Source organism: Orcinus orca, chromosome 17 (assembly GCF_937001465.1).
Source record: "Orcinus orca chromosome 17, mOrcOrc1.1, whole genome shotgun sequence".
Lineage (NCBI taxonomy): Eukaryota > Metazoa > Chordata > Mammalia > Artiodactyla > Delphinidae > Orcinus > Orcinus orca.
In genome coordinates, this window is record NC_064575.1 from 39,447,366 (window position 1) to 39,580,629 (window position 133,264).

Sequence of the window (133,264 nt, forward strand, 5' to 3'; positions counted from 1 at the left end):
AAGTGTACTTGCTTTCACATAAAGCATATAAGCGACTAAGAACTCATGGAAACAGCTGCCTGCCTCCGTTTCTGCACGGCTACTAGGGTCTTAACCTGGAGGCAAGTCTTCACGTTGAGATTCCCTTTAGCTCTAGAGCTTGTCAGGCGGACCACAACCGCGGCCACGGAAGCACCTGGTTTAGACAGAACAGACTCATAATTTTCTCCGTAGCATTCTTACAGGGTTGACAGACCTGTCAAGAGCAGGGAATGTCAGGTAGCTTCAAGGCAGCATAAATACACCTTCAAAATGGGAAAGGAAGGCTAGTTCCAGCAGGCCCCCGTTTCCATGGGCACACTCAGGATACACCCCTGTGGTTTCTACCAAGTCTAAAGACACACAGGTTACCCTGTGTTTCCTCCCCTGAATCAACTTCTCGAAGTAGGGTGTTCTGCATCAAGCGAACTGCCTCAACCAAGGAACGCCGCAGCTGCTCCTCTGGGCCTGTGGCTATCCAAAAGCCTGCAGTGTCACAGGAAGAGCAGGACTTACTTAAATGGCAGTAAGAACGCACGCACACTATCTCTGGGAGGCACGGTGACTTCAGGCAGGAGCTCCTAGATGGAATGCGAAGCCGAGGGTTACCCTGAGTTCAGCTCAGACCAGGGCAATGCGTCAGACTTCGACGCCATGAGGGACGTGCCACAACGGTGTTCGTGAACGTGTGCGAGTGCTGAGGAAATTAAGCTGCTCCCAAATGGAGTGCAGTGCGTTTCCCTACGCTCGGCATACACAGAGGGACTATAAAGGGCTACGGGCCTGGATGTTGCTTAGCAGACTCAGGTGGGCCTGGGGGTACTCAGTGTTCCTGCCGGGAGCAGGGTGCCCACGCTAGCCTCCTAGGTGTCCAGGAAACAGTGCTGCCGTGGAAGTTACCAAGAGCAGAGGCCACCGCCTCACGGAAACTGCTGCACGTCTCCGCTTCTGCACGGCAGGTCAGGGCCTTACTTCCAGGCATCTGTTCATGCTGGGTGTGCCGTTAGCGACACCGCATGGTGAGATGCTGACTTTCTCCTCAGGCAGAGTGACTTCGGGTACGGGGTCCTCGAAGTATTCAAAGCACACTGTTTTCTCATGGCAGCTCACACAAGGGCCATGACAAAGTCGGACTCACCAGAAATGTTGTCTTGAGTCTGTTCCAGGACTCTGGATATGTAGCTCTCCTCAAGGAACGTACAGTGTGTTGCCCATCTCTCGACCGGCACAGAGGGCCTCCGAGGCATCAGCCAACGGGTCTCGAAGTGGCTCAGCCGGCCCACGGGGGTCTGGAGGTACTCAGTGAACTTGGAGGGAAAGTGATGCATACCCGAGAGGCCTAGGAGTCCTCAAAAGCGTACTTGCTTTCACATCAAGCATATAAGCGACTAAGAACTCACGGAAACAGCTGCCCGATTCCCTTTCTGCATGGTTACTAGGGGCCTAACCTGCAGGCAAGTTTTCACGTTGAGATTCCCTTTAGCTCTAGAGCTTGTCAGGCGGACCACAACCGCGGCCAGGGAAGCACCTGGTTTAGACAGAACAGACTCATAATTTTCCCCGTAGCATTCTTACAGGGTTGACAGACCTGTCAAGAGCAGGGAATGTCAGGTAGCTTCAAGGCAGCATGAAAGAAAGCATCCTTCAAATGGGAAAGCAAGGCTAGTTCCAGCAGGCCCCCGTTTCCATGGGCACACTCAGCATACACCCCTGTGGTTTCTACCAAGTCTAAAGACACACAGGTTACCCTGTGTTTCCTCCCCTGAATCAACTTCTCGAAGTAGGGTGTTCTGCATCAAGCGAACTGCCTCAACCAAGGAATGCCGCAGCTGCTCCTCTGGGCCTGTGGCTATTCCAAAGCCTGCAGTGTCACAGGAAGAGCAGGACTTACTTAAATGGCAGTAAGAACGCATGCCGACTATCTCTGGGAGGCACGGTGACTTCAGGCAGGAGCTCCTAGATGGAATGCGAAGCCGAGGGTTACTCTGAGTTCAGCTCAGACCAGGGCAATGCGTCAGTCTTCGACGCCATGAGGGACGTGCCACAACGGTGTTCGTGAACGTGTCCGAGTGCTGAGGAAATTAAGCTGCTCCCAAAGAGAGTGCAGTGCGTTACCCTACGCTCGGCATACACAGAGGGGCTCTAAAGGGCTACGGGCCCGGATGTTGCTTAGCAGACCCAGGTGGGCCTGGGGGTACTCAGGGTTCCTGCCGGGAGCAGGGTGCCCTCGCTAGCCTCCTAGGTGTCCAGAAAACTGTGCTGCCGTGGTAGTTACCCAGAGCAGAGGCCACCGCCTCATGGAAACTGCTGCATGCCTCCGCTTCTGCACGGCAGGTCAGGGCCTTACTTCCAGGCATCTGTTCATGCTGGGTGTGCCGTTAGCGACACCGCATGGTGAGATGTTGACTTTCTCCTCAGGCAGAGTCACTTCGGGTACGAGGTCCTCGAAGTATTCAAAGCACACTGTTTTCTCACGGAAGCTCATACAAGGGCCATGACAAAGTCGGACTCACCAGAAATGTTGTCCTGAGGCTGTTCGAGGACTCTGGAAATGTAGCTCTCCTCAAGGAACGTACAGGGTGTTGCCCAGCCCTCGCACGCACAGAGGGCCTCCGAGGGATCAACCAACGTGTCTCGAAGTGGCTCAGCCGGCCCACGGATGTCTGGTGGTACTCAGTGAACTTGGAGGGAAAGTGATGCATACCCGAGAGGCCTAGGAGTCCTCCAAAGTGTACTTGCTTTCACATAAAGCATATAAGTGACTAAGAACTCATGGAAACAGCTGCCTGCCTCCCTTTCTGCACGGCTACTAGGGTCCTAACCTGGAGGCAAGTTTTCACGTTGAGATTCGCTTTAGCTCTAGAGCTTGTCAGGCGGACCACAACTGCAGCCACGGAAGCATCTGGTTCAGACAGAACAGACATACTTTTCCATGAAGCATTCTTACAAGGTTGACATGCCTGTCAAGAGCAGGGAATGTCAGGTAGCTTCAAGGCAGCATGAAAGAAAGCATCCTTCAAATGGGAAAGCAAGGCTAGTTCCAGCAGGCCCCCGTTTCCATGGGCACACTCAGCATACACCCCTGTGGTTTCTACCAAGTCTAAAGACAACAGGTTACCCTGTGTTTCCCCCCTGAATCAACTTCTCGAAGTAGGGTGTTCTGCATCAAGCGAACTGCCTCAACCAAGGAACGCCGCAGCTGCTCCTCTGGGCCTGTGGCCATCCAAAAGCCTGCAGTGTCACAGGAAGAGCAGGACTTACTTAAATGGCAGTAAGAACGCACGCACACTATCTCTGGGAGGCACGGTGACTTCAGGCAGGAGCTCCTAGATGGAATGCGAAGCCGAGGGTTACCCTGAGTTCAGCTCAGACCAGGGCAATGCGTCAGACTTCGACGCCATGAGGGACGTGCCACAACGGTGTTCGTGAACGTGTGCGAGTGCTGAGGAAATTAAGCTGCTCCCAAATGGAGTGCAGTGCGTTTCCCTACGCTCGGCATACACAGAGGGGCTATAAAGGGCTACGGGCCTGGATGTTGCTTAGCAGACTCAGGTGGGCCTGGGGGTACTCAGTGTTCCTGCCGGGAGCAGGGTGCCCACGCTAGCCTCCTAGGTGTCCAGGAAACAGTGCTGCCGTGGAAGTTACCAAGAGCAGAGGCCACCGCCTCACGGAAACTGCTGCACGTCTCCGCTTCTGCACGGCAGGTCAGGGCCTTACTTCCAGGCATCTGTTCATGCTGGGTGTGCCGTTAGCGACACCGCATGGTGAGATGCTGACTTTCTCCTCAGGCAGAGTGACTTCGGGTACGGGGTCCTCGAAGTATTCAAAGCACACTGTTTTCTCATGGCAGCTCACACAAGGGCCATGACAAAGTCGGACTCACCAGAAATGTTGTCTTGAGTCTGTTCCAGGACTCTGGATATGTAGCTCTCCTCAAGGAACGTACAGTGTGTTGCCCATCTCTCGACCGGCACAGAGGGCCTCCGAGGCATCAGCCAACGGGTCTCGAAGTGGCTCAGCCGGCCCACGGGGGTCTGGAGGTACTCAGTGAACTTGGAGGGAAAGTGATGCATACCCGAGAGGCCTAGGAGTCCTCAAAAGTGTACTTGCTTTCACATCAAGCATATAAGCGACTAAGAACTCACGGAAACAGCTGCCCGATTCCCTTTCTGCATGGTTACTAGGGGCCTAACCTGCAGGCAAGTTTTCACGTTGAGATTCCCTTTAGCTCTAGAGCTTGTCAGGCGGACCACAACCGCGGCCAGGGAAGCACCTGGTTTAGACAGAACAGACTCATAATTTTCCCCGTAGCATTCTTACAGGGTTGACAGACCTGTCAAGAGCAGGGAATGTCAGGTAGCTTCAAGGCAGCATGAAAGAAAGCATCCTTCAAATGGGAAAGCAAGGCTAGTTCCAGCAGGCCCCCGTTTCCATGGGCACACTCAGCATACACCCCTGTGGTTTCTAACAAGTCTAAAGACACACAGGTTAACCTGTGTTTCTTCCCCTGAATCAACTTCTCGAAGTAGGGTGTTCTGCATCAAGCGAACTGCCTCAACCAAGGAACGCCGCAGCTGCTCCTCTGGGCTTGTGGCTATTCCTAAGCCGGCAGTGTCACAGGAAGAGCAGGACTGTCTTAAATGGCAGTAAGAACGCATGCCGACTATCTCTGGGAGGCACGGTGACTTCAGGCAGGAGCTCCTAGATGGAATGCGAAGCCGAGGGTTACTCTGAGTTCAGCTCAGACCAGGGCAATGCGTCAGTCTTCGACGCCATGAGGGACGTGCCACAACGGTGTTCGTGAACGTGTGTGAGTGCTGAGGAAATTAAGCTGCTCCCAAAGAGAGTGCAGTGCGTTTCCCTACGCTCGGCATACACAGAGGGGCTCTAAAGGGCTACGGGCCCGGATGTTGCTTAGCAGACCCAGGTGGGCTGGGGGTACTGTGTTCCTGCCGGGAGCAGGGTGCCCACGCTAGCCTCCTAGGTGTCCAGAAAACTGTGCTGCCGTGGAAGTTACCCAGAGCAGAGGCCACCGCCTCACGAAAACTGCTGCAGGCCTCCGCTTCTGCACGGCAGGTCAGGGCCTTACTTCCAGGCATCTGTTCATGCTGGGTGTGCCGTTAGCGATATCGCACGGTAAGATGCTGACTTTTTCCTCGAGCAGAGGGACTTCGGGTACGAGGTCCTCGAAGTATTCAAAGCACACTGTTTTCTCATGGCAGCTCACACAAGGGCCATGACAAAGTCGGACTCACCAGAAATGTTGTCCTGAGTCTGTTCCAGGACTCTGGATATGTAGCTCTCCTCAAGGAATGTACAGTGTGTTGCCCATCTCTCGACCGGCACAGAGGGCCTCCGAGGCATCAGCCAACGTGTCTCGAAGTGGCTCAGCCGGCCCACGGGCGTCTGGAGGTACTCAGTGAACTTGGAGGGAAAGTGATGCATACCCGAATGGCCTAGGAGTCCTCCAAAGTGTACTTGCTTTCACATCAAGCATATAAGCGACTAAGAACTCATGGAAACAACTGCCCGCTTCCCTTCTGCACGGCTACTGGGGGCCTAACCTGGAGGCAAGTTTTCACGTTGAGATTCCCTTTACCTCTAGAGCCTGTCAGGCGGACCACAACTGCAGCCACGGAAGCATCTGGTTCAGACAGAATAGACTCATACTTTTCCGTGAAGCATTCTTACAGGGTTGACAGGCCTGTCAAGAGCAGGGAATGTCAGGTAGCTTCAAGGCAGCATGAAAGCATCCTTCAAAGGTGAAAGAAAGGCTAGTTCTAGCAGGCCCCCGTTTCCATGGGCACACTCAGCATACACCCCTATGGTTTCTACCAAGTCTAAAGGCACACAGGTTACCCTGTGTTTCCTCCCCTGAATCAACTTCTCAAAGTAGGGTGTTCTGCATCAAGCGAACTGCCTCAAGCAAGGAAGGCCGCAGCTGCTCCTCTGGGCCTGTGGCTATTCCAAAGCCTGCAGTGTCACAGGAAGAGCAGGACTTACTTAAATGGCAGTAAGAACGCACGCACACTATCTCTGGGAGGAACGGTGATTTCAGGCAGGAGCTCCTAGATGGAATGCGAAGCCGAGAGTTACTCTGAGTTCAGCTCAGACTCGGGCAATGCGTCAGACTTCGACGCCATGACGGACGTGCCACAATGGTGTTCGTGAACGTGTGCGAGTGCTGAGGAAATTAAGCTGCTCCCAAATGGAGTGCAGTGCGTTTCCCTACGCTCGGCATACACAGAGGGGCTCTAAAGGGCTACGGGCCCGGATGTTGCTTAGCAGACTCAGGTGGGCCTGGGGGTACTCAGAGTTCCTGCCGGGAACAAGGTGCCCACGCTAGCCTCCTAGGTGTCCAGGAAACAGTGCTGCCGTGGAAGTTACACAGAGCAGCGGCCACCGCCTCACGGAAACTGCTGCACGCCTCCGCTTCTGCACGGCAAATCAGGGCCTTACTTCCAGGCATCTGTTCATGCTGGGTGTGCCGTTAGCGACACCGCATGGTGAGATGCTGACTTTCTCCTCAGGCAGAGTGACTTCGGGTACGAGGTCCTCGAAGTATTCAAAGCACACTCTTTTCTCATGGCAGCTCACACAGGGCCATGACAAAGTCGGACTCACCGGAAATGTTGTCCTGAGGCTGTTCTAGGACTCTGGACATGTAGCTCTCCTCAAGGAACGTACAGTGTGTTGCCCATCACTCGGCCGGCACAGAGGGACTCCGAGGGATCAAGCAACGGGTCTCGAAGTGGCTCAGCCGGCCCACGGGGGTCTGGAGGTACTCAGTGAACTTGGAGGGAAAGTGATGCATACCCGAGAGGCCTAGGAGTCCTCAAAAGTGTACTTGCTTTCACATCAAGCATATAAGCGACTAAGAACTCACGGAAACAGCTGCCCGCTTCCCTTTCTGCACGGCTACAAGGGGCCTAAACTGGAGTTAAGTTTTCACGTTGAGATTCCCTTTAGCTCTAGAGCTTGTCAGGCGGACCACAACCGCGGCCAGGGAAGCAGCTGGTTTAGACAGAACAGACTCATAATTTTCCCCGTAGCATTCTTACAGGGTTGACAGACCTGTCAAGAGCAGGGAATGTCAGGTAGCTTCAAGGCAGCATGAAAGAAAGCATCCTTCAAATGGGAAAGCAAGGCTAGTTCCAGCAGGCCCCCGTTTCCATGGGCACACTCAGCATACACCCCTGTGGTTTCTACCAAGTCTAAAGACACACAGGTTACCCTGTGTTTCCTCCCCTGAATCAACTTCTCAAAGTAGGGTGTTCTGCATCAAGCGAACTGCCTCAACCAAGGAAGGCCGCAGCTGCTCCTCTGGGCCTGTGGCTATTCCAAAGCCTGCAGTGTCACAGGAAGAGCTGGACTGTCTTAAATGGCAGGAAGGACGCACGCCGACTATCTCTGGGAGGCACGGTGACTTCAGGCAGGAGCTCCTAGATGGAATGCGAAGTCGAGGGTTACTCTGAGTTCAGCTCAGACCAGGGCAATGCGTCAGACTTCAACACCATGAGGGACGTGCCACAACGGTGTTCGTGAACGTGTGCGAGTGCTGAGGAAATTAAGCTGCTCCCAAAGAGAGTGCAGTGCGTTACCCTACGCTCGGCATACACAGAGGGTCTCTAAAGGGCTACGGGCCCGGATGTTGCTTAGCAGACCCAGGTGGGCCTGGGGGTACTCAGGGTTCCTGCCGGGAGCAGGGTGCCCTCGCTAGCCTCCTAGGTGTCCAGAAAACTGTGCTGCCGTGGAAGTTACCCAGAGCAGAGGCCACCGCCTCATGGAAACTGCTGCACGCCTCCGCTTCTGCACGGCAAATCAGGGCCTTACTTTCAGGCATCTGTTCACGCTGGGTGTGCCGATAGCGACACCGCACGGTAAGATGCTGACTTTCTCCTCGAGCAGAGGGACTTCGGGTACGAGGTCCTCGAAGTATTCAAAGCACACTGTTTCTCATGGAAGCTCACACAAGGGAGATGACAAAGTCGGACTCACCGGAAATGTTGTCTTGAGGCTGTTCGAGGACTCTGGAAATGTAGCTCTCCTCAAGGAACGTACAGTGTGCTGCCCATCACTCGGCACGCACAGAGGGCCTCCGAGGGTTCAACCAATGGGTCTCGAAGTGTCTCAGCCGGCCCACGGGGTCTGGAGGTACTCAGTGAACTTGCAGGGAAAGTGATGCATACCCGAGAGTCCTAGGAGTCCTCCAAAATGTACTTCCGTTCAAATCAAGCACATAAGCGACTAAGAACTCATGGAAACAGCTGCCCACTTCCCTTTCTGCACGGCTACTAGGGGCCTAACCTGGAGCCAAGTTTTCACGTTGAGATTCCCTTTAGCTCTAGAGCTTGTCAGGCAGACCACAACCGCGGCCACGGAAGCACCTGGTAAGAAAAAGAATTTCATTCTTTTACATGTACCTGTCCAGTTTTCCCAGCAGCACATATTGAAGAGGCTGTCTTATCTCCATTGTATATTCTCACCTCCTTTATCAAAAATAAGTTGACCATATGTATGTGCGTTTATCTCTGGGCTTTCTATGCTGTTCCATTGATCTATATTTCTGTTTTTGTGCCAGTACCACACTCTCTTGATTATGGTAGCTTTGTAGTATGATCTGAAGTCCGGGAGCCTGATTCCTCCATCTTCATTTTTCTTTATCAAGATTGCTTTGGCTCTTCGGGGTCTTTTGTGTTTCTGTACATACTGTGAATTTTTTTGTTCTAGTTCAGTGGAAAATGCCATTGACAGTTTCATAGGGATTGCATTGAATTGTATATTGCTTTGGGCAGTATCGTCATTTTCACAATGTTCATTCTTCCACTCCAAGAACGTGGTATATCTCTCCATCACTCAGCTTTAATTTCTTTCACCAGTGTCTTATAGTTTTCTGCATACAGGTCTTTTGTCTCCTTAGGTAAGTTTATTCCTAGGTATTTTATTCTTTTTGTTGCAATGGTAAATGGGAGTGTTTCCTTAATTTCTCTTTCAGATTTTTCATCATTAGAGGCTAGGAATGCAAGAGATTTCTGTGCATTAAGTTTGTAACCTGCTAATTTACCAAATTCATTGATTAGCTCTAGTAGTTTTCTGGTAGCATCTTTAGGATTCTCTATGTATAATATCATGTCATCTGCAAACAGTGCAAGCTTTACTTCTTCTTTTCCTATTTGGATTCCTTTCATTTATTTTTCCTCTCTGATTGCTGTGGCTAAAACTTCCAAAAGTATGTTGAATAATAGTGGTAATAGTGGACAATCTTGTCTTGTGTCTGATCTTAGTGGAAATGGTTTCACTTTTTCACCATTGAGAATGATGTTGGCTGTGGGTTTGTCATATGTGGCCTTTATTATGTTCAGGTAAGGTCCCTCTATGCCTACTTTCTGGAGGGTTTTTATCATAAATAGGTTTTGAATTTTTTCAAAAGTTTTTTTTGCATCTATTAAGATGATCATATGGCTTTTCTCCTTCAATTTGTTAACGTGGTTTATCACTGGTTGATTTGTATATATTGAAGAATCCTTGCATTCCTGGGATAAACCCTACTTGATCATAGTGTATGATCCTTTTGATGGGCTGTTGGATTCTGTTTGCTAATATTTTGTTATGTTTTTTGCATCTATGTTCATCAGTGATATTGGCCTTTAGTTTTCTTTGTGACATCTTTATCTGGTTTTCATATCAGTGTGATGGTGACATTCTAGAATGGGTTTGGGAGTGTTCCTCCCTCTGCTATATTTTGGAAGAGTTTGAGAAGGATAGGTGTTAGCTCTTCTCTAAATGTTTGATAGTATTTGCCTAGGAAGCCATCTGGCCCTGGGCTTTTGTTTGTTGGAAGATTTTTAATCACAGTCTCCAATTCAGTGCTTGTGATTGGTCTGTTTATATTTCCTATTTCTTTGTGGTTCAGTCTCGGAAGGTGGTGCTTTTCCAAGAATTTCGAAGTCCATTTCTTCCAGGTTGTCTAATTTATTGTCATATAGTTGCTTGTAGCAATCTCTCATGATCCTTTGTATTTCTGCAGTGTCAGTTGTTACTTCTTCATTTTCATTTCTAATTCTATTGATTTGAGTCTTCTTTTTTTTCTTGTTGAGTCTGGCTAATGGTTTATCAATTTTGTTTATCTTCTCAAAGAAGCAACTTTTAGTTTTATTGATCTTTGCTACTGTTTCCTTCATTTCTTTAACATTTATTTCTGATCTGATCTTTATGATTTCTTTCTTCCTGCTAACTTTGGGACTTTTTTGTTCCTCTTTCTCTAATTGCTTTAGGTGTAAGGTTAGGTTGTTTATTTGAGATGTTTCTTGTTCTTTGAGATAGCACTGTATTGCTATAAACTTCCCTCTTAAAACTGCTCTTGCGGCATCCCATAGGTTTTGGGTCTTCATGTTTTCATTGTCATTTGTTTCTAGGTATTTTTTTATTTCCTGTTTGGTTTCTTCAGTGATCTCTTGGTTATTAAGTAGTGTATTGTTTAGCCTCCATGTTTTTGCATTTTTTACAAATTTTTTCCTGAAATTGATATCTAGTCTCATAGTGTTGTGGTCGGAAAAGATACTTGATACGATTTCAATTTTCTTAAATTTATCAAGGCTTGATTTGTGACCCAAGATATGATCTGTCCTGGAGAATGTTCCATGAGGCTTGAGAAAAATATGTATTCTGTTGTTTTTGGATGGAATGTCCTATAAATATCAATTAAGTCCATCTTGTTTAATGTATCATTTAAAGCTTGTGTTTCCTTACTTATTTTCATTTTGGAATATCTGTCCATTGGTGAAAGTGGGGTGTTAAATTCCCCTACTCTGATTGTGTTACTGTTGATTTCCCCTTTTATGACTGTTAGTGTTTGCCTTATGTATTGAGGTGCTCCTATGTTGGGTGCAAAAATATTTACAGTTGTTATATTTTCTTTTTGGATTGATCCCTTGATCATTATGTAATGTCCTTCTTTATCTCTTGTAATTGTCTTTATTTTAAAGTCTATTTTGTCTGATACAAGAATTGCTACTCCTGCTTTCTTTTGATTTCCATTTGCATGGAATATCTTTTTCCATGCCCTCACTTTCAGTCTTTATGTGTCCCTAGGCCTGAAGTGGGTCTCTTGTAGACAGCATATATATGGGTCTTGTTTTTGTATCCATTCAGCCAGTCCATGTCTTTTGGTTGGAGCATTTAATCTATTTACATTTAAGGTAATTATAGATATGTATATTCGTATTCCCATTTTCTAAATTGTTTTGGGTTTGTCATTGTAGGTCTTTCCTTCTCTTGTGTTTCCTACATAGAGAAGTTCCTTTAGCATTCATTGCAAAGCTGGTTTTGTGGTGCTGTGTTCTCTTAGCTTTTACTTGTCTGTAAAGATTTTAGTTTCTCCATTGAATCTGAATGAGATCCGTGCTGGGTAGACTAAACTTGGTTGTAGTTTTTTCCATTTCATCACTTTAAGTATGTCCTGCCACTCCATTCTGGCTTGTAGAGTTTCTGCTGAAAGATCAGCTGTTAACCTTATGGGGATTCCCTTGTATGTTATTTGTTGTTTTTCCCTTGATGCTTTTTTTTTTTTAACATCTTTATTGGGGTATAATTGCTTTACAATGGTGTGTTACTTTCTGCTTTATAAAAAAGTGAATCAGTTATACATATACATATGTTCCCATATCTCTTCCCTCTTGCATCTCCCTCCCTCCCACCCTCCCTATCACACCCCTCCAGGCAGTCACAAAGCACCGAGCCGATATCCCTGTGCCATGCGGCTGCTTCCCACTAGCTATCTACCTTACGTTTGTTAGTGTGTATATGCCCATGACTCTCTTTCGCCCTGTCACAGCTCACCCTTCCCCTCCCCATATCCTCAAGTTCGTTCTCCAGTAGGTCTGTGTCTTTATTCCTGTCTTACCCCTGGGTTCTTCATGACATTTTTTTTTCTTCTTAAATTCCATATATATATGTGTTAGCATACAGTATTTGTCTTTCTCTTTCTGACTTACTTCACTCTGTATGACAGACTCTAGGTCTATCCACCTCATTACAAATAGCTCAATTTCGTTTCTTTTTATGGCTGAGTAATATTCCATTGTATATATGTGCCACATCTTCTTTATCCATTCATCCAATGATGGGCACTTAGGTTGTTTCCATCTCTGGGCTATTGTAAATAGAGCTGCAATGAACATTTTGGTACATGACTCTTTTTGAATTTTGGTTTTCTCAGGGTATATGCCCAGTAGTGGGATTGCTGAGTCATATGGTAGTTCTATTTGTAGTTTTTTAAGGAACCTCCATACTGTTCTCCATAGTGGCTGAACCAATTCACATTCCCACCAGCAGTGCAAGAGTGTTCCCTTTTCTCCACACCCTCTCCAGCATTTATTGTTTCTAGATTTTTTTCATGATGGCCATTCTGACTGGTGTGAGATGATATCTCATTGCAGTTTTGATTTGCATTTCTCTAATGATTAATGATGTTGAGCATTCTTTCATGTGTTTATTGGCAGTTTTCCCTTGATGCTTTTAATATTTTCTCTTTGCATTTAATTTTTGATAGTTTGAATCATGTGTGTCTTGTATTTCTCCTTGGATTTATCTTGTATGGGACTCTCTGCACTTCCTGGACTTGACTAACTATTTCCTTTCCCATATTAGGGAAATTTTCAGCTATAATCTCTTCAAATATTTTCTCAGTCCCTTTCTTTTTCTCTACTTCTTCTGGAACCCCTATAATTCGAATGTTGGTGCCTTTAATGTTGTCCCAGAGGTCTCTGAGACTGTCCTCAGTTCTTTTCATTCTTTTTTCTTTATTCTTCTCTGCGGTTGTTATTTCCACTATTTTATCTCCCAGGTCACTTATCCATTCTTCTGCCTCATTTATTTCACTATTGATTCCTTCTAGAGCATTTTTAATTTCATTTATTGTGTTGTTCATCATTGTTTGTTCTTCTTTAGTTCTTCTAGGTCCTTGTTGAACATTTTTTGAATTTTCTCCATTGTATTTCCAAGATTTTGGATCATCTTTACTATCATTACTCTGAATTCTTTTTCAAGTAGACTGCCTATTTCCTCTTCATTTGTTTGGTCTGATGGGTTTTTACCTTGCTCCTTCATCTGCTGTGTGTTTCTCTGTCTTCTCAGTTTGCTTAACTTATTGTGTTCGGGGTCTCTTTTTTGCAGGCTGCAGGTTTGGAGTTCCCATGGGTTTTGGTGTCTGCCCCCAGTGACCAAGGTTGGTTTAGTGAGTTTTGTAGGCTTCCTGGTGGAGGGGACTGGTGCCTGTGTTCTGTTGGATGAGGCTGGATCTTGTCTTTCTGGTGGGTAGGTCTGTGCCTGGTGGTGTGTTTTGGGGTGTCTGTAACATTATTATAATTTTAGGCTGCCTTTCTCTAATGGGTGGGGTTGTGTTCCTCTATTGCTAGTTGTTTGCATAGGGTGTCCAGCACTGTAGCTTGCTGGTCGTTGAGTGGAGCTGGGTCATAGCATTGAGATGGAGATCTCTGGGAAAGCTTTCGCCATTTGTTATTATGTGGAGCTGGGAGGTCTCTGGTGGCCCAATGTCCTGAAATTGGCTCCCCTACCTCAGAGGCACAGGCCTGACACGCTGCCAGAGCATGATGACCCTGTCAGCCACACAGCTCAGAAGGGAGAAAAAAGGAAGAAGGAAAGAAAGAAAGAAAAATAGAAAAACAAGAAAGAAAGAGAGAAAGATAAAATAAAAAATAAAATAAAATAAAATAATTAAAAAGTAATAAGAAAAAGAATGAAAGAAGAGAGCAACCAAACCAGCAATGATAACAAGTGCTAAAAATTAAATTAAAAGAAAAAAAACAAGAAATGGTCAGACAGAACCCTAGGACAAATCATAAAAGCAAAGCTATACAGACAAAATCACAGAAAGAAGCATACACATACAAACTCACAGACAAAACACACAAAGCAGCATACACATATACACTCAGAAAAACAGATACAGAAATACACACACACACATACAGACACACACACACACACACACACACACACACATATATATATAATAAAGGCAGAGAGCAGCCTAATCAATAATCAAATCTACATACTATAATAAATTTTAAATACTAAACTAAGATGAACATAATACCAGAAACAAATTAGATGCAGAAAATAAACCCCAATTCTACAGTGGCTCTCCAAGTCCACCTCCTCAATTTGGAATTGTTTGTTTATTCATGTATTCCACAGATGCAGGGTACATCAAGTTGATTGTGGAGATTTAATCCACTGCTCCTGAGGCTGCTGGGAGAGATTTCCCTTTCTCTTCTTTGTTCACACAGCTCCTTGTGTTCAGCTTTGGATTTGGCCCCGCCTCTGTGTGTAGGTCGCCTGAGGGCGTCTTTCGGGAAGTCTGAGGTCTTATGCCAGCATTCAGTAGGTGTTCTGTAGGAGCTGTTCCACATGTAGATGTATTTCTGATGTATTTGTAGGGAGGAAGGTGATCTCCACGTCTTACTCCTCCACCATCTTGGAAGTCCTCTTCTATCTTATTTTTTTGTCTAGTTGAATGGTTGCAAGTAAAAAAAGTATTAATTTCTGACAAAAGGGTTATTTATATAAATCTGTCTTTTTTTCTAATTGACTCTTTATGTAAAACATGGAGTCATTACTATTATGCATTTATTAGTACCTACAACTTTTTATTATGAAGTTATTCACTTAATTTTATCTAATAAATTGTGCTTTGTATTTTTACATTTTAGACAACATTTTTGTCACTCATTCCTAATTTTGTAGTTGTTCCTTTTATCTTTCTCAAGAAAAATTCCTGAATTTCTCTCAAACAAAAGATGTATACTAGTCAGTGTTCTCCAGAGAAACAGGACCAATATATGTCACTTCTCTCTATATTAATCTAAAGGTGGAAGACGGAAAAAAACCTTTACAGACACACCCATAAATAGTATTTAATTAGCTATGTGTGCATCCCTTGGCCCAGACAAGTTGACACAAAATTAACCATCATAGACGTACTGTGAGCATATATGTGCATTGAAATCCAAAATGGAAATCCTTTACAGCAGAGGTTCACAGGGGTTTTCTGTAAAACTACAAAAAAAAAAAAACCCCAAAACAAACCACTTTTTTTTCTGTTCAGTATTTAAGGTTTTGCAGAAAGAATTCAAAATTGAAGATGATATTTATGTATTTATGTAAGAGAGAAAATAAATTTCCTCAAAATTTAATAAAAGTTGAATAAAATTGTGTAATACAAGTTTACTAATGAGAAGAGTTCTTTTCTGAGGGGATAGCATTCCTTGAATTTGGACTCAGAGTTAACGATCCCTATCATCAAAATCATTTGCAAACTGCAAAATTTAATGATGATCTTTTATAAGATTTTACACCTTTCATCTTCGAATATATGTGTCCTGTCACACATCATGCCTAAAAACACTAAGTTTTAACTGCACCTCATCAATTTGCAGTGCACCAAGCATCAGTGCAAAGCGATGCAATCAACACACACACACACAAACACACACAAAGTCTCTGAGGCAAATATTCAACCAATGTAGCATAGAAACAACCATAGACAATCCATAAACAAATGGGTATGCCTATGTTCTAATAACTTCATTTATGGACACTGAAATTGGAATTTTATATATTTTAATTCATGACTAAATATTATTATTTTGATTTTTAAATTATTAAAACTGCAAAAAAATTACTTATTTGTGAGTAGTACAAAAAAAGGGGGATGGCTGTATGTGGCCAGTGGGCTGTAGGTTACTGACCCCTGCTTTAGAAATAGAGGAATTTCTAATGAATGCCTAATTTTTAAAATCTCTTGTGGGTCATTTGCTATTTTTCTCATATCTCTGCTTCTCTCTGATTTTCATTTCCTGATTCTGTCTACTTATCCAACTCCTCATCCCCTCCTCAAAATATCTTTTCCCTTTCCCTCCACTTCCTTCTTAATTTCCTGATTTCCTGTCCTTCATGTTACCTATGCAGTGTACGTTTCATTATGACCTTGCCCCTACTCTTCTTCATAGAACCTTTTTAGCTTTATTGCCCCATTAACTCATTTTTTTCTAGGTCAATATACCAAGAGAGAGAATTTGATTGATCTCATTCATGATTTCATCATACCCATGTCATTCATAAGCCACACATTTGCCTGAGAACTGATTGCCCTTGGATCTAGAATACATCCTCAATTCAACCAGACATGCGGAAATGGTGATGGGGGTCCTGCACCCCTAAATATGTCCATTTCTTGAACATGGACATGTGCTGGACATGTCTGCTTAGAAGGAACCTCATAGTGAGACACACATTTTGAAGCTTGATTTGTCCTAAGAGCCTTTTTGTTTCTTTATACTTGCATGTTAAATCTGAGTATGTACTTTCATTTTAAATGATCTACATCACTTTGATTTTAAGTGGGATTTTTCAAATATTTGATGGCTTAATTCAATCTTAGTATCTTTGTCTTTTAATGGATTTTCTGACTTGAGTCTTAGGTCTATTATTTACTCTTGCAGACGAATTTTATAATCATTTTGTTAACTCTCATGAAATTTCATACTGTGATTTTAATTGTAATTGTTTTTAATGTTTTTAGAGTAATTTAGAGAGAAGTGAAATTTCTTACGAAATTTTATCTTCTCATCCGGAAACATAATAGAATTTTTTATTAAAGGCTTTTAAAATACATTTCACCAAAACTTTGTATTTTTTTATATTGGGTACGATTCTGTGGTTTATTTTGATTGTTATTTCTATTTTAAACATGAGGTTTTAACTATAATTTTCAAAATTATTTACAAATTATATATATGAATTGCCATATACATATATGTATGGATTTATATTTTTTCTAGTCATAATAGTCTAAGACCTCCAGAGTAACATGTAATAATAGTAATGTAACATGCCTCTTATATTTTTTTCACTTTAATAGGAATGCTTTTTATGTTCATTCATTTTTTTTATTATTATTCAACAAAAACTTTTGATGTTTGCTATATACTAGAAAATGTCCAAGATTCTTGGGATATATCAGTGAACAATACAGACAAACAGCTTTGAGCTTTTTTTTTTTTTTTTTTTTTGCTGTACGCGGGCCTCTCACTGTTGTGGCCTCTCCCGTTGCAGAGCACAGGCTCTGGACGTGCAGGCTCAGCGGCCATGGCTCACGGGCCCAGCCGCTCCATGGCACGTGGGATCCTCTCGGACAGGAGCACGAACCCACGTCTCCCGCATCAGCAGGTGGACTCTCAACCACTGTGCCACCAGGGAAGCCCTAGCTTTGAGCTTTTGATACTACACTCTAGTGAGGGAGACAGTCAACAACAAGCATAATAAATAGGTAAGCAGTATAGTATCTTAGACATTGATAAATACTGCTGAAGAGAATTAAAAGTAGGGCAAGGTCTAGGGGTTTGAGAAAGAGGAAATGAGTAGAGGGGCTACAGTTTTAAATAGTGGTCACAGTAGATCTGGTGGAGAAGGAGAGATTTTAGTAGAGGCATAAAGTACAATTTCTAACATATTTTCTATAGTCATTGGTCTATTCTGGTTTCTCAATTTGACCTAATTTGATTTCAGCATTTATGTGTGTCTGAAATTTTTTTCATATAATATTATCTTTCAAATTTATTCACAGCAGATTATAATTAGTAGCCGCATGGTTTCTCAGTCTCTTTCAAATCGCAAAACTAATAGCCTTTATAAAAACCTGGTTTACATAGAATGTATCTTTGGTCCCTTTAAAGCACTGGATTTAGTTTTCTTATATTGTTTCTTATATATATCATTCTCAATTATAAATATTTTATATTTGGTTAATTGTTATCTTTATTATTAATTACTTTAAACAATTTTCATGCCTGTCATTTTTTTCCAGCTACTTGAATGGTTTACGTAGTTTACTTTTTCTAAAATATTTATTTAAATATAGAGTAGAAGCTCTTAATAATCAATATGAGAACAAAACTAATATGATAGCATTGGATTTTACCCTTTAGAATAAAATATATATCCATGAGTCCATACTGATATAAATTATCAAATAAGAAATTCACACATATTTTCCAAGAAGTATCATTTGGCCACATCTCTCAGGTTTACATATAAAAATATCTCTTATTGTTCTTTAGTTTTGTTTTTCTTTTTTTTTGAAACTGAAACTCTGAAAATATTGCTAGATTTATTTGGCTAAAATGTTTTTCTGTAGCTATTTTCATTTTAGTTTAACTGAAAGTTTGTCTTCTTAGAGTTCTCTTCCCTTATAACCAGGCTTTATTTTCAGGCTCTATAAGTCTTTGGGAAAAGTCCAGATCTTTTCTGACCACTTTATGCAAGGCATATTACCGAATTCATAATCATTTTTTTATGGTCCCAATCCCCTGCTGCAACCAGTGACATAAGTTTAAACTGATATTTCTCTCACATCACTGAAGAACAGAATTGGCTCTAAATGTTGACATATCCTGTATAAGAAAAAAAGAAGTAAGCAAGTAGAATCCCAGAAGGAAGAAATAATTAAAACCCATAGACCTACATAGTAAGTTACTTCAGTCACAACAACAATTTACTGTGTTTCTTTCCGTTTTTTTGTTCACATGTTCGCGTGTGAACAGAGTAGAAGGCCACCCATTTCTGCTGCACCACATTTACTCACAGCTTAACTGAAGACAAGGTTAATTCTGTAGCAAGGTGGTGATATCACCATTAACAGAAGGTACAAAAATTCTTTAAACACTATAACAAAAATATCAATAAATACTAGTGTCTGAGGCATGTAGGACTGAACAGATTTGTCAAAAAAACAGAAAAAAATGATAAATAATTTTTCTCAATTTTTACAGACTATTTTCATCAACAACTATGAGGCCAAAGTGGCCAGAAAATTCACTAAAATAAACTGAAAATTAACTGGGAATCAAATGTGTTGTTAGAATACGTGTAAACAATAGAAAGATTAGTTAAATAACTCTGTGAGACATTTTGTAAACGTGTGAGACAGTTTGTAAATTTAGTCTTAATATTCACAGGGGTCTTCAATAAACATTTTTTGTTGTTATTAAATTAGGGCAAATAACCAAGTCATCAAGAAAGTAGAGAAGGCATTATACTAAGTGAAATAAATCAGAGAAAGACAAACAGTGTATGGCCTCAATTAAATGGAATCTGAAAAGAAAAAACTCATAAAAAGGCATCAAATCAGTGGTTGCCACATGTGGGAGCTGGGGTGTAGGGGAAATAGTTGAAGGTGGTCAAAGGGCACAAACTTTTAATTATAAAATAAAAAGTCTTAGGGATGTAATGCACAGCATAATGATTAAAGTTAACAATACTGTTTTGTATATTTGAAAATTGCTAAGAGAGTAAATCTTAAAAGTTCTCTTCACAAAAAAAATGTTGCAACTATGTGAGGTGACAGATGTTAACTAAATTTATTGTGGTAATCATTTCACATTATATGCATGTATCAAATCATTATGTTGTACTCTTTAAACTTATACGATGTTATAGTCAACCACAACTCAGTAAAATTGGGGAGGGAGGGAGTAAAGAAAATACAGAAGCTATCACACTATACCCCCCCAAGAATCAGTGATACAATTAAAAAAGGATTGAGACATTCATTCCCTCTATTCTCTTTTTGGATGGCTTTTTTTTCCTTTAAATTATATGCAGGAAATGTAAGAAAACATAAGATATCCACTTAACAGAGTTGTATATGAAACAGAAAAAAGATGATCCTTCTCCCATGAATGCATGTTAAATGTGCTTGAGACAAATGCAGATTTTTAGGTCCAAAAATTATCTTATGATCAATTTTCCTTAAGAAATAGTGATATCTAATTTGTCAGAGTTTTACATTGTTAGGGATAGTAATGATTCTGCATTTGTACAAGCTGGGGGTTAATCCATGCATTTTAATTGTTAGGACAAATAAAAATTTGTATTTATTACACTCATTTCAGAAAACAAATTAACAGTTGAAACAAAATGAAATATTTTAAGCAAAGGATTTACTTACATCAACTAGAGAAACGCAATTATATTTAAACAATAATAGAATTAATGTGAAAATAGTGCTAAAGAAGTATCTTTGCAACTAATCTAGGTAGGTTTGAGTACTGTAATCACTGCAACTGTGTGTCCTTGTGTCTTTGGAGCCCTTCTAGAATGTAGACTTCCACCAGTGCGGGCTTGGCTTCATTCTGACTGGCCCACACGCTTGAGATCTTTCTGTATACACAGGATAGATTCAAAAGAAGTTGTACCAAGAGGAAAACACACTGTGGAAAACCTCTACTTGCAATTGTTAATGTACTAAAGTGACAGAAGTACAAAGGAGAAACAGTTCATAGATTGACACGTAATTCGGTAGGAATGGAGAACATGATGTGAAAAGAAGTAAGCATCTAATATATGCAAATGGAGCCCTTGAAATGTTTCAAGGAGAATGTAGAATACAATGGCACATTTTGAGATGAAAAACAATCTCCGCGTATACCTCCCTCTTTTCAACCCCACTTCTTTGCTCTCTGCTTCATGATCCTCTGTCGGATGCCTTCTCTGCACCATCAGGTCTCTTTCAGGGGTTCATCCGCATTCCTATGATTCTCCCAGGAGCACCCTGAGATCCCAGAGCTGGCAGGTGGCAGGGGACTGAAGCCAGAACTGTTCCACATGCAGCTAGCTGGAAAAGGGGTTAGCATTCATCTCCTGTGTTAAGGGAAACAGAAGGCCAACAGCTAAATACGGTCTGGGTTTGCCTAAGCCTGTGATCACCTGTGGCAAGGAAACAGTCTGAAAAGGCAAAAAACAGTGAGGTTCATCACTACTTGGCCTAACAATGTACATATTCATAATAAAATCAATTTAAAATTCAATGCTCCTTGATAAAGTTTCACGCATACTAAAATTTAACCAGTGCTGGATAGCACTTTACAGTTTTACAAACACATTCACTTATTTTATGGGTCATCATTATTAACCTACTTAAAGATGTAAGTGAAGTTCAGCCCCAGGCAGTAAACCACAATGTACTTGAGAAGCAGTCATTCAGCTTCCTTGTCACCTCACTTCTCGTGTGATTTGTTACCTGCTTACCATGTAATGGTCCTCTGCCACATGCAAGGAATTCAGGGACAGATAAAACACAGCCCTTTTTCCTTGAAGAGTTTACAGTGCCCCAGGGAAAAGAAGAGACGTTGACAGTACTTTAGAATACTGTGTAATATGAAGCTGGCCCAGACAGAGGGGAAGGAAGCTCAGGCACTATCAGAGGACAGATGTTACTCATAGCAGAGTGCATGTGTCTCCAGGGGCAAGGCTTCAATGAAGAAGTGTTACTTGACCTGAATCTTAAAAGGCGATTAAAAATTAATAGGTGTGGGCTTCCCTGGTGGTGCAGTGTTTGAGAGTCCGCCTGCCGATGCAGGGGACACGGGTTCGTGCGCCGGTCTGGGAAGATCCCACATGCCACGGAGTGGCTAGGCCTGTGATCCATGGCCGCTGAGCCTGTGCGTCCGGAGCCTGTGCTCCGCAACGGGAGAAACCACAACAGTGAGAGGCCCACGTACCGCAAAAAAAAAAAAAAAAAAAAAGAATTAATAGGTGAATGAGAAGGATTGACAGGACAGGGAGATGATGAACCTATAAACATATGCACTGGTGTGTGCTGTAAGACACCCAATTCCTGGTCACAAGAGCACAATAGCAATTGTAGGTTTGGGATGAAGTTGGAAGGAAGGAACAGGTAAGATCAAAGAGGGTCCTATCACAGCTAGCAAGGATTTCAGGTTCGAATCAATATGAACAGACTACTTCTCATTTTAGAAAGACACCTTATATTTTATTTATTTATTTTTTTAGTACTCAGTACTTAATTTTTTTATTTTTCAAAATTTTTATTGAAGCTGATTTGCCATGTTGTGTTAGTTCCAGGTATACAGTAAAGTGATTCAGTGATAAATATTTATACATATATTCTTTTCCATTATAGGTTATTACAAGATATTGAGGATGGTTCCCTGTGCTATACAGTAGGTCCTTGTTGTTTATATATTTTATATACAGTAATGTGTATCTGTTAATCCCAAACTCCTAATTTATTCCAACTCTCTCATTTTCCTTTGGTAACCATAAATTGGTTTTATGTCTGTGAGTCTATTCCTGTTTTGTAAATGAGTTCATTTGTAGCATCTTTTTAGATTCCACATATAAGCTATATCATATAATATTTCTCTTTGTCTGACTTGCTTCACTTAGTATGATAATATCTAGGTCCATCTGTGTTGCTGCAAATGACATTATTTCACTCTGTTTTTACGGCTGAGTAATATTCCACTGTATATATGTACCACATCTCCTTATAATTTAAAAGAAGGATGGCTTTTAGTGAGATAAGACTCCTCATAGTCTTACAATGAAAGTTAGCATTAAAAGGACTACAGGGGTTAAAAGAAGACATATCCTTTGGTCCCAAGCAATTTACATTTGATTTAAAAAGCAATTTATGTATTTGTACATGCAAGCACACAATCTAGAACAAGAGCAAAAGTAGTATTAAATCTATTAAGTGCTATTAAACTTGTCTGAAATCATTAAAGAAAGCTTCAGAGAGGAGTTCAGCTATAAATATTGCTAGGATTGTCACTGAAGAGACGAGAGAAAGAATATTTCAGAGGGCAGTATAGACTATAAAAAGCATAGAGTGGAAAATAGAAATTAGATACTTGTAACAAAAGCCCAGGACCAGATGGCTTCACAGGAGAATTCTATCAAACATTTAGAGAAGAGCTAACACCTATCCTTCTCAAACTCTTCCAAAATAGAGCAGAGGGCGGACCATTCCCAAACTCATTCTATGAGTCCACCATCACCCTGATACCAAAATCAGACAAAGATATCACAAAAAAAGAAAACTACAGGCCAATATCACTGATGAATATAGGTGCAAAACTCATCAACAAAATACTAGCAATCAGAATCCAACAGCACATTAAAAGGATCATACAACATGATCAAGTAGGGTTTATCCCAGGAATGCAAGGATTCTTCAATATATGCAAATCAATCAATGTGATAAACCATATTAACAAATTGAAGGAGAAAAACCATATGTTCATCTGGATAGATGCAGAAAAAGCTTTTGACAAAATTCAACACCGATTTATGATAAAAACCCTCCAGGAATCCAAATCGGAAAAGAAGAAGTAAAGCTGTCACTGTTTGCAGAGGACATGATACTATACATAGAGAATTCTAAAGATGCTACCAGAAAACTACTAGAGCTAATCAATGAATTTGGTAAAGTTGCAGGATACAAAATTAATGCACAGAAATCTCTGGCATTCCTATACACTAATGATGAAACATCTGAAAGTGAAATCAAGAAAACACTCCCATTGACCATTGCAACAAAAAGAATAAAATATCTAGGAATAATCCTACCTAAGGAGACAAAAGACCTGTATGCAGAAAATTATAAGACACTGATGAAAGAAATTAAAGACGATACAAATAGATGGAGAGATATACCATGTTCTTGGATTGGAAGAATCAACATTGTGAAAATGACTCTACTATCTAAAGCAATCTACAGATTCAATGCAATCCCTATCAAACTACCACTGGCATTTTTCACAGAACTAGAACTAAAAATTTCACAATTTGTATGGAAACACAAAAGACCCCAAATACCCAAAGCAATCTTGAGAACAAAAAACGGAGCTGGAGGAATCAGGCTCCCTGACTTCAGACTATACTACAAAGCTACAGTAATCAAGACAGTATGGTACTGGCACAAAAACAGAAAGATAGATCAATGGAACAGGATAGAAAACCCAGAAACAAACCCATTTCCATAGGGTCACCTTATCTTTGATAAAGGAGGCAGGAATGTACAGTGGAGAAAGGACAGCCTCTTCAATAAGTGGTGCCGGGAAAACTGGACAGGTACATGTCAAAGTATGAGACTAGATCACTCCCTAACACCATGCACAAAAATAAGCTCAAAATGGATTAAAGACCTAAATGTAAGGCCAGAAACTATCAAACTCTTGAGGAAAACATAGGAAGAACACTCTATGACATAAATCACAGCAAGATCCTTTTTGACCTACCTCCTAGAGAAATGGAAATAAAAACAAAAATAAACAAATGGGACCTAATGAAACTTCAAAGCTTTTGCACAGCAAAGGAAACCATAAACAAGACCAAAAGACAACCGTCAGAATGGGAGAAAATATTTGCAAATGAAGCAACTGACAAAGAATTAACCTCCAAAATTTACAAGCAGCTCATGCAGCTCAATAACAAAAAAACAAAACAACCCAATCCGAAAATGGTCAGAAGACCTAAATAGACATTTCTCCAAAGAAGATATACAGAGTGCCAACAAAAACATGAAAGAATGCTCAACATCATTAATCATTAGAGAAATGCAAATCAAAACTACAATGAGATATCATCTCACACCAGTCAGAATGGCCATCATCAAAAAATCTGCAAACAATAAATGCTGGAGAGGGTGTGGAGAAAAGGGAACACTCTTGCACTGCTGGTGGGAATGTGAATTGGTTCAGCCACTATGGAGAACAGTATGGAGGTTCCTTAAAAAACTACAAATAAAACTACCATATGACCCAGCAATCCCACTACTGGGCATATACCCTGAGAAAACCATAATTCAGAAAGAGTCATGTACCAAAATGTTCATTGCAGCTCTATTTACAGTAGCCAGGAGATGGAAACAACCTAAGTGTCCATCATAGGATGAATGGATAAAGAAGATGTGGCACATATATACAATGGAATATTAGCCATAAAAAGAAATGAAATTGAGTTATTTGTAGTGAGGTGGATGGACCTAGAGTCTGTCATGGAGAGTGTCATAGAGAGAGTGAAGTCAGAAAGACAAAGACAAATACCGTATACTAACACATATATATGGAATCTAAGAAAAAAAAATGTCATGAGGAACCTAAGGGTAAGACGGGAATAAAGTCACAGACCTACTAGAGAATGGACTTGAGGATATGGGGAGGGGGAAGGGTAAGCTGTGACAAAGTGAGAGAGTGGCATGGATATATATACACTACCAAATGTAAAATAGATAGCTAGTGGGAAGCAGCCGCATAGCACATGTAGATCAGCTTGGTGCTTTGGGAGCACCTGGATGGGTGGGATAGGGAGGGTGGGAGGGAGGGAAATGCAAGAGGGAGGAGATATGGGCACATATGTATATGTATAACTGATTCACTTTGTCATAAAGCAGAAACTAACACACCATTGTAAAGCAATTATACTCCAATAAAGATGTAAAAAATAAAAAACAAAAAAACCCTCCAGGAAGTAGGCATAGAGGGAAATTACCTCAACATAATAAAGACCATGTATGACAAACCCATATGCAACATCGTTCTCAACGGTGAAAAATTGAAACCATTTCCATTAAGATCAGACACAAGACAAAATTGCCCACTCTCACCACTATTATTCAACGTAGTTTTGGAATTTTAGCCACAGCAATCAGAGAAGAAAAAGAAATCAAAGGAAACCAAATCAGAAAAGAAGAAGTAAAACTGTCACTGTTTGCAGATGACATGATACTATACAAAGAGATTCCTAAGGATGCTACCAAAAAACTACTAGAGCTAATCAATGAATTTGGTAAATTAGCAGGATACAAAATTAACACACAGAAATCTCTTGCATTCCTATACCCTAATGATGAAAAATCTGAAAGAGAAATTAAGGAAACACTCCCATTTACCATTGCAACAAAAAGAGTAAAATACCTAGGAATAAACCTACCTAGGGATACAAAAGACCTGTATGCAGAAAACTAGAAGACACTGCTGAAAGAAATTAAAGATGATACATGCAGATGGAGAGATATACTATGTTCTTGGATTGGAAGAATCAACATTGTGAAAATGACTCTACTACCTCAAGCAATCTACAGATTCAATGAAATCCCCATCAAACTACCAATGGCATTTTTCACAGAATTAGAACAAAAAAATTCACAATTTGTATAGAAACACAAAAGACCCCGAATAGCCAAAGCAATTTTTCAGAAAGGAAAACAAAGCTGGAGGAATCAGGCTGGCTGACTTCAGACTATGCTACAAAGCTAGAGTAATCAAGACAGTATGGTACTGGCACAAAAACGGAAATATAGATCAATGGAACAGCATAGAAAGCTCAGACATAAACCCACGTACATATGGTCACCTTATCTTTGATAAAGGAGGTGAGAATATACAATGGAGAAGAGATAGCCTCTTCAATAAGTGGTGCTGGGAAAACTGGACAGCTACATGTAAAAGAATGAAATTAGAACAATACCTAATGCCATACAACATAATAAACTCAAAATGGATTAAAGACTTAATAACTGTAAGGCCAGATACTATACAACTCTTATAGGAAAACATAGGCAGAACACTCTATGACATAAATCACAGCAAGATCCTTTTTGACCCACCTCCTAGAGAAATGGAAATAAAAACAAAAATAAACAAATGGGACCTAATGAAACTTTAAAGCTTAGGCACAGCAAAGGAAACCATAAACAAGACGAAAAGCCAATGCTCAGGATGGGAGAAAATATTTGAAAATGAAGCAACCGACAAAGGATTAATCTCCAAAATTTACAAGCAGCTCATGCAGCTCAGTATCAAAAAAACAAACAACCCAATCAAAAAATGGGCAGAAGACCTAAAGAGACACTTATCCAAAGAAGATATACAGATTGTCAACAAATAAATGAAAGGATACTCAACATCACTAATCATTAGAGAAATGCAAATCAAAACTACAATGAGGTATCATCTCACACCAGTCAGAATGGCCATCATGAAAAAATCTAGAAACAATAAATGCTGGAGAGGGTGTGGAGAAAAGGAAACCCTCTTGCACTGCTGGTGGGAGTGTAAATTGATACAGCCACTATGGAGAACAGTATGGAGGGTCCTTCAAAAAACTAAAAATAGTACTACCATATGACCCAGCAATCCCACTACTGGGCATATACCCTGAGAAAACCATAATTCAAAAAGAGTCATGTACCACAATGTTCATTGCAGCTCTATTTACAGTAGCCAGGACATGGAAGCAAACTAAGTGTCCATTGACAGATGAATGGATAAAGAAGATGTGGCACATGTATACAATGGAATATTACTGGGCCATAAAAAGAAATGAAATTGAGTTATTTGTAGTGAGGTAGATGGACCTAGAGTCTGTCATACAGAGTGAAGCAAGTCAGAAGGAGAATAACAAATAGCGTATGCTAACACATATATATGGAATCTAAAAAAAAAAAATGGTTTTGACGAACTTAGGGGCAGGACAGGAATAAAGTCGCAGATGTAGAGAATGGACTTGAGGACACGGGGAGGGGGAAGAGTAAGCTGGGATGAAGTGAGAGAGTGGCATGGACATATATACACTACCAAATGTAAAATAGATAACTAGTGGGAAACAGCCACATAGCACAGGGAGATAGTTCAGTTCGGTGCTTTTTGTCTACCTACAGGGTGGGATAGGGAGTGTGGGAGGGAGATGCAAGAGGGAGGAGATATGCGGATATATGTATATGTATAGCTGCTTCACTTTGTTGTAAAGCAGAAATTAACACACCATTGTAAAACAATTGTACTCCAATAAAGATGTTTAAAAAAATACATTGTTGTGCTTGCAACCATGAGAAAATCATTGCAGCTGGAAAGATAAGCGACAGATAGGTGCAAACCCTGCTTGGTTGTCATAATAGGACCCCAAATTTCTCACCAACAGGAACTGCAATGTTAGCCTGTCTGTGAGAAAGACATGTATTTCTTCAATATTTCATGAAAATATTATCGATATTTTTAGGCATGATCATTACAGTCAAAATTAAATTCAAAAAAAAGAGAGAAAGATAAGGATAAAGATTAAAAAAATTACGAACGCTTTTTATTTTAGAGTGGACGTGACGTACAAAGCAGGTACTATAGCAGTTAACTGATACTTATAACTCTAAGACCATTCAGGATATATGAGGAATGATGGGAAATAGGCATAGGCAAATGTTTGGCAAAGATGTTTCTTCAAATTCTCTGCCTCCAAACTGATGATTCCTCCCCTGTGAAGACATTGTTTACATGCAAAGCCAGAGGTCATAACAAAGGTCAACCGTGTGCCGTGCAGTTATTCAGATTTTATATTCTTTCTCGCTCAGTAGCAATACCACTGGCTGGATATAGGGATAGAAATGTGCCTGAGGTTTTGATTGACAGGTTTGGAGCTTGGTTTCCCTTGAGGAATTCTCTTCCTATAAGTCTTTGTTTTCCTGGCATTTTACACATTATACCATAATGCTCATCAGAAAATTCATATCAGATCTAACTACTGGCACTTGACTGTAAAGTTTTATATTTAAAAGATGCTGTTTGGCTGTTTACAATATACAAATGCCAGTTTATTTCTCTGGGAAGGGTCACAGAGAAAAAAACAGCAATTTTCTTTCACTGACATCAGGGGAAACTGCTTCCTGCTAGATCAATGCATAAAAATTCAGTTTTAATGACTTTGTAGTACCTTAGCCTTGACATCTGTATATTTAGAAATGAGTGTGCAAAACCTTCAGCATTTTATAAATGAAAAGAAAAAAGTGATTTAATTATGAGTAGTGTATACAATATTATGATTATTATTGCTAGAGATAATAACACCAAGAGATGGTCCAAAGACAAATGAATACATATTTTTCCAATTTTTATGTTAATAAGGTAATTTAAGTAAATTCAAACCTGGTATTCTCTGCAGAGCAGTACATTATTCTCTATACACACAAATAATTATGAAAGGATTAGTCAGTTGTAGGAATTTACTACGTATAGTATTCTGCCTTGATTTATCATTCAATGAAGTATTAAAAGGCAGCTTATGGAGAAAGGAATATTTCAAATTATGGACTTATAAATACTCTGCAAACCATTGCTTTTGATGAACTGATTTCCTGATCAGAGCAATCTTGTATAAATTTTGATCATTTTATATTTTTTCCATCTGTATTTCTTTCAAGTTCAAGTCTGGATAGCTTGAGTTTGTTGCTTGTCCCCCATTAAATTGCCTGAACTCTATCTCAAAGCCCGAACCATGCTTATGTTACATAACACCCAAGGGGAAATGTGTTTCCTGTGGGGACTCAGTTAAAAAGATGCCTTTTCCACATAAAGATCTTTAATATTTCTGAAATCACATTTTCCCTGAATGTGAAAATCTGCTTTCCATTACACTCTAATGGTAAAAGTTTTTGCATGGGCATCTGTGGTCCAAAGGTTGCCTCAGCAGGGTCACATACAGTCTCTCAAAGTAAACCTGAGGAGCCGCTCACGAGGCCGGCCCACCAAGCCACCCTCCGCAGAGGCAGTAGCAAGCTGGGCTGATCAACCACCGGCACAGATCAAACCACCAGCATAGGAGTTCTCACTGCGCTGCAGCACTTCTTAGCAAATGGTTTGTAAGTAAGTCCACATTCCCAAAGACAACACATTGAAAAATGTATATGTTTAGGAGTGAAAGGTGAAGAAAAGAAAGCCAGTACATGAGGTACCTAGAGCTGTCAAATGCATAGAGCAGAAGGAAGGAGAGTGGTTTGCAGAGGTTGGAATCAGGAGGGAAGAAGGGAGAAATATTGTTGACCGGGTACAAGACGGGACGCTGAAAAGAAATCTGGAGATGGATAGTGGTGACATGCACAACCATGTGCAAACTTTATGTTATATACATCTCGCCACAATTTTTTTTAAAGACTTGTTAAAAACAACAAAAAAGAAGAAAGCAAATAAGAGATAGTCATAATGATTGCACTCGATCAACTGCTTAATTTGTATCTTACCCAAATCTAAAATGTTATTCTTTTGTTTTTCATAATTGTCCAAGTTGGTTCCCCTTCTGAGGTGAGAAAAATAGTGAATTTGCTAATGATTTCTCTCATAGGCATCTATATCTTCTGCATTTTTGAGAACATTTTACAAGTCCCTAAGTTGCTCGCACAACCCTCAGACACTGTGATGCTTCAGGCCCTAGAGAAGGATGTTAAGTGTCTACCATGTTTGCGGTCTCAAGGTACCATTCCTTATAAAAGCTCAGGAAATAGCTAGGTGGCTTGCAGAACTAACCACCATGACGGTTCTCTCTGGTTGAGGGGTTGGCACTTTAATTTCCTATGGTGACAGTTTCCTTTGCTGAGAGCTGCAAGGTGTCAGGACCTATGGTTTCTAAAACCTGGAGGACTGGGCTATGGCATATGCAGTGGAAATGCTGCTCCACAATCCAGATAAGTAGACCCACTTCTTCCTGAGTGACGTTAGCTGTCTACACCACAAATGGAGCCATTGAAAAAGTTAGATATTATCTGAACTCATTAATATTGTGCTATGAAGTTTGTTACTAGGCAATTATGATTAAAACAGACAAATCTTCAGTCTCTTGAAAACTATGCTTAATGACACTTGCAAGTAGAAATTTGTTTCTTCTATTTATGGACAAATATTAAAACCAGACCTTCTGATTTTCAAAGAAAATCAGCCATAATGCAATCACACATATGTAAATATTAAACATATACATAAACCAGAAAGACAATTCATGTTTGATTGTGGCAGGAATGGATTATGATTCTTTTGTAATCTTTCCTTGGAAAAAATGATTATCCAAAGAATAAATTCACAAGTTCTAATTTTAGTTCCTCTTCATCATCAAGAGAAAAGGTGATTAACTATTTAGCATTCAGAGCTCCCTATGGCGTAGTTATCATGCCCATTACTAAATGAGGAAAAATCACTCAGAAGGATTAAATAAAATTGCCTAAGCACAGCTAGACAGGAGCACAAACAGGATTCACGCTTGTGTCCGACTTAAAACATATTCTCTTTTACTTCCTTATGTTTCCTCTCAATCAATAATTATTAAGATTGTATTATATGAAGGATACTGTAAAGGGCCTTCATAGGCTAGAAACAAACATAAGCTCCTGTCTTTCTGTGGATTAACTGATAGAGCAAATGTACTGATATAGTGATGCAGTCTTTATATATGTAGAAGAGGCCTGATCATTAAGACTAGAATGTTCCAGGGAAGTCTTCAAGTGAAACTAGGAAAGGAGCAGGTGAATAACTCCTGACTGGAGAGAGCATGTTCATAGCTGAGCAGGTCAGAGAGCTGCTGCCTTGCATCCTTCAGAATCATCACAGACACAAGAAACACAATCTTACATGGAGTGGATAATAAGTAGATAGTTATTGAATTAATGGACAAGAGGACTAATTAATAAAGTCATTTGGCTGGAGTAAAAGCTTTATGTAGAAAAATAAAAGCAAAGATAAAATTAGGAGGATAAAGAAAGGGAGCATGTAGAATGGTTTCACGGCAAGAATATGGGCTTTGAACTCTATCCTCTAGAAAATGGGAGAGGTCACATAAATGGGATGATAAAAGACAGAGTGGATATGTTGTCTAGGAAGAATTGGAAGGGGAGAGATTGGTGAGAAATAGACAATAGCCCAGGTGTGAGATAATGAGAACCTGGGCTGGGGGGATGGGCAGTGGGGAATGGACAGGATTATCTTTACTTGTGAATAATGGAAACCTATTTCAAGAATAAGTATGGCAAATATATTCCAACAAAATGGATAAATCACTGTTAACAAATTTCTCTTACAATTGAAGATAAAAAAAAAATACTGGTGTGAATAAATTTATTTAAATTTTAAGATGTATATTTTAAAGCAGTTTCATTATTTGACTGATATTTACCATTCAAATAATTAGTTGTCCATATCATTTTGCCTATACAATAACTCATACCCAATCTGCTGACAAAAGCTTATGGAGTCTACACTGAAAAACTGCATCAGCCTTTTCAATTAATTTAATAAGGCACTTGCTCTTCACATTTTAAAGAAAAAAATATAACAAAACCCTAGCCCAAGAAAATAATCTTTTGCTTGGGCATTTGTAAAATAAAAATTAAAAAAAAATAATGAACATCTTTTGGCTTTCTCTAACTCTTTTTTACTTTGAAAGAGAACAATAAGAAAAGTCCAGAATTGTAAGTTCATCCATTATTTGGACTGAATATAATTTCATCCTTAAGTGAGTATTGTTATTAATCCTGGCCTCCTACTATAATCAAAATAAAGCATATTGGTTACCTGCTAGGAGTCAAGTCTGACGCCACAGTACAAGTGCACTGGATTGTTCTTTGGGGCACCCAGGGTAAACTAACACCCAAAAGTCATCCCAAGTTGCCCTTCAAAATCACTTGCAGCTATTCGTTATTTAATCCCCACAGCAATGCTTTGGGACAAAGGTCAGGATCTCTTTGTAGGCAACCAGGTGGCTGAGGCAAGTGACACAAATGTCAGAGTTTTAGGGCTTCATCCAGCAGCTCAATTTTCATCTCTCTGTTTATTAGACCAAAGTAATAAGGCTTAACCCAACTATGTATTCAAAATGCATCATCTTAAAAGATAGATGTCTTGACTGCAATAAATTTTTTTAAAACCAAAAAATAAATAAAGTGATGTTTCATACAGCTGGGGAGTTTGAGTTTATAGAAAAGTATTTGTTAACACAATAGCGATCTTAGCATTAAGAGCTTATATTTCTTAAAAGCTCTTCAGAGCTTAGAATACTCACCAATACACTGGGACGGATCGCGTATAAACGAGCCTACTTCCTACTTTGTTCATCTTTTGTTTTAAATGTTAATCCACAAAAGAAGCAGAGTGAAGTGTTTTCTATGAGAAAAGTATAAAAGCTGAGTTTATGAATATAAAAAATAAAGACTAGTATAACAACCAGCCCTGAAATAATGGGAAATGGACTGCTGTCAAAAGAACAAGAAAAAAATTAGGAGAAAAGACTGGATTTTTCTACTTTTGATGTCAAAAGGAAAGGGCTGCTTATTTTCATCTGTTTACCCCTGGACTCACCTCTCCCCAGATACGTCGATTCTGAGTTTGAATATTAAATGTCTATCAATGTAGTAGAAATAATGAGATCTATTTGTCTATCTATTTATCTGTCTGTACATATACATTTATATTCAAAACATACTATCATTTGATACAATCATTTTTTGAAATGTCAGTGTTTCATTTTATATAAAAAGAGATACAAAAAATTAAGTGAGTAAATTAAAGAAGGGTCAGAAATAATGTGACACAATAATAGTGACACAAAGGACCCCTGGGAGCCATAAAGAACCTTTATCTGTTTCTAAGAAGCCTGCGGCTTGGTTATTTAAGATAAATACTTGTCTCTGCTCTCTTGATCTGCACGTTCACAAAGCAATAGACTGGGAAGCAACACGCCAACTATCAAGTTCTTTCTTTGCTGCTTAGTAACAGTATACCTTTTGCACAGCCATTGAAATTTTCTGTACCTCAGTTTAGTCATAGGGAAAATCATGCTATAAACTTTCATTTGTCTTCTATCTTTAAGAGTAAGGGAGAATAAACTAAAATTAAAGAGATTTTTCTTTTCTTAAGTTGAATTCAGGAATTTTTCTCATAGCTAATAAATATATTTTCAAGCACAAAGGCCAAACTCCAATGGCAAACACATTATCTAACCTTGTATGCATTGTCAGATATTTCCAAGGAGAAATGCAAGCATGTGTGTCTACTGTGTGTGTGTGTGTGTGAGCGTGCATCTGTGGTATTTGTCCACACCGACATATACCTGTGAATACAAACTAATATTACAGCATATTGAATACTACAGGAGTAAAAAAATCTATACCTCTCATATAAATATTAAGTGTCTTAATTCTATGGGATATTCTATTGGGCTTATAAAATGTATAAGATGTAAATCACAGAATTTCTCGAAATGCAATAGTTCTAATTTGAAAGTGGTTAAAGTCAAAACTTTACAAATGGGCCTGGTCTTACTCTACAACAAATGGATTACGCAAAGACATTTAAGCTCATAGCCTAAGGGTATAATCATCCTATTGAGAATAATATCTTTTTAAAGTTAACTGTCCATGACTTGATCTATTTAGCATTGGGAGGAGAGATAAATTAGGAGTTTGGGATTAATATATACACACTACTATATGTAAAATAGATTACCAAAAAGGATCTACTGTATAACACAGGAAACTCTACTCAATATTTTGTAATAACCTATAAGGGAAAAGAATCTAAAATATATATAGATAGATAGATATAGATATAGATATAGATATATGTATAACTGAATCACTTTGCTGTACACCTGAAACTAACACAACATTGTAAATCAAATGTACTTCAATAAGAAAAAAAGATATAGAGGTGTCTGTCCCATCACATATTGTGAGTTTTACAGCGTTACAGAATCCTGGGTGGTGCCAGGGCCTAGCGGGCAGAGTCACAATAATTTCCGAATTACTTAGATTTGAAAGTCCAGAAATTCTATTAAGTCAAATTCTATTAAGTCATTGAAACTAAGCCTGCTTGCCTTAGTTTCAATGCCAACTCTGACACTTTCTGACCAAGTGCCTTGGACAAGTTATTTAATATTTCTGTACCTTGGAAGTCCTTGGTCACTATTGAAAAGGAGATGACAGTAGTCTTTACCTCATAAAGTTTGAATCTTCTATGTGTTCAGGAAAAAAAATCACTAGCACAGAGGAAGCGTGTGAAGAATGTCTGATGTCTGTTTTTCCACTGAGTGTCCTTCAACAGCCTCTGGACAGTCCTGAGAACAAATAGCTAAAGCTCTTCTCTTTGATGTTGTGTTGTATGGACACTACTTTCTACCTCTTTAGTCTGTAGTTTTCTGTGACAAGCTGAGACTTGATAAGATTTCCAGGGCTTTATTTTTCTCCACTTGTGATGAGGGAATTAACTCATTTGATAAAAGTTTACTGAATAAATACTATGTGCCTGAAACTATGGTAGGTACTGTGGATGTATGAATGCTGTATCAGGTGAAGTTACATGCTACAAAGAAAAACTGCAAAAGTTAGGGAGTGTCAGTTTTCCAATGAGTTAACATTTGAGAAGAGACCTACAGGAAGAGAGTGAATAATCCATGGGCGTATTTGAGCCCTGAGTGTTTGAAGGAAAAATAACAGTAAGTGCAAATACCCTGTAGCAAAGTCATGCTTGGTGTGTAGGGCATTGCAGAAGCCAGTATGTCTAGAGCAAAATGAGGAAAGAAGAATGATTGTGAAGCTCCAAGACATGGGATCATGCAGGCTTTTGTAAGAAATGTGGCTTTTACTCTCAGCGCATTGAGAGCATTGAAGAACTGGAGTAGAGAAATATCATCAAACATGGTTTACAAAAAGTGTCTTTGATGTGTTGCAAATAGATTGAAAGAGGGCAAGAGCCAATGCAATTAGAAGGCTGTTGCAATAATCCAGGCAAGAAATGATAATATCTTGGATGAGGATAGCAATGATTAAGATGGTAAAAGAATTTGTATTCTGAGTATACAGTCCTTAGGGACAGAAACAAGGGTGTTTGTTCATAGACAGGATATGGGTTTGAGAGAAACAAGGAGGTTATGGACAACTGCAGTGTTTTTGGTATGAGTATAAGGGAGGATGGAGTTGACTTTAATGAGCTGGCAAAATTGTGGGATGGGTGGGGTTTGGGGAATCAGAGAGAATCAGAAATCTCACTGTGAATTTGTTTAAATGTGAGATGACTATTAGATACTTAGTGGGAGTATCAAGGAAGCAGTGAGGTACACTGTCAAGATTTGGTTACTCTGGGAATAAGATCCAAGGGGTAGACTCATCATTGTCATGATGTTTTGGATGTGCCCATGACTTTCATACATTGACAACATACTGCTGGTCATTTGTCTCGTACAAGTTAGCATGATGATAAATAACAGAAATACCTTTATGTCCACCCCATCCAACAAGGCATCAATAGAGTTATAAGAGATCATCTCTGAAAGTATGATGGGCAGCTGCATGGTGTGAAGCAAAGGGACAGCCTTACCAATTCTTGGTACCACTTTCCACCACCTCTCCACATTTAGACATTGTTTGCCTTACATTGTATCTCTGAATCCACAGCTCATTGAATTTCAATCTCAAACACAATAAGATGTATGGAGTGATTACTGACTCCAAGCAGAAGGAAAAAAATGACAAGTTTTGACTATTCAGTTTAGTTAGAATAGTAAGTGAAGTATGAATGAAGTATTTTAAACTACATACTACAAGATGAAGTATTTTAAACTACATACATTTTGTCCGTCTAAATGTGTTTCTTCCATTACCAGTTCTTACTTTTTTCCTCTGACCTACCTTTGCTTTTAATGTTTTTCTAGTATGTTTTAAGTACATTTAACTATATGGGAATGGAACTGTGTTTCCTCCTGAGAATTCTGATGCCTCATTAGCTGGGTTGATTTCATACACTGCATTAATGTGCTTGTTATTACAAACTATAAGATAAAAGCATGTTTTCGTTTTTATTTAAAAGTTCTTTCTAAATATATACACACATTCATATGCAGCACCTGCAAGCATTAGAATTGCTACACTTCGTATTTCATACATTTTCCTTTTTTCTGGTGTACCTGTTCTTTGTCTCATTTCATTCTATACCATTTATTTTTAATTAAGGATTCCTCTTTCTACTCTAGATGGCTGACTCTAAATTCTTCAACTTTTCAAAACCCACTGAACATTTACTAGTACACTGGGATCCATTCTTTGGAATGTTTCTAAAACAAGGCATGTTCTATGCACCAAATCAAAATACGCATGCCACTGTCCCTGTACCTCCAAACCTGTTTCTGATTACTGATCAAAATTCCCCTGTTCTTCATTAAAGGCTGAGATTCTTTTTAAATGCTTATTTATGGCTGCCTGGTCCACAGGGGCAGACTATGGATTTAATTGCCTACAGCACCAAATCTCTTTTAACATTTGGCCAACTGAGCATTAGGTACCTTGTTGGCTGGGGGGCAACAGGTTCCTACTTAGTGTTTGGAGAAGGTAGCCTCAATCCAATATTCTTCATTTATTTCCAAGAACTATTAACGCTAATGAGCATTACATCCACACATCAAGAAAAGATACAAAATAGAGTCACTGCTTCTCAGACTTCATTAAGCTCGGTATTGCTTTATTCAAGGGGCAGGTGTCTAATTTTACAATGTTCCGTAAAGACAGATGAAAACAAATACACTGTAATTATTAAAAAGTATTGCTTACCTCTTTAGTTGGTAGCCCCTATTCAGATACAGCTGTGAGTTTGAAAAGATACTTCTTGGGGTTACAGGAAGAGATAATTAAGTGTGCTACAACAGAAAGCAATTCATTAAATGACAATTAATTTTATTTTCTCCTGATACAAGTAAAACAAGCAGGTGTCCACATTAATTTTGTATCTTCTTTTGTGACTGCAACATACCACACAAGGTTTTCACTTAAATTTAACTTTTGTTACATGATTCATATTATATTGCTTGCTGTATGTGTTTAAATGCTTTAAGCTCTGCATCTACAATATAAAACTTAAAAAAAGCTTTTCCTCTTGGAAATGTCAGAGTTTTTTTTCCCCCCTAAATCCAGAGTATGTTTTCAAGGTCTCTTCTAAAATGATAACCTTCATATGAGTCACAGGAAGCTAAGAACATCTCTAGATTAGTCTGGCTTCAGTGAGGTTAAACGCAGCAACAGTATGCCTACGAAGAGATACGATAAGCAGTTATAATGGGTATCACTGAATACAGCACCAAATATAAATCAAAACTAACAAATGCCCTCCCCCACAAACGCTCTCAAGTTCAGTTCCTTGAATTTAATTATTATAGCAAATGGTAATATAACAAGAGTGTCTACTGTCAGGAAAAAAAAATGTTTAAAACAGATGTGAACCATACAAAGCATATGTAAAACACATGTGATCCACAGCGAGGTCACAGGACCCACTGACAGAACACATGTGGAGTATGTGAACCACATATGGACACATGTTGCAAAATCACGTTTCTGTTCAATGCCGAGACTCATATCGTATTCTAAAGAAATCAGGGGCTCTTAAATAAACTTTGTACTTCTTAAGGTAAATGGATACATTTTTGTTTAAAATCCCTTAGTGTAGGCAGACAAGGGTCCTCAAATCTAATACTGGGCTTGAAAGTACTCAAATCCTTGTTTCACTCCTGTTTTCCTATCCCAGGGTGATTCAGTTGATTATTCTCAGGGAATGAAGATTTCTTCCTTGCGCACAGCTAATTCTTTGAGGATGCCATAGCTTATAATGAAACCTAAGCAAACAGAGCCTAAGTGTGTGAACTAGGAGGAACTGTGGTTTGAATGGGCTTTTTCTTTCCTAAAACACTCAAACTAGCAAGGCATTGCTGCCTTATCTTATGTATCTGGAATAGAATTAAAATCTTCTATACTTACAAAAAATCATCAGCATAAAAATTCCAGAATAACATTTATTTTATATTATAATTTGGGGGAATAAAATATTAACCATATAATTTAAAGTGAATATGAAAAGTCTCATATATACATGGAAATAAGCACAAGTATATCATTTTCTAATGTGAAAACAGTAACAGTGCCTTATGCATAGGCATTAATTTAATTAGACTCAATATATTATTTCATTTGGTCCTCCTCACAGCCCTGAAGAAATGTAGTGCAACTAGAATTCAGTAAGGCAACTACATGGTATTTAAAAAGAACCTAAGAGAGTGGCATGAACATATATACACCACCAAATGTAAAATAGATAGCTAGTGGGAAGCAGCCGCATAGCACAGGAAGATCAGCTCGGTGCTTTGTGACCACCTAGAGGGTGGGATAGGGAGGGTGGGAGGGAGAGGCAAGATCCCCGGGGATATATGTATATGTATAGCTGATCCACTTTGTTATACAGCAGAAACTAACACACCATTGTAAAGCAATTATACTCCAATAAAGATGTTAAAAAAAAAAGAACCTAAGATATAAGAACAAATGAGAGAAGTAAAAATTCTTCTCCCTGAGCTGTTAAACTGTGGCTTCCAACAAGTGATACACTTTTTTTGAGGTTCAGTTTTTAATACAGAAACATGGGGATTATACAATTGCTAACTTAATATGCTTGTTGTAAATTACCCAACTATTATATGCAAAATCATATTGTAAATGCAAAGATATTACATGTATAGGTGTTAGCTATTTCCGCTGACAATTTACATATGAGAAACACTGAGATTCAGAAAGGTAAGCTGATTGTCACATGACTAGTAATTAGTAGGCCTAAGATAAGAAAATAGATAGTTTTGCTTAAGAGTCCCCCATTCTCTTCCAAAAGGCAAAGCTAAGCAGAATATATTTCTCATTAACAGGACATTCATTCTACTTCTACCTCAATAGACAAGCATTGATATCACAGATAATCATTATTATAATAATGCCACATTCACATTTATAGCATTTTACATTTTCAATGTAAAGCATGATCCAGTGAGCATTTGTCTCTTCCATTTCAGGGAAATTACCTCCTTTCTAAACATTACTAAATTAAGGTTCTAAGAACACAGTAAATAGGTTGCTTGAATTTGTATGCTTGTTAAGAAACAACATTAAGAATCTAATTCAAGAGATGAAATTCGAAGTCCAGTAATTATTTTCCATTAAACTAAAATTTTAAATATATAATTGGCAGGCTCTCAATATTGTGTTTTTATATAATTATATCCAAAACAGTGTTTCTATTGATGCTGCTATTAAAAATGAGTGTATGATGGAAGAAAATCATGGCATTAAGGAGGAGAAATTTTACCACTGAATGAAATGAAAGATTTTACTTTCTTATTGATTTTGGCAAAATGCAGTAGACTATCCAGCATGGCCTGAAAAGACAGAGCTCCAAGTTGCTTACTGATTTCAGATGTATCCGTTACCTACTGTTTATCGTTGTTTTTGAAAGTGTCATTCTATTATACCTTAAGATTTTAAAAATATGTTTCTTAGTTACATTTTTTAGCTGTAATTTCTTTGTTAGCATGACTTTCCCCTTTAAACCTGGCTCACTGCCATCCACACTTCAAGACAGAATTCTGATATCACTTCTGTGAACCCTTCCTGGAGGATCCTAGACAGAATTGTTTCCATCTTTCCATTGTACTTGCTGCATTGTGTTACAGTCTATTGTTTGCATGTCTATGTTTTATCTCTGCTAGTCTGAAAATTCCTCAAGAGTGGAGTCATTATTTTTATTAACTTTGTATCCACAGTGCTTTGTAAAGCTATTTAAAATGGCAATTCTGAGGAAGTAGAAAATAAGTGAATGAATGAATGAATAATATATTGCTGCTTTTCCTTTTTGGAATTAGTTGACTTAGAGGCTTACACACTCAGTTCAGGTGCAATGTCTTGGCCAGCCACATACCGTACTAAACTATTTCCACCCTAAAAGAAAATATTATAATTCAAATAGCCACTGGAGTTTTGTTCATTCCTATTAAATTGTCTATTTATGAAACATCCCTTCAAATAATCAGCGAAGTAGTGTGCCTCTTCTTTTAGATGATTCTATATTACACGTATTATAATTTTTCATGAGACACTCCCCCTGACACTAGAAAGAATCTTTATGTCAGACTAACATAGAGAATTGTAGACAATATCACTAAACTGGGTCTGGAATTATTTTTCTGGATTTTGACACTAGATTATACACACACTTTTATCATACGCTGCATCTCCATTGGAAATACAAAAAAAAGGGGTAATCTTTTGTCATTCCAATTTGCCACCAGCCATTGACATTTCTCTATTAGAGATGTGGAGCTGAAAATGTGAGTCTCACCCCTTTTTGTCTTATCTTAATGAACCACAAGGAATGAGAATCACTCAATATTTTGGCTGTACACTCTCTACCATGTGCAAGGCAGACACAGTGTCAGCCAGCCCTCCAAAGGGTATGCAGATCTCGCATGCTTTCACATTTGATCAATACAAATCTGACAGTCTGCTACTTAGTTTCTTTCAAGGCTGAGTCTCACACATGAAAACAGGAGTAAGGTTCTCAACTCAATCAAAACTGATTGTTCTATTCCTCTCTTCCCATCTAATCCTCTACCCATCTACGCACATCCACGAGACACAAATATGACAAATATGTTTTAAAACCCTTTCTTGTATGTAAGGTGAGGTCCAAACTACTTTTGTACACAGACATGGTTTGTTCAATCTAGACTCTTACCTATCTCATCATGGTTACCTTTAACCACTTTTTTTCTGCCCCTTGTTATTCACCTTTATTCTCCAGCCACATGAAGTTCTTACAGCTTTTGAAACGTGATATCTACGTGATTTGCCTGACTTGTCCTATCTCTACCTCTGCTTGTAAAAATTCTTACTGATCCTTCAAAAATCAACTGAAATATCATAGAATATCTTCCTTTTCATGCTTTCAGAGGACCTTTTACTACTCCTCTGGAAGAAATTGTCACTTTGTAATAAAATTATTTGCTTATGCACCCTATTTTGCACAAGATTGGTGAATTTATGAAGGTAATATCATATGCATATTTCCTATACCTCTACATTCACCCACTGGTTAAAATAGTATATGGTAAGAGCTTGAAAGATTAAAAGAAGCAATGGAGGGGAGGGAGTAGATGATCTTATTTCAAAAGGAGCCATTAATGCACACATCTCAAAACAGGCTTCGAAATCAAATATAGAATTTGTCCTTCTTAATCTTTAGGGATTCTTTTTTAGATAAGGATGCACCTGAAGACAAGGAATATACTGTGGATTCTGAATGTCTGTTTCCATCTTATAAAGCAGCTGCTTATAGAGCATCTTATAGAGCAGTTTCCCCTTATAGAGGGGTTTTAGGTATCCCGGTTACTGCAACAGTTAATGATTCTTAACTTCTATTTTTATTATGACATGATCAGCTCCCAATATTAGACCAACTACTAAAGCCAATAATACTTGTATTTATCATTTTTCTTTGTGTTCTTTATTATCAAAGCTGATTTATCACTGAATTTTGGTTTCCTTATGCAATCAGGAGGGTGGACCCCATGAACACATCTTGGGATGATATCAGCCAAATGTAGCATAACATGCAGTCACATCACGTATCTAATAAAAAAAGAAAAATCAGGGGCTTCCCTGGTGGCGCAGTGGTTGAGAGTCTGCCTGTCTATGCAGGGGACACGGGTTTGTGCCCCGGTCCGTGAAGACCCCACATGCTGCGGAGCGGCTGGGCCCGTGAGCCATGGCCGCTGAGCCTGCGCGTCCAGAGCCTGTGCTCCGCAACGGGAGACGCCACAACAGTGAGAGGCCCGTGTACCACAAAAAAAAAAAAAAAAAAGAAAAATCAATACTGAGCACGTGAAATATACAAGTTGCCCTGGAAAAGAGTAACTGTCGGAACAACTGTGAGATCTTAATTAGTATAAGGAAATCTTGAAGAACACTTACGAATAGTTAAAGATTTATTTGTGTTATGGTTTTCTAATGATGTGGATGCAAAATATAGTGTGAATGTGAAACAGTTTTGATCTCTGAGGACCTCGCAAAGATAGGACTATCCTCCTAAAGAGACAGAATAGTGTGTAATCTCCATACTGCGTGTTACATCTCAAGAGAACTTTCCAATGTGCCCAAAATAACACATGCATACATACATACACACATACACACACACACAAACACACACACACACACATATACACACTCACTTGGACACTCCCTTTATTTCTGAAAGTCACTTTGAGGTTTTAGTTTAAGCCAAATAGGCTAAGTGCATTTCTTAAAATCTCAAAAGCCCAGAGGAGAAGTGACCTTTAGTCCCTGGAAGGATGAATGAATTTATGTTTCAGAGACAATTCTGCTTAGGGAGCAGGGCTGAGAAAGGGCATAACAGGGATGGAGGAAGAACAGGTGAGTGGCAACTCCGTGTACCTCTATGTAGACCAGGTGGCACGTCACCTTTGTCACAGTTTTGTCGTTGGTAGAAGGAGCACTCTCCTCTATTTAGAATTATCAACCCTGAGAATAACAGGAGAATAGAAAATATCACAGTCAAAAAGTCTTTTCTCCAAATCTTCCCAGCAAGAAGCTGGGGGATAATGATTTTCATACAAGTCCTATAGGTGTTACAGAATTAAATCTTCTTTCAATGTGTCATTCTTTCTCTTATGGTGACTAACTGCCCTCTTTCTTGACTGAAAACAAATATTTATGGCCCTTCCATTACTAACAGAAATATTTTTAAATTACAAATACAGCTCTACTAATGGTCTGTTGAAGGCCATACCACATGCCAGTATAATAAAATTTCCATTTTAAGTCAAATAAGACTTGTTAGAATGTGAGAAAGTTGTATTTCTCATGATGGCATACAAAACAATTTATTATTAATCATCAGTTGCTACAGAACGAAGATCACAGAAGAAAATGATTTATTATAGGGGTAATATATTTGGTTTTATTTTTTTCTTCTTGTTAGTTTTTCTGATGGCGCCCCTTACCAAGGGGCATCTAAAAATGTCTTTTCACTACTGAGAGTGGTACTATTCTTATTTACTTATTAACAATTTTACAAAGTTAAGTGAACATGGGAAAGTATTGTTTTAAAGCAATTTGTGACAGAAACTTTTGTCCTTACACTATTCAATGAGCTTAATCCATTTGGTTTATCTCTCTCAAAAGAAAATGCATGTCTTTGGGTATTTGGAAACTGTGTCTAGAAATTGCCTTGTGTTTAATTTTTTTTATTTTCTTTTAAAACTATCTATAAAACTTATCATGTGATTTAATTTCACTGGAATTTATTTGTGAAGAAATACCAGACTTCTTAAAACAAACCTGAACTCCCTTTTCTCCAACACACACACACACAGAAACACACACATTTGATAATATAAACTTTTTGATTTTGAAATCTACTCTGTTATAAATCAAAGTACACTGAATAGTGCACAGAGTGAAGTAGGTCAGAAAGAGAAAAACAAATACCGTATGCTAACATATATATGGAATCTAAAAAAAAAAAAAAGGTTCTGAAAAACCTAGGGGCAGGACAGGAAGAAGACACAGATGTAGAGAATGGACTTGAGGACGCGGGGAGGGGGAAGGGTAAGCTGGGATGAAGTGAGAGAGTGGCATTTACATACATGCACTACCAAATGTAAAATAGATAGCTAGTGGGAAGCAGCCGCATAGCACAGGGAGATCAGCTAGGCGCTTTGTGACCACCTAGAGGGGTGGGATAGGGAGTGTGGGAGGGAGAAGCAAGAAGGAGGGGATATGGGGATATAAATATACACATCGCTGATCCACTTTGTTATGCAGCAGAAACTAATACCACAATGTAAAGCAATTATACTCCAATAAAGATGTTAAAAAAAAAAACTACATGTGCATTTAATTGTGCCTCAAATGTGAGACTTGTCCCCCACACACACACCTAAGTCTGCTGCCCTATATTGTGAAATACATAAACAAAAGATTTAAATCACTTAGACTATATCTGGCCTTGTATCTACATTGTTGCACAACACATTCCTAAAACCAGGAAACACTAGTTTGTGAAAACACCGCTTGTTGTAGTATTGTTGCCTTTTAATAACCTCGGCAGTCTTCAAAGGATGTTCATTGGGTCTAAAATTAAAATTGATTCACTTGGCTAAAGTCTGTTCTCTTGGAACACACTGGAGTGTTCCTGATGCCTGTGTGTATATCTAAACCTATTTATAATGTAAGAGGATGAGCACGCAGCAACAGAAGTTTTATCTTGATATCATTTGATGCTACCATGGTTTGTTCAAAAGTATTCTCATAAAAGAAGTTGCAAGAATTATTTTCAGGACCGTGCATGGAAATGAGGCACATAATTCTGACTACAGTAGTGGGAGTGGTGTGTTTAATTCCACCCACACACCCTTATTAACTGAAAGCATTATTTCCAAGCTGCAAGACTTCAAAATCCTGGTTCCAGCAGCTATGCTGTCTGCCAGTATCCCAAAAAACTTTATTTCCCTAAGGTTTCCACAGTATGACATATTTGGATCATGTTCAGTTCTTACCTTCCCCTGTGTACATTTGTTTCGTGTATTTTAATTGTTCTCTTATCTGCACATAGATATTAATTCCAGAATGTACAAATAGGCACCATTGTGATTTCCCCACCACACTTTATATGATAACATCACTTATGAATGCTATTTACAAGTTTCCAGGCAGACGTGGGGTTGATCTAAACTTGTGGGACAACAGCATGCAGATATCTGCTTTCAGTTTGTGTGCATGTTTCCCCCTGTTATTTTCCCTTTTTTATGACTGTATTAATTGTTAGCAGAAGTCTCTATGCAATGACTGAGCAATCCAGCAATGGAATGTAGCAGGTGAGAAATTATTGTTTTGCTTCATCTGAGAAACCTGTCGATACAGCCTAATTCTTATGTCTTGGGACATTTGTGTAGTGATTCGCCACTTAATTCTCAGCATGTGGGCACTAGCTGACCACCGGGACATGAACTGTCCTAACATTGATGTTTTATCGACCCATTTGACACGATACTTGCAGAAATGATGAATCAAAAACTAACCCATCACTAAGGGAAACGGGACATGTGGGAATTGGTATGTTGCACCTCACTGAGTCTTAAGGCATTAAGGCTAAGGATTAATCCAAAGAGGCCGTGAAGGGCATCAAAGCCATACCCTAGCCTCATGCCTCAGTGAGTTAGCAGCAGAATGGGCCCTGCGGTCTAATCCAGAGCATTGACTTACTATTTGGTCAGGTTTATTTCCATAAATTTCTTTTGACACACAATGCGATACTTCTTTCATTGAAAAAGAGAAGTTTAAAAAAGTATAAATAAAATTACTAACCACTTAAGAATATGGTTTCAAAGGATATGAATAAAAGCCATAATTTTTAAAGCCTGTAACCATGAGTAATCTAGGCTGAAAGACCCTGACAGAGTTACAGTGAGACCAACACTGAGGCTTTGAATGTAGTCAATTAAAGGAGATGGCATGGGTCTTTAGACTGAGATAAAGTGTAACGTGAACTAGTCGATGAAGAAATAACATGACAAGGAAATGCCTCTGAACCCTTCCTAGTGCAACATAATTGCTACTGTCACCTCTGCAAACAGTTCAGGTGAATATACAACTTTCCACTGATCTAGAAAATGGATGGAATATTCAGTTTCTCTCTCTCTCTCTCTTTCTCTCTCTCTCCCTCTCTCTCTCTCTCTCTTTTACATGTTACCAATTGTTTTAATCCTAATTGCATTTTAGAAACATCCAAGAAAGTTTTAAAAATACTAATGCCTAGACTCATCCAGAGAAATTGAGGCAGAGTCTCTAGAGGTGTGGTTGAGGCATGGGTATTTTTAAAACTCTCCATGTGACACCAATGAGTATCCAAACTTGAGAGAATTTTGGAGGTTCTAATCAATAGCTTACTCAGTGTAAACAGCAGCGTGAGATACATGAGTATGTTATGTATCTATGAACAAATTCCCAGAGTAGATTACAAGCTCCCCCCAAATAATTTGTTCCGTAGTAATATTAAACAGTCACTGCAAACTGCTTAGTAACTGTTTGGGGTTTTTATTTTGCCTTCTTTCGTTTTCCTTTTCTTCTCAACCAAATCAGAGGGAAAATCCCTTATGCTTTCTAAAAACAAGAAAAAACCAGATTGATTGACAATACTACACTTATGTGTACATTTATTTATAGGGAAATGTTTCTGCATTATGCTACTAAGTGACAAATGATTGTCCACACGGGTCAATCTTCTTTCCTTTATAGAATACAACTCTCAGCATCCATCTATAGAGTCAACTGCTATCTTCACTCACTGTTAAAATAAAGAGTCCTTCTTTTTCTTGCCTCTGTCCATACAGGCTGGCTACATTTACTTAGTACAAAAGATGAAAATATAGTAATGTAGCAAGAGCAATAAATGATGGCTGCTAATCTTTGGCCTCATGCACACTCCCACAAATGTTCACTCAGAAAGTGTTTAAGAAATGTTTCCTGAGTGCCATCAGGTGCATAAGAGAAGATCATGTTGGATTCCCTGGAGCTGCTCCATAAATTTATACTCTGAGTAATTTTGCATTTGTGGAAAGCAGATGGTAAGAAGGGATCAGACTTGCAAGAGATCTGTTAACACCTAGGAGCTTGAGAAAGAAAGGAGAACCTTCAAAACATGATGTAGATCTGATATCCATGGAAGGACAGAGGAAAGGAAGGTAGAATGAATAAGAAGAGTCTCAGACTACATTGCAGTTCCAAGAAAGGTTTGGCAAAGCCAATGGGGCATCCTAGAGCCAAACTCACCTGTTGGGGCAGTCTTGTATTCACAGGAATGGCCCGCTTTCTTGGCCACACCAGGCTCTGTCCTGTGCTGGTAATAGTAACTGGAGCCATCAGTCAATCATGATCCCTGTAATAGGAGATCTGAGTGTCATGTTTCTAAGGTTACCCCAGTCCATCCCTGTGCTACATATATCTATTTCTCCATGATGCTTGGTGGCTCAGCTCCACCATGGTTCCTATGGGCTTATCTTCCCAAAGAGAACCTTAAAAGCGGAAGGTTAGTGAGATGAATAACAGTCCCTCTCTTTGCAAGTGGTCTCAGGGCTACAACTGGTACTCATCCTTGCCCTTTCTCCAGTACCAGTTCTAAATACAACTGACCTGATAAAATGGACCAGAGATCATCTGAATGTGCAGAAGTTGCACTACAGGAAAGGAACTTTGAAAGGATGAGACTTGGAGCTTATGTAGGGTGGCTGGCACTTCTGATGTTCCTCCTCTCTGAGAGGTGGAGCAACTGAGAGAGAGAGAGAAAGAGATGAGAGACTTGGACTGTACAGCATAAACAAGTCCCCTTTATGCTGCTTCTAACTGTAATCAAATGGCTCTGCTCTGGGGGAGATAAAAAAGTGGAGTCCAGATTTATTACATTAGAATGCAAGCAAATGGCACTTGAGCAATGCATAATCTGTAATTCCCAAAGCCTGTTTACCATCCAATTATCCTTCCAGTGATCCCCAACCTTTTTGGCACTAGGGACCGGTTTCGTGGAGGGCCATTTTTCCACGGATGGGGGGGGGGGGTCAGGCAGTAATGCGAGCGATGGGGAGATGGGGAGATGGGAAGAGCAGATGAAGCTTCGCTCCTGCTGTGAGGCCTGGTTCCTAACAGCTGCGGACCAATACCAGTCCATGGCCCGGGGGTTGGAGACCCCTGCTTTACACAGATTTCTAGTAATCTTTGCTTGGAAAGCTGTGACACTGCAGAAAAATGGAACTATTCACAAAGCCTTGTTTCGCACCATCACTTCATCTTGACAAGGTGACTCAAACTTTCATTTCTGAGGTTCTGAGCTCTTGTCAATTAGACAGCTCTTAGGCCAAGTCTTCAGAGTATGTTTGGACACTATTACCATGGGTCCAGGGAGTATCAAGGGGTGTTCAAGTATGTCACCTGTGTTCCATATGGTTTCCTCCTTGACTGCATATTGTAAAAACAGCCCTAATCCCTCTTACTGATCAAGATTGATTACTCCTACCATTATGGTGACTTTTCTGTACACCTACTGATCGTCCCAATTTTCCTGGAACTACTGGGGACATGGTGCCATATAAAGCATGTGCTCTGATTTAGTGCAAACACTACATCTGGAAGGACAGCATTCTGTCCATTCAGAGTTTGCCTCCAAGGTGGTGATTTATCCATGTCTTTAGAAAGCCATTCTAAAGCCAGAAATTGTGTTTCCAAGTCAATGGGTCATGACTTAGCCAGTCTTAAACTCCAGACTCCTTGATCAACACCATTAAAATCCAATTCCAGGGTTGCTTCCTTGACTCCTTCTTGTACTCACTAGCTATTTTTGCAATTTCTCCAATATGTAATCTCTTTTCTCTTTTATCAGACCTTGTACATCCTTAGCCAAGTTATGCTGAGATTTAAACTAGTCCTCAGCTTGTGGGCCAGCAAAAGTGGTATTGGAAGCTACTGAAAGGTCACAAGTCCCTTATGGTAGACAAGCTTTTGCAACGTCTTCCAAAAGGAGAAGTGCTAGCTTTGGATGAAAAAATGTGGGACATCTCTTTAAACTCATAGTGTTCAGGAGTCTGCAGAGTCATATTCTCAGACATTCCTCCAGAAGTTCCATCCCTACTTTCAGGTTCAAAGGTGTTAAGATCTGCCTTGTCAGGGTATTCAAATATCTCTTGATCTCCACTCTGACAGATCTTTGGTATACTGCTCAGCCTTTACTGTTGGAGGTAAGGGCTGTTTTGTAAGTTACTAAAGAGGTCTCTAACTGCTTGCTAATTGCCCTTTGTTTCTCATTATCCCTCCACAAAGAGTCAATACAGATTAGCAGTAACAAACAACTCTGCTCTATTTATAGTCATAGTTCCCACCATATCTTACAAACGCCAGAATCACTTATAACTTCAAGGATATTTCCCTCCACAAGTTTATTTCCCTGCATCTTAAACAGGGAAATATTTAGTTAGTGGGTAATCATCTTGTGTTTGGAACTGTCTATGCCCCAAAACTAGTCAGAATGATGTACTTTTCACCAGCACAGTAGATAGTGAATCAATCTCAAATCCTCACTTTACCACCAGTTTTCTTGAACTATTCTATTTTCCATTTACATTAGTGTGGGTTCTCCAAGATGCTGAAGTCAATATGGGATTAGAGATGAAAGTGGGATGGAGGGGCAGCAGAAGAAAGGGGAAAGAATCTTCAGCTTATGATATAAATATCAATCTCGTGTAAGAAAATGGTGATTGGAATGAAGGTTATTGTAGGACATGTCGCAGATTACAGTACAATTTGAAGAATGCTGGGGTTGGGTAGCTGAGTGCTCTCAAGACAAAGTTGTGTCTTGGAAGAGCCCTGCTTTTCACTGAAATGGGTCCACCTTAGGACTTCCTCTGTGCTCGGTCATTGGCTAGGAACAGGACATAGAATATATGGTCTCAGTGTTAGTGCAGTGGTGAATCCACAGGGGCAGCAACTAGTATCATTGGACAGTTATGTTCCTCAGAGCATGAGATCTGACTGGTCTATTTTCATAAACACCTCTACATGTAAGTCTAAGTAAATTGTATTCAGGTAGGTTCCTGTTACCAAAACCAAAGAAGGAAATTCAAAAGGTGCCAAGTAGACCCTAATATTGATTTATACAGGAGAACTCCATGGGAAATCAACTTACCTCTTGCACTGAGAAGAATCAACACCATCTCTTGGTGAGACTTCTGGGATCACACTTAAAAAAGAGAGAGAAAGAGAAGAATTTCACTTGACACATATTGGGTTCAAGGTACTGGTGGGAATCTGAAAAATATTGAAAATGTCCAAAAGAGTTGGGAAAGTAGAATGCAAGCTGGATAGACAATTTAGGAAAAGTAATTTCAATTTTTATCCTCTAGGTGCTTTAGTGGAATGCATAGTAGATATAAAGACACAGAAGAATGATGTAAATATAGTGTGTGTGTGTGTGTGTGTGTGTGTGTGTGTGTTTAAGGCATGATTTAGCATCACTAATTTAATCTCATGAATGCCAATAAATTAAAAGTTGAGATGCAGAAAGTGGCTTGAGAATACAAAAATAACACTATAGTTTATTTTTTAGTTCCATGAATTGCTTATATGTGGAATCCTAAAATAAACTGTGTTTTCAAGATGCCCTCAGGCTACATCCCTCAATGAACATATTTTCAAAGAGAACAGATACAGAAGTATCACTTTTAAATTCTGATCTTGACAAAACATTGTGAGTAAACATAGGTAAAACATACCCAGTATTTCTGTTTTAAGACAGCAAATTCTCTTTATAAGACATGGACACACATATATGCAGATATAGATTTATCTAGATCTCTCTCTATATATATAAGAAATTATTAAATAAAATTATACATTTGAAATAAGAGCATTAATTCATGAAAATCATGCCAAATACATGAATACAAAGCTTTTCAAAACTTTTTCAGTCTTAGAGCAAATGTAAACTTCAAAAGTTTCAGGTATATAAATGAAAACAGCCAAGCTAAAAGGAAAAAAAAAGAAGCCGGTTAAAAGTATCTTCTCAAACATTCTAGGGTGCCCCAGGATGAACCATTTAGAAAGCCAAGATCAGAGCAGATCTCTGAATGTAGATCAAGTTTTATCAAAGCCAACTACTTGGTCTGCAAGTGGAACAAAAGACATAGTTTAACAAATGCAGAAATAATGAGGGTTTCAGATTTCTAACCGAGGCTCCAAAAGATATACTCCAGTCTAAAATATCAAAGCATGGGAGGTCACAACTGAAACTACTATTGCCACATAGAATTTCTGCATACCATAGGCAGAATTTATAAAAGCAAAAATTTCAGTCACTTCCTCTTTGTATTTCTCGAATGAGAAGAAAATATATGCTAGATCTAGCCTACAAGAAATTTGCAAATTTCAGTATTTATGTTGGTTGACCAAAGAAATCTGTTGATTCTATGGAAAATTAAAGTCATTACTCTCCCACAGATTCTCAAGATGCTAAATTTCAAAATATTGGCACCAGTCACCAAAAGACCATATTTCAAGGTTGCAAATTTGAAGTTGTGTCTTGGGTGATGGTAATACGTTACAATGAAATATAAAAATGCATATAAATAATAAGGATAACTTAATTAATTATGCAAAACTTTTTTTTGAGATCTCAAAATAACTTCAATCACTTTCTTGTCCATCTGGTTCCAAGCATATGAAATAGAATCAGATCTATATCATCATGAATTCATGTGCTTGATCTTCTATTTGTTATCTAGGTGAGTTAATTCATATAAATCTCAATTTCCACATATTAACATTGAGAATACTATTATTACTCACCTTGTAGTTAAGATGCAATAATAAAACTAAACAACAGTGGCTTATTGGATGCCTTAAAAATGTAGTCAGTACTATATTGTTATTAATACCTTCACATTAAGTATGTAACAATTTGAATGTTCAAATAATTATATAATTACTTCTTTATTAAATAAATATGCATTTTCAATGTATTTCCATTATGTTGTCTTTTGATTGCTGAATTTTTCTTTTTTAACAATTAAAGCAATAGTTGCCCAGATTGGTTCCAGATGGTGGAGTAGAAGGACATGCACTCACTCCCTCTTGCAAGAGCACCAAAATCACAACTAAATGCTGAACAGTCATCAACAGGAAGACACTGGAACTCACCAAAAAAGACACCCCACATCCAAAGACAAAGGAGAAGCTGCAGTGAGACGGTAGGATGGGCACAATGACAATAAAATCAAATCCCATAACTGCTGGGTGAGTGACTCACAAACTGGAGAACAATTATACCACAGAAGTCAACCCACTGGAATGAGGGTTCTGAGCCCCATGTGAGGCTTCCCAAACTGGGGGTCTGGCAATGGGAGGAGGAGTTCCCAAAATATCAGACTTTGAAGTCTAGAGGGATTTGATTGCAGACTTCAACAGGACTGAGAGAAACAGTGGCTCCACTCTTGGAGGGCACACACAAAGTAGTGTGTGCATCAGGACCCAGGGGGAAGGAGTAGTGACCCTATAGGAGACTGAACCAGACCTACTTGCTAGTGTTGGAGGGTTTCCTGCAGAGGCAGGGGTGGCTGTGGCTCACCACGGGGACAAGGACACTGGCAGCAGAAGTTCTGGGAAGTACTCCTTGGCATGAGCCCTCCCGGAGTCCACCATTAGCCCAACCAAAGAGCGTGTAGCCTCCAGCACTAGGTCACCTGAAGCCAGAAACCCAACAGGGAGGGAACTCAGCCCGATCCAACAGCAGACAAGCAGATTAAAGTTTTACTGAGCCCTGCCCATCAGAGAACAACCAGCTATACCCACCACCAGTCTCTCACAACAGGAAGCTTCCACAAGCCTCTTAGATAGCCTTATCCACCAGAGGGCAGACACCAGAAGCAAGAAGAACTACAATCTTTCAGCCTGTGGAACGAAAACCACACTCACAGAAAGACAGACAAAATGAAAAGGCAGAGAACTAAGTACCAGATGAAGGAACAAAATGAAACCCGAGAAAAACAACTAAATGAAGTGGAGCTAGGCAACTTCCAGAAAAAGATTTCAGAATAACGATAGTGAAGATGATCCAGGACCTCAAAAAGAATGGAGGCAAAGATCAAGAAGATGCAAGAATTGTTGAAAAAAGACCTAGAAGAATTAAAGTACAAACACCTAGAATAATTAAAGAACAAAAAAACAGATGGACAATACAATAACTGAAATGAAAAATACACTAGAAGGAATCAATAGCAGAATAACTGAGTCAGAGGCATGGATAAGTGACCTGGAACACAGAATGGTGGAATTCACAGCAATGGAACAGAATAAAGAAAAAACAATGAAAAGAAATTAAGACAGCCTAAGAGACCACTGGGACAACATTAAACGTACCAACATTCTCATTATAGGGGTCCCAGAAGGAGAAGAGAGAGAAAGGACCCGAGAAAATATTTGAAGAGATTATAGTCAAAAAATACCCTAACATGGGAAAGGAAATAACTATCCAAATACAGGAAGTGAAGAGAGTCCCAGGCAGGATAAACCCAAGGAGAAACATGCTGAGACACACAGTAATCAAACTGACAAAAATTAAAGACAAAGGAAAGTTATTAAAAGTAACAAGAGAAAAACAACAAATAACATACAAGGGAACTTCCATAAGGTTAACAGCTGATTTCTCAGCAGAGACTCTAGAATCTAGAAGGGAATGGCATGATATATTTAAAGTGATGAAAGGGAAGAACCTACAACCAAGATTACTCTACCAGCAAGGATCTCATTCAGATTCGATGGAGAAATCAAAAACTTTACACACAAGCAAAAGCTAAGAAAATTCAGCACCACCAAACCAGCCCTACAACAAATGCTAAAGGAACTTCTCTAAGTGGGAAACACACAGAAAAAAAGGACCTACAAAAGCAAACCAAAAACAATTAAGAAAATTGTAATAGGAACATACGTATCAATAATTACCTTAAATGTGAATGGATTAAATGCTCCAACCAAAAGACACAGTCTCGCTGAATGGATACAAAAACAAGACCCATATATATGCTGTCTACAAGAGACCCATTTAAGACCTAAGGACACATACAGACTGAAAGTGAGGGGATGGAAAAAGATATTTCATGCAAATGGAAACCAAAAGAAACCTGGAGTAGCAATACTCATATCAGACAAAACAGACTTTAAAATAAAGAATGTTACAAGAGATAAGGAAGGACACTATGTAATGATCAAGGGATCAATCCAAGAAGAAGATATTACAATTATAAATATATATGCACCTAACATAGAAGCAGGTCAATACATAAGGCAAATGCTAACAGCCATAAAAGAGGAAATCGACAGTAACACAATAATAGTGGGTGACTTTAACACTTCACTTACAGGAATGGACAGATCTTCCAGACAGAAAATTAATAAAGAAACACAAGCTTTAAATGACACAATAGATCAGAAAGATTTAATTGATATTTATAGGACATTCCATCCCAAAACAGCAGATTAAATTCTTCTCAAGTGTACATGGAACATTCTCCGGGATAGATTACATCTTGGGTCACAAATCAAGCCTCAGTAAATTTAAGAAAATTGCAATCATATCAAGCATCTTTTCTGATCAAAACACTATGAGATTAGAAATAAATAACAGGGGAAAAAAGTAAAAAAACACAAACACTTGGAGGCTAAACAATATGTTACTAAATAACCAAGAAATAACTGAAAAAATCAAAGAGGAAATCAAAAAATACCTAGAGACAAATCACAACAAAAACATGATGATCTAAAACCTAGAGGATGCAGCAAAAACAGTTCTAAGAGGGAAGTTTGTAGCAATACAATCCTACCTCAAGGAACAAGAAAAATCTCAAATAAAAAACCTAAACTTACATCAAAAGGAACTGAAGAAATAAATGCAATAGAAACAGAGAAAACAATAGCAAAGATAATAAAACAAAAAGCTGGTTCTTTGAGAGGACAAACAAAATTGATAAACCTTTAGCCAGATGCATCAAGAAAAAGAGGGAGAGGACCCAAATCAATGAAATTAGAAATGAAAAAGGAAAAGTTACAATGGACACTGCAGAAATACAAAACATCATAAGAGACTACTACAAGCAATTTTATGCCAAGGACAACCTGGAAGAAATAGACAAATTCTTAGAAAGGTATAACCTTCCAAGACTGAACCAGGAAGAAATAGAAAACATGAACAGACCAAACACAAGTGCTGAAATTGAAAATGTGACTACAAATCTTCCAACAAACCAAAGTCCACGACCAGATGGCTTCACAGGTGAATTCTACCCAACATTTAGAGAAGAGCTAACACCTATATTTCTCAAACTCTTCCAAAAACTTGCAGAGGAAGAAGCACTCCCAAACTCATTCTACGAGGCCACCATCAACCTGATACCAAAACCAGACAAACATACTACAGAAAAAGAAAATTACAGACCAATATCACTGATGAACATAGATGCAAAAATCTTCAACAATATACTAGCAAACAGAATCAAACAACACATTAAAAGGATCATACACCATGATCAAGTGGGAGTGGGATTTATCCAAGGGATACAAGAATTATTCAAAATATGCAAATCAACCAATGTGATATACCATGTTAACAAGTTGAAGAATAAAAACCATATGATCATCTCAATAGATGCAGAAAAAGCTTTTGACAAAATTCAACACCAATTTATGATGAAAAACTCTCTGGAAAGTGGGCATAGAGGGAACCTACCTCAACATAATAAAGGCCATATATAACAAACCCACAGCAAACATCATTCTCAACGGTGAAAAACTGAAAACATTTCCTCTAAGATCAGGAACAAGACAAGGATGACCACTCTTGCCACTATTATTCAACATAGTTTTGGAAGTCCTAGCCAGAGCCATCAGAGAAGAAAAACAAATAAAAGGAATACAAATTTGGCAAGAAGTAAAAGTGTCACTGTTTGCAGGTGACATGATACTATACATAGATAATCCTAAAGATGCCACCAGAAAACTAATAGAGCTAATCAATGAATTTGGTAAAGTAGCAGGATACAAAATTAATGCACAGAAATCTCTTGTATTCCTGCACACTAACAATGAAAGAACAAAAAGAGAAATTAAGGAGCAATTCCATTCACTATTGCAACAAAAAGAATAAAATACCTAGGAATAAACCTACCTAAGAAGGTAAAAGACCTGTGCTCAGAAAACTATAAGACACTGATGAAAGAAATCAACGATGACACAAACAGATGGAGAGATATACCATGTTCTCAGATTGGAAGAATCAATATTGTGAAAATGACTATATTACCCAAAGCAATCTACAGATTCAATGCAATCCCTATCAAATTACCAACGGCAGTTTTCAAAGAACTAGAACAATAAATCTTAAAATTTGTATGGAGACACAAAAGACCCCGAATAGCCAAAGCAATCTTGAGGGAAAAAACGGAGCTGGAGGAATCAGGCTGGCTGACTTCAGACTATACTACAAAGCTAGAGTAATCAAGACAGTATGGTACTGGCACAAAAACATAAATATAGATCAGTGGAACAGGATAGAAAGCCAAGAGATAAACCCACGCACGTGTGGTCAACTAATCTATGACAAAGGAGGCAAGGATATACAATGGAGAAAAGACAGTCTCTTCAATAAGTGGTGCTGGGATAACTGAACAGCAGCTACATGTAAAAGGATGAAATTAGAACACTCCCTAACACCGTACACAAAAATAAACTGAAAATGGTTAAAAGACCTAAATGTAAGACTGGATACTATAAAACTCTTAGAAGAAAACATAGGCAGAGCACTCTTTGACATAAATCACAGCAAGATCTTTTTTGTCCTACCTCGTAGAGTAATGGAAATTAAAACAAAAAATAAACAAATGGGACCTAATGAAACTTAAAAGCTTTTGCACAGTAAAGGAAACTGTAAAGAAGACAAAAAGACAACCCACAGAATGGGAGAAATATCTGCAAATGAATCAATGGACAAAGGATTATTCTCCAAAATATATAAACAACTCATGCAGCTCAATATTAAAAAAAAGAAACAATCCAATCCCAAAATGGGCAGAAGACCTAAATAGACATTTCTGCAAAGAAGACATACTGATGGCCAAGAGGCACATGAAAAGCTGCTCAACATCATTAATTATTAGAGAAATGCAGATCAAGACTACAATGAGCAATCACCGCACACCAGTCAGAATGGCCATCATAAAAAAATCTACAAACAATAAATGCTGGAGAGCGTGTGGAGAAAAGGGAACCCTTGTACACTGTTAATGGGAACGTAAGTTGATACAGCCACTATGGAAAACAGTATGGAGGTTCCTTAAAAAACTAAAAATAGATCTATCATATGACCCAGCAATCCCACTACTGGGTGTTTACCTAGAGAAAACTATAATTCAAAAAGACACATGCACCCCAATGTTCCTGGCAGCACGGTTTACAATAGCCAGGTCATGGAAGCAATGTAAATGCCCATCAACAGATGAATGGATAAAGAAGATGTGGTACAATGGAATATTACTAGTCATAAAAAGCAATGAAATTGGGTCATTTGTAGGGATGTGGATGGACCTAGAGACTGTCAGACAGGGTGAAGTAAGCCAGAAAGAGAAAAACAAATATTGAATATTAACACATATATGTGGAATCTAGAAAATAGTACAGATGAACCAGTTTGCAAGGCAGAAGTAGAGCCATATATGTAGAGAATAAAATGTAAGGACACCAAGGAGGGTGGGTGGGATGAACTGGGAGACTGGGATTGACATATATACACTAATATGTATAAAATAGATAAATAATTAAAAGCTGCTGTATAAAAAAATAAAATTCAAAAATTCAAATTAAAAAAAGATGAAGAAATCCTTTAAAATAAATAAATAAAGCAATAGTTGCCCAATATTAATGTGAGTAAGAGCTTGTAAAAACATGGATTTTGCATCTGTGAACCTGCATTTTAATGAAGCACCACAGATAATTTTATATAGGTTCATTTTGGACAATACTGACATAATGATTTCTAGGAATAATTTACATGTAGTGCTATAAGTGGTGTTCAATTTCAAATGAAAAGCTTTTTGGATTTTGCAATAAAATAAATCTGTTAAGGAAAGAATGTTTGTATCCCCCCCGAATTCATATGTTGAAGCACTAACCTCCAACACGATGGTATTAAATGGTAGGGTCTTTGGAAGGTAATTAGCTCTATATGAAGTCATAAGGATGGAGCCCCCATGATAGGATTAATGCTCTTCTAGAAATTGGACAGGCACAGAGCTTCCACAGTGTGAGGACACACTGTGAGAATTTGGTTATCTGTAAGCCAGGAAGATGGTCATCACCAGAACCCAACCATACTGGCACCATGATCTCAGACTTTCAGCCTCAAGAAGTGTGAGAAATTAAATTCATGTTTTTTAAGTCTCCTAGGATGTAGTATTTTGTTATGACAACAAACTGAATAATACAAACCCAAATCATCCCAAGCATTTATTTGACTTAAAACATGCCCTCACAATGAGATATTACTTCACACTTGTCCCAACAGCTAATCATCAAAAAGTCTACAAACAACAAATGTTGGTGAGGATGTGGAGAAAAGGGAACCCTCTTACACTGTTGGTGGGAATGTAAACTGGTGCAGCCACTATGGAAAACAGTATGGAGGTCCACAAAAAACTAAAAATGGAAGTACCATATGATCCAGCAATTCAACTGCTGGATATATATCTGAAGAAAAAAAAAATACTAATTCAAAAAGATACATACATCCCAAAGTTCATGACAGCATTATTTACAATAGTTAAGATATGAAAGCAAAATAAGTGTCCATCAACTGATGAGTGGATAAAGAAGATGTGGTGTATGTATAAAATGGAATACTACTCAGTCATGAAAACAGAATGTAATTCTGCCATTTGCAACAATGTTAATGGACCTAGAGGGTATTATGCTTAGTAAAATAAATCAGACAGAGAGAGACAAATACTGTATGTTGACACTTATATGTGGACTCTAAAAAATAAAACAAATGAATATGTATAAAAGAAAATAGAAACGTATTCACAGATATAGATAAACTAGTAGATACCAGTGGGGAGAAGGAAGGAGGGAGGGGAAAGATAAAGGTATGGATTTAAGAGCTACAAACTACTACATATAAAGTAAATGTGCATCAAGGATATATTGTACAGCACAGGAAAATATAGCTATTATTTTGTAATAACTTTAAATGGAGTATAATCTATAAAATATTGAATCTCTATGTTGTACACCTGAAATTAATGTAATCATCTATACTTAAATAAAAAATAATAAAAAAGGATGTGACAATATATAAAACATGAAATACTTATGACAGAATAATATAAAATGTATACTCACCATATTAATTTGGTTTATCTGTCTCCATATCTTTACTGCATGTTTTTTTTTCATTTTTTTTTTGCGTTACGCGGGCCTCTCACTTCTGTGGTCTCTCCCATTGTGGAGCATAGGCTCTGGACGCACAGGCCCAGCGGCCACAGCTCACGGGCCTAGCCGCTGCACGGCATGTGGGATCTTCCTGGACCGTGGCAGTAACCCATGTCCCCTGCATCGGCAGGCAGACTCTCAACCACTGCGCCACCAGGGAAGCCCTACCCTAAGATTTTATCACAAATTGCTAATGAAAATAAAGCTGTTAGTGGAGTTTCAACATGCATAGGTAAATGAGAACACAGAACTCCCCTTTCGCATGCCCCATTCTCCTCCTTCTAACTCCCTATGTGAACTCACTTTGTGCCAAGACCAAGAAGCTGTGCCCCAATAAGAACCAAGCTGATTTCCTCACACTGACTGGGGCTATTGCTCACTTAGAAGACTTGATGCTTAATTTTGATAAGCAACTAGAAGACCATGGAGACAACGTATAAAAATGATTTGTCTTGGGAGAAAATACTAAAGAGGGTTAATGTGCTGTTCCACATGTCTAACCTCCTGGGATTAAACCACAGACACCAAGATCACCAAGTGTACTTGGCAACAATGCGCTAAAAATGAAAAAAAAGAAGCATCATACTGTTATTGTATTCATTTTCCCCCAAGGCACTCTCTGAGAAACACCACACCCTCTAAGGGAATTGAGAACAGCTTCCTTGTGGGGTAGGTTATATAATATATATGCATCTTTTTCCAAGCAGTTAAACCATATCCAGCTATCAGCACACCTTACTTAAGATGATTGTAATGTATGAGATTAAATGTTCCTACCTGATTGGAAACCTTCTTGTCCTCAATTCATTGGCTATACTGGAGTTTTTTTCTTGGGTCAGACCTTCAGACTTCTACCAGAAATCATTCCTTTGGGGAAACCAGGCCTTCCCAGAAACTCAGGAAACTGAAATGGTGACAAGCAAGAGAGAAGGAAATTATTTGGACACATAGACCTCAATTGTTTGGTTTTAAGTAAATGTCCAAGCAAACATCTTCTAAATGGTATAATAACTTTAGGGAAATTCACGGTTTATAAGTTTGTGTGCTCATAAACTGAACATATTATGATAAGAGTACAGGTTGCATTTTGTGTCTTCAACTCAAGCAAAGACTTCAAAAAAGGCCCAGTTATCCTTTGTTCATTAAGACACAAAGAGAGGGCAAAAAGGGCAAGTTTCTAAGTCTTTTTCTTTACAATTTACTTCCTTTCTTCAGTCTTCATCAAGATCTTCAGGAAATTAACTTTACTAAAGTTAATTATTCATAAAATAAACATAGGAACCTGCAGAAGACTATTTCACAGAGACCTGTAATGTACAATATCCATTGCATACATGCACCATGAGCTTGTCTTTTCTAGCACTGGCATACACAAAACTCTGTGTGTGTGTGTGTGTGTGTGTGTGTGTGTGCGCGTGCGCGCACATGTGTGTCTTTTTTTGTGATGGAGCCATAGGGAGAAAATAAATCTATTGGCTGCAATTCAGTGATGTAGAAAGATTTAAGGGTAAAGGAAAAGGCTACATCAAGTGAAACAATAAAGTCATGAGGTTGTGGTTCCATAATAATAACAATAGCAGTCTTCTGTAACCAAGGGAGCAGGCTCCTCAAATTATAGTCACACCTGTTAGACCATCTGCCCATAAATTACACACTATCATTAATGGAAAGCAAATGGCACTGTCTCTCCTTCCCTTTATCCATTGGCCATCCTCATATAAACTCTTTTTCTCTTCAAAGTCATGCTCTTTCCTATCTGTTTAAAAATATTAGGATTTAGGAGGAGTGATACGTAATGTGCCGTGCCTTGGTACTTGTACCAGTGACGGCTCTGTAAGGAGCACTGGGTCGTTAGGAGGCTATCAATTGAATTCCCCTAGAAGCAGAACCTGAGGAAATAATTTGAATGCAAACTGTTCATCTGGGAGGTGCTTCCAGAAAACTCAGAAGTGGAGTGGGAACTGAATATGGAGGCATGGAAGGAAGCCAACAGAGGTGCATTACTGAATAAATTACTCCTGCAGGGAACTGCTGCCAGTACTTCAGGGGAGTTCTGTGAAACTCTACAGAACATGTCTCAGAGTTATCCCAAGAATCGGTGAGAAACTTGAAGTACTTATCTTCCAGTCCCCTCTGTCCTTGGTTGAAAGCTACACCCAGATACATTAACTCCTGCACACTTCTGGCCTGCCCTAAGGTGGATAATTGCAGGTGGCAGCATGATCCTATCAGCATATACTGGAATGATGAGTGCTGGGGAGATATGAGTGGAGCATTGAAACCATCTAATACAGTCAGGGCAGGAGATATTAATTATTGGCTTGAAAGTCCAAATGGATAACCTTAAATTCCTGGGTTTATGGTTTTACTTTGAGGTATTTAAGCATGATGTATGAGTAAAAATTTCCTCTATTAAATCAAGTTTAAGATCCTAAGTCCCTAATCTTCTGGAAAACTGTGGGTATCTTGTAACGGATTTTTGAAAAGTAACATGATTAAGAGTTCAAATTGACCATTCATTCATTCAAACATTCATTCATTCAACAAACATTTATTGAACACCTGAAGTATGTTATGGGTTAAACTAGGCACCAGTGTTACTGTTACTAAAATCATTATCGTGCCACCTAGAATTCAATGTATTGTGACACTCACATAAGAAAATCCATAGTTACTGTAAAAATTATTACAGAGTGCTATAGGAAGACACGGTAAGACCTTAATTCATGCTGTGGACAGTAGTATATGGGCGATATCAGTAGGGCTTCCTGTAGAAGGCAATTGAAATGGATATGTAATATGAATGAAGGGTGAATTTTTGAGGAAAAGAGAAGATAAATTCATGGTTGCCAGAAAATGAATGGTTAAGGATCAGTGCAGAAAGGAGTTCCATTCATAATCAGTATAAGAAATGCTCACTGGGGCTTACCTGGTGGCCCAGTGGTTGAGAGTAAACCTGCCGATGCAGGGGACACGGGTTCGTGCCCTGGTCCGGGAAGATCCCACATGCCGCGGAGCAGCTAGGCCCCGTGAGCCATGGCTGCTGAGCCTGCGCGTCCGGAGCCTGTGCTCCGCAACGGGAGAGGCCACAACAGTGAGAGGCCCGCGTACCACAAAAAAAAAAAGAAAAAAAAAAGGAAATGCTCACTGGATTGTAAGAAAAGAAGACAATGGAGAGGGTGGTAGAAGCCAGATCATGCATGGTCCATGTATGTATAGTGAGTGCTATGGTCTAGTCTTTGTGTTCCCCTCCAAATTCATACGTTGAAATCTTAATTTCCGTAGCTGATAGTATTAGTAGGTGGGGCCTTTTGGAAATGATTTTGGTATTAGTGCTCTTATTAAAGAGACCCCACAGAGCTCCCTAAGCTCTTCTGCCATGTGAGGATACAATGAGAAGTCTGTGATTCAGAAGAGGGCCCTCATCTGACCATACTGGCACCCTATTCTTGAACTTGCAACCTCCGGAACCGTGAGAAAAAAAATTCCTGTTGTTTATGAGCCACCCAACCTGCAGGATAATCTTACAGCAGCCCAAAAGGACAAAGAGAGTTTGGATGGGAGATTTTACTCCAAGAAAGATGGGAATCCATTGAAGGATTTTACCTGGTAACTTAGAAGAGAGAAAAGTTTCATAACACAATCAGGTATTTTTATAAGAAAAATTTGTTTCTTTTTCAGAAAGATCACTCTGGAAATACAGTGACTCGATTTTTGGAGAAGTGTGATGGCAGGCCCGGATATAGAAAGATGAGTTAGTAGTCCATTAATATAAGTCAAACAAGAAAGTGGATATAAAAAGTGTGAATTTGTGGCTGAGAGTTCTTTTCTTTTAGTACTTGAAAAATGTTATGTCAATGCTTCTGACTCCATAGTTTTAGACAAGAAATATGCTGTCATTGGAATTGGTTTCTCAATAAGTGATGCATTGTTTCTGCCTGTGCACTTTCGAGATTTTTTTTGTCTCTACTTTTCAGAAGTTTAATTATGACGCGTCTTGACAAGGATACCTTTGTGTTATTCCTCTTTGGGTTTGCTCAGATTCTTGAATTTGTGCTTATGTCTTCTAAAATATTGGGAACTTTTTAGTCATTATTTCTTTGAATACTTTGTCAGTCCTACTTGCTCTCTTCTTTCATTCTGGAACTTTGATGATATGAATGTTAGTGCTTTTGTTACTGTTGACAGGTTCTTGAGATCCTGTTTTTTCTCCCATCTCTACCTCTCAGTCTATTTTTCTCTGTACATTTGGGACATTTTATTGATCTCTTCTAAGTTCATGATTCTATGCTTTGTAATCTCCACTCTACTCTTGAGCAAAGTTTTTTGATTGTTGTATTTTTCAGTTCTACTGTTCTCATTTGTTTTTATTCTTATAACTTCTAGTTCTTTGTTTACATTTTCTATTTTTCCCATTTCTGTCAAGGAACACATAATTGCTAATTGAAGCATTTATGTGACAGCTTATTTAAAATCCTTGTCTGATAATTTCAATAGATGTTTTATCTCAGTGCTGGTGTAGGTTTATTGTCTTTTCTCATTTATTCTGTGACTTCCTGGTTCTTGGTGCCATGAGTATATTTCAATTGTATTCTAAACATTGTGAGTTATTATATGACTCTGTATCCCATTTAATTTATTATTACTTTTTAGAAGGAAGTCATCCTACTGGAGGTGTAGTATGAGGACTGAGGGGTTACACACAGATTTCCATTGGGCCCTACTGTCAATACCCCAGCAAAAGTGGGCACTTACATTGCCTCACTGAAGACAGATCAAGTAGAAGTTCAGCTATCCTATTGGCCCTTCTGACACCTTCCCCCCAAAAGTGGGAACATTAATATCATTGTGTTGCCTTTTAGTAGGAGTGGAAGTTCATCTCCCCAGCACATTTCTTGACACCAGGGGAGGGGAGAAGTGAAGTGTTTGCTGTCCTTCCTCCCACTTCATTCCTTCTTGTTGATGCCGGATGTGGGTAGAGGGTCAGCTACCTGCTGGCCCCACTGACACCAGGGTAAGAGGAAGAGAACTGCCAACTAGCCCTGCTTGTGCCATCTCATTCTGTCTTACTGCCTCAGGACGGTTATGGGGATTCAGCACCCCATTGGGTCTCACTGACACCATGTGTTGGGGGTTAGTGGGGTGCCTACTCCCTCCAACCTGTAACATCCTATTCTTATTGATGTCGGGGAGAGACAGAGGCTAAGTCCCACCATTGGACCCCACGACTGTGTGAGGGCAGCCCAGTGTTAACTAGCCTGTCAGGCACCACCTTTGAAAGTCTCTTTGCTAAGGCAAAGGGGTGGAGGCTCAGCTCACCATTGCACCACACTGAAACAGCCCTGGTGGCGAATCAGAGCGCTGCCTCTTCTGGAGGGCAGGAGTGGGGTAGTGTGGAAGATCAAATCCTAGCTTGGCCCAACTGAAACCACAGGACATAGGGGACGGGTGCAATATTCCACTGGCACTTGGCTCGAGTAGTGTGTATATTATTGCCCAAATGGTTTTCTGTCTTTGGCAACCCCTTTCCTCATACCTTGGCTAGGGGGAACGGGGGTTTTGTGTTTTCTTTTTTGAAGCTTTCTTGTCTGTTGTTCTGTTGGTGGTTATTGATTGGGGGTTCCTGTAATACCCTCTCCAGGATGTATGGGAAGCAACAGGAAACACAGGGGACTCATCACCATGTTATTCCTCAAGTCCCAAAGTCCCTAGTTAAGTCTGCCTTCTCATTTCCACCTTTCAGTGTCTTCCTATGTTTGTTTGTTGTTATGTTCAGGGTTTTAGTTTTAAGTGGAAGAACCTGGGAGAAATGGGCTACTTCATCTTCTTGGAAGCAGAGGTCTGGAGGCCTACTGATGTTACAAAGCACTGCTGACTGTAAATTAAAATTTGATGATATACACCTTGCCCTTTAAGAATTATTCTGCTAGATGATGTGGCTTCCCAAAGTAGCTACAATTTGATTTTCATACTTCTAAAAGTCAAGTGTTTTGCTGGAGTTGAAAGTTAAAGATAAGCAAGAGATGAGGCTAAGATGATCTATGTGGTAACAGATTAAAGTTGGAAACATCAATATACATTCATGTTTAGCTTAATATTGCTTCATATTACCTTAATACACATGGTTATGTAGAGAGATACTTATAGATATGTGCATATACATGGGTAATGTACACACATACTATCTCTTTGCTCTGTCAGCTGAGAAGACCTAGAAGCAATGACATCCGGGCAGCAATTAGCACACCCCACACCCAGATCCTGCTGTCTAATACTGTTCTCCACTGAAAAGACCTAGTTATCCTTGAAGAAATAGCTGATTCTAGGACTGGGGCAGTAAATATACAAGATTTATATACAAGACCATCTTATAGTGTCAGAAAATTAGGAAGTTCCAAAAAAATATATAGGATGGGGATACCTCAGAGTGGCACACGAGCCACTGAACTGAAAAGAGTTCACAAGGGTCAGGACTAGAGCAATTTGAGGAACAAAGTAACTAATGTAGAATTAGATTATAACCCAAAGTATGAAATAAAAATCCATGAGTTCTTCTGATATAAATAAATAATTGGATACATAAATAAATGCGGGAGAATAGATAAATCTCCAGCGCAAAAGAATTCCAAATAGTTTATGTAGTACTCCATCTTAAGCATAACTCTCTATTCCTTAGTTGTGGGCTGAGCATATTGACTTCCTTCCAAAAAGTACAATATGGAGAAGGGAAAACAGTCATTTTACAATGGAGAAACCTGAAAAACACTACCTCAGCCTGGTGATCAAGGTCGACCTCAGCATTCATAATGCATATTGATACTTTGTACACTTGATGTGATCTGACAAAATAACCCTTCTACTCTTGTGGTTTTCCTCCCCAAAACACATAATCCCAATATTATCATGAAAAAGGCATCAAACAAATTCTAGTAGTGGGCATCCTACACAAACCTAACTATTCAAAATTGCCAAGGTCATGCAAGGAAAATCTGAGAAGCTATCAAACCCAAGAGGAGCCTAAGAAAACATGGCAACTAAATGCAATATGATGTTTTGGATGAAATCCTGGAATAGAAAAAGGACATTAGGTGAAAACTAAGGAACTGGACTAATGTATGGACTATAGTAAACAATAATGTATCAATATTTGTTCATTGATTGTAACAATGTAACATACTAATATAAGTTGATCATCATAGAGGGAAATGGGTATAGGGTATATAGAAACACTTTATACTATCTTCTCAATTTTTCTGTAAAATTAAAACACTTCTAAAAAATAAAGTCTACAAAAATGTTGTATTTTCTTGTTTTATGATTATGTGCCTGTATTTCCTAATAAATATGTAAATTTGCTTTGCCTTCCTTGATACTGATATTAAAGAAAATACTAAGTAACTCTGAAAGAATTTGTAACTCCAATTTAACAAGCAATAATTCTTGGTATTAACTTTTTAGGAGAACCCACTGAATAAATCAAAGCAAATTGTCTTTAAAGGCTGAATTTCTTTTCAGTGTTTAATCTTTTATATGATTAATGCATACCACAAGCATGGTTCTGTTTCAAAGGGCAGAAAACATTGATTGTAGACAATGTCTAAAATACAGTGAAATATTAATGTATGATGCTATAACAACTTTAATGTATTTTATGTTTTCAAAATGATGAATTGTTATTTCAGTCAATAAAGTATTCACTTTTATACATTTCCTACCCACCTTTTCCCAGAACACCCACAAGGAAATGATACTATCATCTGATATTAGGTTCATCAATTTAAATTGGAGTTTTTGGTAGCTGTGGTTGCCAATGGTACTGGAACGTGTGATATTTTTACAAATCCTCTCCATGGCAAAATCTGATCTTCACAAGGTAAATCACAGTAGATGCCTAAAGCCAAATGACATATAGCTTTGTAGCTAGATTACCATGCACTTTACTTAGAGGCACAAGAGAATGTAGAAAAGGCCATTTCTCCTTCTGTCTTTTTCTGCTCAAAGGTCACTCACCATCTTACTTTTTTTCAGCCATCTCAGAAGTTTTCCATAAATTTAGACTATATAATGTCACTTAATGTGAATGTAGCTCAACATTCTGTTTTAGTACAGCTAATCTCACATTATTTTATTGGTCCTAAATATGTAAATCATCAGCAAATTTTTGTAGTTAACTTTTTTTTTTATGTGGACCACTTTTTAAAGTCTTTATTGAATTTGTTACAATACTGCTTCTGTTTTATGTTTTGGTTTTTTGGCTGTGAGGCATGTGGGACCATAGCTCCCCGACTGGGGATTGAACCCACACCTCCTGCATTGGAAGGCGAAGTCTTAACCACTGGACCGCCAGGGAAGTCCCTGTACTTAACTTTTAAAAATAATTAAAATAAGCTATTCAACACATTTTTCCTTAAAAAAAAAAAAAAAATTCTTCTTAGGCTGGCCCTGGGCACATACATGACTTTCACATTTTTTCCATGGACTATTTTCTTATCTGTTCTACTGTGTCACATTTGTTCTACCTTCTCAAAAAGAAGCATTTAAAAATTCATCTACGTGCTCATGCATCGATACATTTATTAAATAAATCTATTGAACACCTACATACGGCACAGAAGAAAAGGCAGAAAACTAATCTGGGTTGCACAGAAAGTAATGAACTCAGTTAAACTTTTTTGTGAAAACAGGTGTTACTCAATCTACTGGAAATTACATTTCATTATGGGGACTCACAGACTCAAGGAAAACCAAGACCTAAATAATAATAAAGTAATAAAAGCACTAGCCATTTACTTAGTGCCTGCTTGTACCTGACTCTGAAACTCTAAAATCATTACGGATGTTTTGAGGATTGTCTGATATAATTGTAATCTCTATTTTACAGATGAAAATAACAAGGTTCAGAGACATTAGGTTACTTGCCTAAAGTGAGGTGGCCCAGACACTACAGAATTGGAAATTGAACCTTAGACTTCATGATGCCAAAGTCTGTGCTTTTAATCACAATGTGTGTGTGTGTGTGTGTGTGTGTGTGTGTGTGTGAGAGAGAGAGAGAGAGAGAGAGAGAGAGAGAGAGAAAGAGAGAGAATGTGTTTAATAGAGAACTTCTGAGAAATGGCAAGAAAACTGCCAGGTATCCATAAAACAATAATTTAGGAGCTTCTTACTATACAAATAATTGTTAATCATATGGCTGAACTAAGGATCTCTCTCACTTTTGAACTAAGAAATCAAAAGCTTCCAGAAGTTGAGTCTAAATTTTACACTTACATAAGATACTTCATACAGAATGCTAAAGTATAATAACAAAAGAGCTCTGAAAATACTGGAAGCATTCATATTAGTATGATTTCATAATGTGGATAATAGAGGATTTAAGAAATTGGCAGATACAACTGCAGACTCATTTGTTATCATTCCTGTGAAGGGCAAGATAAATGAATAAAATGAGAAAAATGAAAAAAGAATGGCTAGCAATTTTAGGTAGTTTGCTTAATCTCCATACTAGGAAAGACTAAGCAAAAAAAAAAAAAATCTCGAAATTTTATTTTGAAAGCACCTACAAGTGTATATGGTCTTTTTATACCAAATAACTTGGAATTATGAACTGTCAAATAAGTCTAATCTTCTCTGATGATAAAATTGCTGAGTTTATTTGAAACTATGAAATGAAAAATGAGGTAATAATCAGAAATTCTTAAGAAAAGGAGTAGACAAAACAAAATTATAAGAGTTATGTTAAAAAATATTTTGAAACAAACATTACATCCCCATTACTGGTACAGAGCTTTTAAAACCTTATTTTGGTTTTAAGTTTTAATAAATATTGATATGTTTACATAATTACTGTCATAAGGAAGACACAATTTTAGGTCAGCTTTCTTCATCCTTTCTTTATTAAGCATTATTCTATTTTGCTCCATCATCTTGTAATTATAATATAGTAACTGTGTAATTTTCTACTAAGTGGATATAATTTCCTAAACTGTTTTCCTACTGTTAACAATTAAAGGTGTTTCCAATTTTTTGTTATTACAAATGACATGACAATGAGCATTTTTATATAATAATTTTCTGGATTATAAATTATTTATCGGCATAAGCTTCCAGAATTAGAATTAATGTGTAAAAAGCTATTAACATTTTTATCTTGCTAGACATTGCCAAATTACTTGTCAAAAGATGGAACCAAATTATATTGCAAAAATCTTTGCCAACAGAAGACATTATATATATAATTTTTGATTTTGCTAAATTAATAAGTTGGAAACTTATGTTCCATTTCTTTGAGTTCTTTGATAACAGAGTGCTGCTGGAGGCTGGGAGGGCAGCCATGTCCATGAAGGCTCCCCAGAGTTGGAGCGGGGAAGTGGAAAAAGGTAAAAAAAATACTAATTGTATTTCCTCGATTGTTATCTCTCACTCTTTCCTGCCTCTGTGTAACTTATACCCAGGTAGCTGGAGAAAAATCATGTGGCAGGGCAAATTGGTATTCCAATAAATTAATAATCACCAACTTCAAATGGATTTTCAAGACTGGAAATATTGCTCTGACTTACAGTAAGTTCTTTCTAATTCTCCTTAAGGACTATTTTCTTAGAAGCTTTACCTACCCTCCTCAAATTTTCCTCCATCCTCTCTACTTCCTTCACTCTGAGCTGGTGAGGTGCTTCATAACTCATTAAGAACACAGAAGTCAGTAAATAGTCCACTGCCAAATCCGTTAATTCATTAGCATTTGCATTGATCTTTGTATTCCCTTTCACTACAGGAGTTAAAGTTAAAAGGCCACGTGCACTACAGATAGCATTTCATTTTCTCTCATCTTCTCAAGTACTTCACAGCACTGCATTTTCTACAACCCATCTACTCCTTATGAATGATTCTTGCCAAAATTCAACCTCATTCTAGACTAGTAACTCCAACTTAAAATGTTAAAAACTATACGTGTAACATGAAAGCCTCCCTCCTCCCCTAATCCCTGCATATCTTCTTTAGCCAATTCATGTCTGAACTTTTCAAAATTGTTATCTTCATATATTGTTTCCATTTCCTCACGTCCCATTTACTCTCTAATTTACCTCCACCTGACTTCTCTCACCATAATCTCTCTGCCCACTGTCCTGAAATTTTACTTATGAAGGTCACCAGCGATCTCCATGTCAGCATAGCCAATGAATAGTTTTTGTCCTATTTCTAGGCTCTTTCCTTCTTTAAAAAAGAAAAAGAAAAACAAAAACCCTTTTTTTTCTTCTATGCTTTTACACTCGCATCAACTTCTGTCCTGGTATATTTTACTGGCTTTCTGTGTTTAATCTGATTTCTAACATTCTATGAGTTTCCTTTATCTTCAGTGGAATAAACCACTATATGAAGGATTATTCTCAACAGTTAGTTCTCATAATAACAGTACTAGTAGCAGCAGTCAATACTTCTATAATGCTTATCATGTGCCAGACACTATTCTAAGACACTGTTTAAATACATATATATAGACACACACACACACACACACACACACACACGCACACACACACATACATATATAGTTTTCCTCCTCATAGGTGTATGAAATAAGCCTATTATTATACCATGTTACAAATGAGAAAACTGAGGCAATGAGAGGCCAAGGTCACATGATCAGTACTTGGTGAAGCCCCGCCTGAGTTAATGCTGGAACTTTAGAGTAGACAAGTTAAATAATGTCTCACAGATTGGCCTTAAAACTGAGCAACATTTAGTTAATGACTTGTGAAGTATCAGAAAAAAAATGGAACATTTTAAATTGAATGGGAACTACTAAGTTATATATCAGTAACTAAGAATGGCTCTTATTAAATGAAATTATTTTTCATTATTCTTTTGAAAGAAGAATATTCTTGTGTTAGTGTTTTACAGTTTTTTTCATTCACATATTTATTCATTTATTAGATACAGACTTCCTACACACCTTCTATGTGCCAGTGTCTGCTGCAAGCCTTGGAAGTTTCAGTGGTGAGCAAAAAATTACAAAGTCCTTGCTCTTAAGCAAATGTCCACTGGTGGAGGAAAACAGAGTAAACATGTACATAAATTTTGTACAGTGACAGAAATACGACTGGACAATGGGATGGAGAGGCACTGAGGAGGCAGGTCTCTTTGGTCAAGATACTAGTGGTGGCGTTTGAACCGAGACCTTAATGAACAGAGGGAAATTGGTCTGGGTAGAAGGATTAGCCAATCTAAAGCTGGGAGAGCAAGAAATAGAGATTGTTGCATCCGAGGGACTGAAAAAGACAACTGTGCCTCGAACCCCATGAAGGTCAGGGAAAGATGTAGCAAGTGACCAGAGCACATGGCCCCTGTGAGCCTGGCTAAGTAGTTGAAAACTTAATCTCTTTACAATAGATAGCCTTTAGAGGTTAGAAGCAGTGCAATAATAGCATCGGATTTGTGCTTTTTAAAAGACTACTTTGACTGTTGAGTGTCCTACAAAAGCAAAATACTTGTGTCTCTGTGAAGTGCAGATAGTAAATTTTCAAAAGCCCAATGAGCTCATAAGCAGTTGGTTTACTAACTGTAATCATTTATCTTAACTAGACTTCATTAATATAAGCTTGGTGACCTTGAGGTACTGGGACATATTAGATTAGGGCAACCCAACTATTTTCAAATAGTGTGATTTGAAAAATTCTTGAAATTGTTGGGGTTCAGGAAGATTATTTTATTGCTGGGGCTGGATGGGAAGTTTAGAATAAGAAAAGAAAGTATGATGGCTGGCTTCCATCTATTCTCCCTTTCTGTGGGAGAAATGATGGTGGGGTGACTACTTTGCTGTTGACCCAATGCTTAAATTTCAGAGCTAGTTCAATCCAGTAAATATTTGCTGAACAACTATTATATGTTAGGCACCTAGCTGGAACTGGGAATATAAAGAGAATAATTAATAATAAAAGCAGGTATTACTAACAAGACACAGGCACTGTGCTAATGCTTAACATGCACCATCTCAAGTTACATTAAGTTACACACTAACCATATGGGGTAGGTGCATTTATTATACCATTTTCTGGGTGAGAAATCTAATCCCTTTAAGGGGCTTAAGTTATTCTCCAAGGTTACACAGCTAGTTAGGGGCATAGGCAGTACTTGGACTCAGGTCTGGTATCAGCACCAATTCTCTTAGCCATTATGCTCTCTAAGGACCTTACTTGAGAAGTTCAGGATTATACATATATAGGTACAACCAACCCTAAGACCATCTGGCAAAACTGGCTGCTTGAGAAGTCCTGGATTTATGTAAGATGCTCTTGGAATGGAGAAGATCGTGAAGGAGGGTCCCCAAAATACACTCTCTATACTAAGGGGCAACAGAAGAGAGAAAGAATTAGCCTACAGCAGTATGATATTGAGGACCAAGAAACAGTGTTTCTCTCTTTTGTGAATAGTTATTAAATTATTTCTACTTCAAAATATCAGAAAGAAATCACAGGACTATGGACAGTTTGCAAGCCACCCTATCTTAGAGTGAATCCTGGCAGGTGTAGAGCTCATAGTATGACCCTGGCACCTAAGTGTAGTTAAGTAAGCTTTTATTTTTCTTCAACCTTAAAGCAAAGTAGCTTTCTGATGGGTATAATTTAGGAAAGTCTTCAAAGAAAATATTTAAAGTCCACTATCTCAGAGAAAAGCAATTTTGCAAAAGCTCTATCAGCAAAAGCAAGGCCAAACACAGCAATTATTTAGTGAGACTTGTATTGTTATGTCATTGCTCATGTTGTTTCTTTATGCATTTACCTGGAAGAAGGCTTTTAATGTTCAACAATTGTCAAAGAGATAAAGACCCACACTGATGTGTCAGAAAGAGCTTTGCCCTGGAATTAGATCAGTTTAGGTTTGGCTACTTACTAGAATTAGGTAACATTCTTAATCTTTCTGAGCCTGTTTCCTATCTGCAAATAGGGATAACACTATCTATTACAGAGGGATGTGGTTAAATTAAATGACACATGTAAGTGAAATATATCCTTCCAGACTGAGAACATACCTAGTAAATGTTAAGTGATCTGCAAATATTCTGCTTTCTTGAAATGGATGAAACCTGTTATCATGATTTTAACCAATGGTCTAAATATCAACACAATATTTAGTTAAAAGTTATATTTGTTCTTTCACTGTCCATCTGCATTTTAACATATTCTAACATATTCTCTTTGATAAATTGTGTCAATATTAGTAACATTTGTCATTTAGGCTATTACTGTTCGTATGTTTAAAATATTTCAATGTGATATAAGTCATTACTCAAAGGGATGCCTAGCTGGCTTTGCCAAAGATTTATTTTAAGTAAAAAGAAAAGACACATTTTTCATTTTCACCAAGTTTTATTGAACAGTGTATTCATTAGCTGTATGAACTTTCTGGCCAACCCAATACAGTAGCCAAGACATGGAAACAACCTCAGTGTTTTTTTGTGGATGAATGGATGAAGAAAATGGGGTGCATACAACCTACTATTATTCAGCCATGATAAAGAAGGAAATCTAGCTATTTGTGACGACATGGGTGGATCTGGGGGGCATTATGCTAAATGAAATGTCAGACAGAGAAAGATAAATACGTTATGATCTCATATGTGAAATCTAAAATACTGAACTCATGATAGAAAGAATGGAATGATGGTTGCCAGAGCTGGGCGTTGGAGGTGAGGAAAATGAGGGAAGACGATCGAAAGGTAAGAACTTCTAGTTGTAAGACAAGTGAGTAATGGTGATGTAATGTACAGCTTGGTCACTACAGTTAACAATACCGTATTTTATGTTCGAAAGTTGCTAAGAGAGTAGATCTTCAAAGTTCTCATCACAAAGATAACATTTGTAATTATGTAAATTAAGGTTAACTAAACTTATTGTGGTAATCATTTCACACACTATATATATAACAATCATCACATTGTACACCTTGGACAGATACAATATTATATATCAATTAAATCTCAATAAAACTGGAAAAATTTCATTTATATTTTAGCATAAATATATCAAATTGGGTTTCTTGACAAGATGAGTAATAACTATAGATAAAAGGAAATAAGATATTGTTGTTGCTGTTGTTTGCTTTTCCAGAGTGCAAAACACTAAAAACGGGGGAGGTGAGTATGGGCTTGCAAATGCTGCTCCATGGGCCCTAATGCTGTGATACAGACATTTAGTCCAGATCTGAAAGAGAACTTGAGTCATTTCAAAAAATCTGCAGAACAGTCATGTTCAAACATGAAGAGATGAATAGATATCAGTAAATTCTTTTCCACACTGCAAGCAATCTGCCTTCAGCTTTCAGCAAAACCTCAGTTTTCGGGTTATGAGGGTAACAGTTCTGAAGCAACCAGTATGATGCTTAAACACCAGTGTTTTCTCCCCACGATGAATAAGTTTTCAGTCTCCCCACCAGTGCCCATCCCTTCTCCCCTTAATGTCTTGGCCAACATTCAACCATCAGCCCAGAAAACCCTTTCCCAGTTTCATTGCCTGTACATGACCACGTTATTTCAATCACCTTGGCACATTTATACTCCCTACTTCCTAAGGTAGGTATTATATATATGAGATTTTAAATAAAAGAATGCCTGTAAAGTACTTAATGCTCAACTCCTAGCACAATATGAATATTCCGTAACTGCTGACTAGCATTATTATTATATCATTTACATTAAAACTAATCTGTACTTTCTTTCACACACCCATGTTCTTTGTCTCCAACTGGGGTAAAGGAAATAAATGAACACTTATTATCTACAGTGAGAGCATAGAATGAATGCAGTGTAGGCTATAGAATTAGTGGTGTTCAAGCCTGAAACTGACCTGGATTTGAATTCCAGACCTCTCACTTACTTAGACTTTACTACGCCTCAGTTCCCTTACTGATAATTAGCGATAATAGACATTTCAGGGACCACGGTAAGGATTGAAAATATTATAATGTTTGGATCCAGAAAGGTCATTCATTACCTCATTTAATGGAAACTGTTAGATAATCTGATTGAGTTTTGAGAATCTGATAACGGCTCTGCATCCTTTTGCTAAAAATAGATAGGTAGATAACTATTCATAGCATTTTGCATATAATTCCAGGGCTTTGCTAATATGAAAATCAAAGGCTTTAGTTGGCACAAAGAACTCAGAGAAATTGTTATGGGGCAAGAATTATAATTCTTCTTGAAATATAGACTATCATCCTGGAGAAGAAAGAACAACATTTTAATGTGGTCAAATTTGGGTCAAAACTATGCACTTCCATAATGGTGTTTCTACCAGGTCTTGATTTGACTGGGATTGAAATTTCTGATGTTACTGTCCCCATCACAGACTTGAAGACCTGGCAGACAATCAAGTGCAACCTATAGTTAAAGGTCGCTCATCTAAAAAAATGGGTATGTTACTACCATTCTGACAAGAGCATTATGAAGATTAAGAAAAATCACAAATAAACTCTCCTAACACTTGACAGCCAAGTAATACATCTTTCAGCTCTTTCAATTCTTTTTCCTTCTTACCTTATTTCCTTCCCTGCTCTGAGTTCTCACTGTGTTTCATGTCCCACAATGCTGAAGTCATTGTAATGCTTTTACTCAGAAATCTCATTTAACATTTAGCATAGTAAATAAGAAAGCCTAAGAAGTGATTCAGGTAAACTGCCATTATTACATCATTCTGGTAACCTGATTTGTCCAGAAATGTAACTATGTGATTCTCCTTTACTTCTAGTTGCTCACCATTCATGGGCACAAATTGAGTGTATATCAGATATATTAAATTCCTGGAAAATTATCTGTGGTGTGATTTGGGGTTCTATTTGTGTACTATAGCTTTCCTAAAACTAAACTATTATCATTTCTACCCCTCTTCTGTCTGAAAATCCTCAAAACATAATTTCTAATTAATAGCTATACTAATTGGCATTATAGTCATTCTTTTCTGCTTTTTCTCTGATTATAAGTATCTTCTGACTCTTAAGTCAATCAAATGGGTTCTCTACATATGAGGAAGTTCAAAGAGGAAAATAGGAGGAGTAGGGTAAGAAGACATTCACACATAGAATCAGTGGAAGCCTTAGCAGTAACAGAACTAGTGATCTTAGAGCTAATTAATTAGCAGTCAGGAAAATTTTGTCATGTGTTGTCATTAATTGGTCAACTAGGGTAATTAGGTTTACAAACAATAGAAAGCAGAGTGGAAAATCTATTGGTTCTGCCAGCTTCTCCTGCTTGTTATCAGCGCAATTTTCTCCTAGTTTATGAAACGATAACAGTTCGCTATTAGAATTTAAATGCCATCAATATAAGATATGGAGATATGTGAAGCCTACTACACTTTCTTCGTAAACTAGTACTATAACATCATAAATTCCACAGTACAATGATTTAGTTGAAAGATAAAATTCATGCAGAGTACACTATTTGTTTAAACTTCAAAAAAATCAAAAAGGATTGCTATATCTTGGCACACTCTTCTTTGTAGAATACGTTAGAGCCGGCCTTTTTTGATTAAGAGCTACTGTTCTGTAGAGAACACTTTTTTCATATTCATAATCATCAGGCAAATCAAGGATCTGACTTCCTTAGAATCAGTGTTTTTTTCCTCACTTCTTAACAAAGAACAGAACAGCTGATAAGAAAACTAAAATCTCTTTTTTATTGATGTATAGATGATTTACGATATTATATTAGTTTCAGGTGTACAACATAGTGATTCAATATTTTTATAGATTATACTACATTTAAGTATCATAAAATGATGGCTATATTTCCCTGTGCTGAACAATAAAATCCATCTTTTGTTAAAAAAATAGCAAATGATGGAATGTTAGAAAATTAATTTATTTCCCATGAATAATGATCAATAACTATGGGACACTGGCCCATGGAAGTTAAGAGGCTTCTTTTTCCATGTGATTCTGAATACAAAATGTATCCATATTCAGGAATCGTTTTCAAAGTGAATTTTTTTGGTACCTTAATAATCATAATGGGTAGTAAGAGCAATTTGTTTTAACACTTATGTAGATAAGTGTTAAATATAAAATGATAAAACATAGGGTCTTTTCATTTTTTAATTTTAACTCTGTATATGAGACAAAGAAAACTAACTGCTTTCTATCATACTGTAGTTTTTGCTCAACTACTACTACCAAAATTCTTGAAAGATAGTATTACCTGTTTGTGTCCTTTCAGAACAACCCCCTTGCATACCAGTGCCATAAAAAAATCAATAACCTTGAGAGACCTTTCAAGGAAATCATTGTTATTGATTCATCCCTCAAATATGACCTAATTTAGCAACAAAAGTATGCTGAAGTTTATCGTTTCTTCTCAGTGAATTAATAACTCTGGAAGATTTAAATGTCTTTTCCTAGATGACAGAGGTGGCTTCTATACACATACACAATGGACACATACACACAAATAACATCCTGATATCCATTTTACATCTGTAATTCCACTCTGAATTCTCCCTGCCGTTAACCAACTCAAATGCCACATTACTCAACTCCTTTCCCTTGCTGGATGGATTGGGTTCAGGAAACAGGAAGCAATTTTAATGTCCTCTTTAGTAAACCTACACCCTATTTATGAACTAAGAAGAAATAGCTTTGGTTTCTATTTTCTGGTATCTTGAGCCTTTCATATGATTGCATGTCTCCAACTATATAGCTTGCAGAATTAGTATTATGATTAGAGATGCAGAAAAGTTTTGATGCCTAAAAATGTCTTCTCATCTACTAACTCATGGTTGGCACTCAACTCTCATCCCTTTATCTCTGAATCTCATCCCTTTACCTTAGATCTTTTTTTCCCATTAAAATTCAAATACTGGTTGTGCTTTAAGATCATAGTCATTTTTACCTCAGCCTGAATGATCCAAAAGCAAGTTTTGATGATGTGTAAGAGGGAAGAGAACTTGAGGGCATAAGTGTTGTGCAGAGGGTATTAGGGAATAGAGAAGACAGAGCAATAAACAGACTCACAGGGGAAACTCAGAAAGTGGAGCTTGATGAAACAAGCAAACATCACGGCTTTGCTAAGGTCTATTCTAATTAGTTATTATTCGTGTGTAAAAGTCTGCCTAAAAAGCATAACCTATGAGTGATCTGTGCCCCTGCATATTACGGATGTATAATATAATTCAAACAGTGCAAGGAACACACTGATTACCACATGGCCTCAGCCATGCTCCATTTTGTAGTCTGCCCACTTTGAGCATCAGAAAATGGATTGTAGAAATCTGGTTCATCTTATTTTAAACTTCTCATTCCCCAAATTTGAAATAGTATTTATTTAAAAACTAGGCTCTTTAAAAAGATCGCAAAAACACTATAAAGTACTCATTGAAAAGAACCTAACATTTACAACTGTAGTACATTATGTACAATTTATTGACTATTTCTCCTGAATACACATTTATGTATTTCATAATCTAACATTTATATTAAGTATAACTATAATATGATTCTGGTGTCAACTTTGACAAAGCTGGTGAAATCCTTTGCTACAAAAATATGTCTCTGCCTTATATTTTTGTTTCAGTATTAGTTTCCACATTTGCCAGCAAGATAGTTTTCATCCTACTAAACTAATAGGCCACTTACTTGAATACTGGATAAAATACAAATTGCAGAGAATTCTCCATTTCTGTCTATAATTTTAAAAAACTTCAACTAAAAGTGCAAAGATTTTATCAATTTCTGTAACTTGCTCTCTTCCTAAACCTACTTGCTTCTTACATCAATATTTCAGTTTCTGGTTTTAAATAACTGTGACTCTCCTTCAATGTGTTCTCTGTTAAAGGCTTTCTCTCCCTTTAGAATTGTTAGTAGGAGAAGTGGTTGTTTTTTTGTTTTGTTTTGTTTTTTGCGGTACACGGGCCTCTCACTGTTGTGGCCTCTCCCGTTGCAGGGCACAGGGTCCAGACGCGCAGGCTCAGCGACCGTGGCTCACGGGCCTAGCCGCTCCGCGGCATGTGGGATCTTCCCGGACCGGGGCACGAACCCGTGTCCCCTGCATTGGCAGGCGGACTCTCGACCACTGCGCCACCAGGGAAGCCCAGAAGTGGTATTTCTGTGGGAAGAAAACAGCATCTTCTCTACTACTCAGCTGTCAGGACTACAGAGCTACATCCTCAGTTGTATAATCAAAAACCTGGCCTGGCATCAACCAGTGGGATTGAAAACCACTTTTTCAATTCCTTGCAATTAAAATATTTACATCAACTTCTCTTTGTTTTAACAATAGCATATAGAACCCAGTGTGGGTGTGGCTCATGATTCTGCTTCTCTCACTCACGATCTTAGACTTCTTGCTTCCAACTTCTTCATGAATGTGCCTTTAGCAATTGCTGTGGGCCAGGTTTGTTTACTGCTACTGGTTTCCAACAGTTCAATGCCCTGAGGCATCTCTTGAAAGTATTTCTTTGCTACAAAGTATTTCTCTCCCCTGCCCTCACCCCACTCTCGGATTCTGTTGCTTATTTAAGGTTTGCATCTGTAAATAGTCCTTTGGGTTTGTTTCCTTGGTGGGCTGGCTGTCTTCCAAGATTTTGTTGTTAATCTTGTCTGACATTTTAAAGATGACCTTTTGGTGTTGTTATAAAACTTCTCAAGAAAAGGAAAACAGAAGCGCTCATCTAACCCTCTTCTAAAGACTATGCAAAAAAGCCAGTTGTTTTAAAACATTATGCCTGGTGATATAAATGGCTGCAGCATATTATATCTGCACCTGCATGTTTTTAACTTCCAGAAACTAAAAATCAGCTCTGCAACATGGAATCAGACATGAAGAAAAAGCAAAGAAAAAGCCAGTATTGAAAATTTGCTGCCTGATACGTGAATGTATTGGCGAACAAGCCTGCTACTTCTCATATTTACATAAAGACAGTAGTCAAATGCCCAATGCAGTAAAAGAAACAATTCTTCTATGAGAAAAAAGAGTGATGCTACTTAGAGTTATGAACATGAACTTTAGGAAGTTTAGAGCTGAAAATAATCTTGGAGGCCTCCTTTTATAGATGAGGAATATGAGGTCTATTGTGGTTAAGTGAATTGTCCAAGCCAGAGATGGGACTAGGGTCAAAGTTGAGGTCTTCTGCCAGGGTGTTCAGCTTACTCTTTGAACCTGCTGGGTGTTTACATATCAAGAGAGCCCATACGTACTGGATTTTCTTCCATTTACTAATAGAAGCAAGTTAGTGCCTTTACAGGTATTGTAGTATCAAATCAGCCCATTTAGTCAAACTAGTAAAAATTACTCAATCTAGGAGTCCCAAAGTGACAATGCTTTGTAGGCTTTTTCTTTTCTTTTTTTTCCACTGGAAATGGGAATTAGATAGATAATGCATGTTTGTGTGTATGTATGTATACATATATATATATACTTATATCTTGTTCAAATTTAAAAGAATACAATTTTTTATAGTCTAATTATGTATGACATAAAAATAGAACATGTCGTTAATCAAATATATTTGTAGTATTTATTTTTGTAAGTAACTTCCTTTATATATCTATACAGTTTTAAAGATAATGGGACGACACAGAAATATTATTCATTTTCAAGCTAACACTGATAATGTTTTGTAAGTGCCCTAAATTATGTAAAGACTAAAAGTTCCATTGTTCTATCTATTCTATGGAAAGTGGTTGATGTTTAGCTATGAAATAATGTATCAATCTCAGGAAACAATTCTTAGGTTAAAAAACTCATTTTCCCCATGATGTCTTTTCACAAAGATTTAATTCAAAGAATTTGCCTTTGTAAGATCTCAATCACTTTTCACCATTGTTCCCATGCATGTTCCTGTTAAGGGTGCCTGATTCTGCTGCGAAGCAACCTTGCAGTCTGGTTGGGGCATGATGATGAACTAATAATTATTTTCAATATGTCTGTTTGGATAGGGTCTTTGTAAGAATATCGTGATACTTTTGTCTAAGAGGCTGTGTAAGAGGGTTCTTCATTTCAGCTTACAGTTCTACAGGAATATAAGTGATAGAATGATGTTTTCCAGAAGAGTTGGAAGAATGTCAGGAGTACACTAGAAAAGCACTAGGTCTTACTTCCTCCCGGTATGTTTTTCTAGAAAAGGGTAAAAATCAGTCAGATGACAAGTCAAGAAATTTACCAAAGGATTTCAAAGAAATATGAGGAACATCAGTATTCCTTTTATTGACTAGATTAAATTACTGATTTTTCCTTCTCATCCCAAATTCTTAAGAAAAATCGTCAAGCCATATTATGTTGAAAAATAAGTCCCATGTAAGCGAGACACGGGTATTTGAATTTTATCAGGCTTCCAGATAAAACTAAATTGTTGATTAAATCCTCTCCATCCTGCTTGCTCTTGTCCCAGACATCCCTCTCCAGTTCAGGAATATCCTCCTTTAAATAGCTTATTTAACCATATGGGGCTGATGCCAGAAGCCTTAATATTTTCTGTACGGTATACTGGGATATATAAGGGGACTACCATCATATCTCTAGCATGTAGTGAGAGTTAGTAAATAGCATTCCCAGTGTGTATCTGGAAAAACAGAAAGGTTGTTCCTTTAAACAATCTTTTTTGGTGATAAAGCAAAGAATCAAAGGTATTTCATTACTAAAGAATCAGAGAATGTCTTAACTCTAAGAGAAGAGCACTTCTAATGTCATCTCAATATCCATCCAATCCAGAAGCAGAGCTGATGGCGCTACCAAGAGACAGAGTCTCCTTGTGGTGACACCACCTTCAAAAGTTTTGGAAGTTACCCCCAAACATCACCAGTTTTCTTTACAACCTTGCTTGTCTCTAGTATTTAAAGATACATCTGATACTTATTGATTCTATTTATATTTTGAGGGTGATCCCTTCTTAGGGATATCATCTCATATGCAAAGTTAAAAGTATTGATCATTGTTCTCTCCTAAACTTAAACTATTATAATTTATGTTCAAGGCAGCCAAGTTTAATAGCTTTATGACTTGGGGCCATAAAGGTGAGTGTTTAAATCTTGGTTCACTGTTTGGTAGGTGGTATATGGCCACTCCAGCTATGTTTTCTTACTTATAAAATAGGGTTTGCAGTGCTTTCTTCACACATAAAGGATTAAATTTGATATGCTAACATAGTGTCTACCATATGGTGTACATTAAATGTGAGCCCTCTTTCCTTTCTCCACTGGGTGTGGCCAACTTCTAGTTTTCTAGGATTTACTAGAAAATTTCATACCTTCTAGGAATATATGGCTTCTGATCATATTCCCTTACCATCTTCATTTTACTAAACTAAAGACTCTTCATTTTTTTGTAATTCCCACATTCTTATTTCCTATCTCAGCTACTTTTCTGTTAATTTTTTAGAATTCAGTTTATTTTAGCAGGCATTAATTGAAGTAAGGGGAATTACAGTAGGTCCTGTGGTTACAAATGTAAACAGGACCCCTGTTCTCAGGCACCTTATAGTCTAGTGTCAAGAGTAGTAAACAGACAAAAAATTGCAATTTGACCTGATAAATTCTGTGATATTGGTAAGCCTGTGACAACACAAGTGAAATATCTAAATCAGATTAGGGAGGATGGGAGATTAAAGGTAAAGGAGCTTGCCATACTTGTAGGCCTTTCTCTAGAGTTGGCAAACATCTGTAGCTGTGTTCAAGGTTTAGATTGACCAAGACAGCCTTAACATTCCTTTCAGCTTAATAAAACTTTAGACAGGTTTCTTCCTGACTTATAGGCCCTTGACCTCCCCTTATTTAGAACATTTACTCTAAAAAACATACAAATTCTTTTTTCACCCCTTTGACACATAAATCTTCTTCTAGTAATCTTGCCAGATTTACAACCCAGGAATGTCTTTCTCAAGGACATGGGAGCCATTTTTCAAAATGTAATCATCAAGAAAGATAGCACCGCATCCTCTGTGGGAGGGCAAGAGTCTAACTTCAATAAGTGCTGATTAGCAAACACAGATGGCCTAATCACATTAACCAGTCTCCTCCTAATGTCCTCCAGTACCAGTCCACTAGCTCACTCCAGAACTGATAAACTCTCCCACGTTTTGTTTCAGCAGAGTTTAGTCTAATCTCTCTCTCCAATTGCAATAGTTTTGAATAAACTTTCCCTTGCCTGTTTAAGTCTGTCCTTGGACAGGATGCATCCAGGTTTTGTACAAGGGGAAAAAACTGATTTTTGCCCAATAATCTACTCACTGATGCCTGGCACTTGGTCAACTTTTGTAATTGCTGATTAAAATAAGTCCATCATGTCAAGGTCTAGGGGGAAATGTTTTCAATGGCTCTAAACACTTTGAGCAGTGATAAATGAAATCTCTGAGTTCACCATCTTCTAACTGGAACTAGAATTATTTTTCCAAAAATATATTTCTTTACACTTATGCACAAAATGAGCCTCTGCCTCAAAGAGACTGTGAGTAGGCTCAAGTATCCATTCGTCCTAAAAGCTTTATACTCATTCTTTTGGTATTTCAATTATCTCAAGTGTTCAGAATCATGAATAAAGTTGGGAGCAATTCATGAGGATGTTAATCAACTATAAATTACTCAACAAGGGCTCCCCTTATTATACTCTCCATGAAGCTCTCTAGAGGATCAGCTCAGGTACTGGCCTCATGCGCAGTCTAGATTGAGAGAGGATTTCAAATAATTGATGGTTTTAGCCAAAATTTTGAATTCTAAAAATGGATGGAAATTTGGAAATTCTAAATCAATCATAACAAATTACAAATTATCATCAAGAAAGACTGCATAATAAAAATTTCTAAAGGTTACTGTAGAAATGAAGCTTAAATTCAAATTTAATTCTAAGGTAAATAAAAATATGTATTCCATTTTCATTTTTTTCATTATAAAATGTATAAAACCAGAATTTTCCTTCTAATGTGCACATTTGGTGTACTTGCTTTTTCTTTCCAAAAAAAGGTTTCACTAACTTAAGGTCATATACAACATATGGCACCTTAGAATTAAGGAAATATGGGAGAATGATTTTGATTACCTCCTCATGCTACATGAAAATTCATTACTTCAAACTTTCTTGGACAGTTTTTAAAAAGATGCCAGTTATCTAACTCATACAAACACCCATATACATATGTACATCTTTCTTGTTGGGGAACAGACTTATATTAGTGTAAATAAGTGGTAATTAAAGTTAATGTGTTCATTTCATATACTTATAATTTAAGATATAGTAGAAATTGGTTTGAACATGATATATACCTTTTTAAAATATATTGGAGACTTATATAACCACCTCACAGTGCCTATATTTGTCCATTATGAGGTTTAGAATATACTTTACTACTTAAATGAGTTGAGTATGATATTTTGTAATTATACCTTTGCTTTTATCATATATTGTGGATGTAGAGTCTTTGGTCAGAAACATACCGTCTATATTATAAAAAAAATTTCTATAGTTTCATTATAGAAAAATGCAGTATTCTTTTAATATATAATTTAACATGAAACTAGGACAGATTTTCAGCAAAAGAAGGGAGCTGCATATATTTGGCTTTTACTGGCAGGCCTGTTTCTGCCCAGTAATTACCCAGTCTTTACATACATGTTACAGTTCAGGGCTTTTAAGGAAATCCAGCTTTCTTTGCTCTCTGATCTTTTCTTCTCACAAAATACTTAGCAAACACATAGCTATTAGCTCCATATGAAGTGGCTGTATACATCAGGTATTTTTCACAAGCCCACTTAACCAAGGTGCCAAGTAATTTGACTAGAATCCAAACCAAATCAGTTGAAGAGCTAAGTGTGCAAAAATTCGTGTAACACACTAGATTCCAATGAGCCAGTTTTATTAACACTGCATCACTTAGCAAACTCAGATGGGGTCTTTGGGTCTTTATGTTGAGTTTCTTTAATTGGCAAATGCTTAAGAGCACACTTTATTTATTTATTTATTTATTAAAGAATCATCTTTTTTTTAAATTTATTTATTTTTGGCTGCGTTGGGTCTTCATTGCTGCAAGCGGACTTTCCCTAGTTGCGGGGAGCGGGGGCTACTCTTCGTTGCGGTGTGCGGGCTTCTCATTGTGGTGCCTTCTCTTGTTGCAGAGCACCGGCTCTAGGTGCGTGGGATTCAGTAGTTGTGGCACACGGGCTCAGTAGTTGTGGCTCGTGGGCTCTAGAGAGCGCAGGCTCAATAATTGTGGCGCACGGGCTTAGCTACTCCGCGGCATGTGGGATCCTCCCAGACCAGGGCTCGAGCCCGTGTCCCCTGCATTGGCAGGCGGATTCTTAACCACTCGCCACCAGGGAAGTCCCTAAGAGCACACTCTAAATGCAGTTACACAATGAGATCATGATAAGAAATGCTATAAGAATATAGGCATAGAAAAAAAAAATAAATCATCACTCACATATGCCCTGAGCATTTTCTGCTGAAGAGAGAATCTGAACTCCATAATGAGGGTACTAATATATTACATGCTTCTGATAGTAAGTTCTTATCACTTGAGAAATATCATTAAACATTATATCTGTGCAGCTTAATCCTTCTTAACTTGAAATACCTTTAGAAATAATACTTTAACAGTTTGAGAAAATTCAGCTATTACATAGCTATTTATCTAAATATTTATGTGAGATAATTATGAAAGCATTCTATTAATAATTTTATGAAGACATTGTAATAACAATTTAGTCTTAGAATTTTAGGGAAAAAAAAGACGAATAATGGTACTTCTAGTTCAAATTGTACAAATGAAAATTCTGAAGCTAAGTAAATTGGGCAAAGTATGTTGCTCTTTCATAAGTTAATTAAAGTAAATTTATTTATTAAATTTTTAGTTTTTTATATTTTCATGGGTTTATAACACATAAGTTTCATGTGTATAATATTATATTTTGACATTTATGTACACTATGGTGTGCTCACCACCAAAAGGTTAGTTGTCATCTGTCACCATATTGTTGACCCCTTTACTCATCTTGTCCTCCCTCCACCCCCTTCTCCTCTGGTAACCACTACTCTGTTCTCTGTATCTATTTGTTTCAGTTTGGTTTGTTCATTCATTTTGTTTTGCTTGTTTTTATATGCCACATATGAGTTAAATCATATGGTATTGGTCTTTCTCTATCTGATTTATTTCACTTAACATAATACCCACAAGGTCCACCCATGTTGTCCCAAATGCCAAGATTTCATCTTTTTATGGCTATTATTCCATTGTAAGTGTGTGTGTATCTTCTTTATCCATTCATCCATTAGTGGACACTTAGGCTGTCTCCATATCTTGTCTATTCTAAATAATGCTGTGATGAACACAGGGGTGCATATATCTTTTCAGATTAGTGTTTTTGTATTCCTTGGATAAATACCCACAAGGGGAATAGCTAGATCATATGATGGTTCTATTCTTAATTTTTTGAGGTATCTCCATCTCATTTACCATAGTGGCTGCACTAATTTACATTCCCACCAAAAGTGCACAAGGGTTCCACTTTCTTCACTTCCTCTCCAGCACTTGTTATTTCTTGTCTTTTTGATAATAGCTATTCTAATGGGTGTGAAGTGATATCGCCCTGTGTTTTTAATTTACATTTCCCTGATAATTAGTGATGTTGAACATTTTTCACATGCTTGTTGGACATCTATATACCTTCTTTGGAAAAATATCTATTCAGTTTGTCTGCTCATTTTTTTATTGGATTGTTAGCTTTTCTGTTGTTGAGTTGCATGAATTCTTTATATATTTTGGATATTAAATACATGATTTGCAAATATCTTCTCCCATTTGGTAGGTTTTCATTTTGTTGATGTTTCCTTTGTTGTACAGAAGTTTTTTAGCTTGATAATAGTCCCATTTGTTTAGCTATGCTTTTGTCTCCTTGCCTGAGGAGACATATGCAGAAAGATATTGCTAAAACCAAAGTCAAAGTGAATACTGCCTATGTTTTCTTCTAGGAGTTTTATTGTTTCAGGTCTTACATTGGAGTCTCTAATCCATTTTGAGTTGATATCTATGTATGGTATAAGATAGTGGTCTAGTCTCATTCTTTTGCATGTGGCTATCCACAGAAACTAAATTTAGATGCTCTCCATCCTTTCATCACATTTTAAACTCATTCAGATTAATCTGCAAAACTTCATCAAGAGGTTTGAAGGTAGACAACTTTTTACTGTCTAGCTGATTTTTAAGAGTGATTAGGGCAGAGTTATAAATCAAATTACTGCAAAAAACGTCCTGGCTAGTCCATGTCAGTCACTTTCCTAAATTTCAAGGTTATTGACTGATCAACTTACCTTATGACTTTAAATTTGAAAGCCTCAAATTAGCAACAAGTTTTCATATGGTTCAAAGCAGTAGGGGTTTTACAGAATGATTCTGTTAAATTAACATTTTCCTCATTTGAAACACAGATGATTAAGATACATATTAATTTATTCAGAAAAGTCATACATTTTTTCAATGGAAAAAGTCTTCCCTTTTGTGCTCCCTAGGGCTATTTGTGTGCAAAATTTAACAAATATTGGTTCAAATCTTTTTTTTTTCTGATTCAAAACTTCAGCATGAATGATGATTAGTTGGATGGCTACCCAGACAGTAATCTCCTCAAACATTTTTTAACCCACTTGTATGTTCTACATGAAGCAGCAGCTCAGTAAATGTTGAATGAACGAGTGGACAGATTCCACTTACACAGAAGACTGAATTCCTCTTTTAAGAATCTGAGGTTTAATTTTGTGGTCAAATGTTCAGAAATGTAAATAGAACTCAAAGTTCCATTTGACTTATAACATGACTTCTGTCCTCATCAGATGGTTAAAAAGGTTAGTTCTACCAGTGGCTTCAAAAAACATCAAAAGGTGTTAGCAGAAACATGATATTTATGGTATATATTTGATTGTTTCAAGAACTGAGTGAACAGGTATTACTTGTAAGGGCAATGAGGTGCCAGTTTCAATGATAAGGCCTGAACTGCAGGGGTTTCACACTCAGCCCTGCTACTTGTTAATTCTGGCTTAACTCATTATGCTTCCTGATGCTGCCACACAGCTCCTTATTTTGAGGTAACAGGTGATTTGACTACGCTTTTTTGTTTGTTTGTTTTTCTAATGTTACACAGAAAGCTAGAGTCAAAAATTTGTGTGTAGTCTGAGAATGATACTTTGGATATATTGTTATTTTTGATAAGCCCAGATTTACATGTTTACCTCGAACTGGAAAAAAATTGCTAACTAGAATTTCCCCCATAAAAGTAATTACTGACAACGTCTTCCTCCTTAACCACATGGACCTATATCAAGGCTGCTTATTTGTGCAAGATACCAAAGTTGTTACCACAGGACTATGCTATCAGAAGTAGATTTTCTGCCAGTGGGCTGGGCCAGCTTTTGCAAACTACAGGAAACCTGGGTTCATAAAATAACCTAAGGGACACTCCTGATCTAAACTCAAACAGAATGGGGTTAATACATAAATCCTTGCAGGAAGTTTGGACACTGAAAAGATCTGTCACTTAGGATGGTGATTCAGCTTAACAAATGAGGCAATGAGACTGATGGAATACGCCCTTTCCAAGGAAAGAGTTACAATGATTTCTATTGATACTATCAGTATTTCCACAGTCCTCTGTTTCCAGGAGGTTATATATAGTATCACAGAAGAACCCTGAGAACAGATAATCAAGCCTTTATAAAGAATCAGAGAAATATATTAAATGTCTCTTAACAAGGAGAATTGAACTTTTTTACTTATAATAACCATTATTATCATTATAGAATATTATATTGTTCTTAATATTTTATTATTAAATAAATAATTATTATCTGCAGGGAAGGCAGATTGGCATCACATAAGTGTTACGTCACTGAAAACTAATCAATACACACACACAAAAAAATGTGTTAAGGCTACACTAGGGAGTCTCACTTCTGATCTCAAGGTTATGCCAGTTTATCCCAATTTCTCAACAAAACTCTTTATCAAACTTATTGTATCTTATCCCTCACTCTATCAGAACTGTTTCAAAAGGGATCTTGTTAGTCATTTTCCTTAAAAAAAAAAACAACAGAGAAATCCAAGTCATGCCTTTTCTATGAAATCTTTGGAGGTTGCTATGACAAGGTTATTTGTAGCTCAGCCCACAATTCATATTCTTCAGCTTTTACCCAAAGTAACCTGGTTCTGCTTGCTAGGTATCATCTTCTAAGACTCCAAGAGATATTGCCAAAGTTTTCTCCAGAGACTGGGATTGGAAAAATGATGGCATTAGTAAATGCTGAACTTTAAAAAAATCATTTCTATTCTGAGCACCCTAACATAGTTATCTTCATTTTGCATAATACTTTTTTTTAAACAAGGATGTACATTTTTACATGGTTGCAATTATAGGAAACACAGGGTTTTGTGTTATTCCTTCACTATTTCCAATAACGAAAGCATTATTCATGTATTACGATTAGGGGATTATTTTCATGTTAAAGAATACATGATATTTAATGGATACAATCTACATTTAATTTAGTCGGATCCCTATTACTAGCTATTTGTCTTCATTCTTTTCCTTATTACAGACAGATTCACAAAAAACATTATTACGAATATTTTTTTTCCTCTACAGAATTGTTCCTTTAGAATGAGACAGGGGTTATGGTTTGTTTGGTTTGTGTCGACAGTATTTATAAAAGTGTAAATCTGAATGTGTTTAGGTGAGGCAAGTACAGTAACCTGTATTCCCCATTGCCTTCCCCCAGGCCAACATTGCACATTTAGATTACTTGCTTGACCCTCAAAGCATTTGAATTTTTGACTCCTGGATTACTGGGTCAAAGGTGTAAGTATCTTTATGACTTTCAATAACAATTATCATTTAACTCTTCTAAACCAGTTATACATGTATTTCAATGTCACCAACTTTCATTTATTGGAGTACTTTCCAAACGTTAGGTGCTGTATAGGCATTGGGGACACAATGATGAAGTAAGACAATGCACAGGGAGTTACAATGCAGTGTGAATTAATAGAGCTTAGAATAGGGTACTAAGGGAACCCATAAGAGGGGCAGAAACAAGTCTTCTCCAAATCGGGTCATTACATGGGGAAGTGGTGGCAAGTAGAAGAACGGAGGAAGGAGAGAACTCCAGGCAAAGAGAGTACCACATGCAATGGCCTGGAAAACATAATGCAAGCATATTTTAAGTATTATCAGGATGTAGAGGGTAAGGTTAGTGTTGAAAGACATAAATATATATTAAAAAGCATATACATATGTGATTTTATGACATAGTCATCATTAGGTATCATTTAATAATTTTTTGTCAAATTTATTAACTATATAAGCATGTTATACATGTAAAGTAGATTTAATATGCATTGCATCTAAAAAAATCCAATTCCTGACGTAATCAGCAGAATGAAAAGTGACACAGAGATTAGAAAACTCCCCAGCACTTGAGAGAAGAGAGGTTTGTGCAGTTTGATGGCAGCACAGGCCCATGCGTAGGATAAGGGGAGGTGATGGAGCCACAGTGATAGGTTAGAACAGTTAAAGTGCCTGGAGGGCCAGGCCAAGGAGTTCACTTTGTATTAATTCAATGGTCAATGAAATTACATAACAATTTTAGAGGAAACAAAATTATAATTAAAACTGTAGAGGAAACACTAATTCCTTTCACTAAAGCAAAATTCAGAACATCCTGGTGTCAGCACTGGAAAACAATCTCCAGGTAATTGAAGCAGGAAAACCACATCCATTTAGGGGTTCTCTCATTTTCATTATGACTGCTACCACCATAACAGCCTCTAGGCTTCCATTCTAACACTTTTGTCCAGGTATGGAGCAATCAGAAACATCTTGCTTTGTTTCGCTTTAGTACAAATGATATAGAAAAGACATCAAAAGAATTTATTAAGTGATAAGAGAGAATAACTGGGAAACAGAGTGTGTATGAAATATATAAACAGTCTAGTTTACAAAGAACTACTTTATTCTTTATAGAACATTATTAGCCCATAGTCCATGTTATTCTACATTGGACACCAAGTATCTGTTAACCCTGTGAAATAATATGTAAGACATTATGTGCATTTATATAGTCTTTGTATAAAGGATGTGATGGAAGAGGACCTCTACGAATAGATAGAAAAGAAATTCTTGTAATTGTCTCTTATGCAAGCCAAAAGCGGATGGGGTAATTTGCCAGAAATAATACTATAAGGAATATAAGTAATTTGGTCCAAGTACACAGCTCTCTGGGTTGCAATATTCAAGAGTAAATTTTAGAATGTCTGGAAGCAGAGGTCTTACCCAGTGTTCAAGACATATGAGGTGTCTGAGAATTTCTCTGAAATCACACTGCACATCTTGTGTACATGCATGTGTGTGTGTATATTTCCTGGAGAGTCTTTAAAAGGCTCATAAGCTCTTTTATGGCACTTCTTCATTTCACTTCTGTGCTGGGCCTCCCCATTTATGAAAGCAGAAGTTTCAGCCTCTGAGACTTTGGGCACAAGTCAGCAGGTGGTGACAGTTTTCTCTTCCAACACTGCATCTTTTAAGCATTCTTAAGAAAGCAAGCAGCCATCAGTAATGAACATCATTCAAGTGACGTTCCGTATGTATGAACTGTATTTGAGACTAAAAGATGGGGAAGAGATGGGAAGTGAGTAGACACGAGACTGTTATAGGGCTGAGGAGAAAAGTGGCAGAATCTAATTATGATGGGATGAGTGGGAATACACAAATGAGGATGGGCAGAGGATGCATATCTTGGTATTTGGTATATACCACAGGCTTTTTTTCACCAAGTTGTCATTCTGTGTTTGGAAAACAAAATGGGGGGAAAAATGAAATCAAAGAGTAAGTCAGTGCTTGGCATATAATAGGAATGTAATAAATTTTGGAAAGACTCACACTACCATGGTGAAACTTTTCGTACTAAACATATATTTAGTATTAAACATATATTCATTTGCAGAACAGACAATAGTTGGACTTTTATATTACTAATGCTTACAATATTTCAACTTCTGGTCATCTTATACAAGTTCATTAGACCACTGATCGTTGTTGCAATAGAGTTCTGAAAGTTTAATTTTGAGATGTGAATGAGAAATGAGGTCATGGCACAGATGAAGACAGGCAATGAAACTATAAAATTGGTAAGCTTGGTCTATGAGAACCTATATGAGCAAAGAATCTGAAAAAGAATAGATATATGTATATGTATAACTGAATCACTCTGCTGTACACGTAAAACTAACACACTGTAAATCAACTATACTTCAATAAAATTAATTATTTTAAAATTAATTAATTAAAATTAAAAAATGGTAAGCTTGGTGAACTGTAGTTGACCTCGTTCAGCAAAGTATAAGTGGGCACTGGTTCTGGAGGATACAGGAGTGGTTTGAATAGAGAGAGGGCCAACTTTACTTCCTAACAGTAAGTTAAAATTAGGAGAATACAGAGATTATAGAATAATAATCAGAAAGTGGCATAAATGTAAGAAGCAGGCTGGCTCTTCTTACACTAGAGAAAGAGAAAGCTAAATTTGTGGTGGAGATGGTAAGGGAATCATTTGAAACAATCGAGATTTCAGTTGAAGTGAAGAGGTCAGAAAATATTAAGGATAAATAAAGCTTAGTTTATTCATTAGGAACATGGAAGTTAGAGTTAGTAAAAACCAGTCTCAAAATGGTAATTCTCTAATTTGATAATTCTGAACTAATCAGAAAAAAATATGAACTATAGTGCACATTAAGTCAATGTTGAGGAATAATGATGTATTTATTTGAGTACAATTCAGTTGTTACTTTACAATGCTTTAACAAAAGTACACATTAAATACATAGAATTTTATATGTACTATACTATATCTATAAGTATACTTTTTAGCATAGACTATTACAAAATTATCTAATCACTTAAAAGAAAATAGTATTTTCCTTCTCACAAAGTTCTGAAATTAAAGAAAAATATTATGAAGATATAAACTATTCACTGAAGTTTCTGAAATAATCAGAAAGCTTGAATCAAAGAGAGATTACATTTAAGAAGGATGTGTTATTGTTTAATTCAATGGTTAAAGAAATAGAAAAATTAAATGGGAACACTTTTCTGTTAAACTTTCCCCTCTGGCGGCTGGTATAAATAAGGGAGCTGGTATCGGACCCTCCATTTCCCTTGAACAGGTGTTAACTTCTTCCCAGAGTTTAACTTCACGGTTAAGAGCATGGCCTCTGGGCTCAAATCTTTTGTGCCTGAATCCTAGACATGTCACTTGTTAAGTGTGCAACTTTTGGCAAGTTTCTTACTTTCTCTAAGTCTCAATATTTACCTGTGTAATGTGGATAATATGTGTGAGGGTTAAATGCCACTGACAAACGGTAATTGGTGTACATTTAAGCGCTCAATAAATTTGGCTATCAGGAGGAGTTTGGACATAGAGGGAGATGGTAGATAGATTAGGAAGGGAAATGTGAGAATTCGTTTAGAATGAACAGTTTCGAGGAAGATAACAACTGAAGGGGGGGGTCTTCCTTCCCATTCAGCTGCTAGAAAAAGAGGTGTGTTTAACAGGACAGAGAAAACAGGTTGAAAACTGGTGGCCCTGTGGCCATTGGAGTAGGGGAAGCATGTTAGAAGTGTTTCACTCACAGACCGAAGAAGCTAAATACTACACATCCAACAGAGCTGTGGATATCTATTTAAGTATGTCTGTGGGTCTATCTGTACAAAGTTTCTCTTGAAAAGTCAGCAAGCGCTGTGAAGCTAGAGCTCCAATCCTCTCTGACAGTTGTTTAGGGGAGGGGCAGCAGCAGAGAAATCTCAGAGTGTAAGACAATCTACAAATACCTGCAGGGACATACATTACTACTTTCCACTTTCCTCCTGGTATCAGAGCTCTCAAAGTAGTTTATACCCTTTCATTGCCTTATTCATTCCCTTCATGCATCTTCCACAATCAGGCTTCTGTTTCACATTTTTTACTTCATTTTCCTCTGTAATGTTGTAATTGCAAAAATGAAGTGAACTTGCCTCAATCCTCTTCCTTCTTGTCCTCAATGAACTATAAACTGGTAAATATATATCTTTCTCTTATCTAGAAATCCACCCTTTAGGGTGTGAAATCCTACAATGTGTAAGACAAAATTGTTCTCTTATAATTAACTGTGTATATATAAACCTTCGCATTCAGTATATACATTTATTATATTCAGTTGTTATTCATAATATATTTATTCATATATATAATATATATTATATATATTCATATAATATATTCATAATATATTTATTCATATATATATAATGAATGTGAATATCAACTTTGTCCCCTTAAATTTAAGCCCTCCAGGTAATAAATATTTTTGTCTTTATGACCTACATAGGTCTCGAACACATATTCTTCCTTTTTTTCTTTTTCTTTTCTTACAACCTTTTCAAAATGCAGTAACCATTCTTAGCCCAAGAATAGATTTGACCTGTAGGCCATAGTTTGCTTACTGATGCTTTAAAATAAATAACTCTGAATTTGAGAAAAATACAACAAAACTCAATATTATCAGTTATTGATGTTGGATATGGTACACTCTAATGCAAGTGAGTGACAACAAGTACTATGGTGAGAATATGCTTATCAGTTCCCAACAAATCTGAGGAGTGAAGGTAAGTTGTGTGAAAGGAAAACAGAAATGGAGTCATTATTGGTAGGGAGCGCTCTCTCAAATGGAGCCTCTGAGGAAGCCACTGCGGAAGTGACTTAGGCACATCTCAGCCGAGATGGAATCTGAACTTTGACTACCTATTGCTTTGACACAGGCATCCAGAGCATCTGCCCACGTTCCAGAAACTCAAGATACTTATCGGACCCTTACCCTAAAATAACTTGTGACAGAGAATCCCTTAAGGACAAATATTTCCTTTCCTGCATCAGAGTCAATCATAATGCCTGCCAGACAGCTTTAACAACCTTGTACCTTTCATCTTTATAAGTCCCTGACTCTTTCTCTTCCATAAAACATCTTTGGGTTTTACCTGAATCTGTGTGTCCAGGATTGCAATTATTAAGACCCCAAATACAACTTTGTTCTCTGCAGCCTCGATACTGATTATTGTTCGACAAGTGGGCCCCATAGTTTACGAATAAGGGAGACAAGTTCTTACCTCTTGGTTCATGCCTCTGATCTCCTCTTTTTTGTTCAAATTAAATGTTATTTCCTAAGAATGACTGCCTCCTTATATGGAGATAAAGTTCTAATTTTCACCTTAGACCTAGTCATGTGACCGAGGAATTACTTTATTCCTCGGTCACATGACAAAGGAATGAGAAAATATACTCATTTTCTCAATCTCTTATGGACTGCTTTCACTTTGATCTGGCAAAAATGTTACTGTTGAGAAAATTGTTTCTTTTGCCTGTTAATTTGATCCCCTCAACCTTTTCTTGTACATTTTCTATGCTACATTTAATCAATTTAAATTACTCACAGTTGATTTCCAGGCCTACCAATATACACTTCTGCCTTTCAATACTCACTCACCTTGTTTCTTTGCATTTCTCTTTTCTGTCATTTTTGCTCCAAATTGCTCATATTTAAAAAGTCCTCTTGCAATATCATGCATAATTCACATATGTGAGGAGGAACAGCTGTAAAATCTTTCTGCCAAGGCATACACTCATTCACAATGCCCAGTGGTTTCTCAGTTGTGTGTAGGATTTTTCTGCTGGGATGGGTCTTTTATCATCTTCAAACATTCATGACTCAGCCACACATACTAGCTTCACAGAGTCTTCCCAGCTATAAAGTTTAGAACAAGCTTCGAGTCCCAAGTATCTGCTATGGTCTGAATGTTTTATACATTGAATTCCTATGTTGAAATTCCTATGTTGAAACCCTAATGCCCAATGTGATAATATTAGTAGGTGAACCTTTGGGAAGTGCTTGAGTCGTAACAGTGGAACCATCATGAATGAAATTAATGCCTTATAAAAGAGGCTCCAGAGAGATCCCCTGCCCTTTCTACCATGTGAGGACACAGGGAGTTGGTGTCAGCTTATGAACCAGGAAGAAGGTCCTCACCAGAAGGCAAACATGCTAGCACCTCAGTCTTGGACTTCCCAGCCTCCAGAACTGTGAGCAATAATTGCTGTTCTTATAATCTACCCAGTTGGTGGTATTTTGTTATAGCAACACGATTGGAGTAACATAGCATCTTTCTACCCTAGAGGAATAATTCCTAGACTAATTACCTAGTAAAATTTCTGCATTACCTCAACATACACCAAGTGATGCTGGATGAGGTGAAATCCAGAAACAAGGTTGCTGAAGAGTTTTGTCCTGATCTACTATCACATACTATCACATACCTCAGAGATACTACATATTTACTCGTGTTAGGAGCTTCACATGGCAGTGGTTTTCTTCATGGCAGTGTGAACACCAGCATCACTGCTACTTGCTACTCCTAAAGAAGCTTGAATGCCTCACTCCTCTTCCTTGTTTGAGAGCTATTCCAGTTTTCACTTGGCTGATCTTCAAGCTACGTATCATAAGTGCCCATTCTCTTGATTTTCAGGAACACTCATTACTATTATATCCCTCAGGGCAAGTTTAGAAGTTTAAAGCAATGAAGGGTAGCTTCTTATGATAAGAAAAAAGAATAAGGTGGATTGTTGTTCATTTATTGATCATTTATGAGTAGCTGTCATATGCCAGGCATTGGGGCATTGTGCTTTTGATGTCAGAAGCAGTCCCTGCTTTCAAGTGGTCTCTGGTAAAGCTGGGAGGGGTTTCAACTGGACAGAATAGTATAACATAATGAGTAGATATGTGCCAGGATAGGGTGCCAGGGTGGGAAGGAGGACACAGAGAAAGAACGAGTTTATCATGAAATATTTTTGAAGAACAGGACACCTGATTTGTGTTTTGAAGGAAATGTAGAAGTGTGAAAGACAACAAAAAGGTTTCAGAAATGAACATTCTAGGCAGAGGCTACAGCAAGATTTAAAAAGTAAGAGGGCACAAACCACAGAGCTGATCTCCCTGTGCTATGTGGCTGCTTCCCACTAGCTATCTATTTCACATTTGGTAGTGAGTGTATATATGTCCTGTGACCACCTAGAGGGGTGGGATAGGGAGGGTGGGAGGGAGACGCAAGAGGGAAGAGATATGGGGATATATGCATATGTATAGCTGATTCACTTTGTTATAAAGCAGAAACTAACACACCATTGTAAACCAATTATACTCCAATAAAGATGTTAAAAAAATAAAATTAAATTTTAAAAAAGACAAGAGGGCATAAAGAGCAATGGTGGTTCTAAAGAACTGCCAATAGGTAAGTATGACTGGAGTATAAGATCATTTGAGCAAGTAATGCAAAAGATACCAAAATTTGCACTGGATAATCTAACGTAAGGATATATCACCTTTCTCTTTTTCACTCTAGAAATATTTACTGAGCGACTCTTATGTGTCAATGATGGTTGTAGGTTCTGCAGGGAAAAAACCATGACTCTACCTGCACGGAATTTGCATTCTACCTAGGGAAGAGACAGAAAATAAACCAATACCAAAATACTGATGTATTGTTTGGCAGATGGGAACAAACATATGGAGAAAAATATATCAGAGATGGAATAGAGCATGTGTAGGTTAATGTGTGCACCTGCATGGGGATGCACAACAGTTGTTTTTTATAGGATGATCAAGGTCTCACTGATGTGGTGACATTTGACCAGAAACTGGAAGGTAGTCATATCCTATCTATTCTCATAACCTCTAGTATCATATTCTATTTATATGTGTATGGACTACTTTTCTAGAACATTTCCAGAAGATGAAATCGTAAATGCAAGGGCCTTTGGATGGGAGAACATTGAGTGTTGAAAGTACAAGGTAAGAGGCTGGTGTTGCTGGTGTGGAAAGAGTGAGAAGAGCGGTGGATAAACTGGAGAGCTGGTGGTGGTGAAGGGGGTGCAGAATAGATAGGGCTTTTTAGAGTCTCTTTAAGTACTTGTTCCCTTGTGGCTCCCCACCTCTTAGACAGAATCAAGGAAATGTCTAGCCCCAGGCAGTGGAGAATAGGCATTTGGGAGTTTTCACTAAAGAGTTAAGCTTAAAAGCCTAAAATCTTTATGGACAGAGAGAAATTTTGCTAAATTTCTTCTTTACTACATCAGAGAAATAGATGGATAAATCCAAAGAATTTTCCACAAAGGGAAATCACCATCAGGATTTGCATTTTTGTTTTGTCTTGTTTTTTAACGAGAGAAGGGAAATTACTGTTACTATTTTGAATCTGAGAAAGACTGGGGTAAAGAGAGGTTAAATGGCTCATTCACTGCAAAGCTGGGCTTAAGAGTAGGACAGTCAAGAGTGTTCTACGTGATGCCCTCGGCCAATCACTTCCTCAGAGGAGGGCCAATTACTTTTTTTCTTAATTAAATTAAATGAATTTATTTATTTATACAGCAAGTTCTTATTAGTTATCTATTTTATACATATTACTGTATACATGTCAATCCCAATCTCCCAATTCATCCCACCACCACCACCCTTGCCCTGCTTTCCCCCGGTGGTGTCCATACGTTTCTTCTCTACATCTATGTCTCTATTTCTGCCTTGAAAACCGGTTCATCTGTAACATTTTTCTAGATTCTACATATATGTGTTAATATACGATATTTGTTTTTCTCTTTCTGACTTACTTCACTCTGTATGACAGTCTCTAGGTCCATCCACGTCTCTACAAATGACCCAAGTTCATTCCATTTTATGTATGTACTACGTCTTTTTTATCCATTCGTCTGTCAATGGGCATTTACGTTGCTTCCGTGACCTGGCTATTGTAAATAGTGCTGCAATGAACATTGGGGTGCATGTGTCTTTTTGAATTATGGTTTTCTCTGGGTATGTGCCAGTAGTGGGATTGCTGGGTCATATGTTAATTCTACTTTAGTTTTTTAAGGAACCTCCATACTGTTCTCCATAGTGGTTGTATCAATTTACATTCCCACCAACAGTGCAAGAGGGTTCCCTTTTCTCCACACCCTCTCCAACATTTGTTGCTTGTAGATTTTCTGATGATGCCCATTCTAATTGGTGTGACTTTCAATACGCTTCCCTGGGGCACTAGTGATGATCTTCCCAATAGCTTGGGCAGCTTGGTGAAGAAGATCAGAGGCTGACTTCATTCAGCTTTTCATAGCTCTCCATCTTTCTACTTCCTAAATTCCCATTCCTTTTACTTGAGCAGTGGTTCATCAAATAAGTAACAGCAGCAGAAGTTTCTCCTAGAAACTTGTTGGAAATGCAAATTCCCAGCTGAGGCTCCGGAAATCATTGTTTTGACAAGCCTTCTGATTCTCGCTAAAGCTTCAGACCCATTGCTCTCCTGATCTGAGACAGAGGGAGAGGGGGAAAGATAGAGAAAGCCCAGGAAAGAATGCTGGAAAGTAAATTCAGATAGCTTTTTACATGGGGTTTTTACTGTGGTAACTTACAAATGGTTGAAAAACACCCACAAATTGAAACATGTAGCTACTTTAAGGACTCTAGCAGAAATCAATCTTATTCCCCATCTATTACTTAATAGGTCATTTCCTCATAGGGATGACTAACAACAATTCAACAGAAAATGCTTTTTATATTTAAATAACACTTTCTGTTCCAAGATGTCAAAATGTTTGACAAGTGGTCAAAATGCAGCTCACTAATATTCTCAACCCCATGGTAGTAAATAACCCACCTCTACCATCACTGCTGTTTACTGGTGATTTCTTGTCTGGGGAAGTTGAAGCGCCTTCGCTATCTCTGTAGAAAGTCAATGACTAAAGGAGGAAACGTCCTTCATCCTGGTTCCCATAGGAAACCAAATTGATAAATTACTCAGTGACTTCTATTATTGCATCTCAAGGATAGTTAACAATGCTCATCAAGGAAAAATCCCAAAGAACATTCTTGCCCTATCTCTGATTAAGCCTGATTTTGGAAAATCATCTGGCTCTATCTACATTTAATTACAATATGAATGCTACTTAATTCCCTATTACTTCTGATTACACAGGATCAATGCCACTTGAAGAGTAAGAAGCAAAGATTCACTACATTGGGGTCTCCTTGACAGCCAAGCCTGTGTCTTAGTCATTTTGACTCCCTAGTGACCAGCCTGGTATCTGGAATAGTATATGCGATCAGTAATTATTTCTTGAATGTATGATGTATGAATGAGTCAAGATATTTTTAGAGTTGGAGTCATGGATCAAGAGGAGACAACGTGGTTTTAAAAAAAAACTACTGGGGTGGGATAGGGAGGGTGGGAGGGAGGGAGACGCAACAGGGAAGACATATGGGAACATATGTTTATGTATGACTGATTCACTTTGTTATAAAGCAGAAACTAACACACCATTGTAAAGCAATTATACCCCAATAAAGATGTTAAAAAAAAAAAAAAAAACTACTACATTCTCAGAAGCCGGTGCTGCAATGAATGCTAATAACCACCTGACAATATCCTCTGTCATTGCAAATAATGTGATACCAACATCTACTAATCAATGAAAAAAAGACTTTCAGAATTCAAATTTGGATAGGATTTTGAGCTGGGGATTCCTCTCACCCACCTTTTCCTATGATAAAACTTGGAACTGTAGTGTCAACAGATAATATGCCAGTTTTTCATTTAAAATTGGAAAATATAATTTCGGAAGCATGAAATAAAACTGATGGGCAATTATCAGAATTTCCATCAATGTAAAAGCTTAATTTCTAAAATGCTGAAGGTTAGTTTATCAAAATACTGAAATTGCCTCATATCATAAGTCAAAGCACCCTCTCTTTACTAAAATAAGGAGCTATAAAGTTGCACAATTACTGTCAATAATTTTTTTACTTGGTTTGAAAAAAGTTGCTTGTTTTAAATAAAACAAAGTTCAACTGAAGTGACTATATATCATCAGTCTTGTAAAACTCCTTGTGTTAGACTTCTTCTGTCCCCAAGATGCCAACCATGCATATTAAACTGACTCTTGTTTTTTGCGTATGATTTCTGTACATCTTTCGTCTTTGAATTTTAATGTTAAGTACCCTTTCTTAGAGTGTGGATTGTAACCACTCTGTTTAAAACTCTATCACCAGTACCTAGAACAGTGCCTGCCACATAAGAAACACTTAATAAAGTTTCTAAATTATCTTGATTAAAATCCGTACTCATCCTAGCTTTAAGCACATGAAGACAGAAATAGGTTCCAACTGCATAAGAACACGTGAATAATCGAGAGTAAATGTTAACTAAAAGTACAAATTATCTGTTGATTAAAATACAGAACATGTCTGAGATTTGGAATTACTTCCTAATAACCCTGAGTCAGAGCTGTGGTAAAGGCTTACTGGGGGCATGTTACCATTTTCTGAGTACATACTCAGAAAAGGAAGAAGTTGATGAGAGAGCATGCAAGATTTTCCAGGCTCAAAATGGAACTTGACTCATCTGCATGGAAACATCCAGCGAAACACAGAAGAGCTCACTCTTCTGCTGGATTAAGCTCACCCTGGTGAATGGAATGGAACAGAAACAAGAGACTGAGGTCTAGGTTTTGAGGATCTTCACTCCACTTACCTGCTTTCACAGAACCAGGCAACGGACAAGAAGAAATGTGGAACTGTTGCTGTGTACCTCTAAACAAATACAGTCACCCTATGTAATAGAATGTGTCATAAATCTGACCAATCAGAATAATTCCTCCTTTCTTGGTGGTGTAGCTCTAATAGAAATGGACAGAGCTGGGCTCTCAGGGTGGGAAGGGGGGGGTTTCCTTCTGTTACAGGCTCTAAACTTTCTTCAATTTTCCTATGATTTAAGCCTAACTAAAATTTATGGACTTTTGAAAAAGAGTAGGTACTAAAATTAAATAAGCCGAGAGTGTTGAGGATGAAAAAAATGATAACAAATTTAAGAAAATGTAGAATTATTACTATGAGAATTACCAGAACTGTGTTTGTTCCAAATATGAGCCTGATATAGCATTTTAATTGTGAATAGAATTAAACAGAAATTCACTTGCTGTCTCCATCTGATAATATTACCAGAGACTTCCCTTAAGGAAATTTAAAATTATTTATTCCAGGTAAATCTCTACAAGTCCTTAATTTCAACCTTATTATAAGAAATAACACACAGTATCAACAAACTGGCAGAATTTTGACAATTCTCCTGCCTCCCTCCATTCCACCTTCTTTTCCTCTTTCCTTCCCTCCCTTTCCCTCCTCTTCCCTCACTCCCTTTCTTTCCACAAAGCAAGTAAATGGGTATATAGCAAATAGTAGGGATCACACGCTTTCATTACAGGGGTTGGGAATGTGGACTCTCACAAAAACAGACTTGATTTTAAATATTGTATTTGTGCCTTACTAGCTGTGTGACCATGAATAATTTAATCATTCTGTGCCTCAGTTTGTCCGGCTGTAAAATAGGTGCAAAGAGTACCTACATCTTAGGATTGTTGTGAGGGGGGATTCCAATTGGTTTTAAAACAGTATTTAGCACAGAGGAAGCATAATAATTATTATTTTTCACTTCTCTGAATATATAAAACATTTAGTATTGGGATTCATAGTCTCAAAATCTAACACTCACTGATGTGAATATCTGATTAGCTAAATGAAGAAAAAATTGTTATAGTAATTATTTCTTTAGTTTCTCGTTTTGTTTTTTTAACTGAAAACCAGAATCACAATTTCTTGGTATTATCTGTTATCAATGAACAGTAATAAGACTATAATATTATTTTTGATAAGGCACTGAATATTTGAAATGAAGAAAACTAAGAAATAGTAGTAAATAAACCTTTTCTTTTACTAATCCCAAGTGAAAGATGAAATTAATGATGATATATATGTGAAAACTCTGGAGAAGTCATACAGAAAGAACCTCCACTACTTGAGACACACTTGAAATTCAAATGACACTAAATGACTAATTCGTAAATCAAGAACCCTTCACTAAAATTAAAAACACAAATGCTTTCTTTTTCTTGATTTCTTGTAGGAAGTGAAAGAGTACTCGGTAGGTGTCAGACTATTTTAAAAAGCAGGTTATAGAAATGATATTTCAGGAGTGTAAAAATACTAAGGCAGATCTCATAAATGATTGGTATATTATTTAATTCAGGTTAGCATCAGAATTGTCAATGTTTGTTTATTAAGCAATGCAACCCTTTAGGTAGGAAGCATGGTTCTTTGGAGTAGTTGATAGACACAAAATACACAAACTGGAACATGGTGAAAAAACAGACAGTATAGATATTTTAAAATTAAACCTAGGAATTATTTAACATGGCCATTTCTTTGGGTTGAAGAAAGAAATTCATATAGATTTTCCTGGCTCAGGCTCCAGTGAGGACTATAGGCAAATTTGTAACTAAAGCAAGATTCAGACCTATTTCCATTTTTGTGCTTACCTCTTAAATATGTCCAGTTCCTACAGCATAGAGGAAAGCACTAGATTGGCCATGGCATGAAACAGGTTAGAATTCTGGCCCTGCCACTTAATAACTGTGCACGGCTTAAATGGGCAATTTGCTAAACTTCATGAATTTCAATTCCCACCCTCAAACTCCCCACCCTGGGCAAAATGAGTATAATCCTTTTTCTACCAACTCTAGAGAGTTAGGATGGTCTGAGGAGAAAATGTATACAAAAATGCTTTGAAAATTATTTAATGCTTTAAAAATATTATTTATCATTATTATTTCAAGATGGGAAAACTCCCCCTCCTCTAATATATTCAGTTTTTTATGGCCAGCTAGATCTTCCAGAAAGCTACATAAAACCTGAATATTTTAACAACACTCGGCAATGTTTAGATGTTAAAAAAAAAATTATCCAAACTGGCACATTTCTTCTTAAACAGTTCTAAAAGTAGTACATACATATTGCAATGAATTTGGGAATACAGAATAAGAACAGGAGAAAGTAAAGGTCACCCTGATCTGACTCTCTTATTTCTTGAGTTAACCATTGATAAGTAATTTTTAAATTTTCTTTGGGTCTTTTTTCTCTATGTGTGTGATATTCAAAACCAAGTTGTGAATATGCTGTATTTATTATTTAACGTTCTTCTCTTCTCACTTGACATTTTACAAAAAACAATTTTAATTTGTTAGTTTCTGTATTGTTTCCGATTCTAAGCATCATAAAATACTTAATAGTGAAGGTTACCTATGAGCTGTTATGTAAAAAGTAGTTCAGCATATATAACCTAAATAAATATATTAGAAATTCATATGCTTGAAAGCAGTGATCCCCAACAGTTCTGGAGCTAGGGGCCGGTTTCGTGGAAGACAATTTTTCCACCAACAGGGTGAGCGGGGGAGGATAGTTGGTTCAGGCTGTAATGCCAGCGATGGCGAACCATGGGGAGCAGCAAATGAAACTTTGCTAGCTCGCCCGCTGCCCACCTCCTGCTGGTCGGCCGGGTTCCTAACACAGCCAGGGGGTTGTGGACCCCTGCTTTAAAGGATATCCCTATGTTTTTATGTGATTGACCATTTCAAAAGTTTCATAGACAATTCCAATATTTATATTTAATTAAAGACCATGAAACTTTTTTTAATATTTTTAAATATTTTTAGTATTTTTAAATTTTAAATAAATTTTTTTTAGTATTTTTAAATAGTATTTTAAATTTTAAAATAAAAATATTTTAGTATTTTTAAATAAATAGTTAAAGATTACTTCATTTAAAAGCTGATAACAAACCTCTAGAACACTTCCTTCTGCTTAAGTGAGGTGTTAGATAAAAAATGCACTATAGAAATATAGATTATACTTGAGTTTAAATAAAAATCTGAATAAATACTATAGAATTGTTATCTCCCCTTTATTCTGTTAATAATTGGTAATAGGAATATTATGGAGAATGATTGAAGCTTGATAGTCATATGTCAATTACCAAGATCACATTTGTGTGGTGCAATGAATTTGCAAAGGTAGACTATCAAATATATTTTATTGTCAAAGGTGGTCTGCCAACTGGCAAGTCATTTCATAAGTTATGCTCTAAAATATATCATTTACTGATACCCAAGAGACATCTCAGTATGTCATTAATAGTGCAGAAAGCCAGGGATATTTTTGTCTTTATAATTAATTTGAGACAGCAGCTAATAAAAACCAGAATAATAACACTAATAACCTTCAAATTCATTTTGACCCTAAGCTATAGCAATCTCAACAGAAGTTAGTATGTTTACATGCCAAATTAAAATTCCTAAACTAGTATTACAATTGATGCAGTGTTTTTTATGAAATACTACCTGTATAATATTTCATTAAAATAATAAACTGAGAACAATATAGAAATGTCATAAATATTTGTGTCCTACAAAGGATTTAGAGGGAATTTCTGGTAGTATAAATTAATACATGATTAATCATATTACTTTTATTTATATAGCATCCAAACATACACATCCGTAATCTTATATGCCTTTACCATCAAAAGAAATATATTCCAGAATTAATTTTAAAAACACTGCTTTTACTGTGCTTATGTTTTCTAGTTGAGAAGTCTGGACTTTAAGCATTTTTAAATTATAGAACTAATCAGAAAGCAGGAGGAAACCAACAATACAACTGATGGCATTTGTTAATATAAGCCTTTGTGTAAAATTGTTATGAAACTAAGAATGGAAAAAGAATAGAATCATTAATCAACAAATGGCTATTTTAAAAAATCTAGTTAATAGTATACTACCTGGGTTATTCTCTTACTTGAAAAAATTACAGTATATTAGGTTGTCCTCATTTGGAACTATGTAGCTGCCACACTCATGTTTCTAGTTTTACTAGAAGAGTGCATTTTTTTGGTATAAGCGTAAGAAAACAAAAAAAACTGGAAAGTTCCATAGGGCAGTTTCCTTCCTCCCTCTCTCCAACAGAAAAAATAAGAAATACTGTACCTAACCAACAGATCTGATGATTCCAAAAGGGAAAAGTCTCTATTCTGAGACACAATTCAAGTCAGAACATTCCAAATTAGGATTTTGTAAGACACTGGAAAATTATGGCATGAAAAATAGAAGACTATTTCTAATGCACTATAAAATGTATTCCTCAAAGCAAAAGAGCTAATGGAAGGCCAGAGCACTTAATGGATAAAATATAATCAAATGAAACAGAAGCATGTTCCAAGCTGAAAGGCAACAATATCACTATTCTCACATAATTGGATAGTAGTTATAACCCAGTAAGATCAGGTTTAAAAACATTTAAATATATATAAATACACATATGTATAAATCACATATATAGTGCCTGAAGTAAATACATATTCGTATTCATATATTAAAGAATCACTTTGAAATTTTAAAAATATTTTTTTAACTATTGGAAAATAAACACCTAGTGAAAAACTAAGTTTTCTTTGCAAAAGTTGATTCTGGAAACACAGATTCTTCAAATGCTTCTCCAAGAACTTGTCTGTTTATTTTAAATATAATCAAATAAAAAAATAAAAATAAATAAATATAATCAAATATTTGAAATAGAAGGCAAATGTTCATGAAAACAGACATATATACATGCATATATATGCATATATATATTTACACACATAATTGGCTAAATATAATTAATACATATAATACACATAAAGTACAGATCTTCCTTAACTTACTCTGGCATTGCATCCTGATAAACCCAACATCAATTGAAAATATCATAAATTGTAAATGCTTATACTACACCCAATCTACCAACCGTCATAGTTTAGCCTAGTCTACCTTAAAGGTGCTCAGGACACTCACATTAGCCTAAAGTTGGGCAAAATCATCTAACATAAAGCCTATTTTATAATAATCTGTTGACTATCTCATTTGTTTTATTGAATACTGTACTGAAAGTGAAAACCAGAACGGCTGTTAAGTGTGTCAGTTGTGATCCAGTCGCTAAGTGGGAGGCGTGGCTTGCTGCTGCTGCCCAGCATCACAAGAGAGCATCATGCTGCTTATCAGTAGTCTGGGAAAAGTATAGTTTCTACTCTAAATTCGAAGTATACTTTGAAAAAATTCAAACTATACTTTCTACTAAACGAGTATCACTTTCGCACCATGGTAAAGATGAAAAATCGGTAAGTCGAACCGTTGTAATTCGGGGAATGTCTGTATATAAATTTTTGCGTAATATACGTGTATGCACATGTATATTTAAAACAGGAATTTAGACTGTTTGCTACAACTCATCTTAGAAGCAGACTATGCCCAAAATCTATGCCTCAAGCCTTTGGTGAATAGCTAATGAATTCAGTATTCAAACAGGGATTAAAAATATTGATTTGGAAATTAGGACAAACTTACTACTAAAAATGTTTTACACTTTTTACTTAAAAGAACATAGTTAGGTACACATGATTAGACTCTACCAACTGAAATAAATTATTGCCGATTTGGCTAGAGTTGTTGATTACCACAAAATTCTCTCTTGTGGACAACTATGGCTTACATATTAAATGGAAGGCTCTAGGCAGTTTTTGTACTTTTTTCCTTAGACCTAAATGGTCCACATAATGATAAAAAGTCAAATAAGAAAAAAATGTAAAATTATGTGCTTTTAAAGCCCAACAAAATGGTTATCATACTAAAGCTCCTCTGTATACTAACAGTGTAGTTTTTAGAGGCAGGTGTTTCTGGTACTAAAGTTTTCACGTTAATTGAGGCTCTATTTTTGCTTTCAGTTTAAAGGTGTTGCTAGTGATTGAATCTACTCAGTAGTGCACATTTATGAATAAGACTCTGAATATTAATATTCTTACATGTACTCTCTAAATTCATTGAGATTCAGTAAAATAGAAAGATATCATATACCAAGAAGATTCCTTTGTATATGGTGTACAATGGAGTAACAGATTAATTTTCCTTTTTGGACAACTTAATGATATTGATTAACATTAAAAAACTTCAACAGTTACACATGAAAAAAAAAGATTGGGGTACAAGGCAGATAATTAGTAGTATTACCTTCAAAGGCTTTTGTTAGAGGAAGTGAATGTTAACGACTCTTTATAAATTAAAGTTGCCCTCTCCCAGGAACTTCAACACTGTATCAGAAAAAAATAAAATAAAATTGTCAACTATTGCTTTTAAGAAAGGGAACAATTCCCATTTTCTATAACATTACTTCTGAAATCAACACCCTAATTCAACAACCTTCATATCATTTCTGATAATGAGTCAGTGAAAAGAGTGATTAGACAAATGGTACAATTCAGAAAGAAAATAAGACGCAGAAAGAAATTCAGAAAGAAAATAAGATGCCAACTGAGTTTTCCCAGGTCATCAATCAACTCCTTGCAGAGTTAAAAATAGAAGCTAAGACTAATTCCCACAGCTACTGCCAGATCAGAGCCTGACAACTTTGCATTGTGGTAGCTTCAACCTCTCCTGCTACTGGGATTACCTGCATTGAGACATCTTCCTATGAGGTTCAGTCATTTCAAGGTTTGGTTTAAAATGGAGAGGGGTAGGAAAAGGTTCATAATTTTAGGGAAAATCTGTGGTAATGAGATCTCATTGTAAACTGCTCACGAGAATTAGAAAGATAAAAATTGGAAATATTTACTAACCCTTACTATGTCTCAAACACTGCAGTAAGTTCCCTTTTATGTTATCTTCTTTCATCTTCGCAACAACCCTGTGATTTCCCTGTTTTAAATATCCAGAAACAATTCACAGTGGTTAAGTAACTTACCCTAAGTCATAGAGATAGAAAACAATAGAGGTAGGATTCAAACTAGGTGAGGTTCAAAGTTCAAATTCACTTCCTGAAAAACATGATTAGAACATAAATGGTAGCCAAAACTCCCCAAAATAAATTTAAAAATTAAAAGAAAGAGAGAAAGGAGGTGGGGAGGGCCTAGTGATCTGCATACCTTAAAAATAATGTTTAGAACTTTTTGATTGATCTTAAAAATGACCAAAAGCTAGCTGCCTTGGAGCTCTAAGAATAAAATTATTAACAAACTAAACAAAAAACATTGATTTTTATACTCACTCACTCTGAGATCAACCCAATTGCTTTCCTTTCATAACACTGTACTGCCATTTGATTTCATTTTCTAGTATATTTATTACGGGATAATTTAAAGACAAGTATTTTGCCTAACAGGTTAATGATTTTTTTTTCTTCTAAACGATGACCAAATGCCAATCCTCCTCCCCTTATTCAATGGACTAATTAGTGTCAGATCATTTTAGTGTCATATTTAATTTCTGTGGTGAAATAGTGATTTCACAAACCCTGTGAAGATGTTACACATCCACTCTAATATGCATGCAGGTGGAAAAAATTTTCAACTGATGTAGATTTTGCTTTCTCTATGATTGTATTCTTCACAATCAATGAGATAGAAAAAGACATAGAGATAAGAGAACTGTTGCCTAATATTTTCTTATTAAAATCTGTATCTTGGGCTTCACTGGTGGCGCAGTGGTTAAGAATCCGCCTGCCAATGCAGGAGACACGGGTTCGAACCCTGGTCTGGGAAGATCCCACATGCCACAAAGCAACTAAGCCCATGCGCCGCAACTACTGAGCCTACACTCTAGAGCCCGCGAGCCACAACTACTGAGCCCGTGCACCGAAACTACTGAAGCCGGCATGCCCTAGAGCCTGTGCTCTGCAACAAGAGAAGACACCGCAATGAGAAGCCTGCGCGCCACAACGAAGAGTAGCCCCCGCTCCCCGCAACTAGACAAAGCCCATGCACAGCAACGAAGAAACAACGCCGCCAGAAATAAATAAATAAATAAATAAATAACTTAAAAAAAATAAAATCTGTATCTTGCATTTTCAATTTTCTAAAAGTTCAAATCCATTGTGGTTGAAAAAATAAGAGTAATATCATATGTTTTCTTGTCCTGGGTAAATGGACTGTGCTTGGTTGAGTGTCTTTTTTTTTTTTTTTTTTAGTGCCAAAATTTCTTTTTTATTATTTTTATATCTACTAGTACTTATTTGAATTCTACTCACTGTTGTTGTTGTTTTTCATCTTTATTGGAATACAATTGCTTTACAATGGTGTGTTAGTTTCTGCTTTATAACAAAGTGGATCAGTTATACATATACATATGTTCCCATATCTCTTCCCTCGTGTCTCCCTCCCTCCCACCCTCCCTCATCCACCCCTCTAGGTGGTCACAAAGCACCGAGCTGATCTCCCAGTGCTATGCGGCTGCTTCCCACTAGCTATCTATTTTGCATTTGGTAGTGTATATATGTCCATGCCACTCTCTCACTTTGTCACAGCTTACCCTTCTCCCTCCCCATATCCTCAAGTCCATTCTCTAGTAGGTCTGTGTCTTTATTCCCGTCTTAACCCTAGGTTCTTCATGACATTTTCTTTTTTTCTTAGATTCCATGTATATGTGTTAGCATACGGTATTTGTCTTTCTCTTTCTGACTTACTGGTTGAGTGTCTTGAACTGCTCAAACTTTAAGGTCCATCACCTCTAATTTCCACCTTACCAAAACCTCAGACAAGAAACAGGAGAAAGGGTAGTGCCATCCATAATTCATTCCCACCACACCTACAAAAATAATCACAAGGAGCTTGTGTAGAATACCAATTCTTTTGTATTAGGAAGGCAGTTTTCAAAATTAAATGGTATTGGTTCATTTGGTTGTTTAATAAATATCTTGCAAATGCCTGTAATAAAGCCAAATACTAAACTGACCATTTAAGTTGCAGAGATTTTTACGTTCTTGATATTTTACTATTTTAAAGTAACAGTTTACATTTGAGTGCTTACCATAATATATGATACCAATAAGCTCCCTAGAAATCTAAACATTTATAAAATACACCAAATGCTACCGTTCCATGTCTTGCTTTGCAATCCTGGATTGCTTTCTAATATGGAGATGATGTAAGAAATATAATCTAGATATCTCTTCTACGGGATCACCAGCCATGTCTCAACTAACTTTTATCAGTGGAGACTCTCAGGACATACATATTTATTTATTATAAAACTCTTCGGTACTGATCATTAGGTAATTCTGGTAAATGTGGGCGCGTAATAATAGTTAAGAATGTCAGCTCCATTTCATTTCAGCTTGATCCACTGCAGGAAAGCACAAATTAGATGAAAGCAATTTCGCCAAGAACAACTCACTTCCTTGAAATGAGAGATAAACTTGGATGAACAATGATTTGTCACAATTTATTTTTGAGGGTAGTGGTTTAAAAAAAGTGCTAATGTAATCTTTTCAGAATGAATCCTTTTAAAAATGCATTAATTCTCCAGTGAATATAGCTTATAATTAAAAATCTATACATATAATTTTACTTTTCTAAATTTTTACATATGACCATATATAACAAATAATGAAATCTTAACATCTTCGTAATCTTTAAAATTTGACGCCTTTAAATCTGAATTTGGATTTGCTGAGTCTGACGGATTATTCTTAGTGACTCTATTGGGTACCACCAATTCAGATTCAACATTATTTCTGCAAGTCTCAGAAGCATTAAGTTTTGTGAATGGATAGAGGGTATTAGCATCCTGGTTGTTTTTCACTACATTGAGATTACCAGAGAACCTGAGTGTCAAAGATCATGGAGAGGAGTGTAAGAAATGGCACTAAAGGTATCACTGACTTCTCTCTATTTACTCAGATTCTGCAGTATACAACAGAAGGAACAAAACAGGTTGTGTTGCCGCTACTGTTGCAATGACCAAGGATCCTCAGTCTCATAGCCATTGCAGTCTATTGTTTAAGATGTGAGCTTGTTGTTGCTTATTCAGGCAAAAGTCAGAATGCTTATTTGTTTTATGTCTGCTTTTTAATTGAGGGTTTGATTAGACAGCAATAAAGACAAAAGAAAATAGGAGAAATGTTTATTAATAGGTCCCTCCATCCCTATCAACCAAAGAAAAGGCATACCTTAAAATATTGTTGTGAAATGTCTAGGGTGTGTCTGTCTGTGTTCTTGCAACCCTTCACCTTTAAGTAGCTTTTCAAAAATATGTTATAAACATGTTGCTTCACCCTTGCCCTTTTAGCCTGTTAATGTCTAATTTAAGTAAAGCAGGATGCAATCCCCAGCAAGTTATCTCTTTCTGCTTTTTGGGACCATGCAAATCAAAACAGTCTTCTTCTAAGGAGGGTAGTGAAAAGTTTTGCCAATTGTGTTCATACTTCAGCTATTCCAACATTCTTTAGTTTAGCTGAAATGAGACATTCTCATCTTTGGGCTCAAATTATTCTGTTTCAAAATAAATTTTAAAAGATACTCTAAAGAGAAACTAAGAAATAAAATAAAATAAAATATTTACCATAATGCAGGTACATAAATATTAACTAAAAATAGTTTTAGATTAAAAATTAATCTTTTTTATTTTAAAAATTAATTGAATTAAAATTTCAGATTAGGCTGGATGGAAATGATCCATTGCTGAAGCTTAAAAAAAAAACTAGCTATAAATGTTACTAGTTTTCTACAGTGTTGTTACAAGATTTGACTGACATCCGTGATGTACTCTGTAACATTTTTGAAATGATGAAATGTGTGATCCAGAGACTTGAAATATTTCAATACTTGTGTATAGGAATTTTCTTCCATGAACTAGAAATGAAAAAAGTGAGAATGTTTCCTTGCTCAAATCACATTAAATGGATTCCCTTATATTACTTGCATTCATTTTTAAGATAGTCATAAATGGTTACATAAAATACAGGAATACTATCTGTTGAAGAAGTTTATGGTTTTTATAGTCAATGTATGTATTCCAATTATAAATGTTTCTGCATAATCTCTGACCCAACAATACCATTCCACACCACTCCAAGAATTCTTCCATCAAAAGTAAAAGCTCCAGCACATAAAGACATGAACCTCTATGTCCATTACCACATTTCTTGAAATCATAAAACTGTTTGGAATTTAATAAATGTTTATCAATGGGTTTTGACTGAATGAAATTATGGCTCACTCATAGTACACATAACTGAGCATCTACTAAAGGTAATATGGTAGTGATATATGCTAGATATCATTAATATAATAGAAACACAATGTACTAAGTGTTTTGCAACTAAAAACCACTATACATTGTGTGGTTTTACAAAGCAATGAAATGCTGATACATGCTATAACATGGATGGACTTTGAAAACATTATGTTAAGTGAAAGAAGCCAGACACAAAAGGACAAATATTGTATGATTCCACTTATATGAGGTAGTCAGAATAGGCAAATTATAAACCCAGAAAATAGAATAGAGTTAACCAGAGGCTAAGGGGAGGGGAGAAATAAGGGGTTATTGTTTAGTGAGTACAGTTTCTGCTTGGGATAATAAGAAAGGTCTTAAAATGGATAATGGTAATGGTTGCTCAACATTGTGAATGTACTTAATACCAATAAATGATACACTTAAAATGGATAAAATGGTAAATTTTATGTTATGGGACATTTTACCAAAATAAAAATATACTATAAAATAAAGTAAAAATTTACCTCTTACTAGGCGTATTATGAAGTTTGCATAAAATTGCACTTATTTTAGGAGCTTATATGGTTATTACCATATTTGGGGACATGTAAAGAAATCAACAGCTTAAGTAGTCCTCTTGAGTTCTTTCTCTCCATCTTTCCAACCCGGTTTTTTCTAGATTAATGGTTTTGTCACGCCTCTCTTTGAATACTAGCATCAGTAGGAATGCTAGCTAGTGCTGGTTTCCTTAAGTATCAGCTAAAAATTTTAATGTATTTTTATGCTGGTAATTGTTTTAGAACCTGGGAGTGATGTCATTGTTTTCTTAACTTGGCAAAAACAAATATATTACTGTAGACAGCATTACTAGAAAGAAATAGTAACTTTGAAGTAGACATATGTCCATCCTAAGAAAACTGAATATATTTCACAATAGACCACACCACTCAACTGCTGGCAATGTTCTTCTACATACTTGGCAGTATAGTACTCTAAGTCTGAGAACTGTTTCTTTTTTGTAAAAATGGTTTTGATTGGAAAACCCTGAATAAATCATTTGGCATGTGTAACGTTTAGAGCTCCTTCTGGGATTCCTTTTCCATGAATCAACGTTCTTTGATTCACTCTTCTCCTTGGCACTTGCTTCCTAGTCATCTCAGCAGCCTTTGTGCCAGTGCTAATGAAGACCTCCCATTTTAGGTCCAAAAGCAGGGAGAACAATAAAAGGAGAACCTCATTTCAAGTACCAGAAATGTCTGGGCTATAAAGGACACACATATTGTCAAAGTAAGCCCTGAGTGGGGTGACATCACCAAGGTCATTCCTGGCTCCGCACCCCCCCCCCAAGGAGGAACAACTAACAATTATTTGGAAACAGGACACTATTTGAGAGGATCCTAGAACATGGAGGTGAGGCTGAAGCACCCCCGTGCACTACAGAGACCAAGACAGACTGCATTAGAAGGGTGAGAGAAGGAGCTACACGTTGACCACATTGCCCCTCCCCCAGGCCAGTGGAGCACCATGGGTGAGGTCTCCCCTGAACCTCTGGTTCCTCCAGTAGGAGAAGAGAACTGGGGGACAGCAAGCACCACCACTAGCATTGGGGTTGCTTTGTGGGAGCCACTGCTCTAATCTGCTCCACTGGGATTGCAGGGAAACCTGCAGGGTTTGACCACTAAAAGTTGGACTGTGATGAAGGGGGAAGGGGCATGCAACAGCCTGCACATGGATTGTGACAGATGGAATTCATACCTGCAGTGCCCAAGTAGTGATCACAGCTGGCATCTTTGCTTATCTACAGAGCCAGGTTGGCAGGGCACTACAACCAGGGAACTCAGCAGGGTACAGATCCACCTGATATGCATCTGGCCCTTGAGCCTGGTTTGCCCATACCCAGGGAAAGAGCAGAGTCACAGCCCACCCACTGTGGAGAGTGTCTTCTGGCCATCTGACCGAAAGGGCTGGCAATAAATCCTGGAAGCTATTTGGCCCGGTCGTGGTCCAGCCGCTCCAGCCAAGTGGCAGGCAGCCAGAGCTCATCACTGGCTCTGGTACAAAGCAGAGCCAGTACCAGGTGTGGAGGGATCATGTATCATGCACAGGCAGGGAGATTAATTCATATCCAAGGCTGAGAGTAGCTCCCAGCTCCTCCCAACTGGGGAGCCTGTTTGAGAAATTAAGAGTAGCCTGCAGTGGCCCCTCCTCATCCCACCCAGGCAAAGGAACTGGGACTAGCCCCATCCCATCTGCTGTGGATGTGCTGCGGCCCATCTGACTAGAAGGATTGGTGACAACTCCTAGAAACTGTGCGGCCCAGCAGTGCTCAAGCCTAGAGAAGGGTAGGCAGAGCTGATAGTCTGCAAAGCAAAGCCAGTGGCCTTGTTCAGCCACAGAACGTGGGGTGTGGATCAGCTTGAGTTAAGACAACAAAGAGCTTTACTGGCTTTAGAGCTGCTTCTCCTGCTGCACCCAGGCAGGAAATCTAATTCATAGCCCTACTCATCACTGAATACAGCCTTCAGCATGTCCAACTGGGGAACCTAACCAGAGAGCATGGGAAGCTGTACAGCCCATTAAACAGCCCTAGATACAGTGGCACTTGAACAGACAGCACAGCCTGTGGCCTCCCCCATCTGCAGGGCAAAACCAGTGTCCTCACCTGACCAGGGAATTAAGTGCACACTCTGGCCTGATATGGGTTCCCAAACAATGAACTATACAGGCTCTGGGTCCTGGCCAGAGCCAGGTCCTATACAGGCTCTGATTCTCTGCCACGAAACTAATTCGTAGCCCCATCTACTACTACTACTGAATATAATACCCAGTAAAGTCTGGAGGAAGAGCCCAATTACTCAAATATGCAGATACCAATGTAGAATCAAGGATCACAAAAATTAGGCAAATATGACACCACCAAAGGAAAGTCATAAAACTCCAATACCTGACCTTAAAAAAATGAAGATCTATGAACTATCAAAGAATTCAGAATAATCCTCCTAAGGAAGGTTAGTGAACTACAAGAAAGCGCAGACAACTAAGTGAAATTAGGAAAACAATGCATGAACAAGACAAGAAGTTTGACAAGGAAATAGCAACATCAAAAAAACAGGAACACTAGATTTTAAAAATACAATAACTGAACTGAAGAATTCAATAGAAAGTTTCAAAGGTGGATTCGACCATGCAGAAGAAAGAATCAGCAAACTGGAGGATAGGACATTAGAAACTACCCAGTGAAAGGAACAAAAAGGAAAAGAATAAAAAGAGTGAAGAAAGCCTATGGAAATTATGGCACACAATAAACTAAACAATGTTCATGTTATGGGAATTCCAGAAGAAGAAAAGAGAGAGAGAAAGGGAAAAAAAGTATATTTAAAGCAATAATGGATGAAACCTTCCCAAACCTAGGATGAGAAATGGACATCCAGATCCATGAAGCCCAATCAAGCCCAAATAGGTTGAACTCAAATAGGGCTGCACTGAGACACATTGCAATTAAATCATCAAAAGTCAAAAACAAAGAAAGAATTTTAAGACCAGCAAGAGAAAAGAGAGAAGTTACATACAAGGGAACCCTGGGATGCTTGGATACTCACATGTAAAAGAATGACATTGGACCAATATCTTATACCACTCACAAAACTAACTTGAATTGGATTAAAGACTCAAATGTAAGACCTGAAACTATGCAACTGCCAGAAGAAAACATAGGAATAAAGCTCATTACATGGCTTTGGTAATGACTTTTTGGATATGACACTGAAAACACAAACGACAAAATAAAAAATAAACAAATGGAACTACATCAAACTAAAAAGCTTCTGCACAGCAAAGAAAAACAAAAACAAAATCAACAAAGTGATTGAAAAGACAACCTATAGAATGGGAAAAAAATATTTGTAAACCATATATCTGATAAGGGTTAATATCCACAATAAATTAAATATTCAAACAAATCAACAGCAAAAAAAAAATACCCAATTAAAAAATGAGCAAAGGACTTGAATAGACATTTCTCCAAAGAAGACACACAAAAAGCCAACAGGTAAATGAAAAGATGCTCATTACCACTAGTCATTAGGGAAATGCACATTGAAACCACACTGAGATATTACCTCACACTTGTTAGAACAGTCATCCTCAAAAAGTCAATAGATAACAAATGCTCGTGAGGATGTGGAGAAAAGGGAATGCTTGTGCTGTTGGTGGGATTGTAAACTGGTAAAGCCAATATGGAAATCAGTATGGAGGATCCTCAAAAATTAATACTAGAACTACATATATCTAGCAACTCCACTTCTGGGAATATATCCAAAGAAAATGAAAACACTAACTCAAAAAATATCTGCACCCCCGTGTTCATAGCAGCATTATTTATAATAGCTAAGACATGGAAACAACCTAAGTGCCCATTGATGGACAAATGGGTAAAGAGGTTGTTTTATATATTTATAGATATATACATATCATATGTACATACACACACACACACTGAAATATTATTCATCTATAAGAAAACAAAGAAATGCTACCATTTGAGACAACAGAAATGGACCTTGAAGGCTTTATGCTAAGTTAAATAAGTCAGAGAAAGAAAGACAAACACTATATGATCTCACTTATATGTGGAACCTAAAAAAAAAAGAAAACAATCGTAGAAAAAGAGATCAGACCTGTGGTTACAGGAGACAGAGGGTCAGGGGAGGGGAAATTGTAGGAAGATGGTCAAAGGTACAAGCTTCCAATTGTAAGATAAATACATACTATGGACATAATGTACAACACGATGACTATAGCTAACACTGACGTGTGATATATATAGAAAAATCGTTAAGAATAAATTCTAAGCATTCTCTTCACAAAAAAGTATTATTTGATCTCATTTATATAAATTTTTATATTTGTGTGAGACAGAAGAACAGAATACAAAAATGCAAAAAGAAAAGTTGTAAAGTACGAAGCTGCTTAGGTTTATATCTCAATCTATAACAGATAACAATTTGTTTAATTTTAATAGGTACAAAAATAAATATTAAGCATAGAACAAGCAAAAAGAAAAACTGAGCCCAGCGTAGATGTCCTTAAAGCATTTGCAAAGGAGGGCTTTATTAGGTCTGTAAACACCTGCACTTACAGGCAAAATTCTATGTGTGTGTGTTTTGTATGTACTAGGGGAGTGGATGCATAGCTTTTATTGAATTATTCAAGGGGATGTTAAGACCCAAAAGTTTAAAAAGTGCTGGAAAGCCTGATCACAAAACAATTTTAAACTACTCTGATTATGTTTTTATAGTTTTCCTTCACTCGTTAACACTTCAAAGAACAGCATGTTAATGTGGAAAGAATCTCTGCCATTTAGGTAAGATCTCTGAGTCTCAGTGTAAAATTAGCATATAGTAGAAGGATGAAATTATATACCATAGATGAAAGTACCTAGCAGAGTGCTTTAAAACTAGTACTTATTTATGCAAGACATCTTCCCCTGCTTACTTGTTTTCAGTAGAATGAAAGCATACTGAAAGCTGGTACAATGTCTTCTTTAATGTTTTGTTTTGTAATGCTTACTATGCTGTTTGATGCGGATGAGCCAATATCCACTTAAGGGCATGTAAGCTCACAATAACTTTTGTTGAACATAACTGTTTGAATGTACTTTCACTATATTATTATATAGGGATTTAAAACTAAAATGTACTTGCACACATTATTTAGAGCCTAACTTGGATATTAGAGTAGGTGGATATACACCCCCGGAAAATAATAGCTAATTTCTTCACTAAAATCAAATTGCTGAACAACTACTTGGAACATACAGAGCTAGGCACTGTATTATGAGTTGCAGGTAATAAAAAGTTGTTAGTCAAAGACTCTGCTCTCTAGGGTTATTTTAGAACAGCAAATCATGTTCAAACTAAAGGACAGACCAAAATAGAAAGTGCCATAGGAATTTAGACAAGGGAGAAACACATCTGAAATGAGAAAGAAGGTGGGTATGGGGAAGGGCTCATGGAAGAGGCAGTGTATGATGTGAGCAAGGTTTCAACGTGCAGCAGGGTGACTGAAAGGAACAAATGAAGACATATAGTCGTGATATCATGAGGCACAAACTACAAATAAATATCACTTGTTCTAGGCTGGTCATGAGGTAATTTAAGGGGATTAGTGAGAAACTAGATAAAGAGATATCTCTTTATATATTACTTATTATAATACTTTTGAACACAAGTATTTAATTAAAAAAAAAAGAACAGTATAGGGATAGGAGATTAGGAGGTACAAACTATTATTATAAAATGAGCTATAAGGATATATTGCATAGCACAGAAAATATAGCCAATATTTTATAATAACTATAAATGGAGTATAACCTTTAAAAATTGAGTCACTATATTTTACACCTGTAACATATAATATTACACATCAACTATACTTCAATTAAAAATGCTATTTTAGTGAATAAAACACTAAGCAGTAAAATTTTTAAAGCAGAACTTAGAAGAGAACTTAAAAATAAAGACATAAAAAACAGGTTGAGGGCTTCCCTGGTGGCGCAGTGGTTGGGGGTCCGCCTGCCGAGGCAGGGGGCGCGGGTTCGTGCCCCGGTCCGGGGGGATCCCACGTGCCGTGGAGCGGCTGGGCCCGTGAACCGTGGCCGGTGGGCCTGCGCGTCCGGGGCCTGTGCTCCGTGGCGGGAGGGGCCTCAGCAGTGAGAGGCCCACGTGCCGCAAAAAAAACAAACAAACAATAAAAACAGTTTGAAACAGCGCAGAAATCTGGCAATTAAGAGGCCATTGATAACTTTCAAAATAGCACTTTTTCTACCCATTCTCAGTGGAGGCAAAGCCTTATTAATCCTACTATTTCTTTTTCTGTTTTTCAAAATCTCAGGATAAGTCTCTTTCAATTGTAGCTAATGGCAGTAATGCAGCACCAGAAAATGCCTTTTGTAAGGAGAGGGCAACTTTGAATCCTAAATCGGTACTCAAGTCTTAAATTACTGATAACACTGACCACCCACCAGACTAAATGTTGTTTTTTACGTGATTGGAAAGCAACAGATTGATTTCAATTCTGTCTTGTGAAATCGACAAAAAAGTTCCTACAGTTCATTTAGCATCTAATAGCGTACATCCTTCTATTTGGTATTACTCCTCCTTAACACGGGGCAATTAATTTTTCCTTTCTCTGGGAAATGTTTTTAAAAAAGGAAATAGAGTCATAAACCAGTTTCGGTTAGGAAATCAACTATTTCTACCTAGGGCTTTGAATTTAGAAACTTTCCTCAGAAATTGTTTAAATATAAGGAAGTCCAAATTCGAAATACCTTAAATTTAATTATCTTAGTTGCACTAAAATAACAAATTATATTTTCTATCTTGTTTTCTTTCTTCCCCAGAAGGTTTCTCCAACCCTAATCCATAACTTAATGCATCCATCTCACCTATAAAATCACTGGCAGGTATGATGCCAGCTTTGGCGGCTCCAGTCCCTTAATCCTGTCCCATTTCTTGCCAAAGAATTCAGTTTCTTCAGAAACCAACTAACAGACATTTCAGTTTCTAACCATCATTAGTATATTTTCATGTACTAATACTCAACATAAAAACACCTTTTAAAATTACAGAAATTTTTACTGTACTTAAGATCAATTGCGCTAACCTGTATTTCATAAACCTTGGGCTACTTTCTTAAAAATGAATTATTTTAATATGTTTTTCACTTATTATTCAGAATAATTATTCATATAATTAAATATTTTACAATTAGGTAAGAAAGGTGGAAAATAGTCTTGCTATTCTTGTTCTTTGTTCTCTCTTCTAGTTGGTGTGCCTGAGTCAAAATTTTAGAATACTGAAAATTCAATATTTCAAACCCAAACCACATTTAAAGATAATAAAAAGAACCAGCCAAAAAAATTTCGGTCCAGAGGTTTGCATGGTCCGGGGAACAGTTCTTTGAGTGGGCCATTTGGAGTGGGATTTGCCCACCCCCCTCCACTCCTTCTGCCTCATGTACTGAAGATAGAGACAAAGAAACCAACTCAAATCTTTCCAAAGTGTATTTATAAATATAGAATTTATAATCAGAAAAACAATAATGATATATAATAGAAGTAACATGATTTTTCAGAACCAGTATCTTGTCCTAAAAGCAATATTTAAAAAAGAAGGTAAGGGGCTTCCCTGGTGGCGCAGTGGTTGAGAATCTGCCTGCTAATGCAGGGGACACAGGTTCGAGTCCTGGTCTGGGAGGACCCCACATGCCGCGGAGCTACTAGGCCTGTGAGCCACAACTACTGAGCCTGCGCATCTGGAGCCTGTGCTCCGCAACAAGAGAGGCCGCCAATAGTGAGAGGCCTGCGCACTGCGATGAAGAGTGGCCCCCACTTGCCACAACTAGAGAAAGCCCTTGCACAGAAATGAAGACCCAACACAGCCTAAAATAAATAAATAAATAAATAAAAAGAAGGTAAGAAGGTTAGCTATAAACCCTGGCCCTCTTTTTCATTGATCTCCTATTTTAATTTGTTAAAATAAAATCCATGGCCTTTTGAGTCAAACTGTATCTTTAATTTCAGATTTAAAGATAACAAATCTCTTTTTAAATGGAATATTGGCACACAGACACCACGCAGTCTGGCTTATTGCAACTGTTCTCTGTTGGTGAAGTGGCACATTTGCTATCCCCACCATAGCAATCTTCACCATTACACAGAATATCATTCAATTGTACATCCCTAGGTGGGCAACAAGAATGGGCACTTGAGCTCAGCAGCAAGGTGTTTGTGGGGAAATCCTAGGTCAGAACCCCTAAAAGGGGAGACTAACATGAGGATGCCCAAATAACCTGAGGTTTACCTTGGCCACCTGCCCTGGCTTTCTGACTGTCTGTGGGAAAAGCCTCTCTGGAAACTCTTTTGAGGTTATTGGGGGAATCCTAGGACAAACACACTGCTTGCTTTTGCAGGAGGACTTGCCCCATACCCTACCCAGCTAGGTATCTCACCTGAAACTAACACAATATTGTAAATCAACAATAAATAAAAATAAACAAATACTAATTAATAAATACCTTGTGCTAAGTGAAATAAGCCAGCCACAAAAGGACAAATATTGTATGACTCCACCGAGATGAGGTACCTAGACTAGTCAAATTCACAAAGACAGAAAGCAGAATAGAGGTCACCAAGGACTGAGGGGAGGGGAGAATGGGAAATTGTTATTTAATGGGTTTCTGTTTGGAATGATAAAAAAGTTCTGAAAAGGATTAGTGGTTATGGCTACACAACACTGTACAAATTGTGAGTTACTTAATGCCACTGAATCGTACACTTAGAAATGATTTAAATGGCAAATTTTATGTTGTCTGTATTTTACCACAATTAAAAGAAGCATTAAGCTATACAGAAAATCTCTGCCCATTCAAAATCAAATAGCAAAATCTGAAAAGGGTCAGGCGACTAGATAGAAGAGAATCTATTCATTTAGCCAGAAGGATAGAAGAAAAAAAAATATTTAGGCAACAAACGGTCAGCAAAAATTGGTAAATCTTCAGGACACACGAACAAAGCTTTAAAACGAAAAAAAGCAAAGAGCCTAGAAAAGAAACTTTCAGAAAGAATTAAATACAATAATGTTTACCTATTAGATATATGCTCACAAAGACATGTGCCAGGATAATAAAATAAATGTTCAAAATTTCAGCGACCAAAGCAGTGGAGAAATGAAGTTAAAATGCCCTGGTTTCACATGGATCTGAATGCAGAATAGAGCCTGAACATTTTAATTACAGCCAAAGTCTATCCAGGGAAACTGCAATGTCCTTGGGAGCTTTCAATCCTTTCCAAAGGGCTAACACAAAAATTTTTAAATATAAGTCTGCCATAAAACTATCCATTAGAGACCAGCATATTTTAATAAAATGAGCTGCGAACTCCATAACTGCAAAGCAAGGTCATGGGATTGTACATTACTCTGCAATCCTCTGTCTTCGACTGGAGCATTTTGGGTTCTCCCAAACCTTTAACTTGGCCCACATTGGGTAAATGGGGGCTGGGGAGTCATAACACTACAGGAATATTGGTTTATTTAAGAGGAGACTAGATTCAACCCCAGGATGTGCCATTAAGTTACTGGGTGACATTGGGCAAGTCACTCAATGTCCCTAAGCACCAATTTCATTTGTGTGAAATAAAGAGACTGGACAAAATAACCTCTGAATTCTCTTTAACACACTATGAGTCACATTTTTTAGGATAATTTTTTATTCAATTTATTTAAACTAAAAAAAGAAAGGACAAAAAACAATATGAGTCATCTTCTGTTCCATCTTTTCTCTTGGTGACATCTTTTTGCTTCTCTTTTCTAAATACGTCAGTATCCAAATTGAAAGCTGCAGTGTTTCATAAACTTCTCATAAAAATGTTATTCATTCAATCCCTCTAAACTTACTCTCCTTATCTCCCAGTTGTCTGCACCCAAAGATGATTAGAGAAACCTCTCTTCATTGTATTTATTTGTACACATCACTTCAATCTGCAAGAATTTGCACCTAATTTCATTTGCTTCTAAAAATTTCAAAATTCTCTTGTATGAATACTGTGCATAATCTTATTTTAAGACTAAATCCTTTTCGCCAAAAAAAATGCACGCTTTAAAGTGTTTACTAGTTTTATTTTTTCCATTAAAACAGGAAAGTGACATATGGATAAAGAAGGATGCTAAATGAATGCAGATTTGATACGGATGATTTCCAGCCAACTGCTGCCCTTTCTCTCCTGGCTTGATGGCTAAACACCAAAATACATTTCAGAGCTGTTCTCTTTCCTCATATATTTCATTTGAGAATGAATTCATTTCTGTTTCAAATGGTCCCATTTGGGAAAACCTAGATCCCATCAACAACAGCTTGAGAACAGAATCAAGGAGTAGAAAGGCAAGAAACAAGAGAGGCATGGACATATATACACTAACAAACGTAAGGTAGATAGCTAGTGGGAAGCAGCCTCATGGCACAGGGATATTGGCTCGGTGCTTTGTGACCGCCTGGAGGGGTGGGATAGGGAGGGTGGGAAGGAGGGAGACGCAAGAGGGAAGAGATATGGGAACATATGTATATGTATAACTGATTCACTTTGTTATAAAGCAGAAACTAACACACCATTGTAAAGCAATTATACCCCAATAAAGATGTTAAAAGAAAGAAGAAGTTTTAAAAATTAAAATAATCTTTCTTCAGTCTGTGTAGAGAAAGGAAACTCTGGCTCTCAGTGTGCAGTCAGTCTATACAGGGAAGATTCTATTCTTCTTTTGTATTAAGTAATCAAACAGTTTAATAACATTTATTAGTCTTTAGTCAGGACTAAACTTCACAACTGACCTCCTTCCCCTGGTGTAACCACAAGCGGTGGCTGAGTTGTTAATACAGTCCTGCTCTGACATGCACATAATAGACCTGCCATGCCTGGAATTTTCTCAATATAGCTAGAAATTGTGTTTAGCAGAATTTTAAAAACAGAAAGACCCCAGCTTTTAATTATATAGGCAACTATATTTATACCAGCATCTGTATTTTATATGAAATTTCTTAAATTATTATTACAATAACATTTTAAATAATGAAGACTATAAAGCTAGATCTATGGAAATACTATATGAACCAATCCAGGCTCGAACCAAAGTGGAACTCAAGTGTCAAAATAAATCCCACTAATTTGATTCATTCATTTATTCATCAAACACAGATTGAGCAACATCTTTTTGCAACTATTCTAGGCATTGTGGGGGACCTATAAAGCTTACATCATCACATCCCATGGCAAAATGTAAAAAGTGCTTCTGGGAGGCATAAAGACAGTTCCTTCCCTGCTGCCCCTGAGAAGCCCCTTACAAAGATTCTGATGACCTGGGAAACAGAGGTGAGGTCGTAGCTTCCTCCAGACTCTAACAAGCCTGTGCCAAGAAGGCATTATGACACCTTTGACCCAAAGATGGACGTCAACATGGATATACGGCTGGAGGGGAAAGCTGAGCTCACCTCAGGACAGACAGGACCTCTGCATGTAGAGCCAGTCCCTCAGCTGTTCGGCCCTGACCTCCCCTGGAATCCCAGAAGTTGAGAGAAATGAGACACCTCTGAGAAGCCATTACGAGAATAGAGAAGACTAGAAAGGCAAGAAAGAAGCCCTACCAATAAAATTAATCTTTCCTCAGCCTAAATCAAGACAGGATGATCTGCCTCTCAAGAGCTCATTCCATCCAAGAAGCAGAGAGAAGATGAAACACAAACTAACTCTGAGCTAAAAGAAAGAGGAGTAATGCTCTCTGAGGGGTGGCAGAAGAGGAAGGAGTAACAAAACGAGCCCACATTCCAGAAAATCCTGGTTTGAACTGTGGGAAGAAATAACACATCGGAGGGAAAAACAGAACAGCCCAAGCTGCCAATGAGTGACCAAGAGATTAAACAGCCTGAGGAACTGATGACAAGTAGATTTCCAATTACAGCAGTGATATAATTGAGCACACAGGATCACTCATCCCCAAAGACTAGAAAAGACTCAACTCAGTCTGAAGGCAAGTTTTTACTTTAGAACTCACAAGTTGCTCTTGCAAAAAATTCTGCCCCACCGTTTCTTCTCCAGCCAGATCAGATATGTGCCCCACAGACAGCCAGGAGGTGAAACGAGTGTCAGCAAGTACTGATGAGTGGCTTGAAAATCCAGCTTTTAGAACCTCTAAGTACAGAAGTCTCACACTCAAGAGAGGAAGATTAAAAGAAGTTGGGAGTGAAAGGACTCACCAGTTGTCTGTTTGGGCTGGTAATAGAAAGACACTGAAGAGCTGGAAGAGCAGAGAGAAGCCAGGAGTAGAAGTCCCAATGTTGGGCAGAATTATCATTGGCAATGGAAGGCAAGGCTGTGAAACACCGTGAGTCATAGCCTTAAAGTTAGAAGAGCCAAATCCACCCCACACCCCAAAATCTGCATTGCTCAGCTAGACCCAGCAAACAGACCCATGATCATCTTGTCTAGAAAAGCATATGATAGCACTCCCTGTGGGACATAATCCCTTTACTGATACTAGCTTTGACCCAATTCCATCCTCCCTTGGGTTTCCAGTAAAATCTTCTGAAACTGTAATTTTCAAAAAGTGAAAAACATGACTCTCATCCAAATATCAAATGAACATGTGTCAAAGATGTTATCCAACTTGTTAATTAATGAGGGAAACATTAAGATGGTAAAGCTCCTTCAAAGAGCATTTTCAGGATCTAGATTTTCATAAGCATGTGGAACAACATTTGAACAAGATCACGATGTTAAATACAAAACTGGCTAATGACCTAGAGAGCAATAAGCCATAACCTTTGGGGTTATCTATTATATTGGACAGAAATTATTTGCCAAATCTACATGTTAACATGTGACTTCACTGAGTCTGGAAATTTTAATGAAAAATAATGGTTGGGATGAACAAAGCATATTCTCCTGCCTAAATACCCCTCAGGTGGAGCTGCTAAACTATGTCCCTAGATGATGTTAAAAGGACATATTACCTATCTTTCTGTCTTACTTCCAAGTTTTAAATAAGTTTTAAATAACTCCTTGGTGCTTTACTTTATAATAGAGCGTAGGCAAATCTCATTAACCACAGAAGCTAGAGAACCTCCCCTCCTCAAATTTTTTAAAACTGGACTGTCCATAGAAAATGTTGACCTTGGCCTTGACTGACTGGAAAGAGGAATGGTGTATGAGGAAAGAGAAGAAACTCCTGATTTGAAAGGTCACTCAGATGGCAATGGGAAACAACTAACCCCTGCTAATCTTAGCCATCTGCCGGCCTACCAGACCTTACTGACTATGTCACTCTTAAGTCTGGAATTCAGAAGGGGAAGTTGTTCACCTTCCTCTGTGCTGATCAACCACCTGAGTATAGTTCCCTCAAGATGGAACCACTGCAGTTAGAAATCCAAAGGTATCCTCTGCAGAAGCAGCACTTCTCAGGTGGATGAGGTACAGACTACCCTTTGAGTGTGGTACAAAAAGCAACTCCAAGGATCCCTCAAAGAGATCAAGTGTTTAAATCAGTTGGTGTGGATCTCCAGACGTCTGTCCAAGAAGATGCTCTTGGTGCACCCAACTCCACATAGGACCAGGAGTAATTAACTATCTCACCTAGAACTTATACCAGAGAAAAGAACCCAGTATCTTTCAGTGAATATTGACCAAAACCAAAACACTTCCCTCCTTGACTCTTGGCTTTCATACCCTGTTTTGCATATGATTTTTTTAAAGTATTTTCTGTTAGGACAAACAAAGGGTCAGTAAAAGACATTTCACACAAAGACACAGAGTTGTACCCTAGGAACAAGATTGAGACAGGTGTGAAAGTAAGTGCCAGGTATACAGAAGAGATTGGTGGTTCAAATGAATTTTGCCAAAGGATTTGCCTGGCATCTATTAGTTCTTGTACTGGCTTGAAGTGGTGGTAATATGAAAGGTACCTTGTTACTTCCTAAAAGTAAGACTCAAAACCACAATGAGGGACTTCCCTGGTGGTCCAGTGGTTAAGACTCCACGCGGGTTCAATCCCTTGTCGGAGAACTAAGATCCCGCATGCTGCATGGCAAGGCCAAAAAAAAGAAAAGAAAAGGAACCAAAACCACAATGAGATACCACTTCATATCCACTAGGATGGCTGTAATCAAAAAAACAGAAAGTAACAAGCATGATGAGGATGTGGAGAAAATGGAACCCTCATACATTGCTGGCGGGCATATAAAATGGTGCAGTGGCTGAGAAAAAAAGGCAGTTTCTCAAAAAGTTAAACGTAGAATTACCATAGCAGTTCTACTCCTAGGTATATACCCCAAAAAGTTGAAAACAGGTACTCAAACAAATACTTGTACACGTATGTTCACAGCAGCACCATTCACAATAGCTAAACAACAGAAACAAACCAAATATCTATCAACCAATAAATGGATAGACAAATTGTGATATATACATACAACGGAATGCAACGGTATTCAGCCATAACAAGGAATGAAGTATTGATACATGCTACAATGTCGATGAACTTCAAAAATATTATGCCAAGTGAAAGAAGTCAGTCACAAAAGATCACATGTATGGTTCCATTTATATGAAATATCCAGAAAAGGTAGATCCATAGGGAAGGAGAGCAGAACCATAGTTGCCTTAGTAGGGGAGAAAGGAATGGGGAGTAACTACTTCCTGGATATGGGATATTTCATTTGGGGCAAGGAAAATGTTTTGGAACTAGATAAAAGTGTTGTTTGTACAACACTGTGAATGTGCTTAATGACACATAATTGTACACTTGAAAATGATTGATTTTATGTTATTTGAATTTCACCGCAGTTTAAAAAAAGAGAGGAAATATCAACAATTATAAAAATAGTGTAGATTTCAAACAGAAAAGAGCAAGTTTACACAATGGCCTTCAAAACGTAAAAATACCCAGAGTAGGGTTTCCCTGGTGGTGCAGTGGTTAAGAATCTGTCTGCCAATGCAGGGGACACAGGTTTGATCCCCGGTCCGGAAGATCCCACATGCCGCGAAGCAACTAAGCCTGTGCGCCACAGCTACTGAGCCTGTGCTCTAGATCCCGCGAGCCACAACTACTGAGCTCACGTGCCACAACTACTGAAGCCCGTGTGCCTAGAGCCTGTGCTCCGCAACAAGAGAATCCACCACAATGAGAAGCCTGTGCACAGCAACAAAGACCCAACAAAGCCAAAAATAAATAAATTAAATTTTTTTAAAAAAAGAAAATACCCAGAGTAAACTAGAGTTTGGACAGAAGAGGGAGCAAGAAACACACAGACATACAGAATTTACATGAAAGAAAAGTTCTGAAAATACAATGATTTTTTTTTTCCCCAGGATCATGTCACTACTCTCCTCCTTGGATGAATTGTTATATCTTCTAAAAATAGAATTTAAAAATAAATAAACTCTTCAATACCGAGAAAGAAATAGTGAACACTCATCGAATTTACAGCTTGAAGGGTTGGCCTGAGAGGTCATTCAGTCCAGTTGTCCTTATTATACAAACGGGAAAGCAAGAGAGACTCAGAGAAACTGCCTAAATGCCTTTCCCAAGGTCGCACAGCAGAGCTGGCGCTAGCAGCAGCCCACGGTTGGTTGGAGACCATGCTTTCCAAGATAGAAGCTCCAATTATGTTCTCTGTGGTTTTATTTTTTTCTCTTGAATCACATATCTAAAATGTTTCTAGGCCTATAGCAAGTCAGTGTCAGCCACTCCCTCCTCAGCTTGCCAGTATTCACATCCAAGGACAATCAGGTTAAAATTAACATCGCTAGAGCAGCGTTACATGGAAAAGGCCCAAACACGCAGCCTAGCGTGTGTAAGATGTCAGCAGAGTACGCCAGCGCACTCTGGCCTTATTCCTAGGGAGGGGATGGGGGATTGAGAGACTGTATGTATGTGCAGCCTACCTGTCAACTAGGGTCAACACATCCTTTGAGAGTCAGTCCAAAGGGCTTGACCTCCTCTCTCAGATCCTGTCATCCAGATCATTCCTTCCAACCCTTGCCTTCTGCACTAGAGGGCTGATGAAGCAATTTTCCCAAACAATGACCATTCTCTCCCAAGCCCAGCTGTCTAAATAACGTTGCTGGGTTTTTTTCCCAACTGCATATATGTCCTGGGACTTCTTTTGAACTTGCTGGTGCATTCCCTTCCTCCCCTCCCTACACCAGTTACCAGAATGGGTCACTTCTTTATGGGGCCTCCACAGAAAGCAGAGTCTGCAGTAAACAGATATTTTGACTCAAGGTTATAATGCAGATAAGGAACGGTCACAGCCAAAGCATAACTTGAAAGTTTCCTACCCCAAGAGGGCTACCACAAACTGGATACCAGTGCCTCAAACACTGCTATTTAACTTTGCTAAAAGGGGCCATTTGTCTTCATTAAATTTTCAAACTTTTAGCTCCTGAAATACAGGTTTCTTATTAAATATGGATTTATGTCAGTGCCACGAGGAGCACCTAATCCAGCATAATGTCGTGCCAGAAAGGCCTCTCTCCCCTAATTATTTAATTTCGAATAAAAGTGGGATTTTATTTTGGGATTAAGAGTGGGCTCTGGAATTAGAATATTCATGTTCAGATTTTGGCATCACTTATATCTATGTGGTCTTAGGCACCATACATAACCTCCTATGACCTCAGTTTGCTCATGTATAAGATGACATAACAATGAGCACCTACCTCTTCAAGCCACTTTGAGAAAATAAAAAGTTTGCAGTACATATATGAGTGCCTGGCACATTCTAAGAGCTCAGTAACTGTTATCTATTGTTATCCTTCCCTAGGCGGGGCATGGTAATTACCCTTCAGTCAGGGAGAAGAACCCGCCTGCAGTCAGGAGTACTCTACTGCTAATATTTTTTGGGCAACTGATCTTCGGGAACAGTTCATACACTAACCTGTCTGTTCTGAATTTCCACAGGCTCCAAAAAGATTCATGAGTTGGAGAGCCAGATCTACAGCTCTATGCAGATCTTATTCCCTTTCTAACATCCCAGAAAACCTCTGCTTGAATATCTCCAGCAAAAGGAAACTGCCCCTTGGCTGTCCATGCGACTTGTGGATGGCCTACTGTTTCTAATTTTGTCCTGTGGGTCCACCCAGCAGAAGGTACTTAGCCCTTCAAACATGTAAATACATTATCAAGTTTCTAGGCTGAATAACCCCATGTTCCTAAAGTGTTATCCCAGGGCCTGATTGATACAGTCCCTTCTACAGGAACTCCTGCTTGTTAATACATTTCAGAGCCACCCAATTCCTGGAAGGGAGGCTGCCCAGCTCTAAGGTGAGGCCAAGCTGGGGAGAGGATTGTAAAGAAAGCCAGGGGACCAGATCTTCTTCATCATTCTACCCACTAACGCGCACCCCCATCACTCTACGCTTCTGAGAATCTTCAGAGATATGGCATCAGCTTTTTTCAAACATTTCCTGAGTTGGATGAGATGTCAGTGATCTTGCAGTGGGGTACGCTAACTAAGCAACTTATCCTTTCCACATAACTTTAGGAAGGGAGGAGAAAGGAAATACAGAGTGTTCAGTGAATATTATGTGTCAAGCTCCATGCTGAATTTTTTTAAATTGTATTTATTTTCTCTATTTATTTATTTTTGGCTGCGTTGGGTCTTCGTTGCTGCACATGGACTTTCTCTAGTTGCGGCAAGCAGGAGCTACTCTTTGTTGTGGTGCACAGGCTTCTCATTGCGGTGGCTTCTCGTTGCAGAGCACGGGCTCTACGTGCGTGGGCTTCAGTAGTTGTAGCACGCGGGCTCAGTAGTTGTGGCGCACGGGCTTCACTGCTCCGTGGCATGTGGGATTTTCTCAGACCAGGGCTCGAACCCGTGTCCCCTGCATTGGCAGGCGGATTCTTAACCACTGCACCACCAGGGAAGCCCCATGCTGAATATTTTTCATATGTTACTTCATTTAAATAAACAACAAACATAAGGGGCATTCTAATTACATTCCCCATTTTAAAGATGAGGAAACCGAGACTCAGGAAAGTCTAAAGCTTGCCCTCAATCACAGAGTGCTTAAGCAAGGGTATGAACTCAGGCCACCCAATATAAAGTCCCTTGTGCTTTCCTCTCTACCAGACCTGTCTTCCAGGGCTCATCTCAACTTGCTCAAGGACTCAGCTACTACACAAACTACTCACTTACACTGAGCCTGCAATTGCTGGCCTTGACTGGGCTCCACCATGCTACCATAGTACTGAAGTATCCCTCTAGACCAGGGCTCAGCAAAGCACAGCCTGTGGGCGAAACCTCACCATTGCCTCTTTTTGTAAATAAAGATTTAGTGGAACATAGCCACGCCCATTTATTTTCATACTGTCTATGGCTGTTTTCACACTGCAATGGCAGAGACTGTATGGTCTGCAAAATCTAAAATATTAATGAGGTAGCCCTTTCTTTGCAGACAAAGTTTGTCAACCCTGCCCCAGACCCACATTATATTGGCAAATATCTCATTATCCCATGGACAATCGTAAAACCACAAGCAAGAGGAACAATGGAATCATAACCCTTTGTTATTTCTCTCATGGATCTTTCTTACATATATGTCTATAAGCTGGTACTTTTTCCACATTAACCATAATCTACTTTTCTAGGATAGGCTACACCACCTCAGAACTATTGTAACACCTGTTTCAATCTCTATTTTCATGTGGTAATTTCTCATTTGCCATAAGAGGTGGTGTGTGGACAGTGGTTTCTATTTTTCCAGCATCCAGGCAGTTACCTTTCCCACCGTGTGCAGCTTTGGTAGGACTTTCAGTCAAGGTGCCCTGCCCTCCTCTAACCAAAGATAGGCTTGAGACCCAGTGGCCCATTAGGACTCCTTTCCCACAATTTCACATCTGGAATATCATGACTCATGGACAGAAATTTAGTGAGTTGTTTTGTACCTGCATCAGTGCCCTTCCAAGACTCTTCATTCCTGCTGCTCTGCAAATTGTCCTTTCCAAGCCTGGTTCTTCAGATGTAAATTCCTTTTTAAATTAAGTTGGCCAGATCAGTGTGTCACTTGTAACCAGACCCAGCTGATACAATAGGTCCATAAAAACCTGCAGGGTAGGAGAATTTGTCTCTAA

At 37.8% G+C, this 133,264-nt stretch overlaps 1 long non-coding RNA gene across 3 annotated transcripts; it reads right to left on the reverse strand.

Moving 5' to 3' along the window:
* Positions 1-37,133: 37,133 nt before the first annotated feature.
* On the reverse strand, positions 37,134-108,909 carry LOC125961634 (uncharacterized). Of its 3 annotated transcripts, none has more exons than XR_007472583.1 (6): positions 108,609-108,909; positions 60,386-60,512; positions 50,265-50,318; positions 47,726-47,861; positions 47,366-47,471; positions 37,134-37,725 (listed from the first exon to the last, which is right to left on the reverse strand). It is a non-coding gene; the product is annotated as an uncharacterized LOC125961634 (long non-coding RNA). The 3 variants fall into 3 exon arrangements; XR_007472585.1 differs by lacking the exon at positions 108,609-108,909 and adding an exon at positions 79,513-79,844; XR_007472584.1 differs by lacking the exon at positions 47,726-47,861 and having other exon boundaries at positions 37,359-37,725; positions 108,609-108,902.
* Positions 108,910-133,264: the final 24,355 nt, after the last annotated feature.